The 144,179-nt window shown below is 39.2% G+C and overlaps 1 protein-coding gene across 1 annotated transcript; it reads right to left on the minus strand.

Moving 5' to 3' along the window:
* Positions 1-9,186: 9,186 nt before the first annotated feature.
* On the minus strand, positions 9,187-91,023 carry LOC124593719 (serine/threonine-protein kinase polo). Its single transcript, XM_047132031.1, has 10 exons — positions 90,779-91,023; positions 90,465-90,689; positions 90,173-90,390; positions 89,976-90,071; positions 79,895-80,100; positions 72,192-72,299; positions 66,508-66,678; positions 56,612-56,765; positions 28,970-29,216; positions 9,187-10,279 (listed from the first exon to the last, which is right to left on the minus strand). The coding sequence occupies exons 1-10, from the start codon at positions 90,869-90,871 to the stop codon at positions 10,094-10,096; spliced, it is 1,704 nt and encodes a 567-aa protein (XP_046987987.1). The 5' UTR covers positions 90,872-91,023; the 3' UTR covers positions 9,187-10,093.
* Positions 91,024-144,179: the final 53,156 nt, after the last annotated feature.

The following is a 144,179-nucleotide window of genomic DNA, read 5'->3' on the forward strand; positions in this document are numbered from 1 at the left end:
CAGGTTACACAATTTAAAAGCTCGTGTGGCCAGATATACTGCATGAGCTGATTCAGATCAAAGAGCTCTGCTGTAAATACTGAGCAGTGTTCTGGAAGCCGATACTAAAAACAGGGGGCCAATGACGAAGGCACATCAACACATCTGACACCACAGTCAGAGTCCATCATTGTACACAAAGGTACTATCGCGAAATTCTATGTGAAGGTCGTGAAACTGAAGGCAATACAGCAAGGCTGGAGTACTGTCCTTAGGAAGTGAATAAAGGCGAAGGTGAATGTGGACCGCTGCAGGAAGCCAAGGTGGTGTAGGATTCACAGCCACTGGGAAAACTGTAGGCAGCATGACGATAAGCTGCCAGAGCAAGAGCCTAAAGCGAACTCCAGGACATAACAGAAGAGGGACACGCCCCATACTAACGGCCAAACGAGTTATGAAAGAAAGAGGCATAGGAAAGGTGGCCACGCATGGCAAATAGCAAGCATATCTGCCGAGGAGAAAGTCAAGGCATTAAGACAGTGGTAGTTCAGTAGCCTCTGCATATAGACTCTCAACCGAACTAATGCAAAAGGCGCCAGGGGCAAAATGGATGCCACGATAGTGGATAGTATTGAGATGGCGCACGAGGGACGGATGTGCGCACACATTAATGAAACACCCACAGTCTAGTTTCAAACAGACATGGGACTGGTACAAATGGCGGAGGGTGGTTCGATCTGGTGTCCAAGAAGTACCATTGAGGACACGAAGGACATTGAGGGACCACATACAGCAGACTGCCAGATAAGACACGTGGGAGGACCAAGATAGTTTCCTATAAAGCATGAGTCCTAGGAATTTCGTAGTTTCAATGAATGGAAGAGCAACAGGCCCAAGATGTAAAGATGGTGGAAGAAACCAATTGTGCCGCCAGATATTCATACAAACGAGACATCGCTGAAGACGCCGCTCTATGAGGCAAGTCCGTGGAGAACTGCAATATATGGCAAAATTGTGAACAAAAACAGCGCCGGAGGTGCCCGGCAGGAGGCAGGCCACTATAGGGTTAATGACGATAGCAAGAATGACGACGCTCACAATGGAACCTTGAGGCACACCGTTTTCTTGGATAAAGGTGCCCGACAAGGCAGAGCCAACAGGAACCTTGAAAACTCTGTCTTTTAAAAATTCCTGAAGGGAACAGGGCATGCGGCCACACCAGTCCTCCAGCAGGTGTCTGAGTCTTTCTCGAAATCGAAAAACACGGCCATTCTGGGATTTCTGGAGTTAACCATTCATGACATGGGTGGACAAAGTGATGAGATGGTCAACCCACAGAACGCTGCACTCTAAATCCACACTGTGCAGTGGCTGGTAAGTAGCAAGACATGAGCCAGCATACCAGCCAGGCAAGAATCATATGTTCCATTACCTTGCAAACATAGCCGGTAAGAGAAATGGGCTGACGGAAGGAAGGTGTTTGTCCTTACCGGGCTTAGTTATAGGTATGACAGTGGCTTCACACCAGTGTCTGGTAAATGGGCCCTCTGCCCAGCTGCTTATATGTATTAAGCAGAAAATGCTTGCCCGAACGAGAAAGTGCTGCAACATCTGAGTATGAACAGCGTCTGGCCCTGGGACGGAGGATCTGGATGAAATGATAGTATGATCTAGCTCCTTCATAGTAAAGGTGTCATTGTAGCACTCATGATTCGGATAAGAGAAGGGTGTTGGTCAAGCTACCTTTGCCCATTTCCGATAAAGAAAGGCAGGGTGATAGTGGAAGGAGCTCGAAATCTCCACAAAATGGCAGCCCAAGGTGTTGGAGATAGCAATAGGGTCCTTAATGACATTGTCTGCTACTGTCTGGCTGGAAATTGGGGAACGGATCTTGGTCTCCATGAGCCGTCGGAGGTTGTATCACACGACGGAAGAGGGAGTGGAACTGTTGAACTAGTGAATGAAATCTAGCTAGCTTTTTTGCGATCCCAAAGAATGCGGCAACACTGCAGCACTGTGCACGCATCTGTTTGTAATTAATGCAGTTTGCCGTCATAGTATGACAGTTACAAATTCAGAAAGCATGTCTCCGCACGTGAATTGCCCCAATTCACCAAGGGACCAGGACACAGCTTGGTGAAGAGGAAGTGTGAGGAATGGTACGTCCTGTGGCGATAAGGATAAAGTTTTTAAGATATTCCACCTGGTCGTCACAACTGGGGAAATGATGCTCGTCATAGGTCGCCAGGGAGGAGTAAAGCCTCCAGTTGGCCTTAGTAAGCTGCCATTTGGGTGTGTACGGAGGTGGGGCAGGAGTCAGCAAATGGATAGCACATACGAAATGGTCACTGGAGTACATGCCAGAGAGGACGAACCACTAGAGATGATGGGCAAGCTTGGCAGTGCAGGAGGTCCAAATGGGAATAGGTGTGTATGGAGTCTGAAAGAATACGGGTGCTCCCGTGTTAAGGCAAATGAGGTTAAGTTGAACGAGAAGGTCAGCCAAGAAAGCAACTCTTGGACAGATTCTGGGAGAACCCTAAAGAGGGTGGTGTTCATTAATGTCACTGAGCACCAAAAAGGGATGAGGGAGTTGCCCAATAAGCTGGATGAAGTCTGCTCTGGTTACACCAAATAATGGAGGGATGTAAATGTTACAAAGGAGAAAGGAAGTGAGGAAGGAAAACGCAATCTGAAACAGCTTGAAGGCAGGTAGTTGGGGAAATAGGTCGACTACGAATGTCATCCCATCCGAGCAGCAAGATTCCTCCACAAAATGGAATGCCGAGCTCGCGTGAAGGTCAAAATGGACTGGGAAGAAACGCAAGAGCTCAAAGCTGTCAAGAGAATGCAATTTTGTTTCCTGACGGCAGAGAACAATTGGATGCTGCAATTGTAAGAGCCGCAAATCCTTTTTGTTGGACCAAAGGCCACTAACATTCGATTGGAGGAGAGTCATAACGAGGAAAAAATGAAGGGGTGTCACCTCGGCCGGCTGCCTAGTGCCAACCTTCGAAGACACGCAGCTACAGGGCACAGAGGCAGGAGAAATCTGCTCCGTGAGGTCTACAGAAGTGTCTGCATTCGTCAGCTGTCAACTAGCTGAGTCCAGGGAAGAAACATGGTTAGTTGTATGCACCGGCAACAGGGAGGTCAGCCAGATGACGGTATCACGTGGCAACACTGTCAAGGAGGATCTTCCAGTCGGTGAAGGAGAAGACCATTTGCCTTTGTTTGACTTCTTCGAGCCTTTCAGGTTACCAGAGGAACTCAGGTGTTGGTTAGCTGGAGGGATGTAGGAAGTCTTCATGGAAGTTTTCTTGCTGTCCTTTCCGGCCTGCCAGTACTCGTGACTTCGCCCCACGAGGCAATAGTTTGGTGGCGTGTTGCACAGCTGGAGGAAGAGAGAGGGACGCTACCATGACGATGGGCGATTTCACAACCGTGGTGCTGAATTTGAGGTCACACGACTGCTCGGCCATGTCCTTCGTGGAGCGAGATGTAGCAACAATAGTACTGTAGGTGCCAGAGGGAAAATGCTGTGTTTGCAACTAGCGAACAACTTGCGAGCGACCAGGTAAGGCACTTCTTCCTTCACTCGGTTCTCCTGGACAGCTCGCCCATCAAGACACACGAGACAATCATGGGAGGAGGCAGTATGGTCGCCACTGCTGTTGTTGCAGTCGGGAGGAGGCGGACAGTCACCCTCGTGAGCATCCCTACCACAGGTTGCACACTTGGTTGGGTGTAGACAGGACTCTTGAGTGTGGTTGTAACAATGACATTGGTAGCAGCAAATCAGGTATTGGAATATACGGTCTGACTGCGGTAATTTCATAACCTGCTTTGATGGAAGAACCACTCTGTCAAAAGTGAGGAGTGTGTATGGGCACTAAAGAGGCGTCTACTTTTTTCATCATTCTATGGACAGCAATGACACGCTGATCAGAGAGATACATTTGGATTTCTGCCTTGGTCAGACTATGGAGCAGCCAAGTGAAAATAACACCATGGGGAGAATTTAGTATTCAATGGACCTCGTCATGAACAGGACAGGCACGGAGGAGCGAAGCTGCAAGCAGTTGTGCTTGAGAATCCAAAGCAGTCATAAAAGCGAAGTGCCATTGCATAGATGAGAGCACGATTTCACAGCGCCAGCAATTTCATCAACACCTTTCTGAATAATAAACTGATTTACCGTAGCGAAGGACTGACGGTCTACAGTACATAAAACCATAAGGAACTGTCATGCAGCTGGGAAGGTCTTGAATTAGCCTCATTCCGTTTACATTTCATAGCCGTTGACTGAAGACCGTTGGCTCACTGTGAGAAAATCCCAATGAATGCCAGTGTCTCCTATGTCACCCACCTTAGACGACTGTTCACACCTTCAGAACACGTCTTCAGAACACCTGACACAGGGACCAATCGGCAATTTGGGCAGGTACCAGCTCAGCCAATCACCTCTCCCAGACCCTGTTGACCAGGGTCTGGGAATTACGCATTACCCAGTCACCTGTTACTGGTCAGACACATGTGTCAGCCTTCAGGAGCACACAAGGAGGGGGGGAAAAAAAAGAGGAATCTAAAACGCCAAAGGGTGGGAAGGATAGGAGGTGAACGAAGAAAGGAATACAACAGAGGAAAGAATTCTGATACTGACTACCAAAAATCCAGAATATATTTGCAAAAACAGCCCAGACATGTTCCCCAAGGGAGAGCAAAAGGAACAGCAAGAGAATAAACATGCAGCGTGGAAGGGAAATGAAGTTGCAAAGGCTGGGACTCAGTGGTAGCCAAGCATAAACTCGCCAAAGAGTGGTGACCCGAGAGAGAGAGAGAGAGAGAGAGAGAGAGAGAGAGAGAGAGAGAGAGAGAGAGAGAGTTTTTTTGAAAATGCTCTAATGGCATACTCATTATTTATGGGCATTATGGCACAGAAAAGTGCTGCATGAAATTTATCCTAAATTGCTGTTTGCCACTTATGTTGCGATAAGCACAACACATTCTCATAGCTTGTCACTCTGCCAAAGATAAAAACTTCGAACTTGGGTAGTGAGACGGAATTGCATCTGGTATTACCTACAAAAATTCTGAGCACATTTTGTATTGACCCTTCAGGACCACTATCTTCCGCCCATGTGGGCACTCAATATGCTACCGTTAAAAATTGTAAACACAAATCACCAAAACCCATGAAGTTTTAGTTGAGGAAATGTCTTTGCTGCAAGTACAGAAAGATGATGTGACTTACCAAACGAAAGCGCTGGCATGTCGATACACACACTATCATACACACAAAATTCAAGCTTTCGCAACCAACAGTTGCTTCGTCAGGAAGGAGGGAAAGACTAAAGGATGCGGGTTTTAAGGGAGATGGTAAGGAGTCATTCCAATCCCGGGAGCGGAGAGACTTACCTTAGGGGGAAAAAAGGACAGGTATAAAAACACACACACACACACACACACACACACACACACACACACACACACACACACACACACACACACACATCCCATCTGCACGTACACAGACATAAAGCAGACAGGGAAAGGAAGACTGGTGAAGGGAAAGGAGTGTACATGTCAAATTACTGGACAGGAAGTCTCCCCTGACCCACAGTTCTGGATGACTTTTCTGAAAGCTACACCTTTTTCTTAGACCTCTCCAGTCCTTTCCTTCGAGTCCTTCTGCCTGGAGGAGGAGCCATGGGCTCTGAAAGCTTGCCTAATTATAACCTTTCAAGTGTGTTCTGCCATCGTTTGGTGAGTAGATCTTTGATCTATCCTATTACAGATCTGTCCTATTACATTATATTTTCATAAATGGATTGTTTTGTTATAATTATGTGCTATCAAACAGTAAAATTTGTTAGCCCTGTGATAGTGAGTGGGCCCACGAATAAAATTAACTGTTCTAACAGTAAGGGTAGATTGCACAGTATCACTGCAATGTTGGTATGATCATGGAGCAGTAACAATGAAATTTATTTTCTTTATCTCTTAAAATACCCTGTCTACATATGGTTGTGTATATGCATATATAGGAGCAGTAAAGTTTTTGACACACACAGCTGAAATCAGCTACATCATAACAAAAGGAAGTGTCGAAAATAATATAATGTAGTGAAATGTTACTACATTAGATGCGTTAGCAACTATTCTGATCACATTTCTCATGAGAGGACTAGAAACATGTACGTAAAACAATATTCAAATACGGCAAGGCAGAGAGGAATTACGATCACAGTCATTTTCGAGCAATCAGTACTAAAATGGATGTGAAAAGGTAACAGTGTAACTGGTACAGGCAGAGACTACAGCAAATAACTAATGGACACTTATGTATCTGGAATACGCTGTGGCAATCTTTAGATTAGTTCTCGTTGTCCACTTAGAATGTTCTTCCATCCAAGAGAATTTATATCACAGTCAAAGTTACAGCTAAAAACTGCTTGAAAATTCCACGAGAGTTTCACACACTCCGGGTGTTACTACTGACAAGCACCAGTGGCATGAGCAACAAATCAGCCATTGAGGCAGTTTAATTGCAGGCAGCAACTTAGATATGGAGTCTGCATTCTTGAAGCTTAAATGGATGAATGAAGAAATCTTTGTAATCTACATGATGATATATAAAGCCAATGGCATCTATAACACCTGATTTCCTACTTCTACTTAGCTGCTATCAAGTGAATGAACTATTTCATCAGCTACGCACAACACTTTGTGAACAATGTGGATGTAAAGTATGAGAGCACTCCAGTTACCAAATGCTAACATAGCCTCCATTACATTAATGACAATCACATGCAAAACAGTCCATATATCAAAAATTAAGTTTAATGCCTAATATCATTAAATATTAAACAAATTATTCACTTGGGATATGTATTTTGTTGTATGCATAATTAACTTGCATGTGCTATCACACTCATGACCGTTTCTATGACTTTTCTATGTAAACCACCATTTCTGAATGTCAATGCAACTTCCTGGACCCCTACACAAAGCAGCCTGGAAGTCTCGAACCCAACTGTCCTGAAAAACTTTCCTGAGATTCCCGGTTCGAACGATGGGTCCTTGGGTGCTCCTGATCTCACCTCTAATACAAGCATCACCACAATCCAATACAAATTAATAACATTTTACCTCAAATGACGAGACTACTTCAATTTTTTTCTTTTCTAGAAAAATATTCAAACTTTTTTGGTAGCTTTCTATTATGTGTCACGTGAACAGGTTGTCCTACATAGAAACTCCTAGCTATGAAAAGAACATTTAATTTCACAAAATAATTTTATAAATAAAATTCCTCACCTCAATCAAAGGGCACAATGAAACGATACATGAAATGGCATGTAAAGCTGTGTAATATTATTAGGAATCTGTAACTGAGTAACCTTTTATACGCATGGCCAGAGGAAGCAAACTTTAATATGAATATGTTCATCTCTGAAATTTTGCAAATTCATCCCCACTTATTTTTATAAATACTCTTCTTCAGCTAGCTTACTTCCTCCTGCCTTGGTCACCACTGATGTAAGCATTCTTAGTTAATAATAAGTGCATTTACTGGAAGTGGTGTACATGCATTTATTTTGAGAGTAATGATCACTATTTTCACAGATAACAACCATAAGTTCCAATTACTTTAAGGACTTAACACTTTCAACAATGGGGGCTTGTCAAAGAACAATTAACAGTTTTCATCTTGTGTAGATCACTATTAATGATAGCATGCTTTTTCAGAGCCTGTAGCTAGTATTTCACTACGAAGGCCGACATCAAAGTGCAAATAAAATTGGCACACCTGTAATAACATTCACGTAAACACAAATTATGAATTATGAGCCTGTTATACTGACAGCGAAGTCCATGTCTATATACCCTCTTTCTCAAGCAATTTCCTGTAGCAACGTAACTCTACTACATCACAGAGGAAGAGTTATACTGCATGTAACACATGCCTTGTGTAGCTAACACTGTCCTGTTGATAAATGTCATCACAATACTGTGGCTTTGGAGGTAACACCGGAGAACCCAAGAGGCCCTAGACCTACCAATGAGCTGTCACAGTATCACAGTCACTGCCAGCAACAACTTTAAGTCACACCCGATGGATCCACACACAATAACACCAGTAGTAACACTGCTGTGCATCTCCAAAACACTGGAAGAATTGAACATTTACACAGGTCACCACCATACTCACTGATGATGGTAATCTGAGATAATATGGAACTGACACTCATTGCTGAACAAATTGGCATCATTCATTGATGGCATATGCCACTCTAAACACAGCCATCTGTTTTGTGGTGTTAATGGCAGCCTGGACATGTGACATTTTTGTCCAGCCACTGCTACTCTGACCAATGGTGCAAGGTGTACAATGTTTCACCAAGACCATTATTAGCGCAATGATGGTGAGGGCAGATATGAAGGTGTTACAACTCTCGTGGTGCACAATATGGCAACCCTCCTGTGGTTGTACGTAGTCAATAGTGACCCATCTCATTCACATGCAGTCCAACATCAAGTTACTGCCACATACAAATGCCCTGCAAATCTGGATACCGCACAATTTGACCAGCTGGCCACATGAAGACCCACAATGAAGCCCCTCCCAAACTGGTAAGACTGACAAATGAGTACACAGCACTTCAGGGTCCTTCACAGTAATCAACATCTGGCACTGTTCACACACTGTATACCCTACGAGGCTTGATAGAAAAGAAAGACTAATGCACTCTGGTGGCCACTACCTTATGCTTACCCATTTACATACCCACCAATAGTGAGTATGTGCAAGAAGTTACACTGACATTCCACCAGTCTTCTAGGTCTCTAACATTTTTGTCAGGCAGTGGAGATTATTTGCTTCATCTGTAATTTCTGCTGAAAATGGGCATCTTGAAACTATCTCTGCACTGAATGCTCTGGGCAACCTTCTGCACATGCAAGAGCCTAATATGCATTCCTAACAGGAATACAGCTAGGCTTAAACAGTCACCACTAAGAAAAAACTTTTTGTCTAACCGAAGTCCATTTGTATGATTTAATTAAAATCAGAAAACCCACAGATTTGAAGACTTCAAAATAATCAGTCACTACACATAAAACAAATGTTACATTCAACACAGTTATTTGGAATTTTACGTGCATGTTCAGTTGATTCACATTCTGGATAGAATATAGAGATGGTTACAGTTTAAAATATTTTATTTCACAGGAGTAGGTATCTATTAATATATAAAAGAACAGATAAGGGATGAAAAAACATTAACATATAAAACACACACTACATTAAAACTTCACATTCTTCTAGGAAAAAAATATAAAAAAGGTGGTGACAGCAAGGGGTGTGGGGACAGATGGGAGGTAAAGAATGTGTCAGAGAACAAGGCAGAAAGGGAGGGGGGCAGGGAAAAGAGAGAGAGAGAGAGAGAGAGAGAGAGAGAGAGAGAGAGAGAGAGAGAGAGAGAGAGAAGCAATGCAGTATCTTTTATCAACATGTGAACTCAGTTACTTAAATGGGACAATTTATTATTGTAAAAACAAAATCCAACAATAGAAATTTACAAATGATATATATAATAGTGTGCAAAACAAAAATAATACTAACAATAGTCTATAAAAAATATTTTGACTTATTTTGGTGACTGTTCGCAATTTCTGGAGCTTCAAAAAACTGCCTGTCAATCTCAATGAAATATTCTTAAAAATATGGGCATAGTTCCACAGTCTAAAAGATCCACTGTCACAATCTTTTTGCTCAGAATTGTCATTTCGTTTCACAATTTTTATTACAAGTATGGCTGTTAAACAGTTCCCTCCTTCCACACATTAGTTTGGATCACATGAAACGTGCACTTTTCATAGACCTTAACACAAGCTCCCAACTCACATCCTGTGCCATACCTTCATAAAAATCAGATTTCATGACACAAACTATCAAGTGCAACACACAGCAAGACCATATCAACAGTTTGCAACCACTACTATACGCGTAGAGTAACAGGCCTTTTGAAACCTACAGAGAAACACAAAGTGTCAGTCTGGTTTCTGTAGACATTGGAAGTATCCATATACCAACGCTAAGCACGGTGACTTATGGTGCTAGTAGTGAAGACAACTTGTCATATGCAAACTTGAGGCATTGTGCTAATGCACTGCTGCATCCATATTGTTTTAATGAAGAGAATTTGAATGTATTGAAGTTTTGACTATCATCAATAAATGTCACTGCACCCATCAATGGACAAAGAATAATTTTGTTGTGATCGATGAAGTTCACCTGGAAAAAATAAACATTTCAGTTTAGTACAGAAAATAAACACATCTGAGCAACAGAAGCTTTATTTACACTGTCATATTTAACCCTTAACTCATGAGGAGTGGTCTCTCAGACCGCACGAAAGTTTTAGGATTTGTCTACGAAGGTCAGTTCTGGTGGAATACCACAATGTTCCTCTACCCTCCTTAAACCACCAATCCTGTTGTGGGTTGCATTATCGTCTTCTTGGTTTGGTGCTGAAACGCGTTATTGACACTGCATTACTTATCTTTTTTGTTTTTTTCCCCCCCCCTCCTCAGTATAGTAAAATACATGATCACAGGAACATGTCAGTTTTAACGATCCTGAGTTTGATGAAACTGTTAGTCTGTGTATGGCAGAAGATGTCATTAATACAGATTGAGAAACAGGGAGAAAGACGACAATTTTACAACAGCCACTGATCACAGTTCTGCTAGTAAACCAAAGATTCATTCAGAGAAGAGCTCCAGGACAATTGTGATGGGGCCTTTCTGATTCTCAAATACAATACTCAAAATATTAGTTAAAATCAAATGTGTTATGGGTGGTGATAATGAAAAATGTGGACAGTAGCACTGAATGTCAGTTTTGCAGACTTATTTTCATAACTATCAAGTGCAATTTTTACATGCAAGTTTAAACCAAGAAATTTAGTTTCATGAGGAAAGATACTTGCTACAGATATACTAGAATTTTTCAGAATGTGAAATTCAGTGCTCTAACAGTTCATTTATGTGTACTATTCAAAAACTGCACAAAAATACGTTATTCTGTTTGATATAAAGTAAAATACAGCAGGCATGCTTTAGTGCAACAAGTAGGAGTACTTGCACAACATTTAAATAGTTGTAAAAATAAATGTTATGTAATTTAAATTAAGAATTTCAAACAATTTGCATCTTAAATCTGAGACTTCTTCACCTTGTAATATACTTTACAGGACAGCCACCTCTTAAGTAAATGATTGAAAACTGAACTGCAACCTGTAAGGGTGGAAAATTACCCCCCTTGGTGAAAGTTAATCCAAATAAATGCAATGTAATCAAAGTTTTATCTTCTTCAAGGGAAGAATTTTTCAATGTAGTTAAAAGCCCACAGAATATCTTGGCAAATTTCAGAGAAAACCTGAAAATTATTTTCAGATAAAGACCTACACATCCAAAGAAAGCTTTAATTTTCTTACATTTAATCAAAATCACAATGATATACTTACTCTGTTCTTCTTAGACTTCAGATTTAATAATTCTAACATAGCCACACATCTAATCAAGTTATCAGAAGCCACTATTCAACAGCTTACTTCAACTTGAGTAAAAAACGAAAAACCTTTGGCGATAACACAGGGTTAACTACTAAGACATGTCATTTCTTAAACTCTAACACATACAGCTTCCCTGTTATGAAAGCGGGTTGGTGGTCAATGGACTGAAGTGTGAGATCAACTCTCAGTAGTTCATCAAGAGTTAGCAACGCCCACCAAAAATTTGATCGAGTTATTGAAGTACGTAGGAGTGGTAAAATAAAGGCACTGAAAGCAATACTGATGCCAGAGCCAAGAAATAATTTAAGAAGTAAAAGCATATGGATCAGGCCATCACATAAGCCAGAGCAGACTATGGGTCTCCCAGGGCTCACCTATGGCAACTAAACAACACTCACATCCAACTTGCTGCCACCCAAGTCAGGGCAAAGACATTTAAAGAGCAACGAACACTTTCTAGCTGGGAGATTAGCAACATTCAAGGTGAGAAGGCTAAAACAGGGGAACACCAAAGTGCTATCGCTAAAATACAAGATACAGTACAACAGAGATGAAGCTAACCATATGTAAAAGCAATTAAAACACAGGAAAAGCGGGATGACTGCAGCAAACGGGAAAGAAGCCAGGGTTGGGGGACCCTTCAGACGCAGTGCGAGGTAGAACATGTCGCAAAAACCCTGCTCCAGCCCTAAATGTAGTTCTGAATGTATATTGAGAATAAAAACCACTTTCATGGAGAAAACACAGAAACAATGCAACTAACCATCAGTTGTCCACCAGCATTAGAGGTGAAGAATCTCCAGAAGACCATGCTACACATGGTGAGCCAGCAGCAGGGGGCATCACATCAGGCTGTGAGCTACTGTTTATAAGGCTCCACAATCACAAGGTGGGAGTGGATTGTTACAAAAGGTGAACTGTGGTGTAAGCTGGTAGGACCAATGCAAAGATGAGACAGGACAGTAGATTCCTCTGGGAGAAACTGAAGGATGAGTGCCATGCAGTAGTTGTCTCCTTGATGGTGGTGTTTTGTCCAGGGTGGAATAATGACAATATTATGAAAATGATAGCTGTTACTCACCATATAGCGGAGATACTGAGTCACAGATAGGAACAAGAAAAAGACTGTTACACAATGCTTTCAGCCAAACAGGCCTTCATCAGAATTACACACACACACACACACACACACACACACACACACACACACACACACACACAGAGAGAGAGAGAGAGAGAGAGAGAGAGAGAGAGAGAGAAGCTACATGCACACGCACAGTCTCCGGCTGCAAAGCTGCTGTGAGCAGTAGCGCATGATGGTAGAAATGAACAGGATGGTGGGGGTAAGGAGGAGGCTGAAACGCAGAGGGAGAGGGATAGAAGGGTAAGAGTGGAGGCCAGTTAAATGCTGCTTGTGGCAGCATACAGCAATGAGGCAGGAAGTGGCAGGGCAGCTAGGTGCAGTCAGGAGCTTAGACGGAAGGTACGAGGGGGGCAGAAAATGAAAAGTAGGAAGACTGTGGGTGCATTGGGGGAATAGAGGATTGTGTGGTGCTGGAATGGGAACAGGGAAGGGTATGTGTAGAAGAACAATGACTAATATAGCCTGTCTCCCTCCCTATTTGCCCAAAATGCAGTGGTTGGTTGTAATTCTTTTTGTCTTTAACACTGACAGTGTCACTAAACTATGAACATGCTGTTTTTAACAAGTGTTTTCGGAAATATGATGCCAGTCGGTCAGCTGTTGGTATCACATTTTCTTTGACAGAAGTGAAAAATGTTACAGTTATCATGCGAAGAAACCATGGGGTAACAGGAAGCCAATGAATTTTCTTGTCCAAATGAATGCAGCAGTGGTGGAACTATCCTCAGTACTCAACACCTGTACTGTTGGCACACATATTTAAGGTTGTCTCTCATATGAAAGATCTAAATGTGACTGATGTATTCCACATTTAATTTGAAAGTTACAATTATGTTTTGTTGAACGTCAGTGGTTAAAAATTGACAGAAAACCCATTATACAAATTTATCGCAAATACACACTAAAAACTGTCCACATTCACCATGTACCCTTGGCCCCATGCAGAGAGTTTACTTTTCAACTGTGTCTTTCCAATCTAATCACTACAGGACTTACATTTCCCCATCTAGTTTATTTTCAATATTGAACATAGTATTACAGTAGCAGATTTGTTATTATAGTAAAATTAGAATCTGGGACAAAGATAGATGTAGTTGTAACAGAGGAATACTGACACTAGTTAGAGTTGCGCAAAATATAAATAAACCTCAAAAATCAAAAAGGAGTCATTCATCTCAAGTTTCAGAAGCCCCTCGTAGTATTCCAAAAAGTTAAATGAACAAACATGAATATAGAAACTTGGAAACAAAATTAAGTAACTAATTTTCTTCATAGAGAGCAAAAAAGGTAACAAAAGGCGACAATGTTATAAAAGTGAGATAGGTGACATTCATCCTGGGAGAAGCTTACAGGATCACAAAAGTAGCAACAGTCAATTACCCATAGACTCCTCATCAAGTCACTACAAATTAATGGTTGAGGATGGTCTGTTTAAAAAACCATAAGACTCCACTAATGGCTATCAGCTCCATTGTAAAAACACTACACATTTCCAGCAACAAATATTGTTCTTGATTGGATGTTTTAGAGCAGTCAGTGTAAATGACACTTGCACCCTGATGCTCCTTAACAACAGAGGAAGCTATCACAGAGGGATGAACTTTAGCTCCTTTGAATACATTGGTCCTGTGATCTGGGTATTAACCAGCACAGAGGGAGCTACGCTTGCAGAAAAACACAGGATGCAAATTATAAGATGGTGCAGCACAGGTCCTGGCAGATAGCCTTGAGGCACATTTTAACTAGTAATCCAACCCAAGGGCAAGGGTGTCTATGCCCTTTGTGGGCAAAACTAACTTAAGTTGGGCAATTTGTAGTTTGTCAGATCACGAGACTACGAATTGGTGCTGTCAGAACTGAGAACATCTTTCCTTTAGCAAACAAGATTGTCTAAGTGGCTAATCCAGATAGTGTACGTGGCTAGTCTTACTGGGTCCAACAATTTCAAAGCTTGATGTGGCACTGAACCATAAATCTGGCACCCATGGTCCAATTGGAACGAGACCAGGGCCCCATAAATATGGAGGAAAGTAGCATTATCCACTCCTCAACAGGTGCAGGTAAGGAAGCAGGGAAAGTTAAACTTTTGCTTGGAAGTACTCTTTAGTTGGCTGATACTGAACAGCCAGGTCAGGTTTACAACACAGGGGTGACCTAAAAATTGAGACTGTGAAATATTATCGAAGCACTGGGTACCCACGAGGCTTCTTGGTCAGGATGTACGTAATACAACAAGTAACATTTGACTCATTTTTGCAAGGAAGAATTGCAAGCCACAATAACATGTCCAAGCAAATATCTCGGTGCTGGTGTTCGGCGAAGCCTACGGACTGTGAACGATACCAAATGCAAAAGCCACTTACATGCAGTGAGTGAGTGAGGCAGTGAGTGAGTGAGTGAGTGAGTGAGTGATCATCTCTACCACCCCTAATTTCTTCTATCAAATTAAGTAGGAAGACCCAGAAGAAAACTAAAGAAAAAATTTGGAACAAAGTGGACACACCCTTGCTACCTCTCTCTTCACAGCACATGAAGCTATCACTTTAACTTGGCATTCACACCTGTGCATATGGTACACACTGTCTAAAGGTATCTGCGATTGTCCACCACTATGTAGTTTCCTGTCAGTTTATTGTAAAAAAATCACAGAAAAAGTGACAAGTTTTTAGGAGATCCTCAATTTGCTAATGCTTTCAAACAGCTTATATTCACATCATGTACTCCCAAGTTCTGCTTCTGATGTGAAACAATGTCTCACCCCATTGACCATGTTCCTCTCCATAAAGCAAAAATTTGACATACCAGCCACATCATTTCATGTTCAACAATGTAAAGGAACATGGAATTCCATGCTGTGATATGACTAGCACCTCGTCCAGATGTATTTTCACAATCTATAATAGATTGGCTTTAGACGGACATTACCTACAAGGTAACTCTAGAGAAAATTTAAGGAGGTGACAGCAACTTCCCCTCTACTACAAATAGGTGACTTACCACTGTGTGACAGTTCATACATTTTGCCCATTTTTCACTGTGTCAGGACTAATGTCATCCTCAACTTCTACATCTACATCTACATTTATACTCCACAAGCCACCTAACGGTGTGTGGCGGAGGGCACTTTACGTGCCACTGTCATTACCTCCCTTTCCAGTTCCAGTCGCGTATGATTCGCGGGAAGAAAGACTGTCTGAAAGGCTCCGTGCGCGCTCTAATCTCTCTAATTTTACATTCGTGATCTCCTCAGGAGGTATATGTAGGGGGAAGCAATATATTCGATACCTCATCCAGAAACGCACCCTCTCGAAACCTGGCGAGCAAGCTACACCGCAATGCAAAGTGCCTCTCTTGCAGAGTCTGCCACTTGAGTTTGTTAAAGATCTCCGTAACGCTATCACGGTTACCAAATAACCCTGTGACGAAATGCGCCGCTCTTCTTTGGATCTTCTTTATCTCCTCCGTCAACCCGATCTGGTACGGATCCCACACTGATGAGCAATACTCAAGTATAGGTAGAACAAGTGTTTTGTAAGCCACCTCCTTTGTTGATGGACTACATTTTCTAAGGACTCTCCCAATGAATCTCAACCTGGTACCCGCCTTACCAACAATTAATTTTATATGATCATTCCACTTCAAATCGTTCCGCACGCATACTCCCAGATATTTTACAGTTACCAGTGTTTGTTCCGCTATCATATAATCATACAATAAAGGATCCTTTTTTCTATGTATACGCAATACATTACAATTGTCTATGTTAAGGGTCAGTTGCCACTCCCTGCACCAAGTGCCTATCCGCTACAGATCTTCCTGCATTTCGCTGCAATTTTCTAATGCTGCAACTTCTCTGTATACTACAGCATCACCCGCGAAAAGCCGCATGGAACTTCTGACACTATCTACTAGGTCATTTTTATATATAATATATATATATATATATATATATATTTTGTGAAAAGCAATGGTCCCATAACACTCCCCTGTGGCACGCCAGAAGTTACTTTAACATCTGTAGACGTCTCTCCATTGAGAACAATATGCTGTGTTCTGTTTGCTAAAAACTCTTCAATCCAGCCACACAGCTGGTCTGATATTCCGTAGGCTCTTACTTTGTTTATCAGGCGACAGTGCGGAACTGTATCTAACGCCTTCCGGAAGTCAAGAAAAATAGCATCTACCTGGGAGCCTGTATCTAATATTTTCTGGGTCTCATGAACAAATAAAGCAAGTTGGGTCTCTCACGATCGCTGTTTCCGGAATCCATGTTGATTCCTACAGAGTAGATTCTGGGTTTCCAAAAACGACATGATACTCGAGCAAAAAACATGTTCTAAAATTCTACAACAGATCGACGTCAGAGATATAGGTCTATAGTTTTACGCATCTGCTCGACGACCCTTCTTGAAGACTGGGACTACCTGTGCTCTTTTCCAATCATTTGGAACCTTCCGTTCCTCCAGAGACTTGCGGTACACGGCTGTTAGAAGGGGGCAAGTTCTTTCGCGTACTCTGTGTAGAATCCTATTGGTATCCCGTCAGGTCCAGTGGACTTTCCTCTATTGAGTGATTCCAGTTGCTTTTCTATTCCTTGGACACTTATTTCGATGTCAGCCATTTTTTCGTTTGTGCGAGGATTTAGAGAAGGAACTGCAGTGCGGTCTTCCTCTGTGAAACAGCTTTGGAAAAAGGTGTTTAGTATTTCAGCTTTACGCGTGTCATCCTCTGTTTCAATGCCATCATCATCCCGGAGCGTCTGGATATGCTGTTTCGAGCCACTTACTGATTTAACGTAAGACCAGAACTTCATAGGATTTTCTGTCAAGTCGGTACATAGAATTTTACTTTCGAATTCACAGAACGCTTCACGCATAGCCTTCCTTAAGCTCACAGAACGCTTCACGCATAGCCTTCCTTAAGCTAACTTTGACATTGTTTAGCTTCTGTTTGTCTGAGAGGTTTTGGCTGCATTTAAACTTGGAGTGAAGCTCTCTTTGCTTTCACAGTAGTTTCCTAACTTTGTTGTTGTACCACAATGGGTTTTTCCCGTCCCTCACAGTTTTACTCGGCACGTACCTATCTAAAACGCATTTTACGATTGCCTTGAACTTTTTCCATAAACACTCAACATTGTCAGTGTCTGAACGGAAATTTTCGTTTTGATCTGTTAGGTAGTCTGAAATCTGCCTTCTATTACTCTTGCTAAACAGATAAACCTTCCTCCCTATTTTTATATTCCTATTAACTTCCATATTCAGGGATGCTGCAACGGCCTTATGATCACCGATTCCCTGTTCTGCACATACACAGTCGAAAAGTTTGGGTCTGTTTGTTATCAGTAGGTCCAAGATGTTATCTCCAAGAGTCGGTTCTCTGTTTAATTGCTCGAGGTAATTTTTGGATAGTGCACTCAGTATAATGTCACTCGATGCTCTGTCCCTACCACCCGTCCTAAACATCTGAGTGTCCCAGTCTGTATCTGGCAAATTGAAATCTCCACCTAAGACTGTAACATGCTGAGAAAATTTATGTGAAATGTATTCCAAATTTTCTCTCAGTTGTTCTGCCACTAATGCTGCTGAGTCGGGAGGTCGGTAAAAGGAGCCAATTATTAACCTTGCTCGGTTGTTGAGTGTAACCTCCACCCATAATAATTCACAGGAACTATCCACTTCTACTTCACTACAGGATAAACTACTACTCCACCACCGGTTGCATGCAATCTATCCTTTCTAAACACCATCTGTATGTTTGTAAAAATTTCGGCAGAATTTATCTCTGGCTTCAGCCAGCTTTCTGTACCTATAACGATTTCAGCTTCGGTGCTTTCTATCAGTGCTTGAAGTTCCGGTACTTTACCAACGCAGCTTTGACAGTTTACAATTACAATACCGATTGCTGCTTGGTCCCCGCATGTCCTGACTTTGCCGCGCACCCGTTGAGGCTGTTGCCCTTTCTGTACTTGCCCAAGGCCATCTAACCTAAAAAACCACCCAGTCCACGCCACACAACCCCTGCTACCCATGTAGCCGCTTGCTGCGTGTAGTGGACTCCAGACCTATCTAGCGGAACCCGAAATCCCACCACCCTATGGCGCAAGTTGAGGAATCTGCAGGTCACACGGTCGCAGAACCGTTTCAGCCTCTGATTCAGACCCTCCACTCGGCTCTGTACCAAAGGTCCGCAGTCAGTCCTGTCGACGACGCTGCAGATGGTGAGCTCTGCCTTCATCCCACTAGCGAGACTGGCAGTCTTCACCAAATCAGATAGCCGCCGGAAGCCAGAGAGGATTTCCTCTGATCCATAATGACACACATCATTGGTGCCGACATGAGCGACCACCTGCAGATGGGTGCACCCCGTACCCTTCATGGCATCCGGAAGGACCCTTTCCAAATCTGGAATGACTCCCCCCAGTATGCACACAGAGTGCACATTGGTTTTCTTCTCCTCTCTTGCTGCCATATCCCTAAGGGGCCCCATTACGCGCCTGACGTTGAAGCTCCCAACTTCCAGTAAGCCCACCCTCTGCGACCGCCCGGATCTTGCAGACTGAGGGGCAACCTCTGGAACAGGACAAGCACCCATGTCAGGCCGAAGATCAGTATCAGCCTGAGACAGAGCCTGAAACCGGTTCGTCAGACAAACTGGAGAGGCCTTCCGTTCAGCCCTCTGGAATGTCTTTCGCCCCCGGCCACACCTTGAAACGACCTCCCACTTTACCACAGGTGAGGGACCAGCCTCAATGCGGGCAGTATCCCGGGCAACCACAGTCGTAATCCGATCGGGGGATGCGTGGGACAAGCTGGCCGTCCCCGACAAACCCCCATCTGGACCCCCACAGTGATGCCCATTGGCAACAGCCTCAAGCCGTGTGACCGAAGCCAACACTGCCTGAAGCTGGGAGCGAAGGGATGCCAACTCAGCCTGCATCCGAACACTGCAGTTGCAGTCCCTATCCATGCTAAAAACTGTTGTGCAAAGAACGTCTGAACTAATCTACAAAGAGCGCAAACAAATCGACACAAAATTTAAACGGTTATTAAAATACCAGATTGCCTAGTAAATGCAGTAATGCTGCTACTTGCGCACTGCTGACACACTGCTCGACGGCGGAAGGAGACTACACGATTTTACACTATTCAGGTACTAAAACGCGATGCTGCAACTCTCAAATGCTATAATACGCCCGAAATTTATGAATTAAACAATGCAAGTACCAAAAACACGCAAAGAAATTAAGAATTAAACTATGTAACAAATGAGTGAGCTAGGAGTATACGACTTGCTGCTGCAGCTGCTTATCCAACGGCGGCAGGGAGTTTTTGAAACTTGGTATATTTGACAGAAATTGTGTAATGTCTTTCAGAAAATAACCAAACATTGAATTACATGCCAAAAGAGGTATTTAGTGATGTGCGGATGGCAGCAATGCCTTAACCACGTTGTTTTAGAGTGCTGATATACATATTATTTAGGTTTTGTGATACTGTTATTTGAGTGCAACACATTGAAGTGTTAGTGGCAATTTGGAAGATTTCATATTTTGAAACAAACTTATGGAGATGGTACTTTGGGTTGTATGAAATGTTACAAATTGTTTACACAATTGAGAACTGCCTGTCAGTCAACTGAAAATGGTCCTTTGCAAGGAAGCCTTCCATTTCAGCTGATACACATTCAGAAAATCAATAATCTGGTATGTGTCAATTGCAAATTATTTTTCAACTATTAAGTGAAAAAACCTGGTAAAAGGGACAAGAGTTATGGTGAGACAATGCCTGATTCTCTTACCATGACAATACGCATGCACACTCAGTTTTATCAATTCACCAGTTTTGCGCCAAAGATCTGATGACTATCCTCCCGCAGCCACCTTACACGCCAAACTGTGCCCCTTATTTCTGAAATAACATCAATACTGAAAGAACACCTTTTTCAAACTGCTGATGACATAAAAACAAATGTGTCACAGACCTTTAAGGCCATCTCAAATGAAAGTATCCAGGACTGCTTTGCAAAACGGGAACACCACTGGGAAAAGTGTGTGAATTGGGGAAGGTAGTACTTCAAAAGGGACAACGATGAATAATCTGTAAATAATAATGATTTCTTTACAAGTCTGTTACTTTCTGAACAGACCTCGTATACTGAATAAAATACCAGGTGATTGAAAAAGATAGAACACTAAAAGACAGGAACACGATGCTCACATAACTGCATAGAACAGAGTTCAAAGGACAGCTGCACTGTTTGTAGCAATGTGATGACTACACCACAAGAGAATTTTTTTTTTTTTTTTTTTTTTTTTTAGAGTTTGCATAAAGCAAATTCTTCCAGTGCAACACACATTCTGCCATCAATTCAGCAATTTACGACTGGCATACAAAATTCTTTGAAGTTGCTCACTTATGCAAAGGGCAGAGCACTGATCAGCTACACATATCGGATGAAAATGTCGAGCGTATCAGATGATGATGATGATGATGTTGATCTGGGTTGAGGGAGCGCTCGACATCATGGTCACCAGCACCCTGACAAAAAATCAACATGCAAATCTCATGGGTGGGGACAAAGGCTGTCCCCCACATGAGCGTATCAGAGATGCATTCGCACAGAGCCCTCTGACGGGCAGGCCAGGAACTTCAACTTACTCAAACAATGGTGTGGCGTGTTCCAGAGCAATGCTTGCATATGAAGCCTCACAAGTTGCCATTACCATAGCAATTGCATTCCAGCGACCACAACAAAAGGTATGAATTTTGCATTTCAATTCTTCAGAATATGGCAGAGGATATTTTTTACCGAATGACTTACCTTTCCAAATGAATTTACATTTCATATACTGGGTAAACTAAACTGCCAATGTAAAAATTTGGGGTCACAAAATCCTGACATTGTTGTTGGACATTAAAGAGACTCTTCGAAACAATGTGTTATGTGTGGAAACTGACAAGAATGTCATACACGGACATGCTGCAAAATCGGTTGGTTCCTCAACTTCACGAATATTTCAATGATTTCACAACTAAGCGTGACAGCACCCCAACTCACTTTTACCTTGATGTGTAACATTATCTCAACACCACCAACCACAACACTTAATTGGAAGAGATGGACAACAAAATCTTCTTCCTTGCTTCTGGCCTGCCAGGTCATCAGACTACACCTTGTGATTTTTTTGTATGGGAGAGGGTGGGGTGCTACTTAAAAGACAGGGTCTTTATCCCATCTATGGCAGCAACTCTTCAAGAGCTGAGACATCTAATTGTTAAAGCTATCAATTAGATAGAGATTTGTTGATTCATGTGTCAAATGAAATGGACTACCGTTTCGATATTTCTCGAGCAATGCCTGGTGCTCATGTATAGTGTATGGTGTAGTGTGTGGGGGAGCAAAATACTTTGAACCTTCCTCTAGCCACTAACATGTACAATATGTTGTGATCTTTCACAGTTTGTCTGTAATAAGGAACTGAAATCTGTTTTTGTCATCCTCTATAATGTTTTAAGTGCCATTTCAATTACATGACTGACAGGCAGCTACCTCTAAATCAATGTATGCTGCACAACGCAATTCATGAAGTCATAATAAAATTGTACGAAATCAAATCACTTCCCGAAACATTTTTTCATAATCTGTACGAGTTTATTATTTAACTGCGCATGGCTGAATACTTGTCCTGTTATTTTAAGGGGGTTGTCAATTTTCAGTTTATTTTTTAATTATTAGCAGAGTTACAATGATGAAATCGTTTCTGAAGTACCCGAAAAATAATTGAATATTTGACATCACCTTCCTACAACATCCACTTTTTGAAGGAACATTTCATCACATACAGGTTCACAGAGGTAACAACCCACACATTCACAAGGAGAGGTTTCCAAATCGTATCCTGTATGTTGTCCAGTCCACATACAGGTCAATCTTGAACTTCTAAAAAAGTATGTTCATGGGAAAACCCAGAATCCAAATAGTCTAAATTCACTCATATGGAAACGACGCCCTAACACCACATTTTAATCTGCAGTTTTATCTAATGATGGGAACATAGGGAGGATGAAGGTACTAGAGAGAATGGGCTTTAAGATAATAGGAAATTTGACTCTCGACATCTTGAGGAAAAAAGATTTACAGTGTTTCTCTGCAGCTGGAAAATCAGTTGAAGACCTGGTAAAGGGAAGAAGGTAGGAGAAACAAAACCAGAAAAGAAGCCTTGAATGGGAAAGGATCCCAAGTACAAATCTGAGACCTTCTGAAGAGGTGACTTAAGGTGAAACATTAGGTTGAACTTTAAACTTCATTTCCTGAAAATTATGTTTTTGCACAGAATACGAAGCAAGCTGCAAAGGGCACCTCATGGTGAAGTTTGCTGCATGAACAGCAAAAATGTAGTAAGCAATAAACTTTTACCTTTCATTACTTTGTGCAGGAGAGCAAGAGAAATTTGTGAAAACATATGAAATTGTGTAAAGTTTGTTGAAAGTTGGTAAGTGCCCTCATTCTCAAATACTGGATGAATATGGTCTGGATAACCTGTATGCTGTTAGTTTCACTGCATCAAGACATATGTTTTCCAACAGTAGTGCTTGTCTTACCATGTTAGAACTGTAATACAAGTGATTGTAACAGTACTATAATTTTTTTACATTCCGTCAATTTCAAGGGGGCAGTCAAGCGACAACCGAACCCCACTGCAACAGGACCATGGAATGGTTCCATTCAAAAGTAATAACCACACATGTTGAAACATTTATACCACTGGGAGATGAGAATCAATTCCTGTCAGCTGCTGACAGACTTGCAACCACATTCACTCTTGCTGTCCCTCATCTAATAGAAACTAACAGCCACATGCATCGATCTTCAGGTCACCAAAAATGTGAAAATCATACAGTGAAGGATCCAGGTTATACAGACGATGTTTTAGTGTTTCCCAATCAAATTGCGTAAGTGTAGCCTTTATCCAATTGGAAGCAAGGATGCGTGCATTACCGTGCAACAGAATGATTTCGTCCAGCAGCATTCCTGGGCATTTTCACTTTTTGCCACAACGCAGTTTCCATCTTCATAGCACTGTGCATTGACTGCGGTTCCACACTGTAAGAACTCAACAAGCTTCTGATTTCTTTGGCAGGAGAGGTGTGGGATGTTTACACTGCTGGTTTTGTCATTTGCCATCAAGCTGTTGCACAATAACGCCCACCTCCATACTGCCTATCAGCTGGAGGCTATGCTTCAGCAATTTGATTGGGAAATGCCTAAAGATCCTCCATGCAGCCCGGGTCTGCCTGCACGTCTGTCCGAGTTGGACATTAAGTGCAACAGTGGAGGAGGTTGTAGATCTGTCTGCAACAGACCGCATTCAACAAAACAGGAACTAATCATTGTGTCACCCAGTGGGATAAAAGTCTTAATGTAAGTGGTGATTATTTTTGAAAGTAACCAATTCCACAGTCCCATTGTGGCAGGCATTCAGTTTATATTTGACTGCCCCTCATATATGAAGTAGTAACAATTATTTTTGTTGTCCCTCAAAGCTGCGAGATTGGCAGCCTGCAACAGGGACCAGGTGATCGCAGCCATATAGTGATCCAGATCACTAACAGAAACAACAATTACTTGCTAGGTTATATGGATGATGAACATCCAGCAGCTGTTTATTCTAATATGCTGTCAAATTTTGTCAATAAAGCAGGTAGTAGGAAGCTCCTGCCTATGTCGTTGTTCAAAGGAAAATGATACCAAAAGGGAAACTGCCTATATGATTTAGCTTTTAGGTGACAAGAGAATGGGCAGATGACATATGACCTATGACCTGAGGCTAGATTTGACTGAAGGTTGTTTGAAAAAGAATACTAGACCCTCTGCACACCAGAAGAGATGTTGATGCTGGATTCTTTTAGTGAACACCTACCCCAGCAAGTTAAGGGTCTGATAGCAAAGAACAATGCAGATCTCTTAGTAACTCCTGGCAATTTAGCCTCACAATTCAATGTTATGCATAGACCTTTTAAGGCTCACTTGCAACAGCTTTACAGTGAGTAGCTTCTTGAAGGACATCACGCCCTCACTCCAGAGGGAGACTTAAGAAATCAATATCCATGCTGGGCTAGAGGAGCCTCACTCAAAGAGAGCAGAAAGCCAAGTTAAATGATTATGTGAAGAATCAGAAAGCACTGTTAGCCAATGCTACGGATGACTTCAGATGATGCATTATGGGAAAGACTGTCATAAAGAAAGAAATGTCAAGAGGATTATGAATTAGGATTGTACACTCCTGGAAATTGAAATAAGAACACCGTGAATTCATTGTCCCAGGAAGGGGAAACTTTATTGACACATTCCTGGGGTCAGATACATCACATGATCACACTGACAGAACCACAGGCGCACAGGCACAGGCAACAGAGCATGCACAATGTCGGCACTAGTACAGTGTATATCCACCTTTCGCAGCAATGCAGGCTGCTATTCTCCCATGGAGACGATCGTAGAGATGCTGGATGTAGTCCTGTGGAACGGCTTGCCATGCCATCTCCACCTGGCGCCTCAGTTGGACCAGCGTTCGTGCTGGACGTGCAGACCGCGTGAGACGACGCTTCATCCAGTCCCAAACATGCTCAATGGGGGACAGATCCGGAGATCTTGCTGGCCAGGGTAGTTGACTTACACCTTCTAGAGCACGTTGGGTGGCACGGGATACATGCGGGCGTGCATTGTCCTGTTGGAACAGCAAGTTCCCTTGCCGGTCTAGGAATGGTAGAACGATGGGTTCGATGACGGTTTGGATGTACCGTGCACTATTCAGTGTCCCCTCGACGATCACCAGTGGTGTACGGCCAGTGTAGGAGATCGCTCCCCACACCATGATGCCGGGTGTTGGCCCTGTGTGCCTCGGTCGTATGCAGTCCTGATTGTGGCGCTCACCTGCACGGCGCCAAACACGCATACGACCATCATTGGCACCAAGGCAGAAGCGACTCATCGCTGAAGACGACACGTCTCCATTCGTCCCTCCATTCACGCCTGTCGCGACACCACTGGAGGCAGGCTGCACGATGTTGGGGCGTGAGCGGAAGACGGCCTAACGGTGTGCGGGACCGTAGCCCAGCTTCATGGAGACGGTTGCGAATGGTCCTCGCCGATACCCCAGGAGCAACAGTGTCCCTAATTTGCTGGGAAGTGGCGGTGCGGTCCCCTACAGCACTGCGTAGGATCCTACGGTCTTGGCGTGCATCCGTGCGTCGCTGCGGTCCGGTCCCAGGTCGATGGGCACGCGCACCTTCCGCCAACCACTGGCGACAACATCGATGTACTGTGGAGACCTCACGCCCCACGTGTTGAGCAATTCGGCGCTACGTCCACCCGGCCTCCCACATGCCCACTATACGCCCTCGTCAACTGCACATACGGTTCACATCCACGCTGTCGCGGCATGCTACCAGTGTTAAAGACTGCGATGGAGCTCCGTATGCCACGGCAAACTGGCTGACACTGACTGCGGCGGTGCACAAATGCTGTGCAGCTAGCGCCATTCGACGGCCAACACCGCGGTTCCTGGTGTGTCCGCTGTGCCGTGCGTGTGATCATTGCTTGTACAGCCCTCTCGCAGTGTCCGGAGCAAGTATGGTGGGTCTGACACACCGGTGTCAATGTGTTCTTTTTTCCATTTCCAGGAGTGTAGTACCAATGACAAAAGTAGTAACAGCAATGGCTGGCTTAGTAAGCAGAAAAGCTGTCAAGACAAAAATTAATGTAAACCATTTCTTTTGTTTCTTTTACTTCTCCATTTGTCAAAGTGTACGCAATAAATGAGTAAGTTTAAAATAAATCAAATTTTAACATTTCTGATAGATATTTTGCATCATTAAAACAGTTTGTAAATTTAATTAGTCAGAAAAATTCTGAAGGAGCCTCTTAAAAATGAGACATCTTATAGTCAGGCAAATATGTTATATGTTTTGATTTTGTTTGCGATATGTACAAAACTGTCACACCGATTAGCATGTTGAAAGTCAAATGGCAATGCAACCTCCCATCACTGCCAAAGTGAAGCAAAGTGTTGTTATGTTTAATAAAACGGGGTGCTTCAAAACTGTCAGGAGCAGTACAACTAATTCGAGGCAGGTATGTTATTCATGGAAGTGTAGAGATGGTAGGTTTGGGAACTCTTACAGCAGCATTTTCACACTGGCAACTATGGACATTCATTCCCTTCATATCTCTTTCACATTAAACAGCAGAACTAACTGATATGCAGTTGATGTAACTTCTCACCCAACAGTAGATGGCACACACCAAACTAATATGTTCTCATGCTCATGTATTTCTTATTTCTGAACAAGATATTAAAACCTGTTTGCAAGCCATTTAGAGGAAATGTTCCTAGCCACACACAAGTCCAAACGATGTGTGTGGCTCACGTTGATTGATCTCTTCATGATTTGGACTCGTGGCCAGGAACCCTATCCTAATTCCTCCACAGCCTGAACACCCACTCTCCCATTAGCTTCCCCCCTGGGCATCCTCAGCCCAACTTGCCACCTTCCTGGACACTGACCACCTCTCATTGTTCCATCCATACAAAGCCCATGAACCATCAAGAACTGCATTTCAGTAGCAGTCATTCCTTCCACACAAAAAAACCACACACTCCCATGAACTAAAACCACACACTCCCATGAACTTCAGCTACCTATGGACAGCTTGTCTGCAGCGACAAGACTTCTTTTGTGCAGTACGCTGAAGGTCTCAATCAGGCCTTCAGACAGACACTATCCCCAAACCTAGGCCACTGACAATTCTCACAACACTTCCTCATCCACCGCCCCACCCACTCCTCCTCCCATTACTCCGAACAACTTGCTGTGAAGGAGCATCCCCCTGACACCTTCCCCTCCATCCCCTATTTCATAAAAAAATCTAATATACTGGACTGACAACTGAACAATGTCTTTTGCCAGAACTACTATAATTATCACTCTGGCCAGAAATGATCATCCAGCTCACCCCACCTAGAGTGGTATTCCGCCACCCACAGAATCTTCACTATATCTTGGTCCATCGTAAGGCACATTCACCCATACCACACAAGTCATATACCTGCGGAAGACATGGGTGCAAGCCTGTCAGTACACTCACGCAGCACGTCCTTCTACAGTCCCATCATACGCTTATCCCATCTCATTAAAAGCAGGGCCATTTGTGAGAACATTCATGTCATACCATCTAATGACATTTCTGTAAAGTTTATGTGGGCATGACAACCAATTAACTGTCCAATGAAATGAATGCTTACAACTAAACTGATCACCCGTGGGCAGAATGCACGGGTGTGCACATCAACAATTTCAACAGTTGTTTCGTGAATTGGGCGATCTGGAAAACACCCCCCCCCCCTCTCTCTTTCTCTCTCTCTCTCTCTCTCTCTCTCTCTCTCTCTCTCTCTCTCTCTCTCAACATCAGCTTCTCTTAACAGCCTAAACAAGATTTGTCTTTTCAACACACCCTTCATTCCCATTATCCTCCTCATATCTATCTCCATTAGCTCCCTACTACAACACCCTAAATTCACTCGCCCTACACCCAATCCTTCTCCCCCCATCATCTCCTGTTCCTCTATTCTGTCATTCCCTCCCAATAAACTCTTCCGTATCATTGTTGTCATGCTCTGTATGAACCCACCATTGCTGGAGGCACATCGATTCTCATCCCATGAGCCTGCTACCTCTCCCTCCTGTACTTCTCTTCTGTCCAACTGCTGTCTCCCTCTTATTTGTCAGCTACCCTTCCCTCTGTACCTCAAGCCACCTCTCCCCCACTCCATCCAACAATCCCTCACACCCATCAAGCAGCAGAACTGCAGTCACAGCCTAATGTACCCAGCCAGCACATGCTAGCTCAAGAAAGCATCTGTCCGAAGATAGCCAAGTTTCCGGTCTTGTTCGATTAGGTATCACTTTTACTCCAGTTCTTTCCAAAACTTGCTTACGTCCAATTCTGGTTGTTAAGCAAGTGGTGACTGGGTGGTTGTCCTCCAACACAGTAGAGAAAGTTACCAATATATATATATATATATATATATATATATATATGAAAAGCCATCTTCAACTTGGCTTACAACAATCCTTCAGTAAACATAATGATAACTGATAGTTACTACAACAGAAACAGTGTGACCCTTAACTGTAATGCAAACATGAGGAAAAACATCTCTTCTTGGCAACTACCGCTTGTATTTAACTTCTTTAAGTCATACCTGAACTGTTCCATTTGACAACACCATAACAACACCATTGGACGTCCGAAACCACTGATACATGTATGGAAGTCTGCTAATGGAATCACACTCTCTTACAGGAACTGCAGCTCCCGCTTTTATCAGATTATCCTGCATGTACCGTTCAAAGTACTTCAACAACTTCATCTTCTTTGCCAATGTATCAGGGTAACTATCAACAGTGTAGAACTTTTCTTCTCCGTTTTCCAGTATGTAATAGAGATTCCTGGAAAAAACCAACATTATTATTCATTACTTTTACTCCTATTACTAGCAAACTGAACAACATGGAAACACAATAGAAGCAAAGTATGACGAAATTGAAGACAATTTGTGCAGTGGCAGCAGAAATCAGCAACTTTACTTTTTCTCTCATGATATATATATATATCTTTCCCTCTCCTTCCCTCTTTCCTGATGACGCAACAGTTTGTTGCGAAAGCTTGAATTTTGTGTGTATGTTTGTGTGTCTGTCGACCTGCCAGCACTTTCATTTGGTAAGTGACATCATCTTTGTTTTTTTACACACACACACACACATTATATATATATATATATATATATATATATATATATATATATATATATATATATATATATATATATATATATTCCACTGTTTTATAATTGTGAGCCTGTAACTATTCTTTGATTATTGCTTCAGCTAACACTGTGACAAGTTGTGCTGCCATACATGCACATGAACAGCAGCAACATAAAATAAACAGCGAGCAAGGAAATGCCTCAGATTCTGAGCCAGCAGCACAATCCCACAATGAGGCTGTTGTCTACAAGACAATTAGTAATCAAATAGGTGTCTGGCTGGGATCTTATGCAACTCCACTGCTTAATGCTCTGAACAGATCATTACTGTGAGTTAACAATTGTACGCGGCAACCGGATACAATTAAAGTTTATTTTCTTGTTTAATTAAACAATGATTTAACTCATAAGTTTACTTTATTGTTGTTTAACTAAACCAAGATGAAACTGTGATGTTACTCAAGAATGTCTGCCTTGGTAACATGAAGACAGCTATTCTTTACACTTTTACGAAATACACCGCACGCCCACTTTTGTGTTAATAAACTTTTTGTATTCAATCGTTTTTTCTCCATTACCAAAATAACTCTACCTCGGCACCTCGGGAGGTGCCTTATGCCTTTACTACTCTAGCTATCCACCAAATCTTCGGATTCTTCTGCCGCCCAATTTTGGAAAGCTTTAAGACCCTTCTTGTATGCACTGTCAATCTTCTGATTTTTACTTTCAGACAGGGCCGCACTCCCGAAAAATGTAGTGAAGAGATACTCTCACACAAAATTCTTTTATACGTGTTTTATTTTATTTTTCTGTGGTTCTGTACTTACTATTATCAATCTACATATTATATGCTCTTTAGTTCTACCATCATTTTATTGCACTAATAGGAAATCTTTTCTACAACACTTATTTCCTAACTGAATTCCCTGATCATCATCTGACTCAAATTTTTTGATGTGGTATTTTAATTCATAAATGAACATACTTTTTTGGACATATTTGAAATGCTCCTGTGATGTTAAGTACTTTGTAAATAACCAATGTCACTAAATGTACAAAAACTGTCCGAACAGGCCATGAAGGCGAAACATTACTGACCGGCCGCCGTGTCATTCTCAGTCCGCAGGCTTCACTTGATGCGGATATGGAGGGGCACGTAGTCAGTACGCTGTTCTCCAAGTCGTATGTAAGTTTACCAGACTGTAGCCGTTACTTCTCAATGGAGTAGCTCATCAGTTAACCACACAAGGGTTGAGTTCACTCAGCTTACCAACAGTGCTCGGCAGACTACATGGTCATCCATCCCAGTTGGAGCCCAGCCCGACAGCGCGTAACTTCAGCGATCTGACAGGAACTGGTGTTGCCACTGCAGCAAGGCTGTCAGCTACTAAATGTGTAAATCAGGAAAAATAAAATAAGTACTAAAGTACTTGAGAGCATGTGTTTATGAAAGTCCTGTCTTCAATCCCTGGCCCATTCCAGGGGTTTTACCAGTCATTTACTAATTTTTCACCTCTGCATCTGTGAGAAAGACAGAAGGCATATAGTAATTGAGATTTAGAATTATACTGCTGGCACCCTAGGAACAACTGGTGAAATCAGCTCACAGGTCAGAAGAATGCAAGAGCAAACTATATTCAGTAAGAACATGTTTACTGAAGTGTTCAAACTGAACTTGGGATTGAAGATACTTCAACAGTTATGTGGGCCTGAAGTATTTCTGTGGAGAATAGAGGTTTGGCAAGAGAAATGTCTTCGTATTGGGATTAGAAATCTGTCAGTTATCTACAAGAACTTTCTGCCTACCCTCACTACCAAAAATCTGAAGTCATCTGCTTTACTAATGAAGCTATCATTTTAAGTTGCAATAACAGAACTGTGACTGCATGGTTCGTAATTAAGAGTGTTGGCCTATCAGCTGTGAACCAAAACCACAACCCCTCTATATCAGCTCAAACAATACAGCTTTATAGTTAAACGCTGTGATCAAAGACAAATTGTTACTGTATGCAGTGGAAAAGGAAAGCTATCAAACCCTGAGAACACACTTTACACACATTTCTTGTTGTATGAGTGCTTAAAGCAACCTTTTGGTACCAACTTCTCACATACGCTGCAACCATCATCATATTTTAATTTATATAGCAATACAAAGCTAGAAAATTAGACTCAAAGTTTTGAGTTGCAGCAGAAGCCCGATTTAAAGCAGCTGTTGGGGAACACTCCCATGTTACAGTGCAAATACTTGTATCGAGACAGCTGTGGGATGAGAATACTACACCTGGAAAGTTTTGGAAAGTAGATAATGCAATCTTACACTACACTGTACTGTGCTGTGCTGTATATTGTACAGAATTTAAATACCATTAGAAGCAAAACATGTAAAAAAACTCAACTGCAGTGATTAGGAAAATTTCACCAAAATGGCAACCAAAACAATAACACTGCAGTACTTACAAATGAAATGCTGTACTGCACTACAGTATATGAAACACTATAAAATACACAACTATTTATAACACCATCTGCAAGCTACTGTAGCTTTATTTTTCTTCCATTTTAAGTATGTCATCTTGCTGACAGGTCATTTCACAAATTCTTTTTAAGCACAGTGTTCCACATTAATTTTGTGTAACAACTGAACATGGTTTCATTCACTTCCTTCTCCACTTGCATAACTGTTTGAATTACCCAGCGTACCACATCTAATGGGAACATTGTTGTCTACACTTTCTTCCTCCTCTTCAATTGCATTACCAAAGATTTGGTTCAATCTTAGCCAACATGGCTATAACTACATTAATACACTTTTTGTCATCAATTATCTCTTAAATTAGTTCCTCAATTCATCACTACCCAGCAGTTCAAGGCTATAAGACTAATACTGCACAGCAGAACATCATGATACTGGATGTTAACTGCTGTTGAAAGCTGTTACTACATTCTTCATTTCTTTCATTTTTTTCAACAACACAGTGGTTTACTCTGGCTTACGTGTTTTGGCCTTACACCATTCTCAAAGGCTCAAATGTCTCTCACGCCCTCAGTTGAAATGAAAATTGGTCAAACATGGCTATACAGTACCTGGTCTACATTGTTTGCAGACATCTTAGTGCAATCCATGTTTCTGTGCCCAACAATTTCAGTATAAAATTAATTAATATCATGATCAAGACTAACATCAGTTTTTGAGAACATTAAAAACAGCCACGACATCCCACAAAGAATTTATGCATTTCGCTGCTGATATTGGTCATGCTTTATCACAGCACCTTCAAATTTACCATTTACCAAGGAACTTCCCATTTGCTCGTCTGAATTCATTATTGAAGTGTGCAGTTTATAGCTGTAGTGAGCCTTAAATGCTTCTATGGCATTCTGATCCAGCAGCTGAATAGATGCTATTTGATTTTGGCTAAATACACAACTGTTTACCATCTTGCGATTTCAACACAAGGAAATGTGGGCGAGCTGGGAAGTGGTCATAAAAGTAAACTTCAATCGCACATTTTAAATATCTTTATATCTGTACAACAGTCTTCCAGCTTATGGCTAGCCAATGTATTTGTAGCAATGAGGGCAATTCTGTCTTTATTCATAATGAATCCCACCTTATTGCCCCCCATCCCCTATTGTTAAAAAAGAAAAGACAGTTCTGATCAGAAGCTGACTATAATAAACCACTTTTTCCATGGCAGTTGTACACCTCATTATGCAAAATTTTATCTCCTTTACTTCAGGTAGATTTCTGTGAAATTGTGTAGCAGATTCAGTAACTTAAGAACTTGCTTCTGCTCCAATGCTCATTTGGCTAATTCCATGGTGACATTTCTATATTGAAAACCATCGGTCAGAAGCACTGAAGTCTTTGTTGCCATGTGAACAAAAGTGAAGTTCTCCAATTGGGCTTCAGGAATTTGCCTGGAAGTGGCACATCTTCACTTTACTTCATCAAAATCACCCACGTTGACATTCAATATGTTTACTGTCTATTTCTCATTTTATCCGTTTTCATTCATAAATTATCCCTGGTGAAATAGTGCATATGGATGCAATTAGCTACACAATAGCTGCATTTTTTCCTTTGTTTTCCTAGCCTTATGCCTAATCTTCACAGTGTTGGCATGTTAATCTGGAATTGGCAATGTTAATGGTAGCAGACTATGTACAGATGTCCTCCCTGTTGTCACCCCTCGCTTCCAGGGCGAAAATTGTGTACCCCACCCATTTGTGTCTAATGTTATCCATCTGAAAAAGAATGACTTTCAAAAAGTTTATGAATCATGTAACTGATGTGGGATGTACGTATGAGCCCAGTATTCGCCTAATTTGATGTGAGGAACTGCCTAAAACCCACATTCAGGCTGGCTGGTACACTAGCCAGGCAGATTCTAGCCACAGTGGCAACCATCCCCAAATTCCAGAACAGGTATGATAATGTATGCAGCTTTTCATGCATATATTCCTATAAGGAAGTATTAATTAGGTAAATCAGTCGATGAGGATTTTTCACGTCCCTATTGAGTCACAATCTATTCTGACTGCCAATAGGTAGGTCATTCTGTTCAGATGGTAATTTCTAACTAGTGTCAACTTCTGCAAGTAGCGCATATGATCTGAGGTCGCAGAAAACATTCCATTAGGTTCAAGTGGAAAGTGATCATACATGGTTTATCGAAGCGTCGAATTTTGCCCTCTGGAAACTGCAGTAAGGACCAGCAAATCAAGAAAGACTAAGATTTAGGAAAAGCTGACAATTATTCGTGATGTCTAAAGTAACCTAAAGATTGATCTCTTACATAGTAATTAAACACAATTTGGCACACTCCTTTACGTGGTATATTCTCAAAAATAATCCCTTCATGAATGCTGAAACTTATGCTCTCTCTCTGCATTAATATGGGAAAACAGTCACGCTTAATCATCCAAAGAGGCCTACACACCTTCATTTAACTGTGCAGGTATCTATTAGAGAGTAAATCTGTACATTTGTCTAAACTACATGCAGGCTACACACAGTTTTCCTCTCAGCTCTCTCCGTTGTGCCACTCTGTGCATGTTCATGGCGATAAAGTGAACATGATGGAGAGAAAAACTGTAACTGCACCCTGTCACTTCGTTGGAGCTGTGTTGCTTTTTGCAGAAAAGCTAACCATACTTCATCCCAAGTTTCATCAGGTCCCAGAAGCTTCAGGTTTTATATTGAGTGATCATATACATACATTTTTTTTTGCACACACAAAACTTGAATATGAAGCACCATATATCACAAAGCCTTCACAAGCTTCCAGAGAAGATCCGAGCTGTAGTTCAGATGCTCAGAACTGACGTTTTTCAGCACACTGAATGCCTGGCTCAATTAGGTAGTATTAACACTTTCACTGCAGTGTTGGGAAAGCAGGTGCCAAACCTGTGTGTGGTGCAGGAAACGGACTTTCTCGCAATGGATTTGTTTATTTTTAGTCAGAAATAAAAGATAAACACATTGGCATCTAAATGTAACTCATTTAGTTTTACAGTTTTGCAAAAGTAATTATACTCCCAATTCTTCACGGTAATGTGAGGGAGAAGATGCACAAATAATCAAAAACCACAAATAATCGAGGTATTTCCAACCTGTTTTTGTTCAAAAGTTCATCCAAGTTCTGTGCAAAGGTACTGTAGGCCTGTTTAACAGTGTGGCATCGTTTGCTTCTGAGAGAAACTGACGTCTTTCCACAGGGCGTTTCGAATTTTCTTGAGAAACTTATTTATGTTATTGCACTGAAATCACCTCCGGCCCTTATAATCTAGAAGATTATCAGTACATTGCAATGTGGTACAATAACTAACTAGGTCACTTTCTTCATCCCAGCCTTCACATTCACAGTCTTCTTTGTTTTGTTGTGGAGTATCCGTCACATTTTGGCATCAATTATGTATTGAAAGCCACGTTCACGCTTACTGATCTTCAGCCATTCATTCAAGTATTCTTCATCAAAATCTTCAAATCATTTAAATCAATTGCCAGATTTATCATTTGTGCAGTTATTTCATCATTACTGAAACCTCGAAAATCACTTCCTGCTATACGTGGAAGAATTTTTCTCCATTACTGAAATAGTGTGTGCGGCTTTACTTTCTGCCAGGCATCAGAAATCCCACGTACAACATTTAGAGTTGTCAACTACTTCTAGGAAGTCACCAAATCATCCTTATCAAGTAGCATTTTCATTCTCATTAGTCAAAACTGGTAGCACTGTTTTACCAATGCAATTGCGCCTTGGACAATTTGCCTTACAATGGCTGTCACATTGGGCGGTAAAAACTTTTCTACTACGAGTCAATTATCAGATACAGAAGTCCACTCCCAGATCTGAAGGGTTGTTATCAAGCAATATAACATCTTTCCACAATGTAACATCTTCCAGAATTCACTGAACTTTGTGTACAAATTGCGTGTGGAATTAGTTCTTGAAAATTTCACAATCCACCTATGCAGCATTTTGGTTGCAACAATGCAAAGAGAGATCCCTAACTATAATATCCTTGAATGTTCAGGGCTTTCTTGATTTTCAAATCACTAGTAGTTCCACTTTGTGGTTCCCAGAAGCATTAGCCGTGCACAAAGTTTTAATGTGTTCTTTAGACGCCATGTCCAGGAGCACGAACTTCACTCTTAAAAGCAATGACTGGTTGGTAGGCACTTCCAATACATACCACTTTTGTCCGCATTATGAATTTGGTCTGGTGTGAAATTCTCACCTTCCACAAACTTCTGGAACTCTATGAGGAAGTAATCAGCTGTCACATTTGAACTAACAAGGGGAGACCACATCATTGGGATAACTTCGCACACCTTTAGTAGGACACTACAACAATGATGTCTAAGTAGAAGGTGCATTACTCCAGCAATTCTCAGAAAACCACAAGGAATGTTTTAGTTTCTTACTTATGTATCTGTGCGTAGATGCTATGGTCAAGTGGTTAGCATTCGAACTACGTAATGCAAACTTGTACGAAGCGGCTGTTTGACTCCTGCTCTAATTGTTTTTAATCGAAATTTTTATTGTCAGTCATATTATTTAATTTATATGACACTCAACAGGTAATTAACTAAAAACTACAAGCATTTCCATGAAATTAATACTGTAGAACAAAAGCAAACTGGTGCTTTTCATTTATTATAATGTTCTACCAAGAACCGATGGAAGATTCTGTTAGCAAGTATTAGGTAATTTCTTGTTATTTGGCTACTTACTATTTTTAATTAAAGTTAATTATTAGGAAATATTTGTAACTATCGACTAGTAAATGAAGAAACAGTTTTCCATGGGGGTATGCCTGTCGTGAATGATTTGCGAAATCCCTTACACATCCTATCTAGTAATGCATCTGGAACTACTTTGCACCTCAATGCTTCAAAGCTGCAGACAAGCAGCACACCACATTTGGCAGTTAACCTGCATAGCACTGGGACATTGCTAACATAGCAAAAACGAACAGTGTAGATGGAAATTTTTTGAATGTCACTGAATTTACTCTTGTACTACACAAATTGAGGTTTGAGCATGACTTGAACAGTCACCTCATACACATTCGTCTTACAAAGCTCGAACGCTAACCACTTAACCACCAATAACTAACATACAGTGCCTAGGCACAGATACATCAGTTACATAACTGACGTATAATACTTCTCCTGCGATTTTCTTGGAATTGCCAGAGTAGTGCACCTTACTGCTTTCACATTATGTTTTAATGATCTACCAAAGGTGTACAAAGTTTGGAGTAAATCCTTGATCCCAATGTCATACCCTCCCCTTTAAGCTGCTCTCCTTGCACAGTAAGTTTGCAAATCCTGTGATGTGCAAATCCTGTTAGTCACCCAGTGATGCGTTACATTCTACTTCTAATCCTAAGGCTTCATGAAAAAAAATTAGCTTTTTTGGCACACGTCATGCCTGAAACAATGACACCTTCTGCTTGTTTCTGTGTAAACTACTGCAAAAGAGCAGCAACTAATTCAATGAATTCAGGTCTCTTTGTGCTTTTTCATGTAGATGGCCCAGAACTAGAATCTGCATTTCCTGACAAAATCCTGTATTTTCTGCTTGTTCTCATTAACATACTAAACAGCCTGCATTCAAATATCAGCCCTTAGTTTTGAAGTGGTTTCTCCTTCTCAAATCTTTCAATTACTTCTGATTTTTGTTTTAATGTCAGCATGTTTGTTTTGTAATTATCTGTTTTACAAATCTCTCGACTTGTTTTGTTGACACTTACACACCACTTAACATCAGGAAACTTATCAATTTATACACAACAGGATGGCCGATAATAATGGAAACGGTACTCTGTTGTCACGTGGCAGTTGTTTGAACAATGGAAATGGCAATTCTTGTCACACACCTGGGAGATTACTGTATTTAGAGTTTCCACAGGATGTAAAGACTGCACTGCATAAACAGGCAAGAAGGAAGCACCTGACCAATGGAAATATAATTACAATCCGGCACACTATGGACATGCAGTAGTGAAATGGCTGCAGGTTGGACATGCCTTGTGAGAAAGTGCTCTGTCCGGAAGGAAACAATGAATGGCACAGACAGCAATGTAATTTTTAAGCTTAAAATGACGTAAACAGACCTAACATAACAGTACTTGTCTCGACAAAGCACTATATGAAACCAATTTAAAAGAGCGTAGCATATGAAACCAGAAAGTGAACGCGTATATATACACACAGATGTAGCACCTGATGAGTAGCATCTACCACCCATTTAAAAACATTTACGCCCACGACACAACTGTGGTGTCGCCAGACCAGATAGTGCTAACAACGGAAAAACTTTAAGCTACAAAACATATGGACACTACTATGTTATTATGATTTTATTAGCAATGCCTGGATGACTGCTGAAGCTTCTATGAAGTTTAGATGCCAGAATGGTGCATATTCATATTGACACTAGCCTTACAATACAAAGCTAACTACATTCCCCAGAAGAACTTTTGTGTTTCTTCCTGCGAACTGTGTAAGTCACCTGCAGTACCTAAGGCTGTGCATAATTCATCCCACGAAAGCCAAATACAAGATGCGTGCTGTTCAGAAATAATTTTTATTTCTCGAAGAATGCTAGCAATGAGAATATTTTACAGTGAATGCAAATGTCCCCAGCTGCCTGGAATGATGTAACCTAAAAGAATGTGTTTACAAAATTTCCTAACACTGGCTGTAGGTCAATATCAGAAGCTGCGGAACACAATTTCCCTGAATGCCATTACAATAAGTGAAATTTTCTGAAATGTATGAAGACATCCTAAATTCTGATCATCAGCTACATGTGACTGTGTAATGCGTTTGTAAAGAACCAAGCACAGCTTGATGGAGGCAACTTGGGATTGTTATGAGATGGAGGAAGAGGTGAAAGATTCAGCTGTACTAAGTTTTTCTGCAGCTGTTAAACTATTAATCTTGATTTAGTGTGGACTAACCCCCTCCCCATTCTTTAAGGAATGTAACTCCATGTATAAAACATCTCAGTTTGAAGAAAGCTAGTTTTCCTAATATGCCTGTTCATTAAATGAAAAATTAATCAATTTTTTTGTCATAAGAAACCTAAAACTGTGCTCTGAAATAGAGTTTTGTTTCCCCACTAGACAGTGCCACATGTTACGCCAAAAAATCTTAACACAACACACATGCAAATGTCATACTAACAAATTTAAATCCACCTGATGGAGGTTTAAACCTTTGAAACATATCGTTGAGATAAATAAACAGTGAGTAGTAACAGAAAACTTGTTGTTTCATTTATGTCAATAACAATCATGGTAAAGCCTAAACTAAAATGTTCGCATTTAAACCTGTATCTGTTTATGGCTCCATGCTTCCTGAGTTACGCTTCATACTGCAACATAATTTGGCAAGTACAATCAATGATTATGTTGGTACTGTCTGCAAAATGTGTTATGAAGGTAATACTAAGGAAGTAATCAATAATAAAAATTACTACATAAATACTGAAAATTTACTAAGCAAAAATCTTTTTTCCGTTACGTTCTGTGGGTGGCATGAGCAAGAAAATATCACAGAAAGGTTTGACATGACATGCAATTTCTTAGTGCCATACTTCTCATTAGCAGATTGGTACTGTCTGGATAATTTTCACACTGTGTTATGATGCCTCGGGGATATATTCCCAATTCCAAACTTTGGTACATGTCTGTGTTAAACCTGTAATACAGAATTATTCCCCTTAATGAGTACATGACAACTCTTTAAATACAGTCAATAATTTAACATTTTTATTGCCATTTGAAGTCTTCAGAGTGTCAACCTGTGATTGGAACTACGTGGCTGTTTTGGCCATTTAGTTATACAGTCGAGCTGGTTCTAACCAACATCAAGCAGCTAGAACGGCTGCTACTATTCTTGCAGTATTCCGACAGGAAAGAGCTAACTGCCTCTGAATTACCACCCCCCACCCTCCCCCAAAAAAAAAAAAAAACCCAAACTCAATAAATAAATGACTTATATTTAACAACTTTTCCTTTTTCTGCAACATTACTTATCTATATGACAAGACTAATGAAAAAGTTCCTTCTTCATTCTAGATAATGCCTTTACATCTAGACACCATTTAGTGATTTTACAACTATCTGTCTAGTTAACGAGAAATGTTGTATAATATACATTTAAAGGTTGCTAAGACCAAGACATGAAGTTTCGATTATATGGGCTGGAAAACCCGTTTTCTGACTATGAGACACTTCATTAGAATACTTTTAGCTAAAACACCTAATTAAAGAAAAAATATCTGAGCACCCAGAAATTTGTTAATAGGGAGTTTTATGATGAAAATACAAACTCAATGTGGAGTTTAGTGGCCTCTGTACCATCTGATTCCTGTTTTAAAGGCTTGAAGGTTGTATGGGTAAATCATTTAGAAATCTTATGTGCAGACTGTAATACAATGAACTGCATTACATACAAATCCACTATGTGTCAGTTTTTTACTTTATGGCATTCTTTCATTCCAGAACAGTATATTCATGGGGAAATTTTTAGTTCTGCACTGAAATGCTTACAGCATCTATTAACTCCATTCTCTTTATGAATTATCTATTTATAAATCAGGCTTCTAACAATGAGCAATTCAATTGCTCTTTGTATGACCATTTACACAAACTTAGCAATACCAAACTGAATTACTTTCATCAAAAATATGATGTACACACTTTTCAAAAGTGCTGCACCTCTCAATAGATTAACAGCAATAGCATTTTGTACAGCTATCAGAATTTTAGATATCCTTGTAGCTTTTTGAGGATACATACACAGTAAGTAGAACTTCTCATAAAATGCTGTTTGTTGTAGAAATCTTACTTAAAAATAATCACTCAAGAAAAATATACTTCTGCCCAAAAATTTCACAGAAGTCAGTAAATCAATTAAGTCAGACATGAATATTCTGTACATCAAGGAAGACATAGATGGGAGAGTAAACCGAGTCATAAACCTCAAGCGGGTGCACCTGTGTATTAAGTGCGTCAACCACAAATAACATTGTCTTGCACAGTTCCACTGACGTTTTACAATCGTGAGCCTGTATCTATTCCTTCATTATTGCTTCAGCTATCATAGTGACAAGTTTTCTTGTCAAACATTTAGGTTAACAGCAGCAATATAAAATACGCAGTGAAACAGGTGAGAAAAAGAAATATATGAAATGTGCAATAAAATGGCCTAGATTATGAGCTAGCAGCACAACCCCACAATGAGGCAGTACAAGATAGTTAGTAGTTAAATACGCATTACACTGCAGTCCAATTCAAGTGCACTGTTTAATGCTCGAGGTGGGACATTACTGTGTGGTAACATCTTTATGCAGCAACAGTGTGATTCATTGAAAGTTATTTTATTATTGTTTAATTAAACAGTGATTTAGCACATAAGTTTATTTAATCATCATTAATTAAACTAAGATTACAATGTGATCTTGCTTATACACATTAACCTTGTGAACACACAGACAGTAATTCTTTACATGTGTGAAGTATTCCACATGCCCCCTCATGTTGCGAAAATCAGCACACGTGCTTGAAGGTTAAAATTGAATGCAAAATCATGTAACTTGCCAAAATCCACAGAAGGCTTATTATCAGGATTTGAAGCATTACCTCATGAGCTTGAGGTACACATCCGTACTAGCAATTGCTAGTCTTCTGGTACATCAGCCACGAACAAAAGGCAAATTAACACAGGCAATGGTTAGTAAAAGACTCAACTAGGCTAATAACATTAAGCATCAGTTTGGGAATGATGGGGAAAGGTAAATAAACCTATTTTACAGATTCCTAATGTCAACTGGTACCAGTTGAGGATGATATGGCAGTCAATACCATTGGGCCTTCTGAGACCTGTTCAGATGAGGCAACTGAGCTGAAAATAAAAATGTATAAAACAGTGGTGCGTCCTGTTACGACATATGCAGGAAAAACAGAAATTATGGAACTGAAGTTGACAGCAATGGAAAAGAATGTATGAAGATAGATCCATGGGATAGCACATGGAACAAAAGAAGAAATGTATCGGTAAGAGGTAGTGTGGAATACCAGACATAAATAAATGGATGAAGGCAAGAAACTGCAAGGATCATGTTGAAAGAGTTGACCTAACAAGACTAGCCAAAATTTCTGAACAGAAGACTACAGACACGGGAACAAACAACTGGATGACCACCTAAAGGATGGGACAGTAGATGGTCCAGTAAATTCACAGACTGAGGCAGAAAAACAAGGCAACTCTTGTAGGAAGTAAGTGGTTTTGATTTACTTAAGCATGTTTCAGTACCTTCTGCTCAACATTCAAAGGATTTTGTTTATTTTTTTGATTACAAATGACCCTCTTTTATTGATATTATTATTGTTACAGTTTTTGATATTTTAGTCTGATTCCTGTTATAGATATATTAAAACACCTCTTACCATCACTACTGCTGTTGCTGTTTGAACAATAGTTTTGCACATATTTATCTTATCGCAAAAAACACGGAGTTTCTACCACCAGCCCACACATAACTGTCAATAACAATAACAGTTATAAATGAAGAACAGCTCGGGAAATTATTTAACATATCTGAAATATCAGACTGTAGTATCAGAAACAATAATCTGTAGAATATATGGTAGATACAAAACTACCAATACAACAGAACATTGTGCGATGTGTGATGAAGTAATAAACAAAGCTCACTGACGAAACAACAGAAAATGCTGAATCATGTTCCTTCAGTGACTTCTTGCATTCATCTAAACAGCCATCTAATCTAAAACCTGGAATCTTTGTGCTCTTTTCAGCAAACAAATTTTTATTACTACAAGCTGAAAGTTGAATGACGCAGCAGCAATACAGGAAGTCCTAGGAAAATATTCTGCCTCAGCTGAATTAAAGGTTCTGACTTGTCACTTTCCAGCATGAAAAAGCAAGTGATCAAGGCTATGTCTGTTGCACACTCTTGGCTGAAAATGGTGAAAAACTTCGTCCTGGCTTGGGAACAGCCCAGAAATCAGCCCTATTACAAACTAGTGGAGCAAATATTGAAGAAACAAAGACAAAACTTGTCAAGAAACACATAGAAATATAGCACTGATGAAGAAACAAAATATTTGGCTCCTTCTAATAGAAAGTATGCCAAGCAGAACTGATTTACTACTAAGGATGAAACAGGCACACAAAATAATGATGCAACATTTAACATGAACTTGCATTTTTTCTGCAAAAATTCTAGTAGATTCTAATAATTTTCACACTTCTGCTTGCTGTGGTCTCTCAGCAGAAACCTTATGACAACAGTTATTCACCCACATGTTTCACCATATACTTTAACAAGGAATCTATATTGGTAAAACGCTATCCTATAACCAGCACCAAAGCCCTGTATCAATTGCAGCATAAGAACTGCATAAACTATTTTCAGTATTTTGTATAATTACTGACTGAATGCTGTCTTATCTATTCATTAAGTGGTATTACCTTACGGGTAAAAGTTGAACACAATAACACAAGTACCGTACTTACACAAATCTAATGTACACCTTTTTACTACATGCAGTATTCAAAACTGAGGTGCACATACGATTCAGTGGCTCATTACATTTGAGTACAAACATGAATCTGTTGTTCACCTGCAACGTCGTTTAAATTTAGGCAAGCAGAAAGAACATTGTGTGAAATTACTTTCAAACAAAGTCACTTTTGCGCTAAAAAATATGGTAACAGGTGGGTGGGACAAGAGTTCAATGTAGCTGAGAGTAACATTTGCTTATGGAAGGAACAAATTGGCATTATTTGCAACCATCGCTTCTTGAAAGAGATTCAGTGGCCCTCGCAAAAGGAAGTCGTCTTGGTGTTGAGGTAGGAGTTCTGGAATTCATCTGTGAAAGATGAAAGAATGGGGAACCTGTGACAACTGATACCATAAGAAACAAAGCAAAAGAGGTGGCTGCAGTTCTTCATATACTGAGGCAACAGTTAAAGGCTAGTGATCAATGGGTTGATTGCTTTATGAAACAGGTAGGCTTATCTCTAAGACACTGTACAACAACATGTCAAATCCCCCACAGGATTTTGAGAAGAAACTTTAGGAGTTTCATGGATATACCATCACACTTCAAAAAGACATGAATTTTGGGTCAAATAGGCAACACTGAGGAGACACCAATTTGGTTTGATATGACATGATTACACAACTGATGAGAAGGGGACAAAAGTGGTTACCATCAAAACATCGTGGTGTTAAAGTGTGTTACTGTAATGCTGTCAAACACATTGGATGGGCCCGAACTTCTGCCGTTCTTTATCTTCAAGTGGAAAACAACCCCCCAAGACCCCTACAAATGCAAAGTTGTTTCCTGATGTTTGAAATCAAGAGAAGGGATGCATGACAGACTATAATTCTTGACTGGCTCAAAGTATGGGAACTGTCACCAATACTTTGTCTTACTCCATTTCACAGTCATCTCACTTATGATGCAATAGCCAGTAACAATGGAATGACTTGTGTGTTACATACCTTCAATGTTAGTATAAATGAGCCTTTCAAAGGTTATGCTCAGGAGAAGGAAAAATGGTTTTGTGAAGCAAACTGTGAACCGACTCAGACAGGAAAAATTACATGTTCTGCTCTCCATTCACAGTTTCATCTGCCTGGAAAAGCATCCAGGCACCCATGATCGTAAAATCATCCAAAAAATGCTATATTTTAAATACTCTGGAGGCAGTGAAGTTACGTGCTCTGGAATGCCTCCGGGGTTCGGGAAAGATCAAATGTATCTGATGCAGACTCCAAGGATACCCAGTAATGATGACATTATTGGATAACGCTTAGGAATGCATGTAATTTATGGTGTGCGCATATGATATAAGCAATGAGGTTAGGAGATGTTTTTTAATAATAACTGTCAGTTGACAATGGGGTCATAATTATTATTCTGAGTGTTCACATACTCGAGCACTGTGTAAACTAAATTTAGCCAGCCAGTGATGTATCAACAAACTCTCTTTGGCAATTTTTAAAATCTGGGTGCATTAGATTCACATAAATACAGTATTACCATTAGAAAATATGTTGAGGCAGAGTAACAGACAGTGCAAAAACACCTGAATTTCAATACCATAGTACAGCAGAAACCCACTAATCCAGTACCTCTGGGACCTTGATGGTGTGATACTACCAAAACTTCTGGATTACTGAGCATAATCTAAAAATAGTAGTGGACAGAGTGAGAGAGACAAGGTAAACAATGGGTGAATAGCCTGATTCTTTGTCGTGTGTTCTCTGGTGCCTTCAAAGTTATAAAAAATCTCTAACAACAGCATTTTGTAGAACAAATGAAGAAACTTTATAGCATACATCCTGTTGCTGCTGTTATCTTAAGTCCCGAGACTTGCTTGATTCAGTTCTCCATGCTACTCTATCCTGTACAAGCTGCTTCATCTCCAAGTAACTACTGCAACCTACATCCTTATGAATCTGCAGTGTACTCATCTCTTTGTTTAGGGCTACAATTTGTACCCTCCACACTGCCCTCCAATACTAAACTGGTGATCCCTTGATGCCTCAGAACATGTCCTATCAACCGGTCCCTTCTTCTAGTAAAGTTGAGCCACAAACTCCTCTTTTCCCTAATTCTATTCAGTACCTCCTCAGTTATGTGATCTACCCATCTAATCTTCAGCATTCCTCTGCAGCACCACTTTCGAAAGCTTCTATTCTCTTCTTGCCTGAACTATTTATCAACCATGTTTCTCTTCCATACATGACTACACGCCATACAAATACTTTCAGAAAAGACTTCCTGACACTTGAGTCCATACTCGATGTTAACAAATTTCTCCTCTTTAGAAACGCTTTCCCTGCCATTGCCAGTCTACATTTTATATCCTCTCTACTTCGACCATCATCAGTTATTTTTACCCCAAATAGCAAAACTCCTTTACTACTTTAAGTATCTCATTTCCTAATCTAACTCCCTCAGCATCACCCAACTTAATTCGACTACATTCCATTATCCTCGTTTTGCTTTTGTTGATCTTCATCTTATATCCTCCTTCCAAGACACTGCGCATTCCATTCAATTGCTCTTCCAGGCCCTTTGCTCTGTCTGACAGAATTACAATGTCATTGGCAAACCTCTCAAAGTTTTTCTTTCTTCCCCATGGACTTTAATTCCTACTCCAAATTTTTCTTTTGTTTCCTTCACTGCTTACTCAATGTACAGACTGAACGACGTCGGGGACATGCTACAACCCTGTCTCACTCCCTTCTCAACTACTGCTTCCCTTCATGCCCCCTCGGCTCTTGTAACTGCCGTCTTGTTTCTGTACAAACTGTAAATAGCCTTTCACTCCCTGTGTTTGACCCCTGCCATCTTCAGAATTTGAAATAGAGTATTCCAGGCAACACTGTCAAAAATTTTCTGTAAGTCTACAAATGCAAGAAATGTAGGTTTGCCTTTTCTTAATCTAAGATAAGTCGTAGGGTCAGTATCACCTCGCATGTTCCAACATTACTACGGAATCTAAACTGATCTTCCCCAAGGTCGGGTTCTACCAGTTCTTCCATTCGTCTGCAAAAAATTCGTGTTAGTATTTTGCAGGCATGACTTATTAAACTGATATTTCGGTAATTTTCACACTTATCAGCACCTGCTTTCTTTGAGAATGGAATTATTATATTATTCATGAAGTGTGGGGGTATTTCCCGTCTTCTACATCTTGCTCACCAGCTGGTAGAGATTTGTCAGGGCTGGCTCTCCCAAGGCTATCAGTATTTCTAATGGAAAGTTGTCTACTCCTGGGGCCTTGTTTCAACATCCTGTAACGTAATGTTAATTAAGATTTGATGTCAAGTTTAGGATAGTACAGCATTGTACTGTAGTACAGAACTGTATGTTTTATACTACAGCACGTAGAATATTTCTGTGTTTTATTCACTTTTAATAAGAGCAAATGTCTTATGTCTGATTTTCTCCTTCAAAAACTTGTTACGTACAGTATGCAAATTTACAAGTTCTGCAGTGTTGTACGATTTGCTGCTTTCAGCAAATCTTCTGAAGTATATATTGTGACAGCTCCATCATTCCAGATAAGTGGAGGTGTTGAGTTTGTTGCGTAAACCGCTTCTTCACCGGATTTAATATATGGTGGTTTAATTGGCTATATTACACTTTGTACTATCAGTTCATCAGATATTTCTTCGAATAAACCATGAATCTTTCCAGTGGTGAGGTGGCTTGCACGCCTCAGCAATACAAATAGCTGTCCAGTGGGTACGACCACGACAGAGGAGTATCTGTGGAAAGGACGGACAACCAGTAGTTGCAGGGGCAACAGTCTGCATGACCGACTGATCTGGCCTTGCAAAGTCAAGCAAAACGGCCTTGCTGTGCTGATACTGAAAACATCTGAACGCAAGGGGGGAACTACAGCCATAATTTTTCACTGAGGACAAGCAGCACTACTGTATGGTTAAATGATTAGGGCATTCTCTTGGGTAAAATAGTCCTCCAGTCTCATCTCCAGGTGGGGACTGCTCAGGAGGATGTCGTAATCAGGAGAAACAAAACCAGTATTCTATGGGTCAGAGTGTGGAATGTTAGATCCCTTAATCAGGCGGGTAGTTAGAAAATTTGAAAAGGAAAATGGGCTGGTTGAAGTTATAGTGGAAATTAATGACATTTGGTAGCAAGAGGAACAGACAGGGTGTATACGTGGACAAGGAAAAAAAATTCCCGGATTTCTCCTGGATTTCCCGGTTAAAAATACACTTTCTCCCGGGTGGAAACATAGTTTTTCTCTGATAATTGAGAGTATATTTTCTCTCTGAACTGTATAACTTATCAATCCTTTGAATGGTTATGGTTTTATACATGGGCGTAGAATTTCCCGGTGCTTTAGAAAACGAAACACCTTTTGGAAAGATATTTGATGTGCAGTAACATGGGTGTTGTGTGATGTCCTTAGGTTAGGTAGGTTTAAGTAGTTCTAAGTTCTAGGGGACTGATGACCATAGGTGTTAAGTCCCATAGTGCACAGAGCCATTTGAACCATTTGCAGTAACATGTACGCTGCATATTTCCGTATTAAGAAAGTATAAATTCAAATTCCACCAAACACCGCATGTTACTTTCCGAAGCATTGAAATCAAGATTGCGATGCGCATTTGTAAGCCAGTCATAGCTCATGTCACGTGATCTCGCCAGCCGATGACAGCGAATATTCAGAGCTTCGGACATGTGGTGTAGTCTGCCAATAACAACATCACTGTTCAGTAGTGCGAACACACGAACAGGAAAAGTTTATGGTTTAAATTAATATATATAATGTTGCTACAAGAAAAACAACGCTTTCACATCTAATATTGGTCTCTAAGGCCAATACGCTGCAAGACAAGCTAAGCTTTCACATATAATGTTTGTCTTTTATGCACGTATTACATTTTAAGATATATCACACAAAAATGCCAGTAAATTTTTTAATAACGACATAAAAGTGTGATCTTCTGGGCCATAAATTCTTCTACATGGCTCGTCATCAAAGAGCTGATTTTTAAATGAGTCCCAGATTCCCAGTGAAGTAGGCATCGACCTGATATTAAACTTTTCAATGTGGTTTCAGGATGTAAATTTCCTTGGGTACCAGTACTTTGTTATCTCATGTCTGGTTCTTTGTTATGGCATAATGCCATACGTGCTAGAAGATGAAAATGTACACTTGAAATGTAGTGAACAGTTGAAACTAGCCAATAGTTTGAAATTAAAGCCTTTGTTTCAAATATATTGACTGCCTCAGCGGAAAAGATTAATAAAAGAAAATTTCTTCAGCAAACCGATAAAAATAACTTCATTGTTCTGCATGGCAATTAATGCTTGACTGTCAGAAAGGTGGAAATAAAATAAAATCTGAAACTAATAATGTATTTTAACCTTCTGTAATTATGTGAATGTATTTGAATTCACATGATAGCTCCCGGTCAAAGAAATCAATTTTCTTTTATTTGACGTGAGTGCAGTACACAAAGAGGAAACAGCAAAATCACTAACTGTAAACAAGGGTCCCGTGAAGACTACCTGCTTCCCTATTATAACTCAGACTGCTCAGCACATCAGACCCGTATCTACGATGTTTCCGAACCGGGGCAATAGTAGATAGTGGCGTCCATCGACCGTTTGAGATAGGACGTCAAAAATTAAAAAAATCGAATTTTCAAAAAAACGTTGATTTTGTAGCGCACATCTTTCTGAAGACTCTGATACATAAAACATACGTGTCCGAGGAATTTTAAGACATGTTATTCGATCTTAAGTGTGCCAAAGTGCAACGCCACACCTCTTCACACAGCATTCTTCTATCGCACGTCACTGTATTTCGGTCTGTGGAATTGAAACGTGTATATTTTGTACTGGAAGCCATCAAACTATATTCAGGACAGTGGAAAGTAAAATGTCCTATGGTGCCTCTCCTGCTTCCAGTCGGTGGGTTTGACATCCTGCGCTCTTTTTTCTTTTAAAAAAAAACTCTTCAGAAAATCTGAACTTTTTATCCCCTCTTAGCTAACAACTTGCTACCTTGTGTGACAAAATTAGGTATAGGTTACACAAAACCAGTAAAGAGAAGAGACAAGCAAGACCGTACACATTTCTTCAATCCCTAGGTCCTAGAATTTTTTTCTCTCTAATCTTGCTATCGCTACAGCTTTACGTTACAAAATAGTTTTACACTTCATTCATACACTCCAGTTTCTCAAGCATGAGATCGAAAAGTAGTAGTGCGAAATTTTTATATAAATTTAGAAACGTCATATTCTTACATAATTTAAGTGATTTCACCATTTCTTCTCCTTCCTCGTTCAAACAAACAATGTTGTAATCACTAATTCTGTATCTATTCCTGCCAGTGTCAAAGCTTATTCGCCGGTTAACTTGACTAACTCTACCAGAATCACCAGTTTAGTTATCCTGAGATTATTCTCGGGTTAGGCGTTTTTACGTGTTCGTACAACGCGTTTTCCGCGCTACTTCCAGAATAGACCTTAAAGCGGCTGCTAGCCAGAGACTGTACAACTGGCCCTTGCTAGTTTATCGATCCGGCCACAAATTTACCGTCAAAATTTCATTTTCTTGGACACACTGAGAAGATAATACGTAATTTCTCTTACCTGTTATTCCTATTAGTCGTTTATTCGCATCCTGGTAGTCTGAATCGATGGATTTTGGTGGTAATCATAACAACGCTCATCATTCGCAAACCCAATCAACCGCATAATCGGACAGTGGTTGGCTTTCTTTCTTTCGGCTATACTCTACTCAGCTCGTATAGCCCCTTTTGTCTGCAGGAAAGTTTATTTCTAGATGTGGCAAAGATTCCACTGACAGACACATCACGTACACTATGCACGCATTCACAAATCAACTTATGATTCATTCGGAAATCAACTTAGAATGTGTTCAACAATGTTCAAAAACCGACAGGGACACGTTTCAAAGTCATACGAATGATCGATAGACCAACGTGCGCTGGATGCTACGCGCTTTGTGAAACAAGGTTTTTTCCCTCAAGAATATGAATTGCCCCCCCCCCCCCACACACACACACACACACACACACACACACTCACACTCTTCTAGATCCAGGGCTGCTGCACAATCTGGCAACTTGGGCACGCCAGTACCCGGTAGCACCTAGCCGCCTTTTTTTTCTGTAGCCAGAAGCGGAAGAAGGTACTACCAAACTGCGCATGCGCATGATCCCATTCGTAACTGTTAAAACAACTCTAATGTTAACAGTTGTGACGTCATGCTCATCGGAGGCAATTTGTTGTTACGAAGCATTGCATAGTCTTCCTAAAGCCTTTGACACATTTTGCTGTTGGCAGACGCTTGTACGAGCACTGTGTTTAGTTGCTGTAGATGGCGCATTTCCTTTGCAATTTAAGTTTTATTTCAGTTTTTTCTCTCGTTCATGTTTTATTGCCCGTAATTCAAAAAATTCCCGTGTTTTTCCCGGTTTTCTCCCGGATGAAAAAATTCCCGGGTTTTTCCCGGATCTCCTGGTTGTCCCGGGTCTTAGACACCCTGAACAGAACATCTGATCAGGTGAATACAGGGTTATGAATACAAAGTCAAACAGAAGTAATGCAGGGATGAGTTTAATAATGAATAAGGAAACAGGAATGCAGGTAAGCTACTATGAATAGCATAGTTAATGCATTGTCATAGCCAAGATAGACACAAATCCCACACCTGTCACATGCCAACTAGCTCTGCAGATACAGAGATTGAAGAAATGTATGATGAGAAATGACATTCAGATTCATGGGGAACTGGAATTCCACAATAGGAAAAGGAAGGGAAGGAAAAAAAGTAGGTGAATATGGACGGGGGAAAGGGATGAGAGAGGAAACTGCCCATTACAATTTTGCACAGAGCCTAATTTAATCCTCACTAACACTAATTTGCTGTATACATGGAAGAGACCTGGAGACACTGGTAGGTTTCAGACTGTTTATATAAACGTTAGACAGAGATTTATGAACCATATTTTAAATTGTAAGACATCCCCAGGGGCAGTTTTAGACTGTCCACTATTTGTTGTGAACTGTAGATTAAAACAGGAGAAATTGGAAAACAGTAGGAAATTAAGGATATGGAAGCTGGGTAAGTTGAAAGAATAAAAGGAGGTTGAGAGTTTCTGAAGGAGCATTAGGCACCTTCTGCCTACAACAGGGGAAAGGAATACCATAGAAAAAAATGGGTAGCTTTAAATGCTGAAATAGTGAAGGCAATAGAGGAGTATACAGGTAAAAAAAGGACCTAATAGAAATCCTTGGGTAACACTGGAGACATTTCCTTTAACTGATGAAAAGAGAAAATTTAAAAATGCAGCAAATGAAGCAGGCAAAAGGAAATACAAGCTTTTCAAAACGAGCGGCAGGAAGTGCGCATTTGTTAAGCAGGAATGACTAGAAGACAATATTTTACTAGGGGGTAAGAGAGATACCACATACAGGAAAATTGAAAAGGCCTTTGGGAAAAAACAGAAGCAGTTGGTTGAGTACCTAGAGCTCAGACAGTAAACCAGACCTAAACAAAGACAGAAAAGCTGAAATGTCGAAGGAGTATATGGAGTGTCTATAGAAGAGAAATGAAATGACCACATGACACTGCTGGCTGGGAGGTCACATTCAAGGAAGTTCAGCCGCCGAGTTGCAAGTCTTATTTCAGGCGACTTGCATGTCAGTGATTATGAAACGGTCCAGTCCACTAGAGCAGAAAGTCTCCAACCTGGCTGGGAACAGAACCCAGGTCCACTGCATGGTAGGCCAACATTACCACTCAGCTAAGCAGACTATAGCAGGGAAACGAACTTTAAAGAATTATTATACAAAGGGAAGTGAATGTAGATGAATATGAGGCGGGGGAGATGATACTGCAAGGAGAATTTGACAAAGCTCTGAAAGATCTGAGTCAAAACAAGGCCCCAGGGTAGACTAGATTCCATCAGAACTAATAATAGCCTTGGGAGAGAGAGTCATGAAAAACTCTTCCACCTGGTGTGCAAGATGTAAGAGACAGGCGAAATAGCCCCATACTTCAAGAAGAATGTAGTAATTCAATTTCTACAGAAAGCAGTAGCTGGCATGTGTGAAAATTAACAAACCATCAGTTTGTTAAGTCATGGCTGTTAAATACTAACACAATTTGTTTACATACAAATGGAAAAATTGGTAGGAGCCAACCTCGGGGAAGATCAGTTTGGATTCTGGAGAAATGTAGGAACAAGCAAGACAATACTGAATCTATGACTTATCTTAGAAGATAGGTTAAGGAAAGGTAGACCAATGTTTGGTTCAGATAAAGCATTTGATAATGTTGACTGGAATTTTCTCTTTGAAATTCTGAAGGTCGCAGGGGTAAAATGCACAAAGCAAAAGGCTATTTACAACTTCTACAGAAACCAGATGGCAGTTGTGAGAGTAAAGGGGCATGAAAGGGAAGTAGTGATTGAAAAGGGAGTGAGACAGAGTTGTAGCCTATCCCCAATGTTTTCAACATGTACCCTGAACAAGCATTAAAGGATACAAAAAAAAAAATTTGTAATAGGAGAGTAGGAAATAAAGTTCAGGAAAAAGAAATAAGAACTGTTTGCCAATGACATTTTAATTTCATCAGAAACAGCAAAGGATTCGGAAAATCAGATGAATGGAATGGACAGTGTCTTGAAAGAAGGATAACGGAAATTAGTCAAATCAGGTTATGCTATGGGAATCAGGTTAGGGAATTAGATGAAGTAGTAGACGAGTTTTGCAGCAACATAACTGATCAAAGCCAAAGTAGAGGGGATATTAAATGTAGGTAGCATTTCTGAAGAAGAGAAATTTGTTAACACTGACTGAAGATTTAAGAATCAAGAAGTCTTTGACAGTATTTGTCCGTACCATAGCCATGTATGGAAGTGAAACATGGACGATAAACAGTTTAGATGAAAAAAAGTTTTCGACATGTGGTGCTACAGAATAATGCTGAAGATTGGATGGGTAGATCAATAATGAATGAGGAAGTACTGAATATAATTGGGGAAACAAGAAATATGTGACAACTTTACCTGATTAAGAGATTAGTTGAGGAGATATTAAGAGATCACCAGTTTAGTACTGGAGGCAAGTGCGAGGGGTAAAAATCTTACGGTGAGACCAAGTGATGAACACAGTAAGGAGATACAGAAAGAGGTAAGTTGCAGTAGTTATTTGGAGAGAAAGAGGCTTGCACCTTATAGAGTAACATGGAGAGCTGAATCAAACAGTATGGACTGAAGACAAAGAAAACAGCAGCAGGAGGTTCTGACTGTCAAAGTCTATCCAGTCCAAAATTTCATCTTGTGACAAATTTCTCATTTCATTTTGATGAACATTTAACTATATAACAACAGCATTACCTTCATTTGGAATAGTGAAGTCTGTTTCTTCATAGGCTTTTGGTCAGAGTTTTCACCAGGATTTCCTACGAGTAGAAGACTTACTTCATTCCACACCAAAGATGTTCCAGAAATAGGACCTTTGATACTCAAGTTAAAGGAAGACCACTGAACAGTCTGAATTGATAAGCTCCTGAAAAGAAGCTCTGTAAAGAAACTTTAAATTCTGAATTACTCCCCAATCCATTGGTTGAATCAGGGAAGTAGCATTTGCTGAAGGTGAGTGGCAAATATGTTCCCTGAAATCAATTTGGACACTGGAGAGTAGGCTAAAAACCAGCCCCTGCACAATTCCAATGTCATCCATGCATTGGAATAAGCTCCACAAATTCCAATAAATTTTTTAACTCCATTAAAAGCTCTTTGCCTTTTGCACTTGCTAACAATGAAGTAGTCTTTCAGATCTATTGGAATAGAAACACTTGCACAAAATTTTATGCAGCTGATCTATTTTGGCCTTTTTCAAAGCTTTTTGTGATCCAATGTCTTTTACTGCACCTGTCTATGAGGCGCACCTTCGAAGTTAACCTTTTTTCAAAAAATCTCTTATTGTTCAAGAATCAACATTATATTCTTCCATAACCTTATTTCTACATCACTACTCTACTTGCGACAGAGCAGCATTAATCATAATTACACTTTGAAACAGCACTTTTTAATCGCTGTACACAATTGGTGCACAACAGAAATTGTTCGAGATGTGACTAGAATGACTATTCGTACTACATGACTTAATTGTTGACCACTGCTGAGCGTGTCTGAACTGTTGAGTACGTACAGAGCGATGCCAAACTACTTAACATGCTAGACTGCCAGATTACTGTGGTTTTACTTTATTTGAGAATGAGACCACATAATTTCCAACAAACTTTTGTGAGGTGCCAAACAAAGGCTGATACCTTGCAACACAACCACACATAGCCACAGCCTTGCAAGTGTTGCTACACCGCCACAACCGCCCTCTAATTACAGCCTAGCGCAGTACTACTCTGCCCCGTCAATGTTTATTGAGAAAGGGAACAGCATAGCCTAGTACACTAGCTGTGTGATTACTGTCTTGTACAGAACTAGAAGTGAATGCAGTTGTTAAATACACTCTGAATGACAGATTTGTAATTTGTCTGTACCAAGTGATAAGTCCATGTTCAGAAAAACTTTTCAACACTATTGGATTCCTGTGGAAACGGAGTGCAAAGTTCAGTAATTTCTATCTATGCTGTAATAAAGTGAGCTAATATTTTGTGTGTTACAGTAGCCACTCAAAATACCCCCTGGAGCAAACCAATGGACTCACCATTGCTCTGGTGAGTATACTCCAACCTTTAGAAAACTTTTTCTTGCTGACACCATCCACAAAATGATGAAAGGAAAAAGTTCATCACTTACATTTTCTCTGTTCGTGCAGTGTAACTTCATCACTAGGCCTGACATTTTAATTTATTACTTCTTTACAACTAACTGTACTTGCAACATTTTCTGCCGACAGTTCCCATATATACCAAGAAATGTACCTGCAAAATTTTATCACTGTACGGCAGGCAGGAAGTGAAACACTGAGATGTGAAAAAGAACTAGCTTTCCTTAAAATGGAGTGCAAATTCCCTGCCTAAACTCATCCAGTGTTTCACGATGAGAGTACTTTGTGACTTCCAATGAACTTCAAAATGTATTTCTAAACCTTTTCCTCACTTACATCCTTATTGGCAAGTATTTAACCCATTTATTCATTTGTAAAGCAATCAGAAGTTTGGAACTGTTTTGTACATGGAGGTTCAATTCTTTTAAGAATTTGGGGTTTACTAGTGCATCCCAAATCAGAAGAGGGATTTCAGAAATTTATTAGTGTTCGGAGAATGAGCAACACCTCTACTTGCAATACACTGCAGTGTGTCAGCGAAATGCCTAGCTAAGATTACACCACTAAATACACTACTGCAACAACTTCAAATTTTTATCCTTGTGTATGAAGCTTCCACGAAATTTTTTTGTTAGTGAATCAAGTATATTCTTTTTCTCATGGAACTTTATTATCTGCTTCCAAGCTCAATACTGTGTACTTTCTATACACCGTAAAATTTAACTATCAGTACTCAATGCCTGAAGAAACAAATACTTGTTACCTGCAAGGAAACTAACAGAACAACATGACATCAAAACTGAACATGCATCTCTGTAAAAGTCTGAAGACACTGACTGCATTTGTTTGTTAAATCTTTATGCAGCCTTTGCACAGAAAGGAATGAAACTGATCTAGTTCCCTATCTGGGCCAAACTTCATTTCAGCAAAATTGAAATAGCTAAACTGTATGTAATGCATTTGTAGGCTTTTCAGCCCAAAATTAGAAAATAAAAAAAAATGAAATTAAAGAGTTGAGTGAGCAGCAATGGTATGGTTACAAAACAGACAGACATGTCTACAAATTTGTGTGAATGCCAAGAACATGCTGTAATGAAGATTGCCCTATAATCAAGGATCAACGAATGGAAAAAAGTTAAAGTGAGAGCCTATCTTATTTAACAAACTGGTTTACATGCAAATATCTTTGTACTATACTTACTTTCGGTTGGGATGCAAGCTCAACTTCGTGTAATCGTTGAACATAACACAGACACTATCATCAGACAGCTGATAGCCAAAACCATATTTATCTGAATAATCAACCCATTTACTAATCCACACAAATGGGTGAGATGCAGGATCTGTTGTCTCATCTGTTAACCAAGCAACACATATTATTAAGGTTCAGAATGTTACTTTATATAATATTAATAATAATAATAATAATAATAATAATAATAAATAATAATAATAATAATAAATAAAGGTAGCTGCAGCCATGTTCATAAAGGGGTAACAAGGACAAAGGAGATGGCATGCCCTAGCACATGTTGGCAAGTGATAGTTAAATAAGTCAATGGTGTAGAGATGAACGGAGAAACAATATGTCAAATGTAATGGGATTCACCTGTCTGCACTAAAACAGATGAAGCAAAATGTGCACGATGAAATTTCACTGATATTAATAGATTAGCTAACAAGTCTTGTGAACAAGAGGACTAACAAGTCTTGTGAACAAGAGGACACAATTGCGGAAATGGCATACTACATCAGATTTCTTTAAAAAAATTTACCATAGGAAGCAGCTAGTGATTCATTTAGACGAAACATGTATTCATACATATTACACTGTGAATGGAAGCTTCACGAGTATTATTGTGTACGTGCACTACTGTGCAACTATTACTGTGAGACTTTGTGCAATTGCATAAGGAACAAACGTTTTGGCACTGAGAAGCACAAATTTTCTCCTGTTTATTTCATTACCAAATTTTTGTAGGAAAACTGTTCCCCTCTTACTGCCACCATACCATACAGATCACTTGTGTGGAATCTTGGGAAGAAGAAGAAAATCCCCTCTCCACAGTGAAGAAAGTGCTGATGCTTTTGATGCTAATGAACATTGTCAATCACCCAACTTGGTGCAACCCTTTCAATGTTGGGCAACTTTAGCATCCATTTAGTGAGTCAGTACATGCACAGTAAGTCTGCATCAAGAACACACACTTGGGAAAGAGACATTTAAATGAAACCATGTACCTGTACAGCGTGAAGCCCTCACTGCATGCAGTCTGAACCCCCAAATGGTAAGACATGCAATTATTTAGATTCTAGGTACGTTTTGGGCAACCTCCCTCTACACCGTTTTTAAGCAAATGCACAGAGCATCAATCCTTGTGGTTGCTGGAAAATCAAGAGAAGCAACGTACTCAGAAAAACTCAGACATGGTCAGTGAGGTACGATCAGTTGTAGATGCAAAACCATTGTGTGTGTCATTCTTCAAGGAACATTTACTAATACCCCATCACACATGGCTCAGCAATGTCTTAAGGTATGGCCAAAAGATGGCAACTCCTCAATGTAGTTATTACATCAATTTGAAGGATTCTCCATTTTCTCTCACATCATAAAATTTGGTTTTGCACTCTGCATATCACTGAACAATGCAAACCCCCAACTGTAATCACTAATTTAATATGTAACAAGAGTAGTAAAGGTAACAATGAAGCCCACAGCCTTGGCGTTCAATCGATAGGCACAAACCATACTAAAAACTAAGCTTTAAGACAACTCATTTCCTCAGCGCCAACTCCATTATTTGGAGTCCACCCACATTTATAGTATCAGATAAAAGTTATTATGTACAATGATACCTGCTTTCACTGTACAATAGGATCAAGTTAAACATGTTTGACAAAATTTGAGCCCCTCCACGTGCCAGGAATGGGAACCAGCAACCATTGTAACAGGAAGCCTCTATTGTCTCTTAAGGCTGCACACAGAGATGCAGGCACTTCTTGCTATGTTCACATTTAATACCCTAGTAGCCATTTACCCCTTTGTAAGATACTTCTTACCTGGATTCATCACTTTTCTTTTGCAAACCCTGAATGAACCAAAATCGTTAAGAAAGGTTTTTGTTTCAATAGTTCAAACTCACGTGCTACACTGCTTCCTTTAACAATGGCACTATTTTAGACCTCTTCTCTCGTGGCTTTCAGTGACTGACATTCTATCACGACATTCCATCGCACAAGACTGTAATGCTGGACGTACCCACATGAGGGTGACCGTTACCTACATGCCAAAAGTAACATTTTCTTTCCCATACACACTATCTTGTTCCATTTCACAAAAAAGATTTTGTGCAAAATTCTGCTCCATCTTACAGCTAGGCAACCTGAAACAATTTGTAGTTGGGAAAGAATGTAACCGTCAACTTGTACCATTCAAAAGCGGTACGAAAAGTTTCGTATCTTCACTACTGCCTCTTTTACCCTAAGAAAAATTTGCAGGGGTACGGGTTTGCATAAGAAACAACTTGATAGCAATTGGCTATTTTTATATTCTCTGGTAATAATCTGTAAAACTAGTTGTTTTTTAAGCTTCATCTTTTGTGGAAATGTTATTGTAATTTTGAATAATTTTACACACTTATTCCTGCATGCAACTGTCTTCTGATTTTTCTTGTTACTCAAGTTCCAATTTTGCAACCATGATCATAACATCTTTAAAGGCCTTTGTGGTAGAAAATCTCATGAATAAAATTCTTGTACTTAGAATGACAAAAGACAAGAACTCTATAGACACAGAGGAATAATAAATACACATTGTATCCCATTGGTTGAATTTTCCTCTTCATTCTTACCTCCTGCTTTCAGCCCTTGTGGCACGTTTTCTTACCCAATGTTGTCGCAGCAAGTAAGTATTCTGATCATCAGTCAACCCATGAAAAGGAAATATTAAGGTGCTTTAACTACTTCTGATGCCATGAACTAGGCTTCTACAAACATTCAAGCAAAGAAAATATACAGGCTGATTCTAGAGGAATGTCACAATTTGTGAGGTGATTCTACGTGTGAAAATAAACAAAGTCCTATGAACGTGTGCCCGAATTCCAATCGTTATGGAACTGGAGCGGGTTGAAGACTATACACATCCATGAATGATTATGAAGACAAGTGTGAATATTACTTACCAAATGCTGTGGTGGACAGAATAATGGGACAAATGACTGATCCATCCTCCAAGAAGAGTTCAAAAAGCCCCACCTCCCTCTCAGTGCACTCAAGAAAGCATTGGAGCGTGTGCTGTGTTGCACATCTAAAATTGTCTCTGTGAGCTTTAATGTGGGCAACTGTGTTTTGCTTTGCTTTGCTTTAGGGCACAAAAAACTACTGGGGTCACACGCACCCATGTCAAAAAGAACACGAAGAAGAGAGGAGTTAAGGAACAACTATACGTCAGTCCCAATTGACATAATAAGATACACCTAAAAACAGGTACATGGAAAAAGGGCTAAAAAGGCACCATACAGAAAGTGAACTCCAAACCTAAAAATTAAATGGCCTTCGCCATATTGCTTTGGCAGATAAAAAGTAAAATGTGGTAGACAGCCCGCACGTCATTTGCCAATAACTCAGATGGAAAACCCAAGCGGGAACATAAACGGTTAAAAAATAGGCATTCCGTCAGGAAGTGGCGGACAGTTAAAACTTGGGTGCAACTTATAAAAATGGTGGGGTAGCACCACTTAGCAAACGATGGCTGAAAAGGCAGTGCCCAATACGCAGCCTAGTTAAAGTGACCTCCTACCAGCAGGAGTGCCAAGAGGAGGTCGTCCAAGCCACTGGGGGAGGCTTAATAAGGCTGAGCTTATTCCCATGAAAGGAGGACCATTGGCGCCTGACAGGTGGCAACACACAGATCATCGGAGGGGAAAATAGGTACTCGCGGGCTGATGTACAAGGACTGCAGCCTTGGCAGCAGGATAGCAGCCTCGTTTCCTAGCAGAACGACGTGACCAGGAACCCACAGAAACATCACAGGAGTGAGCAAATGACAGTTTTCCCGCACCCCCTGCACTAAGGGATAGGCGGTGTACAGTGCACATAGACTTTGAAGGGCGCTGAGTGAGTCTGAGCAGAGGACACAATTGAAAAGGCTGTGTCACCGAATGTACTCCATGGCATGATACAAGCCGAACAGCTCTGCTGCAAATACCAAGCAGTGTGCCGAAGCCGATATTGAACGACACTGGTGCCAATAACGAAAGCACACCCAACACCATAGGCAGTCCGAGAACCATCAGTGTATACAGAGGTACTATCGCGAAGTTCCATGCAAAGGTCGTGAAACTGAAGATGATAGACCGAGACTGGAGTAGTGTCCTTAGGAAGAGAATGAAGGCCAAGGTTAACAATGGTGGAAGGCTTGCCCAAAATGAGATCTGGGTTGTCTTTATCAAAACAGCATACTCTGCCCAGTCATGGGCGTTACTCACTTGTGACAAGCTGGGGGTGTTTCTGTAACCATCACGCCCCATAAGAGCTTAAATATGGTCCAGGGTATCATATTTCACTGGGGCCTTCTTTTGCAGTCTGACGATTAGCTGCGCGCCAATTTAGAGCGGTGAGGTGTAAATTCCATTTGGCGTGTCCACCGGGGTCCGAGGGATAATAAGGTTGCCATCGGTGCCATCATCTTGGCCTTTGAGGGTGATACATTACCTGAGAAGGACAAGGTGATAGTCTACCACTGTGATGTAAAGCCCTATATCCTTCCCCCAATGCGGTGCTTTAAATGCTGGAAGTTCGGCCATATGTCTTCCCGCTGTACTTCCAGTGTCACCTGTTGGGATTGTGGATGCCCGTCATATCCCATTACTCTCTGTGCTCCGCCTCCCACCTGTGTCAGCTGCAGAGAGCACCATTCACCGTGCTCGCCAGGCTGCAGAATTCTCCAAAAAGAAAGGAAAATCATGGAGTAAAAGACCCTGGACCGACTGACCTACACTAAGGCTAAGAGGAAATTTGAATGTCTAAATCCTGTACATATGACATCGTCTTAAGCTGCCATTACAACAGTTCTAGTGCCATCAGCTCCGCCAACCCCAGTCACCTCTCAGAGCTGCAAGACTACATGTGCCCCCTGGATGGGGGGGGGGGGGGGTCGTGGCTGGCAGTCAGCACTTCCCTCCCTATTGCTCCTGCACCACCTACTGCAGGAGCAACACCTCCCAACCATCGGGGATATCAGTCCCCACTTCTGTGGCGGAGAAGCATAAGTCTTCTTCGGCTCCTCTCGCTAGGAAGGGGTCCCTTGGGTCGCTCCCTTGCCAGGTTTCTGCTTGTGGAAAATATGACACCTGCCAGTGGCTGAAGAGCCCAAAAGCAGCTGGTCGTAGGGCTTCACGCTCATCCTCAGTCTTGGAGACATTGTCTTGAAAATGTGAATCAGTGAAGTCCTCCTAGACAGGGAAACCCATGGAGCAGTGAGAGAAATCCAAAAAGAAGATCCTCAAGACTAAGGGAATTGCGGTGGCACCCACATCACAGCTACCCAAAAGCTGCAATCTGCTGAGGACCTAGATCTCGCTGGACCCTCAGATACAATGGATATAGGCTGCTCAGGCACTAAGTCGGTGGCAGCAGGTGACCCTGAGGCAGTTGACGCCTCATTGAATGTTCCATGCCTTCCAGTGTAATGACAAAGTCGTCCTCCAGTGGAATTCTGGCGGTTTTTTCCACCACCTGGCTGAGCTACGGCAACTGTTAAGCTTTACACCTGCTGTCTCCATTGCCCTCCAGGAAACCTAGTTCCTGGCAATTGGGACCCCTGCCCTCCACAGCTAGAAGGGATATTACAGAAACTGTAGCGACTATAACAGTGTCAGGTGGAGTTTGCGTTTATGTCCTAAACGTAGTCTGTAGTGAAACTGTGCCCCTTCAAACCCCTCTTGAAGCTGTGGCTGTCAGAATAAGGACGACACAGCAAATAACTGTCTGCAATGTATATCTTCCTCCAGATGGTGCAGTACCCCTGAATATATTAGCTGCACTGATTGATCAAGTACCTAGACCTTTCCTACTTTTGGGAGATTTTAATGCCCATAACCCCTTCTGTGGTTGCACTGTGCTTACTGGCTGAGGCAGAGATGTTGAAAATTTACTGTCCCAACTCTACCTCTGCCTCAGGGCTGCCACACATTTCAGTGGGGCTCATGGTAGTTACTCGGCCATTGATTTATCAATTTGCAGCCCAGGACTTCTCCATCTATCCACTGCAGAGCACATAATGACCTGTGTGGCAGTGATGACTTCCCCATCTTCCTGTCACTGCCCCAGCGTCAGGCCCACGGACGCCTGCCAAGGTGGGCTTTAAACGAGGCTACAACCAACAGGGTACATGGCGGCCCCACCACAACGGACTGACTACCGTGCTTGATATCAGGTCCACAACCAAGCAATCAAGTCCATTATCACCGTCAGCGTAGGAAACGATACTGCACAGTTGACGGAAAGATACACACTCAGGAGGGTGACCTTGTCCAACAGTTGGAGAATGAGCAAGAGTGCAATCCAAGTCAATGAAGGATGCAATAGGTCTCAGCGCATGATGGACGCGATGCACCACGTAAAGTGCCCTTCCCCAATTGGCTCGCTCTTTGGGAAAATTTTGAAAAATGGAGGTCAAACCCTACAGGGGACCATCACAAAGGTCAAAAAGGTGAGAGACCCCTTCTAGTTTCCTCTTACGACAGGCAGGAATACCTCAGCCCTATCCTAACCGCCAGACTCGCAGGGGGGTGAAGATGCTGTATTCAGTTTGCTAGAAGCTCTTCTATTCTGCCATACAGCTGGACTGCTGTTCTCTACATAATTACTTTTAACTGGCAGTGGTACCGAACTATCGATTGCCTTCCAGAACTCAAGGAACACAGCATCAACTTTATTCCTACAGGTCATTTTTTATCTCCACAGATGCCCTAACACGTGACCATCACACATGTTCCGCAGCAGGTAGACATTAGATATATAGGCCTATACTTCTGTTCATCTTTTCTACAACCCTTCCTGAAACCTGGAATAATGTGCACTTTTTCCAATCATTGGTAACACTTCACTCCACCAGTGATCTACAGTACACTGCTGCTAGAAGACAAGCAAGTACTTCTTCACAGTCTAAGCAGAATCATATTGGTATCCCATTATGTCCAGTGGCTTTTCCTCTTTTGAGCATTTAAGCTGATTTTCTATTCCACGATTATTTCGAGATCGGTTAGCATTGTGTTTCTGTGAAGATTTAAAGGACAAACTAAAGAGTAATCTTCCTCAGTAAAACAGTTTATAAAAAGGCTTTAGTATGTCCATCCTCTGCATCCTCCATTTTGATGCCGTAAACAGTCACTGTGCTGACAGATAGCTTTTATCTCTTTATTGATTTAAGCAGAGAGCACCCCGCTTACATTGTTCTGTAAAGTCAGTGGATAGAAATTTACTTCCAGATACACTGAACCCTACACGCATTGCTCTCCTTATGTTAATTTGGGCTTCAGTCAGTTCGTCTGTCTGTAAGGCTTTGGTTACAATTGAATTCGCTATGAATCTCTATTTTTTGTACAGCTTTCAGACACAGCCGACTAACCACAGTGGGTCTTTCACACCCCTCAAAGCTCTGCTCTGCTCGGCATACACCTGTCTAAATAGTATTTATGATTCTTTCAAACTCTGTCCATTGATCAACATTGTCAATGCTGGGGATTAAATTTTCATGCTGGCTATTTAGGTAATCTCTTTGCTCAGCAAAATCTTTTTTCCATATTCCTATTAGCAGTCATTCTGAGATGCTGTGAAGGCCTTATGATCACAGATTCCCCGTTCTACATAAACAGTCAAAGTTGGGGTCTGTTGATGACCAGGAGATGTAATACGCACTTCTCACGATTTGTTTCTCCGATTAATTGCTCCAGTTATTTTCAGATGAGGCATTTACAGCACTTCCACTCTATTCCCTGGCCTTGCGACCTGCTGTAAGCACTTGCTTCTCCCATACTATACCCAATAAGCTGAAATATTTAATACTATAATGTGACCAGTACTATACCTAGTATTATCTGGGTACTGTTAACATTCATAAGCGATAATAGTTCTGGGACTTTTCCCTGGACACTCCTGCAGTTACATGTAATTATATTACGATTTTCTTTCTTCAGTGTGCCGCAAGAAGTGCTATTCTAATTAATTAGTGGGGATGGTATTCTTCGTGCATGAAATCAGAGTATACTGTTAGCCCTGTAGACAGATTTCCCTAACCTTAAAAATAACCACCTAGGCATGCCACATTTACTCTGCTGACCTAGTGCCCACTTCCTGTGTGTATTTAACCCCTACTCTATCAACGGGTCCCACAATTCTCCACTCGACAGTGGACGTTGAGAAATCCTTAGCCAATATCAACCCAGACTCTTGAGCCCCTTGTTCAAAACTTGGCTCCAAACTAGAGGACTGATTGGTTCTGGGAAAGATGCTGCAAAATTCTACAACTTCCACCCTGTTCAGTGAAGTTAGCTGTCTTCACTAATGCAGCCATCTGCAGGAACAGATGTTATTGGTCTTTAATTGCACCTTTCACTCTTTATCACTTCTAGAGTAACTTGCCTTTACGTTTATAAAACGTCACCTCCATCCCTCTACCCCTCCACCTCGTAACAAATCTGACACATTTAGTTGGATCTTTTTGACCAATCTTTCCACTTCCTAAAACTAATTAGTTTCCCTCAGCAGGTATATAGAATTTAGCCTCCTGAAATCAAGTCCACATTGTCAATTTGTTACTTTCACAGATTACGAGCACCCACGTCTATACACTTCAAGAGCGTGGGTTGAAGCTTTTATTCCATGTTCCTCTTCCTCTCGTAACTATAATGTTACTGTTTCTGGAGGCTCAACATCTGAAGGAAATCTACACGCTGAATATTTCATAAGATTTGGTACTTAGGACATCCCAAACTGAGAGTTACGATAATTTAGAGAGACCCACTTCTAATACTCATTCGAACCAAGACCAGTTGAAAGATTTTAAAATCACATCTCCAGGTGTTTAAAATTAACACACATGCGGTCAGGCCAGTCAATGCAAGAGCCCCAACCACCACACGTCGGCAGAAACTGTCCACTGCTGGGCAGCTGCCTTCCTGGCTTTCCTACCAAGGGGCTGCCCAGCGGTGGACAGTTTCTACAGACATGCTGTGGTTGGGGCTCTTGCACTGAATGGCCTGACCACATGTGTGTTAATTTTAAACACCTGGAGATGGGATTTTAAAATCTCAAAACAGATCAGGGTTTGAATAAATATTAGTACAACGGAAATGGATCTTTCTAAATTAACTAATATTTGTCCACGATGATAACAACTGGAAGTTACTCCTGCAATACTTTTAATGAGCCAGATGCATTTGTAGGTCTTAACTAAACAACAGTGAGTAGCTCCAGAGTGGAATGCCCACTGCACTATGGAATTCCTCACTGTTTTGAGTAGCATACTACCTTTCTTGTACCACATTAGATAGCACTGATCGGATGTTGCTCAAATAAACCAAGATAAGGCATTTTTTTATACCCTGAAAGAGATGGTCATTTGCTTTGGTCTTATTGCACCATATACTGAAGTTAAGTTACTGTTGCACAAAACTGCATAATAAGGGTAGTAAGTGTTGTCCTCTCAACATCTTTTGAACCTCTCTGAACTGCTGGGCAGCCTGTCAGCCTCTCAGCACATTTCCTCCCTAATGAAGTTTGGTTTAACAGTTTGTAGAAATAGTCTGTTGCATTACTGAACAAATCTTAACAGAGGTGGGGAATTACTTTAGAATACACCTCTCCCAACCCGACACAGACACACTATATGTGTTAATGAACTGGTTTTTGAAAGTATACATTTCTTGTGCTGCTTGAACAATGTTTTCAAGTCCACAGAAGTGAATAAAATTTGTACATTATCAGATCAAGATGCAAACAGTTCTGGCACTATTTACATTCAGAAGCTACTTAATGAAGTTTACAAAACCTAATAAATTGAAGAGCTACAGAGTACCACACATAAGACACACTTACCCAAGGGTACAGTACTGGGTTTAGCCCCAGGATTTGTCTTTAAAACTCCAACCAACTGTTCAATTAATGATCTCATGTTTCTTCGATATTCTAAGGCCACAGGATTCTCTCCAGAACAGCACTTGTGGCCTGAGTTTGGTTTGGTGGCAGCAGAAATTGTAGCAGCTTCACCTGCATAAAAACTTTATTTGTGAAATTGTTTTGCTGAATAACGTCAACAGTAGCAAAAAACACTATCAGGAAAGTTAAGGCAGCAAGTGTCAACTTATTCACATTACTTATGTGCTGACATAATAAATAATTGTCTAATAATTAAAATCACTTTTCAAATGTGATTACACTGTTACTTTAGTTTCAGAAGCAGTACTTGGTGGTTGATAGCTGAAAGTTTAATACCTGTTAACAATATCTGTGACTAACAGAAAGTAAGGTTTCTTTTAAAGCTCTATGGTTTTTAGCAGAATGATCAAAATTGAATAGCAAAACTGTATTTGCTTTCAGGCTTCAGATTCTGTAACTAAACAATTTTGCATATCAATAGCCTTAATAGTATTACGTAATTTTCCTATATTTAAGATGATATTTTGTGTAAACTAAATGACAATGCAGCCAAGTGTGCCAACATTGCAGAACTGTTTACTTTAAAAATCTTCAATTTCATTATGTGAACCCATAAAGTATATATTATAGTCTGCTTCTCTAACCTTGGAATGAGAGATATTCTTCAGTGTGCTGCTGGAACCTGTTGGAATAATCCCCCCTCCCACTGTTCAAATTTACCACCTATTAGAACCAGACAAAGGAAAAAATTCAAGAACAGAATTAACCTTAGAATCCAATTAGATACAACCTTTTAAAAGATATTGCTGTGTTATTTTTACACACATCCACGTAAAGTTTTAGAATACGACAGTAATAAACATCTATGTTACACAAATTTACTACTATACAGTGTTCCTAATCATTTGGCCACAAGTAGGTGCCAACCTCTATGAACAGTGTGCCAGTTCTCTCTCAAGCTTGTTTTATTGCTCTTGTTTGAAGAACAAAAATTTTCGAGATGAACATTTGACAGTTTTCCCTTTTTGTACATTTTGACAAACAGGATTTTCAGATTATTTGATAGTCTTAAAAATCTACAATGATTTGTCCGAGTTTGGAATTTGTGTTCCTGATGCAGTACACCTCAAGCTATTCTAGGAACACGTGCCGACTATTTATAAATTCAGAATATTACATAAATATATAGAGCCATTACTGGTTTTATTACACTACTGGTGATATATGACTGGAAATAATAACCTTAAAATATTAAGGAGCAATCATTCTGTACACATGAAGTTGCAACAGGAAAACAAGTGGGAGGCTGAGATTCACAGAACAAATGTTGCAGAATTTCAATTTACCCTTAAAAAAAACAAAAAAAAAAAACAAAAAAAAATTGTTCAAGCAAATCCTCAATATCACTTGTCAGTCTGGCATTCTTAGCAGGTAGGTTTTATAAAAGACCACAGTGCTCCCATTGGTTCATTAGATAAGACTGACAGCATTACAATAACAACACAAACTGCTAGATGCTACGAGAGAAGTGCCTCACATTACAGAGAGACTTACAATGGGAATTCTGAAATGGTACTGTGTCATATGCCTCACACTCCAGCCTTTGCCTAACCTCATAACTGCAGCAGAGATTGCTTCACTGGTCCAATGATTCTGCTCCTGACCCTCCCTAGTAAAATTTATATGCTCTGGAAACTATCACTGGCACTTCTTAACACAACATTTTTAGTATCTGCTTTGTGCCACCTATAATCAACACTACAGTATCCAAGCACACTCAACTACTTCAACTGATGAGGAAATACATACTACATTTTCTACACATACCACGAAGTGCATTCACTGCAACAGTTTTCCTCCTCCACAGAGGATTTGCTAAAGGAACAGAAAAGAGGAAAACACAGTGGTACAAACAATACAATCCACCACACACTATGAAGACATGCAGCGTATACATGAAGTTGTCCCCAACAGGTAAGTACTGAGGAAAAAGTAATTGTGTGTGTCAGAAACAAGTGGATGTTGATTGCGGCCCCTCCAGTTTAGTTGTGACCTGAGATTATTTCCAGTTTTTTATCTTTAGTTCTCAATTGGTCATCGTAGTGTATTACACGACATACTCTTTTTTCTTTGAAAGGAACTACATGAAGAAATTTAACTACGAATTTACACATTGGTAACAAATTCTGCAGACTGTGACATTTTCCCCCATATAGTTGACATCTTTTTCAGCAACAAATCTAAAGAAGTGTTTCACAGTTCCCTGGTGACTTAACAGGGTTCCACACGTTAACCCAAGTGAAATTCAATGACATTTCCCTGATTACCAGCTAAGTTTTAGCATTTTTCCCTGACAAATTTTGAGATCTCAAGGGGAAGTAAAGACATAAATTGACACAAACGCAACGAGTTTTGTGTTTCTAAAAGGTTGAGTAGAAATCCTGGGACTAACATCAAGATCTCTTGAAATGATACCTTCACTGATTTCAGAAATAACCTCAGAAAGAAGTACACCTCTTGAAAGAAGTGTGTAAGGTGGGGAATAGTTGCGTAAACCAACACAGTAGGTGACTCAATAAAAGGTTGGTTTTTACTACGCTCATTATTGTTTGTTATTACCCATTGTGTTATGTCTATTTTACAGGTATTATGTGACTTTTCTTTCATGAAATAAAGGAGCATATAGCTTACAAACTGGCAGAATTTTCTTCTTCTTATCGTCCATACTTTCTAATTTATGAACTACTTTCGAAGTGTCAAAAATGTACTAGAATAAATAGTCTATAAAATGCTGCACTGTAGAATGCACTTGCAGTGAGACTGTCACTATTCCTGAAATCCAATGCCCTTGGCCTATGGCCTAGCGAGGAGCACTGCAGTCCTGGGTCCACAGAAAAACCACCAAAATCCGCTGCATTATGCAACACAAACAGACCCAGCCTGCAGGCAGATCTGTGAGACTAGATCTAATGGGCAGGGCCTGCACACTTGTGAGAAACAATGGGCTTCAGATCAGCAGGCCCAATCTGTTAAGAGATATCTAAAGAAATGGCCTGCAGTTTTGACTCGTCATTGAAGTCCACATGCGTGGCCAGGTATTCACTTGTCACAGACACCCTGTCGATGGAATGTGATTGTGATGATCAATCCATGTAACAGATAGCTTGCACGAATACTCTGAGAATCACTACCAGTAAGAATATGTAGCAACTCACCATAAAGATGATCACTGAGCTGCTGACAGGCACATAGAAAAGACAACCACACTCTCACAACAACATTTTTGGCCATAGCCTTTGTCAGAAAACGAGAGTACACACATTCACACACGATCGCCATCTCCAGCCGCTTTATCACCAGCCTCTCAGAATCAGATCCAAACAAACCACTCCTCATGCCCCTTTCTCTCCTCGATAGCTGCTAAGCCAGTGGCAAGAATTTTGGTGTCATCACTGACTGCAAGCTGAGGGAAGTAGTAGAAGGGGGAGAAGCAGTGAAATCGAGGGATTAGGGAAGCGGCACACATTCTCAGCTGCACCCAGCCATCTCAGGAAACAAACGGTTTCATCTACTGAGGGGAAAAAATTTCCCTGTCATGTTTGAAATTCCCTGCTTTCCAGAACTAGTGGCAACCCTGCTTAAGTACCACACTTATACCTACACACATCCACATTAGAACATATCCATGCGAACTAACTAATCAATGCTTCATTTACACTAATGTTTTTTAACTTTTTTCCCCCCTCCCTGTCAGTTTGCTTTTCTTTTATTAGTCTCCATACTATGGATATTTCACTGCTTAACAACAGCAAGTTGACACCATTATCAACACTGGAAGAACTGAGTTCAGTAAATCTACAGCAGCCACGAGACTGCTGTCACATGGGTGTGGGTGTGCGCTGTCTATTTTCGACAGAGGACTCGTTGGCCGAAAGCTCACTTTCTGACAGTCTTTTGTTGTGCCTATCTGTGACTCAACAACTCTGCTATATGGTGAGTAGCAATTACCTTTGCATAATATTGTTACATTCCATCCTAGATTTTCCATTGTTTAAAATTCTGAAATTGCGGATACACAATTTGTAAAACCAGGACTTTCTAAACTACAAACACTAGCACGTTTCAGGATAAGGCATAAAAGAAAATAATAGAAAGAGGGAGAGGAGAGAGACATCGCATACCTTAGAGTTCCCGAACCCTAGAGTTCTTTAACCCCAGACCAAGATGAATCTACCAGATACAGACAGAATGAAGAATATAAAGAGAACCACAATAAAAGGAATGTTGAACTGCAAGAATGAAGGGCAAGTGGTCTCAAAATTGTCAATCTAAAAATTATTATCTCTAACAAATATTGTTTGAATTGTCAATTTACATTTTCTTTTCAGTTCTAAAATACTATGGCATGAAGTAGACTTACCCATTATCATGCCCTTTTCCGAACATTATATAGATAAAGGTGACTACACAGCTAAATCTATGCTTGTGCAAACATGCATAAAATCCTTGTGGCCCACATGGCTGAAGCACAGTTGTACAAGTGTCAGTTTACCTGAAAATGTTGAGCACCGAAGACGGTGTGTTGGCTTTGGCTGCCTTTGTGCTTGTGTTATGGAAAGATACAGAAGAGGGAATGTGATATGTTGAGTGGAATGAGGTTTAAGAAAAGAAAATACTATTCTCATCTTAATTATTCACAGCAGACACATTACAGAAACCATATGAAGGTATTCTTGATTTTCTCCACTTAATATGATATTCATTGACCTGTCCTACATTAAGTACAACCTTTGTAAGGATTTAACTTAACAGGACCAAATAAATATTAAATCCTCTCAAATCACTGACAAATGCTTGCAAAAGCCGCCCTATTTTTGGTGCACAGGCTGAATCGTGCACACACTAACATTTTCACGAACATTCCTTATACACACGAATTTATTATATTTTTGTACACCAGACATGAATTATTTAAGGGAAACCATTTTGTCCATTCACATGATACCAGAAACAAAGAAAATTTTATGCTCCCCACCCACCGCCTCTGACTGTATGCCCAGGGAATGGGAATGAAAATTTGTAATAAATTAAAAGAGAACAAGTTGATGCAGATGAATTTAGGTTCACTCAAAAGAAAGTTATATGAGGTACTGACACTGAAGTGTTATTACTTAGTGGATGAATTAATGCAGGACAAACTGGAAATTTGAGCTGGGTACAATATGTTATCCTTGTAATGTTGTTATACATTATAGTGCTATTACTTATTAATGTAAAAATCATTGTAATTGTTTAGTAAATTTTTGACACGTCTCCTGCATGCAAGCCAAATGGATTGCAAATGTACTTCATGAGATGATTAAAACATAATTATAAAAAGAACATGCATAATCAAACTAAGTATCAAGCAGCTTGTACAGTCCTGATGCCTCCAGAAACACTCTAGCATGCTTGTGCCACCCTGTTTATCCATTTGCACTTGTGAAGCAAGCAGTTCAATGGGTCGCCACATTGAAGGACGGCCTACCACAAAATGTGGAATATGTCGCAAATAAGAGATATGCGAGATAGAAACTAATCTTGATAGGACATAACTACACACTAAATACATAGTGAACACTCACCAGCTGAATTCACTTCAAGCAGAGGTCGTCTTCCTTGCACCGCTTTTACAGTATCGAACCTTGGAGCTGTTGTCAGACAAGTTGTTGGCAACTGCTTTGGTAACAAGCCTGAAAAATCAATGTTTCATTATCAATATTAGTGACTACAAAACATTACTAGAAATTAAAATTCAAATAATGGGGAAGTGCCTCAAAACTTAGCATGCTTTACGTAAGATTATGCAGACTGAAGTTGCTGAGTGTGGACTACCCAATGTCAAGCCCTGTAAAAATGTTTACAGATGGGTTTGACTGGTCTGCATTGCACCCAAAAAGCCATCTTCCATCCATCATACTAGAAAAGGGATGGGCAAAAGATTCAGATCACTCACACAAATAAGGTAGTTAAGGTGTATAGAGGACAGATAACGGTACACGATCCACACAAGCCCCGAAACCAATATTTGGTTAAGCTTAAGCCGTTACTTAACTGCAAGGAGAATGATCATTATTACACTGTCCCAGAGATAGGGAACATAGAATGGATTTATTTAGGGTAACTAGTTTGTTTTCTGTGCCTGATTTTAATGGGAGAAATTTCTAATTTACGAGTGGCATGAAGTAGACTTATCCATTATCTTCTCATGTACCCCACATTATGGACTTTCCATTGAACTTTTTGGGAACTTAGATATTTGTATTCTCTCTCTCTCTCTCTCTCTCTCTCTCTCTCTCTCTCTCTCTCTCTCTCTCTCTCTCTCTCTCTCTCACACACACACACACACACACACACACACACACACACACACACACACACACACACACACACGTCATAATTAAACCATTTAATGGCGTTAACACGACTGACAAAAACTTAAAGAAAATGAATAAGCATCTGAAGAAACGTAAGCGGGCACACCTTCATTGAAGTGTTTGAATAAATGTCATGGAGAATGAGTCAGTAACTGATTATTTTTTACTATTTCTTACAAACCATTACTACTGTCTTTATCGATTGCTGTCCCCTCATCACTGAACATAATAGATTACATACAAGGAAGAAACTTAAGAGAAATGCAACTGACTGGCCTGTGTCTTGATTAAGGATTTAAAACAATCATCATCATAGCAAACATTGCAGTAACAACTCGTTGACATTTACACATCAAATTGAAAGAATATTTAGGGAAAAATCTTTCCCGCGAAGACAAAGCCAACCTGTAACATATGTCAAGATATTTGGTAATTAGTTAACAGCAGAAAGAAGACAGGTAACAGCTATCCCCTGCAAAAAATTTACCTGTAACCAAATGCAGATGAGCTAAGTAATAGTTTTATAAATTTTATGAAATTAGCCATGTCAGATGAAAATAATTGAGATCACAATGTGGATAAACTTCCCAATTTATAAGCAGCGGAACTGAATGATGACTTGCAAAAAATTTGGGTGGTGAGCTATATCCTATGAATATACTGGACGTATTTGGATTTCTGAGGAACTCTGGAACTGAAGACCTGCAGAGTAGATACTACTTGCATTCCGTTGTTTCACTGTATCAGAGTGCCTGAAACTGACTACTGTCTCGCTCATATACAACAAAAAGAGAGAAATTCACCTTAAAATTACAGATCTGCAACAATAGTACCCATACTATTTAAACTCTAGCTGAAGGCCAATTAAATGACTTTGGTGAGTTTAACAACTATTCAAGGCCCAATCTATGCCATTCTAATACATCTAACCGAGGCATTTGACACCATCTTTCATAGCATATTAAGGAACTTTAAGATACAAAATAACTAAAAACCAGTACTTTTGAAATCAAATTTGATAAACCAAATAACGGTTAATGAAAATAAAATACCACCTGAGTGGAAAATATGGAGCCCCTTGAATGAGCTTCACTGGAACCATATGTTCTATGTGAATGACCTACTCATATTATTGCACATAAATAAATCCATGATGTATGACAATGATAACTAGTAACTTCACAGTAATGTGAACACTGTCAAAGCTGTGTGTGTGTGTGTGTGTGGGCAGGGGGGGTTAATAAGAAGGTTGTGGCAGGGAGGGATATCAGGTTATGAGTGGGGAACAGCCAAGTGCTGCTTTGGGGGCATGCAGGGACAGGGTAGGAAAGCTAGGTGCAGTCAGGAGGCTAGACAAGGGGGTGGAGGAGGAGCAGGGAAGAGGAAAAGTAGAGCAGTTGTAGAGTGGAAAAATAACTAGTGGTTGCATAAGTCTTTCCCCATTCTCTACATCTCCCCCCCCCCCCTCTCTCTCTCTCTCTCTCTCTCTCTCTCTCTCTCTCTCTCTCTCTCTCTCGTCTTAATACCTCGACTGCACCTAGCTGCCCTACCCTGTCCCAACCAGCTCCCTGGATGCTCCTACAAGCAGCACTTCACAGTTCCCCACTCTTCCCCTGCTATCCCTACCCTTCCCCAACCCACCCCTTACCCTCACTGTCCAGATTTACTCCTTACCCTTACCTTCTCCCATAATGTGCATTTACTTGCAGTCCAGTCTGTGACTAGAGACAATCATCATGTGCATGCAAATTGTGCTTACAACACACACACACACACACACACACACACACACACACACACACACACACCCACACACACAGACACCCACACAGACAGACAGACAGACAGACAGACAGACAGAGAGAGAGAGAATACTTGTGTGCTTTAGAAGAATGCCTTTCGGTCGGAAGCTTACATGTTTAGCTGCTTTTTCTTGTGCTTGCCTCTGCAACTCAACATCTCCTCTATATGGTAAGTAGTGATCTACCCTTTTCATAATTTAGAACAAACCAAATTTTAACTTGGGGCGTACAAACTAATTTGCCCTCTGTGTAATCAGTGTAGTATAATTATCTACATTATAACCATAAAGTAAGCAGTAGCAATGTAATAACACATATTTCTTAACCATTTGTATCTTGATATATGTATAGACTATTATTATTATCTTCTTTCACTTTCTCAGACGTTAAGTCCGGTTAAAAATGGAGTGACACGGACCTTGATCAAGCATCACTTCCTTTTAACTGTACGGTATGTGTTATATTGCATTTAGGAACTTTCGGGTAATTGAACATGTATCAATAATTACGGATTTCTGTAGTTGTATATATATGTTTGGATGTAGCTGTATTGCATTGATGTACTGGTGGATATTGTGTGGTATGACTCCTGTAGTTGATAGTATAATTGGTATGATGTCAACTTTATCCTGATGCCACATGTCTGACTTCCTCAGCCAGTTGGATGTATTTTTCAATTTTTTCTCCTGTTTCCTTTTGTATATTTGTTGTATTGGGTATGGATATTTCGATTAGTTGTGTTAATTTCTTCTTTTTATTGGTGAGTATGATGTCAGGTTTGTTATGTGGCGTTGTTTTATCTGTTATAATGGTTCTGTTCCAGTATAATTTGTATTCATCATTCTCCAGTACATTTTGTGGTGTATACTTGTATGTAGGAACGTGTTGTTTTAAAAGTTTATGTTGTAAGGCAAGCTGTTGATGTATTATTTTTGCGACATTGTCATGTCTTCTGGGGTATTCTGTATTTGCTAGTATTGTACATCCGCTTGTGATGTGATCTACTGTTTCTATTTGTTGTTTACAAAGTCTGCACTTATCCGTTGTGGTATTGGGATCTTTAATAATATGCTTGCTGTAATACCTGGTGTGTATTGTTTGATCCTGTATTGCAATCATGAATCCTTCTGTCTCACTGTATATATTGCCTTTTCTTAGCCATGTGTTGGATGCGTCTTGATCAATGTGTGGCTGTGTTAGATGATACGGGTGCTTGCCATGTAGTGTTTTCTTTTTCCAATTTACTTTCTTCATGTCTGTTGATGTTATGTGATCTAAAGGGTTGTAGAAGTGGTTATGAAATTGCAGTGGTGTAGCCGATGAACTTATATGAGTGATTGCCTTGTGTATTTTGCTAGTTTCTGCTCGTTCTAGAAAGAATTTTCTTAAATTGTCTACCTGTCCATAATTCAAGTCCATAATGTAGGTTTTTTATGTCGATAAATCCCCTTCCTTTCTGCTTAATGTGAATCTTTCTGTTGCTGAATGTATGTAATGTATTCTATATTTGTGGCATTGTGATCGTGTAAGTGTATTGAGTGCTTCTAGGTCTGTGTCACTCCTTTTCACTACTCCAAATGAGTAGGTAAATATTGGTATGGCATAGGTATTTATAACTTTTGTCTTGTTTCTTGCTGTCAATTCTGTTTTCAGTATTTTTGTTAGTCTTTGTCTATATTTTTCTTTTAGTTCTTCTTTGATATTTGTATTATCTATTCCTATTTTTTGCCTGTATCCTAGATATTTATAGGCATCCATTTTTTCCATCGCTTCTATGCAGTCGCTGTGGTTATCTAATATGTAATCTTCTTGTTTAGTATGTTTTCCCTTGACTATGCTATTTTTCTTACATTTGTCTGTTCAAAAAGCCATACTTATATCATTGCTGAATCCTTCTGTTATCTTTAGTAATTGGTTGAGTTGTTGATTTGTTGCTGCCAGTAGTTTTAGATCATCCATGTATAGCAAATGTGTGATTTTGTGTGGGTATGTTCCAGTAATATTGTATCCATAATTTGTATTATTTAGCATGTTGGATAGTGGGTTCAGAGCAAGGCAGAACCAGAAAGGACTTAATGAGTCTCCTTGGTATATTCCACGCTTAATCTGTATTGGCTGTGATGTGATATTATTTGAATTTGTTTGGATTTTAAGTGTGGTTTTCCAATTTTTCATTACTATGTTTAGGAACTGTATCAATTTAGGATCTACTTTGTATATTTCCAATATTTGTAGTAACCACGAGTGGGGTACACTATCAAAAGCTTTTTGGTAATCAATGTATGCGTAGTGTAGCGACCTTTGTTTAGTTTTAGCTTGATATGTCACCTCTGCATCTATTATCAGTTGCTCTTTACATCCTCGTGCTCCTTTGCAACAGCCTTTTTGTTCTTCATTTATATATTTGTTCTGTGTTGTATGCGTCATTAATTTCTGTTTAATGACTGAAGTTAATATTTTGTATATTGTTGGTAGGCATGTTATGGGGCGATATTTAGCTGGGTTCGCTGTGTCTGCTTGATCTTTAGGTTTCAGATATGTTATTCCATGTGTAAGTGTATCAGGGACTGTGTATGGGTCTGCAATGTAACTGTTAAATAATTTAGTTAGATGTGAATGTGTTGAGGTGAACTTCTTTAACCAGAAATTTGCTATTTTATCATTTCCAGGGGCTTTCCAATTGTGAGTAGAATTAATTGCTTGGGTGACTTCATGTTGCAAAATTATCACTTCAGGCATTTGTGGCATCATCTTGTATGTGTCTGTTTCTGCTTGTATCCACCGTGCATGCCTGTTATGTTGTACCGGGTTTGACCATATGTTGCACCAGAAGTGTTCCATGTCTGTTATGTTTGGTGGATTGTTGATTTTAATGTGTGTGTTATCTATTGTCTGGTAAAATTTCTTTTGGTTTGTGTTGAATGTTTGGTTTTGTTTCCTTCTATTTTCACTTTTTTTGTATCTTCTGAGTCGTTTGGCTAATGCTTGTAATTTCTGCTTCTTTTCGTCTAATTGCTCTGTCGCTTCTTGTTGTGAGATTTTACCTAACTTTTTTCGTTTTTTTTTCCGAGATTTCATTTCTTATAAATTGTGTTAGCTGTCCGATGTCTTTTCTCAGTTTTTCTATTTTGATCTGTAGCCTGTGTTGCCATGCTGGTTTTGTGGGTTTCTTCTGTGTGTTGGTTGGTTCTGATCTCTGCCTAGTGTGTATATTTAGTGTAGTGAGTGCTCCTATATAAACCAGTAGTTGTAACTCTTCCATAGTTGTGTTTTCATTTATTTTGTTGTGTATGATTGTGTTGATAGTTTTTATTGTTGTTTCGACTTGTGGGTTATTTGGTGGTCCACGCAAGAATGGTCTAATGTCTGTATTTATGTCTTTGTATTCTATATATGTTAGCTGAAATTTTTCTTGTATATCTAACATGTGTGTCACTTCGTGTTCTATTTGTGCTTGTTCTGGTGGCTGTCTTAAGATTTCGTTTTCCTCTGATTGTTTAATTGGTGCATGTTGTTCTTTGTTTGTTTGCTCTGGGATGTTTGAGTCCATTACTGTATTTTCTTCTTCTTCTGATTGCACATTATTTTGTTCCAGTATTTGTTGTACTTGTTGTTTGATGTTTTCTAATTCTGACTGGGGTATCCTGTTATTTTTTATTATTACACGGATCTGATCAGCTAATCGTCGTTCTGTTAAAAATTTTAATTCTGGGTATCTGGTAATAAATGTTGTGTATACTTGTGATCTGTATCCAGTTGTGTTGGTTCCTAGGTTTGTTGCTTGGTAATAACAGAACATGAGGTGTCGATTAACTTCATCTGACCATCTCATCCTCTGTCTTTGTTTTCCTTCTAGGGTGGTTGCAGGAAGCATATCCTGCAAAACACCTCTATTTGGATTTAAATCATTTTCCAGTTGGCTAGCAGTGTCGTTACCATTGTGGGCGGGCATAGGGTTCAAGCGTCGTCCCCGACCATGACGGCGCTTGTCCGAGGCTTCTTTAGTTCTGTCCTGAACCAACTAATCACACTAAAAGGGGGGTTAGCCCTATTAGTGGTTTGTTCTTTTCGTCGCCTTTTACGACTGGCAGAACATACCGGAGGCCGATTCTTTTCCCGGGCCTCCACGGGGTTTATTATTATTGACTTTTTTTTCTCAGACTTAAGTCTGGTTAAAAATGGAACGTGACGCGGACCTCGGTCAAGCGTGACTTCCTTGTAACTGTATGGTATATGTTATATTGCATTTAGGAACTTTCGGGTAATTGAACATGTATCAATAATTACAGATTTTTGTAGTTGTATATATATGTTTGGATGTAGCTGTATTGCATTGATGTACTGGTGGATATTGTGAGGTATGACTCCTGTAGTTGATAGTATAATTGGGATAATGTCGACTTTATCCTGATGCCACATGTCCTTGACTTCCTCAGCCAGTTGGATGTATTTTTCAATTTTTTCTCCTGTTTTCTTCTGTATATTTGTTGTGTTGGGTATGGATATTTCGATTAGTTGTGTTAATTTCTTCTTTTTATTGGTGAGTATGATGTCAGGCTTGTTATGTGGTGGTGTTTTATCTGTTATAATCGTTCTGTTCCAGTATTATTATTATTATTATTATTATTATTATTATTATTATTATTATTATTATTTATTTCCCAAGCAAGTAAATCATTCCAGTGTTTTTGTAGTTCTAAATGAAACTATTAAACATTCTATCTACTAGATATTAGGAATCTTCGGCTCATTCAGTATCTAACTTCACATTTATTTATGCAAAACAGTTATGACGTGTGTAACTGTTCTCAATACAAAATACACAACTGCTCAAACAAAATGTTAATGAGCACTAAATGCTTGACTAAACTCCATGTGTGTACTGAAGGTCAGGCATGCCTACATGGAACCAAATTGTAAATTTCCTGGCAGTAAGAACACTGGCATGTAACAGTGTCAACAATGACAATCCTGTTTCTCTAGCTGAAAATCAGTCTAACAAATTTCCCAATAAATTCTAACATGAAAATTAGGGGAAGCAATATGATAAAGGTGAAAGCGAAACTTACATAACCCAACTCGAATAAGAAGGAATGAGGAGCTACTTACCGTCAGTGAAAAACTCTGCTAGAGGAATCTCCGAAATTTTTGGTCTAGATTTTGGATCTGGTTGAAGCATCTGTCTAATAAGTTTTGCGGCTGATTTTGAAATCTTTGCTTGTGACGGTAAGTAATATTCACATCGTTTTATTCTTGAATAGGTTTCCTTTAAACTACTTGTTTCAAATGGTGGCTTCCCAATCAACAATGTGTACCTGGAAGACATACATTAACTTAACCAACTACATATGACCATAAATAAGGCAACTCTCAAACACTCAACCAAGAACAGTAAAATACAACAGCCACAACATGACTTTTTTTATTACTCCACAAGTAACTAACCAGGCATAACACCCAATACAGGTTCGTGACAATTACATGTTTGACAATCAGCTGCTTTTATTTTAAACCCAAATATTGACCAGTTTCAGTCACAGATCATATTCACAGATCAGGGATAAAATAGTTGAAGCTGCAACAACACATAGCTGTCATTACTTAAATAATTGGCCATAACTCATGGGCAAAGCCAGAGCTCTGTTTACACTTATTAGTATGTTTGCTTCTGGAAAGTCCTGTGTTGTGCACTGGAATTTATGACATCCTCTGCACATGAGACGTGTTCATTATTGAATTAACAACAGGTGCGATGTGGCTTAAACTGTTTTAACCCTAATCCATGAAGATGGACTATGACAAACCACTCGATGTTTGAGTTCATATAAAAGCAGGCGATTGTCAAGAAGCATTTTATACATTACTTGACGACTGTTTAAATATTCAATACAGTTTCATATAGTAATAAGAATTAGGTTTTCAGGCAGAAGTCTCCGCTGGGAAGTACCATCACTTACATTACAATAACTAAGGCCAAGAGAAATAGTCTAGTTTTCAGAATGCACTTAGCTAAAATAGTTTTGTCAGAGAGATCAGTGAATAAATTTAATTACATCACTCATTATTTACACTACATATAAATATTTCATATTACCAGCTACAGTTAAAAACTGAATTCAATTATTGCCCAGCAGTGTAAGTGTTGCCTTTGATTAATAGTTGTTCCACAGGTCACGAACACAACACCTTGTAACAATGTTTAATATGTCAGTTTAACAGAAGGTATCTTTACACACTATTTTATCTTTTAAGTAATTGTAAAATTAATAATTTATATCCAAAAATTCTTCTAGGCATACTGCATAAGAGTAGTAGTCATTTGGAAATTCTTTTAATTCAATTTTAAATGCTGGTTCGTGTGTTTCTTGTTCTCCGAAGTCCACCCCCAACCAGTTTACTGAAGTTTATCGTAAAAGAAATGAAAGGTAAGAGGGATGATCAGATAGTGCCGCACAATAATTTTACTGCCAGAAAGTTCAATAAGTAACAAAACGAAAAAACACCACAAATCAACTAGCATCTTCACCTACTTTTCTAAATAGTCAGCTTATGTTCAACACATTTCTCTCATCATGCTACAAGTTTCAATATTCGCTGTTCGTAGAAGTCCGTTTGGTTGCAGTATAGCCATCTGTGGACTGCTGATTTCACTTTTGCATCTGTTGCGAAGGCGTTTGTCGGTCTGGAATTTCTTCATGGTACCAAACAGGTGAAAGTCCGACAGTGCAAGGTCTGAAATGCACGGTGGATGCTGGAACACCTTCAACCCAAACCCGGCGATTTTCTCACAAACAGGAACAGCAACAAAGGGGCAAGCATTGTCATGAAGTTTGACACCGCCAGCATTAATGCTGTGGCTTTTCTCGTGAAGGACACAATGATGCAACTTAACCATAGTTTTTATGTAGACTGCATCACTGACTGTGGTCCTGTGTTCAGCGGAGTCCACCAATAGCACATCATGCCTATTCCAAAACAGTGTCACAAGCACATTGAAACACTTTTTTTTTTGTTTTTTTTTTTTTTTTTAGTGGGGAACCAGTGGCATGTTTCCACTCCAGAGAGGCATGTACGGTTAAGCCCGTCCACAACTCATCACCAGCGATGACTCCTTTCAGAAAGCTGTGCCATTTTTTGCAGCGTAATGTGTTCAGTGATCCAAGCTTGTCATTATTCAGTGGCCCTTGTGTTTGTCAGGTTCTTAGACACCTACCGTATTTACTCAAATCTAAGCCGCACCTGAAATTTGAGACTCGAAATTCAAGGGGAGATAAAAGTTTTAGGCCGCACCCGCAAATCGAAACAAAGTTGGTCCATTGTAATACGAGACACAATTTAGGTCGAATGAATGACGATACAACTACAGTAGTTTGGTTTGAGTCTTAAGCTTAGCAGTTAAGCTTGACCAGTTAGCCATTGCTGTGCGTCAGGTGCTCCGTCCGTATTTATACGGGTACTCTTCCTTTTTCACGTGCTTCGTCTGGTTTGAATCGATTGCTTATTTTTCTTTGATGTGATAAGTGCCGTACTCTTTGTTACAGGTGTTTACGTCACTCTAAGCTGAAAATGTATTACTGTACTGTGGCACTGTGTCATGCATTGCTTGTCGCATTCTGATAATGAGTGTTTACGGCCTGTTGCCGCGAGGAAACGTCTCATTGGCAAAACAATGGCACGAGACTTATTTGTTGTTACTTACACTGCTCCTTTCTTTGATGACGATCAACAAGAACCAAATAGACTGCGTATGATAGATGATGATCTGAATGAGAGTTGACCAAAAATTTTTCTGCGTTTGAAAATCTTTGCAGACGCCTCTTTAGTAAATTACATTCTGCACAGAAATTAGAGTCATCTTAGATTCAAACATCTAGTCAATTGCCGTGCTTCATTTCTGACTATCACTATTAGGTATAAGAATAATACGATTATAAACATGACATGATATGTATATTCTTCCTCGTTTGCTGTTGTCTCACTAGTTTCGTAGTTTATTAGGCAGACAGGATTTAAATGAGATAGCAGCAAACATGAAAGAATACATGCCAAAATGTTTATATTCGTATTATTCTTATGGTGAAGAGAATACTGAATGTAATTCACAATTCATAAAATTTCCTACTAGCAACCATCTCTTCTGACAGCTAGGAAAAAATTCAGAACGTACAGTTGGCCATATTGACAAACATCCCGAACAGTCTTGCCAGTCGGATTTTCGCAGTACATTGAAATGCTGCTACATTCGAAGATGAACAATACAGAATTTGTATTTACTTCATTGGGTAATGTATGAAAATGCATTGGTCAAAACTGAGGGGGGGGGAGAAAAAACTCACCTTCCACTTTTTTTTTTTTAATTCATTTACTAACGGAGAGGTTTTGGTGCCAGTATTTACCTTTGTGCCTGAAAGCATGCCTGTGTAGCGCTACATATATTCGACGGCAGAAGTTACTTGTGGCGGCACCTACCAACATTTTTCAGAACTTCTGCTTGCTTTGCACTCGATTCTAAGCCACAGGCGGTTTTTTGGATTACAAAAACCAGAAAAAAGTGTGTCTTAGATTCGAGTAAATACAGTAGTGAGAACTAACTGTATGAAATTTCTGTATGTAATGAACAATATCACACACACCACAGGAGATGCTCAACTGTTGCCCTAATGTTCACAGTAGCACACACCCCCAGTCATTCGAAATTGCTGCCTCAATGGCTCCGACATTCTGCACGGTTGCAGCTGTTACCAGCCAAGCAGAGTGTTATGAATCACTAAGGTTCACTCTGCTGTCCTTGAAAAATGCTCACTATGTGGAGACATTGCTATGGCCCATACAATTGTCCCCATACTCGCCACACATGTTCCTGGGAATTTCACTCTGTTTATGCTCTTTGACCCATAAATATTTAACTATACTTCACTGCTCTTCGTAAGTTAACAACAGTAACCTGCACGCTATGTTTGTTTCTTAGTTCAGGCTTTTCTCATTACAGCTGCATATGAAAAAATACACTGTGTAGTACAAACTTTAAATTACATTGCAGTGGAATTTCAACATGCCAGCTGCAATATCAGGGGGCCGCGGGGGGGGGGGGGGGGGGGGGGGGGGGGGGGGGGGGGGGAATAAAAAAAATAAAATAAAATAAAAAAAGAAATTGCGTTTTACTTTACGAGCCTCCCTCTTATTGCCCAGGGCGCTTTTCCTCAAGACAAACAGTACAACAATCTAAAGCACTAAATCAGAAACACACAAATATCATCATTGCAGTCATAAGTTCACATATTTTAGTTACCAACTTGTGAACACGATCTTGACAACATTATGCCAATTGTGCAGCTATTATAATTCCCTATACTGTACGTTATTTGGTAATGATCACATCAGAAAGCTTATTAAAACTGATCTGGTGTTAACAGAAGTGGGATAGGCACAAATACATGGAAAGATACACAAGGATGAGGCAACATATTTAATATGTAAATAGATAAAGATAAGGAAGATTAAACTTTAATGACCCACCAACAACAATGTCATCGAGATGGAGAACAATCTTGCATCAGGAAGGAGATCAGTTGTGCCCTTTTGAAGGAACTGTCCCAGAATCTGCGTTACATGACCTAAGGGAATCACAGGGATGCTACATCTGGATATCAAGTTGGGGATTTGAACAGCTGTCCTCCTGTATGAAAGTGCAGTGTGCAAACCATTTCTTCACATAGCTTGGGTATAGAAAGAAATAAGAATGGATGTAGGCAGAATGGACTGCAAGCACAACAGTCACATGATAACATGCAATTTGTAATTGATGGGAAATAAGTAAACAACAGCAAAATGATAAATGACATGGCAGTAGGGCACAGGCTGTCAATATAGAGAAAGTGAGGGTCTCCAGGTTCAGAAGTAGAAATTACTTAACAATGAAGACAAGAAACACTAGTTTATAAGTTGTGAAAGGATTTTAAGATGCAAATTATGGTAAGAACAGAAGGGCAAAAATGTTCTGGAAATACATACAAAAAAGGATCTAATGAAATAATGTTATTTGGGTTTAAATCAGCTACATTAAGTTTATTCCATTTACAGGGTTCTGCCATACTGGATTACACACATAATCTCAATGTTTTTGGCACCAAGTTACTGGAGCTTTGAGCTCAATAACTCCCTATATTGTCAAAGATCTGTTTGACACCTACTGAAAATAAGGGACCCTATCTTATCAGCACTCAAAGAGGTTTACACATCTGGAATGTTCTTCAAATTTAATTCGAATCTGACTTTAGTAAATCCACCAAGGCTGTCCCTAACACTCCTTCCACTGTTACTCCTAATCTATCCACACCATCATCTTCCAAATCTTTAATCACATCAAGCAAATATTTGTAGCCATAAACCACAAAAAGTTGCAACTCTAGGTCTTTGAACTGCTCGGCCTGCTTGATGGCTAATGGATCCATCGAGGCTAGGGCACATTTGAAATGTTTGATTTTATCAATGTATTTGCACAAGAAAACTGTGCATCTTATACCAGTATCCCACCTTGCGATGGCAGGAAACTGTGGAAAACGGAGCCCTGCTATTTCTTGACAGTAAACTTAATAGCTGGCAGCCTTTACCGGAATCTTCTTCAGAGCAACGATAAAGTCATTTACCCAGCAGTAATTCAGCCTGTTACTTTCACAAATACAATTTGGACATCTCACATTGTTGAGGTTGGGTTATGTCCTACTTAACTGTTGAAAAGCTGAAAATATGCAGCATGATATGTCATTCATAAGCCGGAATTTCATACTGTAAGCCCTTAGCTATAGGTTCATACTTTGTTCACTGAATAACTGCATTATCATGCAGGCATTTATCTTCAAGTTCATACATTTTGAAAAGGATAGGTTTTACCAATTCACAGCACGATGGACAAAAATGAACACATTCAGAATATACCTTTGCATATCAGTAGATTCATCAAAAAACAAATCCCACTTCAAAAATTTACTGACTGCCTCATTTTCTTTAAAACATTCTCATAAATTGGTTGTATGTTACTTTTTCTCAGAGTGGTCTCATCCAGTATTGATCTTTGAAATGAAAATCTGATTGCATTGACATCCAGGAGTCCCCACCTGGGGAAGTTTGGTCGCCGAATTGCAAGTCTTCAGATGTCACATTGGGCAACTTGCATATCAATGAGGATGAAATAATGACGACATGAACACCCAGTTGCCAAGCGGAGAAAATCTCCAACTGCCACAAATCAAACCCAAGCTCGCTGTATGGCAGACGCACTAACCACTCAGCTAAGGAGGCAGACATTAACCTTTGAGTATGCCTCTCGAAAATGATTAGATGCAGTATTGTTAACCTTGTGGGCTGGAATCCTGACTGGATTAATGCCAAGGTAACATCTGCACTTATCATTCAGATACTACTGCTTTTCAGAATTTGAAGCAAAGGCGTGCATTAGAGTAGTTTGCTTAGGTTTCAACTAGCAAAGTTCAACATTCTTACAATGTCTGTCATTCTGAATGCACTCAGTTTTTCTGTTTCTTTGATACTCATCATCTGCGGATAAATTTACTTCACGACTGCACACAGCTGAATGATGCTATCAATTTCGAAAAACTGAGTCTTAAATTCTTCTGGAATGGAACACAACTTCTTAACATTTGGCATGATTTTATTGTGAAAAATCAGTTCTGGTAAAACACTAATGCTGTGAACAAGACAGTACACAGTCAATAGTTGGGAACTGTTAAATTCATGCCAGCACTAAATTAAGTGTCAACAGCTACAGCATCCTTGTTTAAATTTCATTAGACTTCACAGATACAAGTTGACCACTGTTACTGAGGTTGACTGTTGTTAGTAAGGTTAACCACTGTTTCTGGTGGCAGGAATAATTACTGGTGCTTTACATAAATTACCTTTTAATATGTATTGACCATTGTGTAATTCTGCTTGAACCAAATATTAAAATCCTGTTGGAGAACAGAGCAGGAAAAGAATGTCTAATCTATTAAAAGGCAGGTAAAAATGGGGGCAGGGGAGGGGGGAGGGAGAGAGAGAGAAGGGGACAGGTACAAAGTGTAATAATCTCACAAAAAGGTGTAACAAATAGCTTATTGTGCTTCATTTAATGTCCCCAAATGCATATACTACCTGTCTGTGTGAAAACAGTCAAAATTTTGGAGACATGTTGCATCTTAAATTTCTTTATTTACATATAATTACAGGTATTACATTCAACACTCGACTTCATGATGTTCTCACAACACTCCTCACTGAACTTCCCCAGAATTTTCTATATGTTTGGTGGAGTGGGCAGACAGAATAAAAAAAAAAAACTTCCATCATAAAAATTGAACATCTTGTTTGTTACATAAATGGTCAGCACATAGCCACCACTGACAGATGGTCACTGTGAGTGAATGTCAAATAACTGTCACTAAGAGTGGCCATACAAATGATACATGGTGCATGAAACCAATTATAATTTTTGTTTACGTACTTTTGAATCCTTCACAAAGCTGAGTGAAGACAAAATACTAACAAGTTTCTATAATTTGCAACTATTTTGAGAAGTAAGTAACTTAATACCCAAAAGTCAGTGGAATAACCCAAAAAGCAGGTATGAGGCTGCAAAAGCTATAGTACCCTTTTTTCAGTTAGTAAACTTTTCACATGGAGGTTTAAAAGAAGATGATGTTTGGTTTGTGGAGCACTCAACTGCGCGGTTATCAGCACCTGTACAATCTCCTAATCTTTGCTCAGTCCAACCTCGCCACTTTCAGGAATGATGATGAAATGATGAGGACAACACAAACACCCAATCATCTCGAGGCAGGTGAAAATCCCTTACCCAACCGGGAATCAAACCTACAAGCTGCGGACACATGGAGGGTGAAGTCTTCTGACTCGTAAAATCCATATATGCACAGATAAGGTGTACATTTCTACCCACCCATCACTAATGATGGGTGTTGCCTGCCTAAGGCAGCCAGTTCAAATCCTGATGATGGGACAGAAGATTAATGTTTGACTGCTAAAGTAAGGAAATGAGAGTGTAAAACACCAAGTCTAAATACATTCAAGTCTAAATACATACCTACTCTCAGTGTAATATGAATGGAGGAGATTCGACACTACAGCTTCTAGCTCGCCAAATGAGAGTTTCAAACTCAGTGGCCCACTGTGCATTTCAGAAGTAAAAGAAAGTACTGGTATTAGTTTTCAGTTTCCCAGTTAAGATAACACAAACTGGACAAATGTCGATTAGAAGGCCTAGTACAGTTTAAGTGAAGGAGTGGCTGGCAATAACTTCACACTCTAGCCACACAGAATTCGTGGGTGTTATAGATTGAGATAAACATGGGGGGGGGGGGGGGGGGGAGGAAGAAATCACCACCATGCATAAGCGACTGTTGCAATTCCTTCCTCAGGCGCATACAGCACTCGTCACATTTATCATCCATTACAGAAAATAACATGTTTATAGTTTTTTGTTATCGGTTGTTCTACTATTTTCTCAACAGATATGGTTTTGTGCTGAACATGTATCAGAAGTGAAGAAGGAAACAAATGTTTTTAGATGCATTAAAAAGGTGTACTTGCACATTAGTAACTTCTGAAATTATGACATTTTATATGGGGCATCTGTTTCCTGAGTATAATAGACTTCTAGCCTTCTATTAAGCCTATCAAGAAATTTTTCCTTGAGCAAATGTTATCATGGGCCAAAATCAATCATACTTAATAAACAGACCAGTAGAACAAAGCTGTTGCTAGCAAGTGTGGAAAGTAATGCACTCTGAAGTTATTCTTTCACACATGAAAACACGCAAGCATCCAATAGATTAGGATACGTCGTTGTTGTACCTTTAATAACCTCCACTTTCAGTCATCAATTCCATTATCACGTACATTGAATACAGCACTTTATACATCTCCTATGATATGTTGTTACATTCACTACCACTGAACATGACAGGCTGTAGCATGTCTTCCACCATTGTGAACAGAAATTTTATTCTACAGAATCTGAAACCATGGCTCAGGGAAACAAAACTGACCATCTAATCCCAAGAATGAAAAAAAAAAAAAAATTCTAAAGGGGCCCACAGTGTTCATTTTCAAACTAGAATTCCAGGTTACAGGACTATATGCTGCCTTCTGCATCATATAATTTCAATTAACTATACACCCAATATCACCCCCAACCCCCCTTGGCAGTGGATGTTGCGGGCATAAGCACACCTGGCTAGGTTACAAGCAGCTGTGGACAGGGGGAGAAGGGGTTAAGTGTGGAGGAAATAAGCACCACCCCATCCCCACAGCACAGGTAGTGTATACTACAATGCTGTGGTATGTAGCTACATGTTAACTTTGCTTTGGGCAGAAACAATCTATGGTGACAGGAAGTCATCACACTCCATGAGACTGCAGCTGTTGTAGGAAATTGCTAATCAAAAAAATGTAAAGTCCAGGAGGGAATAAAGGTTTTATGAAAATTGTGGCTCATTAAACACCATATAAACGAGAAAGCTGCAGACAGGCATAAATGAAAAACTGTTATACATTTTAGGTCTTTGTCACAAGACCTTCTTCCAAAGCAAAACACATTCACAGAGCACAGCAACTCACTTTAACGTTCATAAATCTCATTTTGCTGCTTATTTGCCTCTTCTGTGCACTGCTTTCCTTCTTGTTACCACCCTGAATTCCTAAGCTGTGAATTTTTATATGTTAAATCGAGCACCATAATGGTACCAAAATTATTCACATAGGGAGTAAACACTGTATGTTGCACATGAAGAATTAGATAGCCTAATAGCATATCATATGCCTAACAAAGCATTCGAGAATACCTGCTACAACCTCGAAACTAACAGGCTAGAGAATGGTTCCTATTGGTAATTTTGAAGTAGCTGGACAATATCTTTGAAGCGAAGCAAAAATAATTTACTACAAGGCACTGGAATAAACAATTTAAGTTCAAGATACACCTTGTTTTACTACTTGCACATGAGACAAGTTAAATCTTTATCACACACAGGGCCTACCTCATACCAGGGCATACACATTCTGACCACAGAAATTTAGAATCCAAAGAAACACTAAATCGAAAAAACAATAGTTTATTATTTAGAAATAGATGGTATCGCTATATTTTATAACAACCTGATTATAAAATTAGACTTACATGATGCAGCCAATTGACCATATATCCACTTCATAACTATGTCCTTTCTTGTTGATAATCTCGGGAGCTATGTAGTTCGGTGTCCCACAAACAGTCCTGTAACGAAATCAAGTCTTTATTAAATTGATCTTTCAACACCAATTTCAACACTTTAGCTACTAGATGACCTGAGCCGTTAATACAGAATAAATACTTACTTTTTTCGTTCGCCATCAAATTCCAGTCTCGCTGCCAAACCAAAATCACCTATCTTGACTTCTAAATTCTCATTTAAAAACAGATTGCCCAATTTTAAATCTCTGTGAATCACTTTACGTTGGTGTAAATACATCACTCCGAGAGTCAAGTGGTGCAAAAAATACCGAACTTCTGGTTCTGTCAATGCTTTCCTCCGCTTATGAAGTTCCATGAGCGACTAAAAAAGAAATTCACAATGTACTGCAACTGGTTAACGCCGACGTAAACTACAGTAAAAACAATCGTACTCACCCTACTGCGGCATAACTCCAAGACGATGTAAATATTGTAATTGTCTTCAAAATATCCGTAAAAACCAACAACATTATTGTGGCTTAAACTGCTATGAATCTGTATTTCTTGACTAATCTTGTCTCGCTGATTACTTGATTTCATTAAGCGTTTAGGGATGATCTTCCCGGCATAAATATTCCCCGTTTTTGTGTCTGTAATTTCATAGCACCTTGCAAATCCACCCTGCAAATCATGATGAATAATGTAGCACAAACAGTTACTCCGTATCTAAATAAAATCACATCCAATCCAACACCTTTTTCGCAACCCACCTTTCCGAAAAACCGCCCTTTCTTGTATGTCACCCCAGAAGTAGAATCAACAATGATATCAGGGATGTATGTTTCTTCTTTCGCTGTTGTCATTTTGTATAAAAGAACACAAAGTACTATATAAACATATAAAACTTATTTTCTAAAAAAACACAGTGCTTCCAAAACCACGATCAATGTGTTATGTTGACCGTTTCGCATACTACTAGACAGCAGCAGTTTGAATGTGTTTAAGACACCTGAGAGCCAATACAGTGGAAGATCTCTCGTCTACCCCGCAGCTATTGGTCAGTTACAACCAGAGTTTCTACGATGGATCGCAGCGAAGCAGAGATCTCATTTTTACATGTGTGGGCTTCCACGTGAAACTCAAATGACGCCACTCAGAATGCGTCACCTAATTTGCGTGCGGAACACGAGTGACAACACCTTTTCCATGCCACGAAAAGTTAAAAGTCGTGATAAGTGACACCACTAGCTGTTTCGCAAGATACATTACAGAGCCGATTGTACAAACTCAGGATAACAGCCGGACAACTATTCTCGGAGCATTCATCGCGTTTGCTGTTAGAGGTAGGTTTTTGTAAACCATACAGAGAGTATTTTTACTACTATTCTCAAGAATGTGGCTTCCAATTTTAGCCATAATCAATGTGTCGCGTGAATATAACGGAGAATGTACTTTATACTCGGAATTTCGGAAAACATTATCAGATTCGCGTAAATAAAGCAATTCGGAGTATAAATTTCACCCGGAAATGTTCTCAGCGTGAGTAAAAGGGTGGGGGAAGTTGCTCAAAACAAAGAACATTCCTCTGATTTCGTATGGGTAAAAGTAGGGGAGCTTCTCACAAGCGGAGAACATTCTCCGCTTTTTGACGTAAGCTCTATAGCTTATTTCAAGTTGAATAAGTTCTGTTGACGTTCAGTTTTACCGAGTTTTTTTCTTATTTAGTAAAAATGGCAGGTTAACATTACAACAAAATGCATTCTCGTGATCTGTCCATAATCGTCTTGCTATATTTGTATTGTTGCTGCACAGAAAAGTAAAATTGAAATGCACTGTTACTCTTCCAGAACACACTGACGCCAGGTCCATGTACTGAACAATTTGCCTGTTTGAGAGAGCCGAATTTAATGTAACATTATGCGTGTGATCTGTGCCAGACATGGCAGGCGACACACACCAAGAAGTTTCTCAAGAAGGAGGGAAGACTGAGAAGGAACTGCCTTGTCAGGGAATGCCCTTCGAATTTTTTATTCATATGAAACTGAGAAATTTCTTGGAGAGTGTTCTTTTACTCCAAAACTCTTATCTGGAGAAAGTTCTCTTTTTTTTACAACCTAATGTGGTGGTGGGGTTGGTTGTAATATCTATGACATATTAACTTACGTTCCAAAGCTGGGTTCACACACACAACTAAAATGCCACCACAGCTAATGGCATAGAGCAGTGGCACTGCAGTAGCAAGTGTGAACACCATAGTTCAACATAAGAGCCGCGACACTCCGTCTCGTTTCCGTTATCCACAGGGACAGCAATGTCCCAAGCGGCTAGCAAGCCACACTTCTGAATACGACATCGGATGAGTACGAATACTAACGTTTATATTGATTTATAATACAGTTTTCACAATAGAGAGTATATGTAAAGACATAAAACTCAGCAATAACTAAAAAAATGGCTGCACATTTGTCATTCTTTACTTTCCAAAGGATCCTGAGAGATGCAAAACAGTACATTCTAGAGTAGTTTATTTACTTTTCTCTTGTAATGTACAGATATTTGCCGAATCTTCGTGTTCATTTAACAACAAAAAATTGCTAGTAAACACTAGAAGACTTAACCTTTTGCAGAAACACACTGTATATCTATCCAACAAAGCAGAGATTTGTTCAAAACACTTTCAGCCAAACCAGTGAATGTGGAATGTAGGAAATCTGTATGGAATGTAACACCTACATTATTGAAGGTACGAAATAAGCCGACACACCTGTAGCTTAAGGGAAAACCACACAGCGTTAGTAAATCGTCAAAAACAATAAAACTGTTTCCCAACACACAAGAAACCAACTGGATAGTTGTTGCTAAATCTGCATCGCAATAATCTTCAATACATTCGCTTTTGAAAAAAAGTAATTATATTTACAAAATATCCACTTATTACTAAGTCCAATGAAGTGCAAGTATGGGCAAACAGAAGTGCATGCTTCTCATGCATGAAATATGTGTTTATATCCTCTTGTTTTCAGCGGAGTAAGCTGCAAATGTACACATATTCGAAAGTATGTCTTCATGAATAAGGCATAGCTTCTGTCATTGAATCAATGCGATTCGGCTGTTTTTACATGCATTTCATGAAATTCATGTCTCTTGATAAGTTACTAACTCAGGGAACGAAAAAAAAATAACAACTGTCTTGTTAATTAAGCAGACTATAATTAAAAACACACCAAGTGAGGTGGCATAGTGGTTAGCATACTGGACTCGCATTTTGGAGGATGATGGATCAAACCACATCCATCTCATCCTGGTCGAGGTTTTCTGTAATTTTCCTAAATCGCTTCAGGCAAAATGGTTCCTTTCAAAGGGCATGGTCCACTTCCTTCCTTACTCCATTTGGTCTCCTCCCCCAAATCAACTAACCAACCAATTAAAAACAAACACTATCCGTACAACACATGTGACTGTCTGCTTCCTCACCACTTAGTGTCGCTCCAGCTGTCAAACGGTAACACCAAGGAGTGTCGTGATTATACAGGGTGGTCCATTGATCGTGACCGGGCCAAATATCTCATGAAATAAGCGTCAAACGAAAAAACTACAAAGAACGAAACTTGTCTAGCTTGAAGGAGGAAACCAGATGGCGCTATGGTTGGCCCGCTAGATGGCGCTGCCATAGGTCAAACGGATATCAGCTGCGTTTTTTAAATAGGAACCCCCATTATTTATTACATATTCGTATAGTACATAAAGAAATATGAATGTTTTAGTTGGACCACTTATTTCGCTTTGTGATAGATGGTGCTGTAATAGTCACAAACGTATAAGTACGTGGTGTCACGTAACATTCCGCCAGTGCGGACGATATTTGCTTCGTGAAACATTGCCTGTGTTGAAATGGACCGTTTACCAATTGCGGAAAAGGTCGATATAATGTTGATGTATCGCTATTGTAATCAAAGTGCCCAACGGGCGAGTGCTATGTATGCTGCTCGGTATCCTGGACGACATCATCCAAGTGTCTGGACCGTTCGCCAGATAGCTACGTTGTTTAAGGAAAGAGGAAGTGTTCAGCCACATGTGAAACGTCAGCCACGACCTGCAAAAAAAGATGATGCCCAAGTAGGTGTTTTAGGTGCTGTCGCAGCTAATCCGCACATGAGTAGCAGACAAATTGCACGAGAATCGGGAATCTCAAAAACATCGGTGTTGAGAATGCTACATCAACATCGATTGCACCCGTACCATATTTCTATGCACCAGGAATTGCATGGCAACGACTTTGATCGTCGTGTACAGTTATGCCACTGGGCACAAGAGAAATTATGGGACGCTGACAGTTTTTTTGCACGCGTTCTATTTAGCGACGAAGCGTCATTCACCAACAGCGTTAACGTAAACTGGCATAATATGCACTATTGGGCAACGGAAAATCCACGATGGCTGCGACAAGTGGAACATCAGCGACCTTGGAGGGTAATGCATGGTGAGGCATTATGGGAGGAAGGATAATTGGCCCCATTTTATCGACGGCAATCTAAATGGTGCAATGTATGCTGACTTCCTATGTAATGTTCTACCGATGTTACTACAAGATGTTTCACTGCATGACAGAATGGCGATGTACGTCCAGCATGATGAATGTCCGGCACATAGCTCGTGTGCGGTTGAAGCGGTATTGAATAGCATATTTCATGACAGGTGGATTGGTCGTCGAAGCACCATACCATGGCCCGCACGTTCACTGGATCTGACGTCCCCGTATTTCTTTCTGTGGGGAACGTTGAAGGATATTTGCTATCGTGATCCATTGACAACGCTTGACAACTTACGTCAGCACATTGTCAATGCATGTGCGAACATTACGGAAGGCGAACTACTTGCTGTTGAGAGGAATGTCGTTACAATTATTGCCAAATGCATTTAGGTTGATGGACATCATTTTGAGCATTTACTACATTAATGTGGTATTTACAGGTAATCACGCTGTAACAGCATGCATTCTCAGAAATGATAAGTTCACAAAGGTACATGTATCACATTGGAACAACCGAAATAAAATGTTCAAACCTACCTCCGATCCATATTTTAATTTAAAAAACCTAACTGTTACCAACTGTTAGTCTAAAATTGTGAGCCATATGTTTGTGACTATCACAGCGCCATCTGTCACAAAGCGAAAAAATTGGTCCAACTAAAACATTCATATTTCTTTACATACTACACGAATATGTAATAAAAAATTGGGGTTCCTATTTAAAAAATCGCAGTTGATATCCATTTGGTCTATGGCAGCGCCATCTAGTGGGCCAAACATAGTACCGTCTGGTTTCCCCCTTCAAGCTAGACACGTTTCGTTCTTTGTAGTTTTTTCGTTTGACACTTATTTCGTGAGATATTTGGCTCGGTCACGATCAATTTACCACCCTGCATACTAGACTGCAGTGAACACCTGGTATTCAGTAGCGTCACTCAAATAAAGTCCTGCAAGTTTTGTATTTCCATAAAAAGTTCAACTCAATTGTACAAGGGGTGTCTGTAAAATAAGGTTCCCAATTTTTTTTTCACAGTATAAAACTCGTTTATTTCATGAATGCATACATTTTTGGAAAGTTCAGACTTAACCTATTTTTCTGCATAGTCGCCACTGAGGTCAATACATTTTTCCATGCAGTGTACGAGCTTTTGAAGCACGAGTCAAAAAAATCTGCCGCCAAGCCGCCAGATCCCTGAGAACCACTTTTTCCAGCTCTGCTCTGTCGCCAAAATGCGTTCCACCCAGGTGTTTCCTCATGTCAGAGAAGAGATGGTAGTCACTTGGGGCTAAGTTCGGGCTGTAGGGTGGGTGTTTGACAATACCCCATCCAAATTTTGCGATGAGCTAGTTGGTGGCTTTAGCAGTGTGCGGTCGAGCGATATCTTGATGCAAACGCACCCCCTTGGACAGCATACCCCTCCTCCTGTTTTGAATTGCACCACGAAATTTTTGCTGTGTCTCTCAGTACGAGGTAACGTTGATTGTTGTGCTGGTGGGCAAGAACTCGCACAACAATACCCACTTCCTGTCCCAAACAGTGTTGCCATCGCTTTGAGTTTGTCTGAATTTTCGCGATCTCCACGACTCTGGGTGCTTCCACTGTTTGGACTGTTCTTAGGTTTCGTGCGTGCGGTAGTGCACCCAAGTCTCGTCTCCAGTGACGATGGAGTCGAGGTATTCCTCGTCATGAGTTCCGTGATATTGAAGAAGTTCTTGGGCCGCTTCAACGCGTTGACGTTTGTGGTCTTCGGTCAACATTCTTGGAACCCACCTTGCGCAAACCTTAGCATACCCTAGATTCTCCGTCAAAATGTTGTCAATAGAGGTTTTGCTGACATCAGGGATCATTTCGGAGAGCTCACAAACCGTCACTCTTCGATCTGAGAGCACCGCTGCCTCCACTTTTGCGATTGTTTCGTCCGAAACCGATGGCCGTCCGGAACGCTCCTCATCGTGGCCGTCAGTATGCCCATTCTTGAACTTTCTGCACCACTTGCGCACGTGTTGTACGCTCATACACTTGTCTCCACAGATTTCCCATAGCTGGGAATGGATTTCTGCCAGCGCAATGTTTTTTGGAGACAGGAAACGGATCACTGAGGGCAACTCACACCTGGCGGGTGAAGCGAGGGGGAGATCCATCACCTACGGCTGCCAAGCCAAGACTGAGCTCCGCAGGCAGCTCGCTAGGGAGGGGATCTGGAGTGGGGGAACCAAGGTACACTACAGAATCGCGGGATCCACCGTAACAGCGCTTTTCGGGACTGTAGCGCCATGGGAACCTTATTTTATGGACAACCCTCGTACTCCATGGTGCCACTTGCCTTCCACCACTGTTCCTTGGCGGCTGTTTTTTGACTCACAGGGATCAATCAGGGACCACAAACACATTTTGAGAAGAGTAACACTCTAAAACGAAAATGCTGTCTGCTATGGTTAACCATCCAACAGCTGGCATGTAACTGTCATCTGTAGACGTGCCACTCTTCCAAGACTGTAGAATCTTGTTGTCTATGTTGATGTAGGCGTTTCCAACAACTAATTTTTTTTAGTTTAAGAGGTGCCACAACCTACCCATAGGCCATTTCTAGCATATAATGTACAATATTTATACTGTGCTTTGTCTCAAAACTATAAGGTTTATACAACTCAATTTTTTGGTTATTCAGGGTGAATCACCTAAAACTTGCACCGCAAATATTGTGGAAACGGAAAGTGCTATTGATGTGCAGTTCTCATAGAATGGGCTGGTAGTCAGACACTTGTGATGTCAGGCAATAAAAAGATTGTAATGATACCTAGAATTTTTTCTGTAAATATATAATTTTTACATGGACTAATGCCTAATGACATTAACAAACTAAAATTATGATAAATTAGAGTGTCAGTGGTGTTTGCTGTAGCATTCTACTCGATCGTTTACAACGTATCGTATTTTGAAGTCTTCTCACACCAGTCGCATTGTGCTCAAAATGACCACCAGCAGCACCAACACACGCGTCTAGTATGGTATGGAACGAGTGCTGCACAAGTGCTGGCATTTCAGCTGAGATGTCTGAGCAGGCTGCAGTAATATGTCGTTGCATGTCATCGGGTGTCATTGGTATGTCCTTGCAGACAGTGTCTTTCACTTCTCCCTTCAGAAAACAGTCTATAGGTGTCAAATATGGGGAATGGCCCAGCTAAGGTACAGGTCCTCTGCATCAAATCCAGTCCTGGACAGACATCACGTTGGTACCATTGGTTCCTCCTAGTCTACAGAGGACATTCTAGTACACATGGAAAATGGTTTTTCAGGAGGATGCAAAACTTTGGTGTGTTCAGTGTTCCATCTAAGGAACATGGCCCTATTAGCAGATGCTTCACTATTCCACACCACATGTTTACACTCCTTGGACGCTGACATTCCAGCTGATAAAGCAAATGGGGATTGTCAAGGCATCAGTAGTGCATGTTTTGGCGGTTTACCTGACCACGATTGGTAAATGTGGCTTCATCACTAAACAAGATATGTGATACTTCTGGAGTATCCTGTCTTAATGCCCAGGTACAAAAGTTAAAATAATTATCATAATCACTTCTATGCAGCTCTTGATGGCGAGAGATGTGATAGGGATGGAACCTATGTCGATGGAGAATCTGTAGGACACTTGACTGACTCATGCTCCTTCTTTGTGTGATTGGGTGGGACCTAACGTGCAGAACAACTGCAACAGCAGCAAGAACGTTAATTTCTCACTCTTTTGTCTTCACTTGTATCCTTCAGCTACGTTGTTTAGGTGTTACACTAGCCCTTTCGCTTAACTGGTTGAAGATGGTGATAAATAATTGCCGAGATGGTTAATGTATACTGGAATATCTTGCCACATCCACCATACAAGAATGAACTGCGTTTTTCCTACACTCTCCATACACAATGAGCATGCCAGCTTTTCCTGTATTGGTAAATTCCGTTGTCCACTCACGGCCTACTTCATGGACTGTCACACACTAACTGACCAGCAAGTCGCAAGCACACAAGGAACACATAAGCACACTATAAGCAAACATAACAGCATCATACCTAGCAACTAACACAGGCTGAACAGCACAAACTAGCGTCAGTGTGGAAACGTTCCACAATATGATATCTCGTAAACGACTCGCTCTGGACTCCTTCATCACACGCCACTGACATTCTAATTTACACTACTTTTAGTTTGTTAATATCAATAGAAATTGTTCCATATAAAGAGTATATTTGCACAAAAACACACTGTCTCTGTATTATTACAATTTGTATATTGGCTAACAGTATGAGCTCCTGACTACCAATCCATTCTGTGAAAACTTCACATCAATAGCACTTTCCATTTCCTCAATATATGCGGTGCAAGTATTAGGTGAATCATTCTGTATATTAACTTTATCCTGTCGCAGTCAAAGTAGAGCAGCGTGTGTTATGTGTGTGTGTGTGTGTGTGTGTGTGTGTGTGTGTGTGTGTGTGTGTGTGCACATATGCATGCACAATATTTGCAAACAAATGATGTAACCCACAGTCATGAAAGATTTTTGGATTAATAAATAAACATAACCTATAGCCAAGAAAGCGAGTTTATATAAGACTTGCAGCTTGTGAGACAAAGTATTGTGTAAATATTGTGATTTATATACAAGAAATAGCCTCGGAGTGAGATGTGGCAGCTGTTAAAGTAAAAAATTATTTGTTGGAAATGCCTACATCAACGAATACAATAAGATTTAAAATCATGGAAGAGAGGCATGTCTGAAAATACATCAACAAATACAATAAGATTTAAAATCATGGAAGAGATGTATGTCTGAAAATGATGTTTACATGCCAGCTGGTGGTTAATTTGACATGGTAGACAGCATTTTTCGTTTTCCAGTATTACTGAATTTCTTTTATAAACATGTTTATGGGTCCTGATTTATTACTGCTCGAAATCTGTTTTCGGATCCAACATTCGATTTCAGTTTCTGTCATCAATTGAGTTTCTTTAGGCAGGCATGAAAAAAATAAATTCATTTTCGCTTTCAGATATCTGTCCTCTTTTTAGGATGAACACTCATGAAAGAAATGTCCAGGCCATCATAGTACTTTTGTAAAATGCCACGAAAAAAAAGAACTAAACTAAGAAAACGTCAAAGCTTAACATCCACTACTACAAAAAGTGTGGGCATTGGGAAACTAGGTTAACTTGTAATATCAATATTCCTGAGAAATATTGACCTTGATTTTCTGATCTGTTCCATCACATTCTGTCACACCACGTACGTATCAATCTAAAATCAACATTACTACAGCAAATGCACGAAAGAATTATTTATTGAGAAGAGTATGAGGCTGAAGGATTTCATATTATTATTTCGTTTTTGTTCTAACTTTTACTCTTCTTCAGTATCTTCTCTTCAGTACAACTCTGTGTACACTTAGTATCATTATGTTTGCTTCTGAAAATCCTGTATTATATATTGATGCTCATGACATGCTCTATACATTATTTAAGTACTAACAAATGTAATGTGGTGGCTTAAATGATTTTAACCCTTATCCATAAAGATGGCCCATGGCTGAAACTGGGTGACATTTGGGTTTAAAATAAAAGCAGCTAAAGGTCAAACATTCATTTTATACATTACTTGACGGCTGTTGATAGTCATCTTCCAAAAAGTCAGGTATGTAGCCCTGAAAAGAAATCCCCTCACTCCATTGCCTTCACAAAGGTCTATAAAAGTGTCCTGTCTAGATCTTGGAATGAAAGGCAGAAAATTCAGTTTGTTACAGCATATATTAAGAGTGAAGTGGCTCTGTGAGCAACTAATGCTGTCAACAAATGTGCTATAGGTGACAAGTGTACACAGTATGCTCATGAGATGATCTACACATTATTTAAGTATTGACAAATGTAATGTGGTGGCTTAAACCATTTTAACCCTTACCTGGTTGTTCTCAGCTCCAGTTAGTACTATTTTAAGGAGAACTACCATAAAGATCCCACATGTTTTAACAATGTACATGGTCCCATCAATGCCTACTAATGTTGATAAGTTCTTGTCATCTCACAAAACATGATGTGTGGAATAACAATATTAAAGACTAGCCTTGAATATGAAAATAGGGGAGAGATTGACTTGTCTTCTCTCAAATATAAATAAGATATTTGAATCAGATGATTTTTACTATAATACACAAATTTCTATTTTATATTATGTGTATGCATATCACAGATTATACTTAAATCCATGTAACATTGTCGAAATTACCATTCAAGTTAGTTAAATCTATCCCAATCATCAGGGAAATATTATTTTATGTCAACAAGGAGACATCCATCCCAATGAAAATTAAGAGAGGAATTTCATAAGGACTGATAGTTGGAACACTCTTTTTATTGTGTATGTTAATGATTTCTCAACTACATGGCCTGTAGAAATGACCTGTATGCTGATGATATGACTGATTTCATCCATTTTGAATATACAGTTAATGACAGACAAAATAAGAAAGTATTCGACAAAAGTTGCCAATGATGTAAAGCTAACCAGCTATGTGTAAGTAAAACAAAAAAAGAGCAAATAGATTATAATCTAAATCCACAAGAAGGAAAGAAACAGAATGTTAAACTGTTGTGCATCACAACATATCAAAGACACTCATGAGATAAGATATAAAATATATGACAGGTAAACATGCACATTTGATTTTTCTACCACATAAAATAAGACATTCTATCAATAAAAAATTATTGGTTACCTTTTAATATGCATTCCTTCAGTCCCAGCTACAAACAGGGTCGGTTAAGTCAGGGTAATTCTGTATAAAAGCACAGTACAGAAACAACTGCATGCTGGACAGGCCATATTTAAGGCTGTCATTGATACATAGTACCCCTAAACACCTATGTCTCCAGACAGTTAATGAACTTTTGCAGACAGTACAAATCCTATATATAAGGTGGTATTAGAGATATTGTTTAAAAAATATGGCCTGTTATTCAGTGGAAGAACATGTTCAAATAAATTTGAAGAATGTGTATAATGAGGAAAAATATCCTAATTACTAGTAAGTAAGAGTATCGTATCTATGTAATTATTCAAATCACATAAGTAATCATAATATACTTCCTCATTCATGTAAAATGTAGATATACCCTATATAATATGAAATGTGTACTTCTGTAGTTAATAAAATGGTGTATTTACACATGTAGAATTGTTTAGATGTGTAATGAGATGTACTAGAATGTAGATTATACAAAAAGAATCATTAGTTTGTAAACGACTTAAAAACTTTTTTGTATTTAAATGAAAAGCCAAAGCCAATTTCATGGTAAAGCAGATGAATAAATATCTAAACATTTATCTTTTGGGCATATTGTCTTTTCATTTGGTAGGCCCCAAGTGAGATGAACTGTTGGTCTAGAGTATGCAAAGTTTTCCAAGAGGATCTAACTTAAGAAAACGATAACTATCACAGTTTGTCATTTGGTAGGACGTTAAATAAATAGAAACAAAAGTGTTCAACAATAGAAAGGCAAGAATTAGCAGTTTTGTTTTTGCTATCTGTTAACAGATAATAAACCCATAGTCTATGCAGATCACCAAGTGTCACATCCCTTAGGAACACTAAACTCCTGCATCATAAGAATGCATTATTTTTACAGGAATTTCATTTTGAAATAAGACACATAGAAGGAGTGGAAAATGTGGTAACTGATGCATTAATCAGAGTGCCACTAGGCTATGACATTGATTATGCTTCCCTAGGAACTGCAACTACTCGTATATTTATAATACACTTTTTGAAGGTTGTTGCACACAACACAAGTGTTAGAAAATTAGCTCACATGATTATTAAACAAAAATGTTGGATCTGGTTTTAGATCTTATATTATTAAATGCTACAAAAGATGAGAAAGGAAATTAATTGGTTGTTGCACGACAACATTTTATATTGGCGATATAATGAAAATAGCACATATTGCTGTAGTTAAGTCAATGCAATGTATCTACCAAGATTATGGCAAGTACAGTATTTGGAAATGTCTCCAACATAAGGTCAGACATTATTATTTCAAGAGTATCAGTAAGTTAGTATGGACAATTCTTAGGTCATGTCCAGTATGCCAGTTAGTGAAGGAAACTATTCAACCAGTAATATATAAAATGTATGCTAACATACCAACAGTGAGGTGACATAAGTAATAGGAGACCTCCAAATATCATGTCAAACGTCACGTTGTCCAGCATTCTGCCGCAAATGGACGTAGCATGAACTCAACAACTCGCTGGAAGGCCACTGTAGAAGTATTCAGTCATACTGCCCCTGTAGCCATCCATTATTGCGAAAATGTTGCCAGTGCAGGATTTTGTGCACGAGTTAATCTCTCCATTATATCTTACAAATACTTGATCAGATTCATGTTTGGCAATCTGGATGGACAAATCATTCACTTGAACTGTCCAGATTGTTCTTCAAACCAATCATGAACAGTTGTAGCCTGCTGACATGACGTTTTGTCATCTATTAATATTCCATCGTTATTGGGGAACATGAAGTCTGTCAGTGGCTGCAAATGGTCAATGATCGGATCAGTTGGAACAGAGGAACCAATCCATTCTATGTAAACAGAGCCCACATCATAATGGAGACATTACCAGCTTGCATAGTGCCTTGTTGACAACTTGGGTCCATGCCTTAGTGCGATCTGCGCCACGCTTGAACCCTGCCATCAGCTCTTACCAACTGAAATCGGGGTCTCAACTGTGTGGTCTCGGTTTCCCATTAGTCCAGGATCCAACCGATATTATCATGAGCAAACGAGAGGCGCTGCAGGCGATCTCGTGCTGATAGAAAAGGCACTCACGACGGTCGTCTGCTGCCATAGTCGATTAACGCCAAATTTAGCCGCATTTTCCTAATAGATACATTTATCTTACATCCCACAATTATTTCTGTGGTTATTTCATGCAGTGTTGCTTGTCTGTTAGCTCGGTTATTAAGTCTAGGCCGTTGACCAGTTTGTTGTTTGTGGTGAGAGGTAAAGCCTGAAATTTGATATTCTTGGCACAGTCTTGACACTGTGAATCACGGAATATTGAATTCCCTAACGATTTCCGAAATAAAATGCCCCTGCATCTAGCTCCAAATGCCATTCCACATCCAAAGTCTTTAAATTCCCGGCGTGCTGCCATAATCACATTGGACACCTTTCCTCATGAGTAGCTGAGTACAAGTGACAGCTCTGCCAATGCACTGCATTTTTATATCTTGTGTACACGAAACTACTGCCATCTGTATATGGGCATATCACTAGCCCATGACTTTCGTCCCCTCAGTCCAAAGGTCTATGGACCTCGTGTCTGTGGATTTTTTTAGACTGTTGCCATAGAGGCCATAGAGAAAAAGAGGGCTACAATATATATATATATATATATATATATATATATATATATATATATATATATATATATATCATGAGTGAATGTTGTTCTAAACATGTGTGGTTATATCTGTTAAAAGTAGGCATCACCAAAGAGTGGAGAAGGATTACTTAATAAATGTAGGTGTTCCCAAACGGATTTTGTCTCATAATAATATAAGATTTGCTAGTGAGGACTTTAAGGAGTTGTTGGGAAAGATTTGACATCTAACATGTTACGATTTTGACATATGTAAAGTAATCTTACAGTATATAGTGTGCGAGAGGTGGGACTGCTTTGTAGGACTTATTGCTCTGAACGACATACTGAACAGACAGATCTTATCCCTGAATTTGAAGTTATATTGACTGAAATATCTCATATCAATGTAAAGTTAGTGCGTATGGACATTGTAGGAAAGGAACTGGTAGGAGAGCCATTGTTGTCCTTGTTGGGCTAGCCTGTGGGACAAAAAGCCCAAGTGAATGTGACTTAAGCGATTATAGAGAATAAGTGCTAATTGGCGTTTAAGGAAGCATAATGAAGTAGCACTAGCATCTAGTTTTAAGGTAGGAGATAAAGTAATGGCTCAGACCTATGGATGAAATTCCAAATTATGTAAAGGACTTGGGAAATTCTTTCAGCTTTTCGAAGGCCAATGGGAGGTGTTAGAAGTACCCTATCCCAAAGCAGTAGTGCTATGGGATCCAAACATTGGAATAATAAAAGGCTTATGTCATATATCACAGATACTTATGTATCATGAGCAACTGTAAGTAATGTTGTCCTTGTTGGCTAGCCTGCAGGACAAAAATCCCAAGTGAATGTGACTTAAACGATTGTAGAGAATAAGTGCTAATTGGCGATTAAGGAAACTTAATGAAGTAGCACTAGCATCTAGTTTTAAGGTAGGAGATAAAGTAGTGGCTCAGACCTATGGATGAAATTCCAAATTATGTGAAGGACTTGGGAAATTCTTTCAGCTTTTCCAAGGTCCATGGGAGGTGTTAGAAGTACCCCATCCCAAAGCAGTAGTGCTATGGGATCCAAACATTGGAATAATAAAAGGCTTATGTCACATATCACAGATACTTATATATCATGAGGAACTGTAAGTAATGTTGAGCATACAGAAGCACCTAAGTTAAGTTAACTGGCTGGAAATATTACAGTAGCAGAGATATGGAGAACACTGCAACTGAAACACAATTAATATTAATGATAACAAATGAGGGAAAAAGAATTCAAAGTGTTGTAATAGATTACCTTGGATGCAACAAAGTAAACTAAGTACTGCATAGTAGTTTAATAATTAAGTAGAAATCTAAAGAGAAACAGTAAGCCATAAGTAAGGTTGGAACTACAAGTATAGATACAGCAATAATTGCTAACCCTCATTTAAAAAAAGAACTGTGATGTTGTAAGCATCTGTGAAAACAGGGAGGAAAGAATATAAATCAGTTAATCTTAGATTAGTAGCATGTCTAAATGGGGTAATACATAAATAAATATGTATCAAATTAAGTGGTGGAAGGAAACTATTTTAAAATAGCCTATTAGCCCATGAGCAGCATAGTATTACTGATCTACCCGAGCTGTAGTTTCTAAGTTTTGGTACTTAGTACCCAGAGCTCCATGGTAGTCAGAACATGATTGACAAGTGCACATATGTAGTGTTGGCAGAGACCCTTGTGTTCACTTAAAGGAGTTGGTAACACGATAAAAAAGGCCCACAGTATCCCATACGATGTATGATTACTCTCTCAGCACCAAGCCCACAGGTTCTATGGACAGTGCACCCTTCCAAAAGTGCCAAGCCTATAGGTTCTATGGGGCAGAGCATTTTGTTGATTAAAAAGCGCTACGCGTTGCTTTCGCACCTCTGGGTATCGATATACGATGTTTATACTGTTATTTACTAGTTGCAATGATAGATGGGGTGAATGCACGTCTTGTTTTTGCTGTACTTCTTTCGTTACAAGTCACTGTTTTCACCTGCAGACAGTGAACATTATTAGCATTCTGCGTAAGAGAAATGGCGCATCATGGTTTATCTGATAAAGAAATTGCGATCTGCTGAATTTTGAAGACATTTTCGATGCTCTAGATAGTGAAGATTGTTTGGATGACGTAGATCTCATTGAAGGCGACTGCAGTGTTCTGCACAGAACTGTAAAATGGTGGCAGAAAGCATTTTTTTCATTTGCTCGTACTGGGAGTATCAAATGCATTTGGGTTACACAGTTCATTTCAGACCAAGAAAACGCTAGTAACTGATTTCATTACCAATCTTGCTAACAGTTCCAAATAATCAATACAGACCTGTAGACTGACTGACACAGAGGCTTTTCCTGCAACATTTACCACCCACCAGCAAAAAATAAGCCTCCCATGTATTTTATGTTGGTTCTTCATAAGCAGAGAAAGAAAGTGGGAAAGAATCTTGCTACAAGATACGTTATTAGTGCAAATGCAGTATAAATCCATGTAGAAAGTGCTATTGAAGTTAAATACAATATTCAGCACTGATCATTATGTATTTATGAAAACATTACTGTATGCATATGTATGTATGTATGACTTTTTTAATTTTACAAAACAAAGTCGTGTATAATAATATAATTTGCCTGTGTTATATCAGAAACGATTTTGTTCATAGTTGCATATTAAAGAAGGCAAAACGGCTTAAATAGTGTTATTTTTATATTTATATGTTTGATATTTTCCAAGATATAAATTTTTGAACACAGCTAAAATTCCCTGGATTTTGACAAGGACAAGAATTGGACCTAGTATTGAACATGCTTAAAGTACAACCAAAAATGGAGCACTAATAATATCATGAAGAGAAAATAGAGAAGCAGTAATTTCAGGCAGAGTATATGAGGGAAGGGTAATGTCATCTATGTTTTTTCAGGAAAAGAAAGATGAGTTAAATGGACTGTTATCCAGTGGGAAACTAACAGTACTGCTTGAGAGACATTCTACTGGTAAAGTGGTAGGTGGTGGTGGTGGTGGTTAGTGTCTAACGTCCTGTCGACAACGAGGTCATTAGAGACAGAGCGCAATCTCGGGTTAGGGAAGGATTGGGAAGGAAATCGGCCATGCCCTTTCAAAGGAACCATCCCGACATTTGCCTGAAACGATTTAGGGAAATCACGGAAAACCTAAATCAGGATGGCCGGAGACGGGATTGAACCATCGTCCTCCCGAATGCGACTCCAGTGTGCCAACCACTGCGCCACCTCGCTCGGTGGTAAAGTGGTAGCATACGGTAGTCGCTGAAAGTAAAACACAGATAAGTGTTTCTTTATCAGACAGATTCCCATTAAGTTTTATCCTGTACAATAAAAAAAGATTTAACTACACTTTATAGAACTTTGTAAGTAAAGCTATGGAACTGTGTGTGCTAAAACAGCATGGAAGATGGATAATATGATGAATAATATGACACATATGCTATTTCACCAAACAGTACTAGAAGAATAAGACGATCCTTGGCTAAAAAGAAATGCGAAAGTGCTACAACTAGGTAATGTATAATCAATAAAACGGCAAATACTTTAAGGAAATGTCAGTTGGCAGGAAGACCACTAAGACTTAAAATAAAATCTGTGTCATTACAAACAATATTGAGATGCTATTATTTAATCATTAATGTAAAGATAATTATGAATATATATTTAGTATCGATTGTGAATAATGTAGTGTGTAATCATTTATTGTACTGTGGCAAAAGTAATACAGAAAGAAATGCTAATGTACTGTATCTTCATGTTAATGAAGTGGTAAAAGATTAATACATCTGAGTCAAATAAAGGAACTGTAAGTCACTATAGTGATGAAATGATAGCCATATGGAGATAAATGGCATAAGCTCAAATCGTGTAATGTATGTATAATATACGAGTAAAAGAACTACTATCAAAGCAAAAGAGCTAAAGTATAGTTACGCAAATGAGCTTAATTCATAAGATGACATAACCTGTGTAACCAAATAAAGCCATAAAACAAGGCTAGAGCATCCAGCATAACTATTACCTGGTATTTAATTTAAAACTGGAGTCGCTCAGCTAGTGGGGGGAGTATATAGTGTTGACACACTTGTGCAGAAAGGTGTGCAGTGTACTGCTGCATCCATCTTCAATAAGCTACCACTAGAATTCAAAAAGCTGAGCCGTAATCCACACGCTTTCAAACTGAAACTGAAGAGTTTCGTCATGGGTCACTCCTTCTATTCTGTCGAGGAGTTCCTTGAAAAATTGAGCTGATTATTGTTGATTGTGTTTACTTAATCTTATGGCTTGACTTTTTTTGCGTTCATAAACATTTTATTTTATCTGTTATTACTTTTATGTTGTAATTTCATGTATTGACACGTTCCATGACCTTGAAGATTTGCTTCTCAATTTGGTCCTATGGAACTTGACGTGTAAATAAATAAATAAATACAATATGCCATGACAAACACTTACAGGTTCTGCTGAGTGATGCCAGGCAAGTACGATTGTGTGTTATAATTTTATATTATAGATTTCATATCAGTTAGTGTACTGAAAATGTTTATTTGGTGTTTGTTTCATGACCAATAATCGAGTTCAGCAAGGTGTTCCAGCACTGTTCTGACGATGTGACACGGGGTGTACTAGTCACTACTGGGGTCCAACTGATGGCAAGTGAATGACAAATTACCTGGAAGACATTGTTAATTATTAATAACAATTGTTGTTGTTGTTGTTGTTGTTGTTGTTGTGGTCTTCAGTAATGAGACTGGTTTGATGCAGCTCTCCATGCTACCCTATCCTGTGCAAGTTTCTTCATCTCCCAGTACCTACTGCAACCTACATCCTTCTGAATCTCCTTAGTGTAATCATCTCTTGGTCTCCCTCTACGATTTTTACCCTCCACGCTGCCCTCCAATGCTAAATTTGTGATCCCTTGATGCCTCAGAACATGTCCTACCAACCGGTCCCTTCTTCTCGTCAAGTTGTGCCACAAACTCCTCTTCTCCCCAATTCTATTCAATACCTCCTCATTAGTTATGTGATCTACCCATCTAATCTTCAGCATACTTCTGTAGCACCACATTTCTAAAGCTTCTGTTCTCTTCTTGTCTAGACCATTGATCGTCCATGTTTCACTTCCATACAAATACTTTCAGAAACGACTTCCTGACACTTAAATATATACTTGATGTTAACAAATCCCTCTTCTTCAGAAACGCTTTCCTTGCCATTGCCAGTCTACATTTTATATCTTCTCTACTTCGACCATCATCACTTATCTTGCTCCCCAAATAGCAAAACTCCTTTACTACTTAAGTGTCTCATTTCCTAATCTAATTCCCTCAGCATCACCCGACTTAATTTGACTAAATTCCATTATCCTCGTTTTGCTTTTGTTGATGTTCATCTTATATCCTCCTTTCAAGACACTATCCATTCCGTTCCACTGTTCTTCCAAGTCCTTTGCTGTCTCTGACAGAATTACAATGTCATCGGCGAACCTCAAAGTTTTTATTTCTTTTCCATGGACTTTAATACCTACTCCGAATTTTTCTTTTGCTTTCTTTACTGCTTGCTCAATATACTGATTGAATAACATCGGGGATAAGCTACAACCCTGTCTCACTCCCTTCCCAACCACTGCTTCCCTTTCATATCCCTCAACTCTTATAACTGCCATCTGGTTTCTGTACAAATTGTAAATAGCCTTTCGCTCCCTGTATTTTACCCCTGCCACCTTTAGAATTTGGAAGAGAGTATTCCAGTCAACATTGTCAAAAGCTTTCTCTAAGTCTACAAATGCTAGAAACGTAGGTTTGCCTTTCCTTAATCTATCTTCTAAGCTAAGTCGTGAAGGTCAGTATTGCCTCAAGTGTTCCAATATTTCTACAGAATCCGAACTGATCTTCCCCGATGTCGGCTTCTACCAGTTTTTCCATTCGTCTGTAAAGAATTCGTGTTAGTATTTTGCAGCTGTGACTTATTAAACTGATAGTTCGGTAATTTTCACATCTGTCAACACTTGCTTTCTTTCGGATTGGAATTATTATATTCTTCTTGAAGTCTGAGGGTACTTCACCTGTCTCATACATCTTCCTCACCAGATGATAGAGTTTTGTCAGGACTGGCTCTCCCAAGGCTGTCAGTAGTTCTAATGGAATTTTGTTTATGCCCGGGACCTTGTTTCGACTCAGGTCTTTCAGTGCTCTGTCAAACTCTTCACGCATTATCGTATCTCCCAGTTCATCTTCATCTACATTCTATTCCATTTCTATAATATTGTCCTCAAGTACAGCACCCTTGTATAGACCCTCTATATACTCCTTCCATCTTTCTGTTTTCCCTTCTTTGCTTAGAACTGGGTTTCCATCTGAGCTCTTGATATTCATACAAGTGGTTCTCTTTTCTCCAAAGGTCTCTTTAACTTTCCTGTAGCCAGTATCTATCTTACCCCTAGTGAGATAAGCCTCTACATCCTTACATTTTCTTCTAGCCATTTCTGCTTAGCCATTTTGCACTTCCTGTCGATCTCATCTTTGAGACGTTTGTATTCCTTTTTCGTGCTTCATTTAGTGCATTTTTATATTTTCTCCTTTCATCAATTAAATTCAATATTTCTTCTGTTATCCTTTACCTACTTGATCCTCTGCTGCCTTCACTATTTCATTCCTCAAAGCTACCAATTCTTCTTCTGCTGTATGTCTTTCCCCCATTCCTGACAATTGTTCCCTTATGCTTTCCCTGAAACTCTGTACAACCTCTGGTTCTTTCAGTTTTTCCAGGTCCCATCTCCTTAAATTCCCACCTTTTTGCAGTTTCTTCAATTTTAATCTGCAGTTCATAACCAATAGATTGTGGTCAGAGTCAACATCTGCCCCTGGAAATGTCTTACAATTTAAAACCTGGTTCCTAAATCTCTGTCTTATCATTATATAATCTATCTGATACCTTTTAGTATCTCCGGGATTCTTGCATGTATACAACCTTCTTTTATGATTCTTGAACCAAGTGTTAGCTACGTTTAAGTTATGCTCTGTGCAAAAGTCTACCAGACGGCTTCCTCTTTCATTTCTTAGCCCCAATCCATATTCACCTACTATATTTCCTTCTCTCCCTTTTCCTACACTCGAATTCCAGTCACCCATGACTATTAAATTTTCGTCTCCCATCACTATCTGAATAATTTCTTTTATCTCGTCGAGCATTTCATCAATATCTTCATCATCTGCAGAGCTAGTTAGCATATAAACTTGTACTACTGTAGTAGGCGTGGGCTTCGTGTCTATCTTGGCCACAATAATGCGTTCACTCTGCTGTTTGTAGTAGCTTACCCGCACGCCTATTTTTTTATTCATTATTAAACCTACTCCTGCATTACCTCTATTTGATTTTGTATTTATAACCCTGTATACACCTGACCAAAAGTCTTGTTCCTCCTGCCACCGAACTTCACTAATTCCCACTATATCTGACTTTAACCTATCCATTTCCATTTTTAAATTTTCTAACCTACCTGCTCGATTAAGGGATCTGACATTCCACGCTCCGATCTGTAGAGCGCCAGTTTTCTTTCTACTGATAGCTACGTCCTCTTGAGTAGTCCCCGCCCCGAGATCCGAATGGGGGACTATAATTATTAATTAATTATTAATAAACAAACATACGATTGTATTCACTGTTAACATTAAAAGATTGTGATGTATCAGATTAGTACATGTTGGTGAATGATCTGTATATAATAATTTCTTAGAAGATATATTAAGATATCAGAGCTGTGAGGAATGGTAGATATGCCACTCTTTAAGTTTTAGACTTTCTTGTTGCATGAAGATTAGCGAGACAACTACAAATGATTATTCTTATAACTCAGTGGAAGTTATTAGAGGCTGAAATTGGCAGTTAAATGAATAGAAGTGTTCTTATGCACAGAATAGGATTGGAAGTGTAGCAGTATCCCTGATAGTTATTATTACGAATATTTATACTGATTATTTTGTACTTCATTATTCAATATGTACGAACTCTAATCAAATTTTACGAACTATCAGTGCTTGTTTAACCAGCTGAATAATGATTTAATGGTAAGAGGGAAATCAATGAACGATATTACTACGAATTCAATGCATGTGAGTTACGCTTAGTGACCAAAAAGATTATTAATGACACTTAGGTGTTGTTAAAGAACTTACAAGATCTAAGTGTGACTTTTAGTAGATTATTGGTGCCTTGCAAAGCACTTATAATTAATATCAGAGTGATATTTGAACATACATTACTACAGTTATCACCAAGTGTGTTATCTTTCACTGCAACTCACAAATGGTATGAACACTGATATTTAAAGACCAATCATGAGGTGCAGTTAATTGTATCATTTGAAGTGAGTTACTTAAATGCTTACATACTCAAGAAAAGGTATACTGTTAAATACATTCATTACAAAAGTGCATGAAAGAGAACACTGACACCAGAGATTATTGTGTTTCTGAAACACTGATTATGGACTCTTCATTTGTTCCACAATATCACAACCATCTCCCATGAACATAATTCAACACTATAAACCCAAATTGTCCATGAGACTACTCCTTGTTAGCGAAATGAATCTGCTAATTTAAATAGAAGAAGATTTGAATTTTATGAAACTATTCATCTGAGTCCCGGTTATACTGTGATTTGCACCTGTGGTGTGGTGACATATGGTCACATCAGCAACTAGATGAGAAATAAAAGTCTGTAGCTATTAATTAATTCTACACAGACAACCTGTAGATTATGTCAGGAAAGGAGAGACAACAAAGGTTACAGAATGTGGATCCCATAAAAATACTGTGTGACGAAATCACGCAATGTTGATTTTCCACCAGAGAAGTTATGTGCAACTAAATTATTAAATGCCTTCTATGAAGAGCGCTTTGAACAGACAGTTCAGAGCCCCATTCATGATGGAAATATATTAGATCTAATGACAACAAATGGACATGACCTCTCTGAGAGTGTCCACATCGAAACTGCTATCAATGAATATCTACACGTTGGGAAGATCTACATGTTTAGTGAATTAGATAAAGAAGTAGTAGTGCCAAAATCTCAGTGAAGAACTTGAAACTTTAGGTGGAGGGCAGGAGCATGTAGAGGAACTATGGCTTAAGTGTAAATGAATAGTTGACCATGCACTGTACAGATATGTACTGAGTAAAACAGTTCTTGATGTGAGAGACCTTTCATGGTATGCAGTTACTGTAAAGAAACTGCTAAGGAAACAATAGCTACTGTGTAATAGGTATAAAACAAAGCATAGGACTACAGATAGTCAGATGTTGAATGAAACACATTTGGCTGTCAAGGGAGCATGAAAACGCCAGTGACTACCGTAGCAAAATACTGCAGAATGGTCTTTCACAAAACCCAATGAAATTCTGGTCGTATTTAAAGGCTGTCAATGGCACTAAACTTATGTCAGACATTCACAGATGAGCTAGGAACTTAAACTATGCAGAGCAAAACAAAGTTAGAAGTGCTTAACTCCATTTTCAAATGTTCTTTTACAAACTAAAACCCAGGTGCATTTCCCACAATTTAATTCTCATATCGCTGGAAAATTTAGTGAAATAGATATTAGTGCCTGTGACATTGAGAAACAGTTGTAATCGTTAAAATTTAACAAAGCCTCATGGCTTGACAGAATCTCTGTTAGATTATATATCCAATTTACAGCTGAGCTAGCCACTCTGTTAACTATAACTTGTCGTAGATCCCTCAAACAAAAGTCATTCCCAATAACTGGAAGACGGCAGAGGCCACATATGTACACAAGAAGAGTAGTAGAAGCGATCCACTGAACTACTGTTCAATATCCCTGATATCTATTTGATGTAGAACCTTAGAATATATTCTGAGCTCAAATATAATTCGGTATTTTGAACAGAACGACCTGCTCCATGTCAGACAGCATGAATTTCGAAAATATCAATCATGTGAAACCCAACTCACACTTTTCTCACGTGATATACTGAGAGCTGTGGATCTAGACTGTCAGGGAGATGCAGTATTTCCCAGTTTCCGAAAATCATTTCACTCGGTACCCCTTCTACACTTCTTATCAAAAGTACAATCGAATCAGGCATCAATTGAAATTTGTACGTGTACTGAAGATTTCATAACAAGTTCTCTTGAATGGAGAATAATGGATAGATGTAGAGGCAACTTTGGGTGTACCTCAGCGAAGTTTGTAGAGTCCCTTGCCATTCATGTTGTATATTAATGACCTAGTAGACGATTTTAGTAGTAACATTAGACTTTTCACAGATGATGAAGCTATTTGCAACAAAGCCCAGCCTGAAAGAAACTGCACAAACATTCAGTCAGATTTCGATAAGGGCGTTCAAAGATTGGCATGTCGCTGTAAATGTTCATAAATATAAAACTGTACGCTTCACAAACAGAACAAAATCTAGCATTCTATGACTGTAATATTAGTGAATCCAAACAAGAAACGAAAAACTCATACCAATGCTGGGTGTAAAACTTGTAGGGAATTTGCAACAATTCTCTTTTTCTTTGATGTCAGGTGCACATCTTTAATGGGACTGAGGCTGAAGAATAAACGAGAATTGTTTTAAATGTCAGTTCAGTTGCTGATTCTCTTGGGATGAATATCTCTGCTGTAGTGATTTTGTAGCATCATTAAATGAGTCAATACCACAGGCGAAGTCGTGGGTAAAGCAGCTAGCACACTTGAGTTTATTAGTGGGGAAATACATTCAGTCTACAAATGAGATTGCTTACAAATAACTCATGCGACGTGTCCTACACTAATGTTTATGTGCATCGGACCCATACCAGCTAGGATTGAAAGGGAATATTGAATGTATACAGAGAAGAGCAGTACCAAAGAACACAGATTTGTTTAACCTGTGGAAGAGTGTTACAGAGATGCTAAAAGAACAGAAATGGCAGATTCTTGAAGATAGGTGGAAATTGTCCTGAGAAAGCTTATTTAGAAAGTTTCAGAAATCATCCTTGTTATTACTCTAGGAATATACTACAACCCCATACATGTCACTCCCATAGGGACTGAGAGGATAAGATTAGGCTAATTGCAGTAAGTGGTCTCTAAGACCATGACGCTCTATTTACCTCTGATATTGCCTACAGTGATTATGTCGCGATCCTTACTCTGAGCTATGTGTCACATGAACCTTTGTCTTTGATGTGAAAACGAAAAATTGTAATTGTTACCATCCATTGTCACAAATTTATTAGAAATTTACTATTAATGTAAGTATATTTAGCATACCTCTGATATCTTATTTTACGAAAGATCGTTGTTTTGTTTCTAGCATATTACAAGTAGATAGCTCACTCTCTTTGTAAACAATCACTGTTCAGTAGAATATTAATGTTTTTATTTCAGTTTGAATGAAAGTGTCGAAAGAGACCCTGATTGTAAATGTGTCACCCCAAATGTCAGCTGATGGTCCAGTTAGCGTAACAACAAGCAGCTCTGGTGATGATGACTATGGGGTTCATATGACCCCTTTGTTCGTGAGAGTGATGATCTGTCATCTTATAATCATAATGATGAAAATGAAAGTGAAAATGGTGAATACCATGGCAGTGGGAGTCCAGCTTCTGGTGCAACAGAAGACCAAAACAGTCAATTTTTCTGTGGGAAAAATAAGTGTTTCACATGGAACTCACAGGAACCATACAATCATGGTAAAGTGAGGGAAAGTAATGTTATAAAATTATAACTGACATCACTAAAAGGCAGCACCCTGAGTCTGAATAAGAATTCTCTGCCCCGTGAAGTGTGGCAATTATTAGTCAATGATGAGATGATTATCGATATTGTTCAGGACACAAATATAGAGCTAGAAGTATTCAGAAGGAAACTGAAAATTGTTGAGGACCATCGTACAAAGGCACTGATTTTAATGAAATAGAATCTGTAATAGAGTTGATGAGACTATGGGCCATTTTTAAATCTGGATAAGAGAATCTCCAGTCACCAATCTCTATGGACACCACTGGCTGCCCAGTTCTACATGGGGTTATGTCCTTGGAAAGATGTCAAGTCCTCGTATTGCCTTTGCGATTTGATAACTCATCTACTCGAAAAGAAAGAGAAAAAGATGATCCGGCTGCAGCAGTCTCTGTTGTTTTCAACAAATTGATATGAAATTGCCAGAAAGTATACAATATATTGGAGCACATGCTTGTGTAAGCGAAGCACTAATTCCTTTCAGAGGCAGGTGTCAGTTCCGAATGCTCATGCCAAATTAAGCAGCCAATTATGGAATAAGACTCATGTGTCTCACTGATGTTCATAATACATATATTCTAAATTCATACATATACTTGGGGAAGGACAGTAATGGAAAGACATTGTCAATTCAAGAGAAAATGTTGAGCAAGCCAACACAATCTGTAGTGTGTGTTGCTGCACCAATAACGGGAACTAATCGCATCATGATGGCAGACAACTGGTTCTCATCTCTTTATATGGCGTCTCAATTGGCAAGCAGGAAACTCACCTACACTGGAACTCTAAAGAACAGTACAAAACAGGTCTACAAAGAGTTTCTTCCTAAGAAAATTAGAGAAGTTGTCTCTTCAATGCCTGGCTTTGCCAGTAATGTAACACTGTTGTTTTCTATAATGCCACCAAATCTCGTGTTGACATAGTGGATATAAATGTGCAAAGCCAAATGACAGGAAGGATACATGTTCCAAATTTATCAGCTGAAGTGAGGAAAATAGTAACAGACACTTTCACACAACAAGATGCAGAAAGGAACACAGACCATGTAGGGAAGCAGCCTACTCACGCTGTAGTAAATTCACATCAGTTTCCATTGTGTGCCAGCCAGTCTGCTGTAACTAGCTCTGACGTCATAAACGTTGCGCAATACCTTAAAAATCAAGCAAATGACCTAAGACTTTTCTAGCATGTCAGGAATAATATTAAATTAATGTGTGTTAAATATCAGTTCGATAACTTCAGCCATTTTCGAAATTTGGACGTTTTTCTGAAAAAATCATTGGCGCAACAGAAAAGAGCTAGAGACTTCAAAATTTATATTTAGATTCATCTTTCATAATGATTTAATAAAAACAGTACTTTGGATTTCACAAATTAAGATTTTAGTGGAAATTCATGATTTTCTGGTTTTCGTCTCAAAACTGAAGGAAGCAAGATAGATTAAGTAGGCTAATAAATAAGGCTAGGATGTTTAGATTTAAATAGGTTGGAGGTCCGCTATGACTATGAAGATGTGAAAAGTTTCTTTTGAATACCTACAAAATTATAGCGATAGCGGATCTCAAAAGGACCAGTTCAGAGCTCATCTACTGCGTGCAGTGTAATTTAATTAATTCTCTCGCCCAAAATATTTAACTTAGCCACGTCAAAATTTTATTATCAATACTTACCTGCGTGCTGAATGCACGTTTAAATTAAGAGCTTCATCGGCCATCAGCAAAAGAAGCTATAAATTATTATGTAACTTGAAGTGGTGCGTTACTAGCCCAGCGGCTAGTCGGGAGAGCCGATTTGATCAGGCGTTCCCTTAGCCGTCCGCACCGCGGCTTTATATATAAGAATGCTGCGCGAGGAAGCAAGGCCCCAGTTCTCTCCAGACACTGAATGACACGCCATCTGTGTCGGGAGTCGCGTCGCATCAGTGTCACTGCTACAAACAGCCTCGGGTGCCGTATTAAGTTACTAGAGATACGCGGAACCATGAAAACATTTCAAGTGAAGTGTTAATTCTGGGATGATTGTCATTAACTAGCTTCAGTTTGCGTATTGTCGTATTTTCACGTGCCGTCGCGGGACAGACATTCTACTAATTATTTAGCGTGGCGTTTGATGAAATATTCTCATCAAATTATGGCGAGCATTCTTTTTAACATTTAATTCTGACATTTATAGTTGCATCAACGCATTAGACTCTGAACTGCTCTGTTAGTTAGGTTGTAGGGATACTTGTGTTTTTTATTAGTGAATTTCAGAATATACTCAACTATTTTGGAAAACCGTTTTTGATTAGAAATCCCGGACAATCTCCTAATTCCTCAGAGCTATAAGCTGCAGCTATAATGGTATTCTCAGATGAAGTGGGCACTAGGATCTCTAATTACTGGCTCCACGTTTTGTTAAATCACTTTCTGGGTGCTAAAAAGTAAATAGAGAGCCAGTGTTGAGAACGGCGAAAGACAGCATTAACAACATTCTAAAAGCCAGAAACGGATTCAACAGGCAAGCATCTATACAGCAATTAGATTTTTTACCAAATTATTCGCCGCCCCACATATGGTGCATCGGCCGGGAAATCAACTAAGTGAAAGTGATTTTTAACTATTCGGATTCGCGAGTGGAATGCGACACGCAGCGGAGTAATAGAACAGTGAAAGTGTTATGTGTGCATGTCGACGACGCAATTGGATTATCAACACATCTGGATTGACGGAGCTGGCACTGAGTCTAGCGGTGCTGCCGGCATCGCGAGAAGCCAGTCTCGCCGCACCGCAGTCGTTCGCTGGAGCAGCCGGCGCAGCGCCTGTAATTGCGGGCCACGCAAACACACAACAGCCGTCGGAGAGCCGTCTGCAGTTCAACGTGCCACGTCGCATCAGGAATCCTGGTACGCCGCGCCGGCAACGCCATACGTCGTGCAGAAGGAACTAAGCTAAGTGAAAAGCTGTTAAAAATTTTACTAACCTGCACTAAAAGACTGTCGACGATGGAACCGCCAAAAGAAACTGAGGTTAAACTTATATCAGAACCTATGTCTGTTGAGGGAACTGTAAATCCAGACAACGGTTCAAGTGTAAATATGCATGAAAGTAGTAATGTTAAAGTGAAATATGAAGTATTGTCTCCCGACAGTAGTGTGCGAAGGGGCACTGATTCAATAATAGAGACCCCTGTAGTAAAGCAGAAAGTAGAAATTGTAAATTTATTGGACGATAGTTTCTCTGATGAATTAAAAATGAAACAGCCATCAGAGATGGTAGAGTTTAAGAAGGAGCAGTTAGATATGACTAATCAATCAGAAGTTTCATTTAGTTTTGATGATTCTGGTATTGGAGCTAGTTTTTCGTCACCTGAGTGTGATAAAAAGCCAGCTAGTGAGCAACCCAAAGATGCTGAGGCTATTGATTTAAATGTTATATTACAAGCAATAGCTGCCAGTAATGCACAAATGACAGCTGAGTTAAAGTCTGAAATAACTGAGGTCAAAAACAGTAATGCTGAATTAAAGTCTGAGATTGTGGCCAGCCAAACAAATTTTAATAAACGATTGGAGGTAATGGACGATACCTTCAAGGCTGGTTGCAATAAGTTGAAAGAGGATCTAGACAGTTTGAATTATAAGATTGATTACAACCATGAGGATATTAAGAAAAACGTTGCTCAACAATTTTCTGAAATGTATAAAACAGTAAAATCCGAAGTTGCTGAGGTTCGCAAGGACTTCCAAATGGAAGATGCGAAGCTGGAGCACAAGTTAACAGAAAAGATCGAGGCAGAATCTGAACTGTGCTCAGATAGATTTAAAGATGTTAATATAAAAGTAAACATATGTCAAGCAGACATAGATGCAATCAAAACTGATACTACTCATATTGTACAAAGAGTAGATAATGTGGAAATGAAAGTAGAAAATATAAGTACTAACATTGCTAACATTGAGAGTAAAATAGCTTCAGTAACTTCTGGTAATGGTAGTATACAGCAAGTTGTAGCTGCAAATGCCGCTTTTATCGGGTGTCGGCAGTTTTTGCGGTTTGATCCAGATAAAAATATCCACCCGCTAGATTTCTGGAACGATTTTGAAGCTGTGATTCCACCAACTTGGTCTGAACGAGAGAAAATCTCATTTATTAGAAGCCATTTAGCAGGTGACGCCATGCGTTGGTCAGCTGATGTTATGTTGAAGTGTAGAACATTAGCGGAGTTTAAAACAGCTTTCATTAATGAGTATTGGTCTGGCAACAAGCAAAATGAAGTGTTGAGAGAATTTTGGAGTGGAAAACGCTTCAATGCAGGCAAGGAATCAATTAAAGAGTTTGCTAGGTCATGGATTTCACGTTTGACACATTTGGCGGAAAAGCTAAAACCAGAAATGATTATACTAGGTCTTGAAGCCAAACTGCCATGGTATTGGCAAACTAGAATTATATCTGCCCCTAGAGACAATCTGGATCGTTTCATTGAATATTTGGAACGTGTAGAACGTGTTGCTGCCAATGAGGAGCAAGCACGTAATAACAGAAATGCTAATAACAATAGTAGTAATTTTAGGAACGAGCAAAATGGCAATGTAAACATCAGAACAGTAGGTGTTCGCCATCCTAAGAGAGGTAGGAATTGGGGAAATAATTATCAGAACCAACAATGGCATCCAAATGACAGTAATGTTGTTCCAAACAGAATTATGCAGGTAAACAACAGCGCGGAAAGCAATGCTATGCCAACTAACTGTAATGAAACTAAAGGAAACAGTGGTAGGCCGAGGCAGGAAAACTAGTTCCCGTCTATGGGGACACTGGTGCTCACCAGGTGGTTACTTTTCCTAAGCCAGTAGTTACGGGAATTGGTAAGACAAATCAGAATACTCAAACTGAACATGTGGATGAAGAGTCGGTAGCACCTAAGGATACAGCAGAAATATTAGATCACTCACAGTATTTGATAGATACCGTGTTAGAGACGCTTTCTAAGTGGGAAGAGAAAGAGAAGGCGCAGCAGTGTAACGATAGGGAGGAGCTACAAAATACTGAATTGACAGGTGAAGAAGCAGAAGAAATTCATGCTTATATTTACGATGAAGATGATGTGCTCTTATCTAAAGTGCCTGTGCAGGATGTTGATAATGTACTAATAGATTTAGGACAGGAGGTAAGTGAGAATGTAGAGGGTAGGTTGTTGAGGGTCGTTGAACCCAGTAGCTGTGACCAGTTGTCACTTGAGAAGGAAACCGACGATAATGGTGAAAGTGGTTTAGCTGTAACTAGTGTTATGCCCGGTCTGGAGACGCAGAATCGCTCAGACTACAGTAATTTGGGTTATGTTCAGCAAACTAAAGGTAATGAAGTCGTGCGGTGTTTCGATTTAAAATTAATAGACCGACTGGAAAAGACAGCTGAAAATGTAATTCAGGAAACCCCTACACACTGTGACCTAAATGTAATGAAGACAGATGTCGATCACTTTAGTTGGAGACAAATCCAAAAGGAACTACTAGATGAATTTGAGGAACCACCTGTACAACCTAGAATAAGCCACCCTATAATAATAGTGAATATGTTGGGTATCAATGTACGTTGTCTCTTAGACAGTGGAAGTGAGGTGAGTGCAATATCTCAGTCCTTCTTTGATGCATTACCTGGTAAAGACAAGCTTACAGTGATGAGGGTATCAGGACTAAGAATAATTGGTGCTACTGGCAAGGTGTCAAAAACGGTAAAGCAAGAAGCTTTGCTGCCCTTTAACATTAATGGTAATTTAATTGATCATCCATGTTTAATTGTAAACAATCTCAGTATTGAAGTATTAATTGGCATAGATTTCTTGTCAAAATATCAGAGTGTTGTTGACTTTGAAAGAAGCCAGTTAAAAATGGTCTTGCCAATAACCGGAATAATTATAGTACCTTTTAGTGATAAACATGTAGTAACTGATCATGAAACTTGGGAGCTGCCTACACGAGTTCTGAAAAATAGGAGGTATTGGGACGGAGGTGTTAATCTTAGTAACAGTAAGCTAAACACAGAAGAAGAAGAAGAAGCGATTATTTTAGACAAAATAGAAGCTAAATTGCAGGAAATCGATAAGATTTCAGCCAATCAGAAGGAAGAACTGAGACAGGTTCTAAAAAGGCATCATAAGGTATTTTCAGATCGACCTGGCAGATTCATAGGTAGCCAATGAATGCTGTAGGGAGGAGGTTGTTCTGTAACCTCTACACAGTGTGGCAGCTGTGCAGTCCCAGCTGTGTGAGATCTTCTTTCCCTTTCAGGTCTCACTCATTCTTCATCTTTCCTATCCACAAAAATTTCGACCTCTTCTTTCCAGACATGAAAATTTTCTGTCATGGCTATCAAGCCATGAGTTATGTAACCATTCTATCTACCGATTAGTGAAGAAAAATACCTAATGTGACAAACTTAATAGTGACAAACAATAGAGAAGTATGACGTAATTAAGATATAAAATGTATTTGAGTAACAAGTATGTATAGAACCCTGGTAATATAGTAAGTACAAAGTGTTGTTTTATTGGAAATGGTCCACCAACAGTAATTTAAAAAGATATATGAATTCATGTACAAGCAGGATCTGAAGTGCTAGTGAAACCTAGTGTATGCATTAGAGCTAACTAAGAAATAGTAAAAGAGATTGCTTAGTGTTAGGAAAAATATGCAGATAAGTTATAAGATTAAACTCACCTGGTGTAGCAAGGAAAGGCAGTGTAATAGAATTGAGCAGTGTTTGTGGTTGAGACGTGAAGGACACTTCCCTGAAGTATTAATAAGGTTGGAGCTGGCCATTATTTTAGTGTAGTGTGTGACAGGATACACCTACACATATTGAGGTTATGAGTTGGAGGCGTGAATGCGACCATAGGTACCCTTATGTTAGATGAGACAGAGCAGGTCATGGTGTCCTATAGGTTTAAGGAATTTAGCATTACGCTCGTCCATAATTACTTGATGCACTTTAGTGGTAGGTCTGAGAGAGACTACCTGCGGTTTCAGCGTCCGATCGAGTGGAAATGGATTGCCACGTGAGCAAACTAATCAGCTGCAGTACACTATGAATATGAAATAAATGTGCTATCCTATGCTTTAAATATTAATAGAGTGAGTGTTAAATAAGTACATACACTAGCAAAATAAATAAATAACATACTGACAGACGTGAAACATTATTTTAGCTCAGCATAAATACACTTCAAAGTAAGTAAGTACCTAATTGCAGATGTGGAACTGACAACAGCAGACGACTAATAAGTGGATTTAGTAGTCAACTAAACGTAGTGTGTTTTGAACTCTCACAACTGTACTATTACCAAAAGTTACTCACATGTACAAAGAAGCTGAGAAAACAACCACTAATCATACTCATACTATCTCTAAGAATAAGGCAATCAAAGATGAGTCAGTTAAGTGCTTAAAATACAAATGTATCAGGAATGTGCCGAGCATTGGTTCAGTGTTCCGGCCCAGAAATAATAAATTCAGATTAAATATGATTTATGATTGTATGCCTTAGGAGCATAAATTTTCTCTAATACATGACTAAAGGCGTTTTGAGCCATTTGTTTAACGATTTTATGACAGTTAAGTAACCGCGAGAGTAATACTGAAAAAGCTCTGTTAACCTTGTTCCAGCAAAATATTGAAGGATAAAATGTATATATCCCCATTTCATTGTGACCCACCCATAGATATTAAGTGACCAGAGTCTGAGGCACTCTTTTTGTTTGTTCTACAGGACAAACCAGATAATGGCAGCCTGGTAGCTGCGTGAAAGCGTGGAGTGACTTGGACACAACTCACAGTGACCCCTCCCCTTTCCCCCATGTAATTTAGAGAGAACGTGAAGGACGCACACCATAGCAACTTCCCCTCCTCTACCCTTGTGAATGGAAGTGTAGGACGCCAGCCAAAGCGGCTACAACCACGTGTGTAAAAATTATTTGTGAAATTTTCTTTCAGGTTTAGAAAAGACTGCTAAGAGATAATCATCTGTTTATGTATCATGTTATTTTCTTTGAATTTGTGTATGTAATAATGTATTTAATGGATCTAAGATTTTCATAATTTTTCAATTTGTATGTGTTGGTTTGTCGAAGGCAATATGTATGCCAAAATATTTCATTGACTTTGCTTAAAATTTTGAGTAATGACATTGTTTAAAAGGCAGTGAACATGCCCACAATTTAAATAATTAATGTAGGTAATCAGTTTTCTTTAATGTTTCTACATGTTTATATTTCAATTTTGATTTTTCATAGGGAGTTAAACTGTACTCTTGCTTCCCTTTTTGTAATTAAATTTTTTTCATTCATTAACATTCATAAACAAAAAACATTTAAGTAGAGGGTGATGTAGGGAAGCAGCCTACTCATGCTGTAGTAAATTCACATCAGTTTCCATTGTGTGCCAGCCAGTCTGCTGTAACTAGCTCTGACATCATAAATGTTGTGCAATACCTTAAAAATCAAGCAAATGACCTAAGACTTTTCTAGCATGTCAGGAATAATACTAAATTAATGTGTGTTAAATATCAGTTCGATAACTTCAGCCATTTTCGAAATTTGGACGTTTTTCTGAAAAAATCATTGGCGCAACAGAAAAGAGCTAGAGACTTCAAAATTTATATTTAGATTCATCTTTCATAATGATTTAATAAAAACAGTACTTTGGATTTCACAAATTAAGATTTTAGTGGAAATTCATGATTTTCTGGTTTTCGTCTCAAAACTGAAGGAAGCAAGATAGATTAAGTAGGCTAATAAATAAGGCTGGGATGTTTAGATTTAAATAGGTTGGAGGTCCGCTATGACTATGAAGATGTGAAAAGTTTCTTTTGAATACCTATAAAATTATAGCGATAGCGGATCTCAAAAGGACCAGTTCAGAGCTCATCTACTGCATGCAGTGTAATTTAATTAATTCTCTCGCCCAAAATATTTAACTTAGCCACGTCAAAATTTTATTATCAATACTTACCTGCATGCTGAATGCACGTTTAAATTAAGAGCTTCATCGGCCATCAGCAAAAGAAGCTATAAATTATTATGTAACTTGAAGTGGTGCGTTACTAGCCCAGCGGCTAGTCGGGAGAGCCGATTTGATCAGGCGTTCCCTTAGCCGTCCGCACCGCGGCTTTATATATAAGAATGCTGCGCGAGGAAGCAAGGCCCCAGTTCTCTCCAGACACTGAATGACACGCCATCTGTGTCGGGAGTCGCGTCGCATCAGTGTCACTGCTACAAACAGCCTCGGGTGCCGTATTAAGTTACTAGAGATACGCGGAACCATGAAAACATTTCAAGTGAAGTGTTAATTCTGGGATGATTGTCATTAACTAGCTTCAGTTTGCGTATTGTCGTATTTTCACGTGCCGTCGCGGGACAGGCATTCTACTAATTATTTAGCGTGGCGTTTGATGAAATATTCTCATCAAATTATGGCGAGCATTCTTTTTAACATTTAATTCTGACATTTATAGTTGCATCAGCGCATTAGACTCTGAACTGCTCTGTTAGTTAGGTTGTAGGGATACTTGTGTTTTTTATCAGTGAATTTCAGAATATACTCAACTATTTTGGAAAACCGTTTTTGATTAGAAATCCCGGACAATCTCCTAATTCCTCAGAGCTATAAGCTGCAGCTATAATGGTATTCTCAGATGAAGTGGGCACTAGGATCTCTAATTACTGGCTCCACGTTTTGTTAAATCACTTTCTGGGTGCTAAAAAGTAAATAGAGAGCCAGTGTTGAGAACGGCGAAAGACAGCATTAACAACATTCTAAAAGCCAGAAACGGATTCAACATGCAAGCATCTTTACAGCAATTAGATTTTTTACCAAATTATTCGCCGCCCCACAACCACAGAGCAGACAGGCTTGAAAAAAGAAAGACGTGCCACTTTTTCCCATATAAAAAATGCAGGAAAACTAATTACAAGTGCATCAATTGTAGGGCACCAAATTGCTTTGAGTGTTCTCAGAAGTTGTGTAAAGAATATGTAATGAAATTGTAACTTTTTTCTTGGTGAGAATGCATGTATATATATATATATACATACATATATACATATATATATATATATATATATATATATATATATATATATATATATATATATATATTGTGTTTTTCTTGCTCGTAAATTTGCATTCTCACCAAGAAAAAAGTCACAATTATATATATATATATATTTATATCTGTGTGTGTGTGTGTGTGTGTGTGTGTGTGTGTGTGTTTGTGCAAGATGTACACTCAGTACTGTAGCGAAAATGTGCAATTAAAATCAGATAAAAATTATAGGGTCTGGCCACTGATGCAGCCAATAATGTGACAAAATTTATGTTACCATTTGAGGGTAACAGTCACTCTTCCTGTACACCATGTGTGAATGGAATAGGAAGAAGCGCTAAAGACTTGCATAATGGGATGCACCCTCTGCAATGCACTTTGCAGTGGTTCACAGATCATGGGTGTAGATGAAGATGTATGTAAGATGGAATTCAAATGCGTGGGATCTAAAGAAATATAAGATGCAAGTGAATTAATTAGTAATCCTCGATCAAATGAGAATGTAGTTAAATTTCCTACTGATCAGACTGAGACTAGCAATCAAGAATGCTCTGCTGAATTACGAAATGGCTGTCGACTTCTTAAAATACATCCACAAGAGTGATTTAATGATTACAAATTTGGTTACTGGACGATCAATCACATGGAACAAATGCATTGGTTCACATGATGAAAACAGTCAAAGAAGAGCTTACACCAACAAACTTCAGCGCTGTTATAGAAAGCTGTGGTTCTAATAAATGGTTTAATTCAATGACATAAGAAAAGCAGGCCTTTGAAGAAAATGATACCTGATACTTGGCAGAGACACAGTCTAACAAGTCAGACTGTGGTTTGAAGCACAGTCTAACATAACAGTCGCGACACTCACTGTTGTAAAAGTTGTTACCATTTGACAGCTGGAGCGACACTAGCCCTCCAAGCGGCGAGAAAGGAGAACTTCAAATGCATCGAAGAGCAGTGTTTGTCTTGCATCTTTTTCCTACGTGATTTACGAAATATTCGAATCAGTTTTTTGCCTCCAAGAGTTTGTGTAATACCAGGAGGCATAGATGTTTCTAAAAATGATTCTAAAGTAAGCACAAGTAGTGATAAAACTCCTGAATACAGTAGCAAGTTACGATAAATTCCTGAAGAAACACTTGTGACGTTGGATAGAACTGCAGCTTACCACGCTGATATCAACGGAATGTAACCACATAGATTCACACATAAGAAGCATAGACATGTGCCTCTACATGTAAAAGGAATCAACGACCCATTTGTCGTTCCATAGGCCTATTGTGTTTTTGTCATGCCACCTGTCGACACTAGTACGACCTTCATCTTTATATTATTCTAAGTGGGACAAGCAACCGCCAAATAGTGGTAGAAATATACTGTGAGTGTAAACTCCAAGTCCTCGAAGCCAATAAAATTTTCAGAAGTGCTGTCATATGTTAAATTTGCCATTAGAGACTTGTCATCTAATGACATATGCACTAGATTAGATTACATTAGTACTTGTTCCATAAATCATGAATATGACACTTTGCAATGATGTGGAACGTGTCAGGTTAATGAAAGGTGTCTATACAAGATATTACATTACACAAAATATTACATGACACTTAATAATTTTTTTTTGGAGTTGGCGAAATTACCCACTTACTACATCCAAAAATTCATCTAATGAGTAGAAGGAGTTGCCATTAAGAAATTCTTTTAATTTCCTTTTAAATGCTATATGGCTAACTGTCAGACTTTTGCTGCTATTAGGTGAGTGACCAAAGACTTTTGTGGCAGCTAATTTACCCCCTTCTGAGCCAAAGTTAGATTTAACATTTAGTAGTGAAGATCATCCTTTCTGCTAGTGTTGTAGCCAAGTACACTGCTATTGCTTTTGAATTCGTTCAGACTGTTAATAACAAATTTCATAAGTGAATATATATATTGTGAGGCTACAGTGAAGATCTCTAGCTCTTTAAATAAGTGTCTGCAGGATGATCTTGGATGAGTTCCAGCAATTATTCTGATTAAGTGCTTTTGTGCAATAAACACTCTTTTACTCAATGGTGATTTACCCCAGAATATGATGCCATACGAAAGCAGAGAATGAAAATAGGCGTGGTAAGCTAATTTACTGAGATGCAAATCGCCAAAATTTGCAATGACCCTAATAGCATAAGTAGCTGAACTCAAAAGTTTCAGCAGATTCTCAGTGTGTTTTTTTTCCATTTCAACCCCTCATCAATGCATACACCTAGAAATTTTAAATATTCTATCTTAGCTACCGATTTCTGATCGAAATCTATATTTATTAATGGTGTCATTCCATTTAGCTGGAGCTGTATATACTGTGTTTTGTCAAAGTTTAGTGAGAGCCCATTTGCAGAGAACCACTTAATGATTTTCTAAAAAACATCATTGACAATTTCACCAGTTAATTCTTGTGTGTTGGGTGTGATATCTATACTTGTATCATCAGCAAAAAGTACCAGCTTTGCATTTTCGTAGATATAGAATGGCAAGTCATTAATAAGAACAGCAGAGGACCCAAGACCGATCCTTGCAGCACCACATTGTTGATTGTTCCCCAGTTTGAGAAATCACCAGCGTTCTGCATGTTATATGAACTTCTTATTTCAATTTTCTGCACTCATCCAGTTAGGTATGATTTAAACCATTTGAGCACTGTCCCATTCATACCACAGTACTTGAGCTTATCTAGCAGTATTCCATGATTTACACCATCAGAAGCCTTTGAGCGATCACAAAAAATCCCAAAGGGTGACTTCCGGTTACTCAGAGCACTTAATATTTCATTAGTGAAACTATATATAGCATTTTCCGTTGAAAAACCCTTCTGGAAACCAAACTGACATTTTGTGAAAACTTCATTTTAATAAAGGTGTGACGCTACTCTACAATACATTACTTTTTCAAGAATTTTGGATAAGGCAGTCAGAAGAGAGATTGGGTGGTAGTTGTTGATATCAGACGTATCCCCTTTTTTATGCAGTGGTTTAACAATGGCATACTTCACTCTATCTGGGAAAATACCCTGCTTCAGAGAGGTATTACATATGTGGCTCAGAATCCCACTTATTTCTTGGGAACAAGCTTTTATAATCCTGCTGGAAATGCCATCTATTCCAAGTGAGCTATTATTCTTGAGAGAGTTTATCATCTTCCTAATTTCAGAAGGATAGTGGACGGAATTTCAATTGTATCAAATGGTGTGGGTAAGGGCTCTTCCATTAACTGCCTTGCTTCTTCTAATGAACATTTAGATCTTATTTTCTCTACAACATTTAAAAACGATTATTCAAAAAGTTTTCGGCTTCCGGCTTCTTGTTTGTCAAGTTTCCATTCGCTTTGATGGTAATGCCATCATTCTGTACTCTTGGTTGCCCTGTCTCCCTTGTAATAATATTCTAAATTGTTTTGATTTTGTTATTAGAGGTATTAATCTCAGACATGATGCACATGCTTCTCGACTTTTTAATAACCTTTCTTAATGTAGCACAGTAGTTTTTATAATATTTGGCTGTTTCTGGGTCATTACTCTTTCTTGTTGAGTTCCCTTTTGTGGTTACAAGATATTTTTATTCCTTTAGTAAGCCAAGGTTTTTTTGAATGGTTTCTTATAATTAGATTTAACTACTTTCTTGGGGAAACAGTTTTCAAATTCTCTTACAAGTGTATCATGAAATAAGTTATATTTTAAATTAGCATCGGGTTCCTTGTACACCTCATCCCAGTGTAACTGATGAAGATTTTCTCTGAAATTTCTAATTGTTCAGTCATTAATTGAATGCACAACTTTGGAGGGTAGTTCTGAATTACTGAATGCAGCTATGTCATATACTGTAACTAGCTGAGCACCATGATCAGAAAGGCCATTCTCAACAGGACAAGAATTTATGTTTTTAAACTTATCTTGGTCTATAAAGGTGTTATCTATCAATGTGCTGCTGTCCTTTACTACCCGAGTAGGAAAATAAATGACAGATGTCAAATTGAAAGAACCGAGCAAGACTTCCAGGTCATTCTTCCTATTACACTCTTTCAGTGTTCCAACATTGAGCCGTGCGGGATTAGCCGAGCGGTATTGGGCGCTACAGTCGTAGACTGTGGGGCTGGTCCCGCCGGAGGTTCGAGTCCTTCCTCGGGCATGGGTGTGTGGGTTTGTCCTTAGGGTAATTTAGGTTAAGTAATGTGTAAGCTTAGGGACTGATGACCTTAGTAGTTAAGTCCCATAAAATTTCACACACATTTGCCGGCCGGTGTGGCCGAGCGGTTCTAGGCGCTACAGTCTGGAACCTCGCGACCGCTACGGTAGTTCTAAGTTCTAGGGGACTGATGACCAAAGAAGTTAAGTCCCATAGTGGTCAGAGCCATTTGAACCATTTTTTTTTTTCCAACATTGAAGTCCTCACAAATAATAATTTGCTTTCCCCTATCTGCAAGATAGCATAACAAGGCATCCAAGTTTTCCAGGAATAAATGAAAGTTTCCTGAAGGGGACCTATATACTGTTGCAATTATAAGAGAGCCCTCCTTCAGTTTAAGTTGACAGGCACATGCTTCTATATGTTGCTCCACGCAAGACTTTTTTGTATCTATGCTTTTTACACAGTGATAACTGTTGACATATATGGCAACTCCTCTTCTCACCTTATTCTCTCTACTCATATGTGCAGCTAGTTTATAACCACTGATATTTACGTTTTCCATATCAGACACAATGTGATGCTCAGACAGGCATAGTATATCTATTACATTATCAAATTCAGTGTCATCTAAACAAACCAGGAGCTCATCTACTTTATTCTTCAATCCCGGAATATTTTGGTTAAAAGTGATTTTTTACTTTACTTTTGTGAAAATCTACTTTTTTCTTTAATCCACCAATATTTTGGTTAAATATGAGGACATTATTATTTACTTTCCTTTTGTGAGAATTTTGTGAGTTTTGGACCTCTTTAGCACCTGCCTGCCTGAACTTCTCATTGGACTTCGATATTAGTCTGAAAAAGAGGTACATCCATGAGTTCTACATCTACATACATACTCCGCAATCCACCATACTGTGCGTGGCGGAGGGTACCTCGTACCACAACTAGCATCTTCTCTTCCTGTTCCACTCCCAAACAAAACGAGGGAAAAATGACTGCCTATATGCCTTTTTACGAGCCCTAATCTCTCTTATCTTATCTTTGTGGTCTTTCCACGAAATGTAAGTTGGCGGCAGTAAAATTGTACTGCTGTCAGCCTCAAATGCTGGTTCTCTAAATTTCCTCAGTAGCGATTCACGAAAAGAACGCCTAGAACGCCTCCTGTCCTCTAGAGACTCCCACCCGAGTTCCTGAAGCATTTCCGTAACACTCGCGTGATGATCAAACCTAAAAGTAACAAATCTAGCAGCCCGCCTCTGAACTGCTTCTATGTCCTCCCTCAATCCGACCTGATAGGGATCCCAAATGCTCGAGCAGTACTCAAGAATAGGTCGTATTAGTGTTTTATAAGCGGTCTCCTTTACAGATGAACCATATCTTCCCAAAATTCTACCAATGTACCGAAGACGACTATCCACCTTCCCCATGACTGCCGTTACATGCTTGTCCCACCTCATATCGTTCTGCAGTGTTACGCCCAAATATTTAATCGACGTGACTGTGTCAAGTGCTACACTACTAATGGAGTATTCAGGCATTACGGGATTCTTTTTCCCCAGTCATCTGCATTAATTTACATTTGTCTATATTTAGAGTTAGCTGCCATTCTTTACACCAACCACAAATCCTGTCCAAGTCATCTTGTATCATCCTACAGCCACTAGTATCCCCCCCTTATGGATTTCGCTAACAAGCCTGCCAGTTTACCCTTCCCTTTCCTATTGAGGTGTAGGCCATGCCTTGTGGAATCCCCCCTGTCAATAGCGTCGACAGGAACCAATCAAATGTCTGACAGAGTGGCCACCCTACGCAACTGAGCCAAATCCATATTTACCCTCCTGCAGAGCGGTTCAGCTGAGGCTGATCATGCCGCACGATAGCAGGCACCAACCCAACTTTGGTATGGGTCATTGCCTAGGCTATTTTCTCCAGGTCACAGTCAATACTGTAGCCCTGATCCCTATCAATAGTGTTTCCCACTCCACCCACTATCATCACATGATCCTGCTTTGTGAAACCCTTGCACAAGGAACATATATCCTCTACCACCTGGCTAAGACATGCACTTGGCTTGAAAAAGTTTGACCTGGTACCTTTCACCTAATTTCCTTCCTCCCACCTTAACCTCTTCAGTTCCTCCCTCGCTCTGTCCAAATCAACCTGAAGGGCTATAATTTTCTCCTCCTGTTCAGCTATAATCCCATCTCTTGAGCAAACCCTGCAAAAGAATGGAAGGGTCTCGTTTGTTTCCCCATAAACACCAGTTTATGAAATATCGGAGAAATGCTGTACCTTCTGCTTTACAAGGTGAAACATATTGTCACTTTTCCCACATTTTATGTGTACGCCTTCCACATACGTCTGTAATATATTATTTGAGCGAAACATAAAGCATTCTGACAAAACTTGTATGCCTGAGTGCTGTAATATAACGAATTTGGAGCAAACAGCTTATTTTTGTCTTTCAATCTTACAGATGGCATGCTAATATGGTTTAACAAGAAGCCAAAGGCATCTTTTTTTTTTAAAAAAAATATTGTGATTCCTATAGTCTTCAAAATTTTTTTGTCCTTCTTCACTTGATCCTTCTAATACAGTTTCTGGTGTTGTCTATACTTGTGCTTGTCTTTTCTTGTGCCATGACAGTTTTGAACGAAGTCTAGCGATCTGCATTGTCTGATACTCAACAAGCTTTTTCTAAACACGAATAACTGCACTTATTTTTATCACTTCATCGTCAAAGCAGGTCTGTGTTGACGATTCAGATGAATCTGGCACTGAATGAGAGTTGAACTGACTGCTTCTGTGTCATAGGAGTGTTTTACAGCTATAGACGGATTGTCGAACCTTTGTGGAATCTCCTCTTCATTGTCAGTTGAGGTGGCATATTTGGAATGTCAAACAATGTGATCAACTGCATTCCACATCAGTTTATTGTTGTCTGCATTCATGAACTGTTTTGTTGGTCATGTAGCCGACAAAACGTAACATTATTATAAAGGTAAACATGGTCTTTTTCCATAAGATCTTCTCGTCTGCTATTCACTAGCCATTTTCTAATCCTAAAACGAAACATTAATCATCAATATACAGTTTAGTAACATGGTGGTGTATACCTCTCAAGGTCCTTAGGAAACGTAAAAAAAAGACAGATTTGGTATCTGCTTGTTGTTGTTGCTGCAATTTATTTCTCTTCGCTACGCTCCCACTTGTAAAAACCATTGTACAAGCCAAAGTAAACTACTACTATTTGCTTTCGCTTTCAGGATCGCGCCGAACTCAACAGTTTAACTTAGTGGCCGCTTGACACGCTGCTGCCGCAGTAGGCAACAAAATCGGGGCACTGTGTCGTGTCTGTCATGTTAGATTGTGGTAGAACTGCCTGGTGAACAGAAATCGAAAACACGATATTTCGTCTAAAATACAAAAACCTAATACGTCGATTGATCGATATCTAGCTCGCTAGTCGTTTGGTTGTTCGCGCCTCGCGGTATGTTTCAAGTCGTGGGGGACTTGGTGATGATGAAAATTTAGCGCAGTTACTCGTTATGAAACTATTCGCACCTTAACAGTTCTCGCAACTGAAAAAATCTTGACGTTGGGCAATTCGACATTAGAAATGTATTTTTGTGTGGCGACTTTGACACAGAAATATGTTTGACTCAATCAGAAGATTTCGATGACGGGTCATTCTTGTTTATCGCCTCAATAATTCATCAAATGGACTTAAGCAGTCATCGCATTGCTGAAATAATAAGGTTGACTCAGTCTCGAAGCATACTGGACTTATTCGTTCGGTATCAGACCGTTGCACTTGGAAATTGTTGAGTGCCATTTCCGTCGATGGTAATCACATCGCAGGGTCGATTCAAAAACTGTACTGAATTTGTTTTTGACTTGTTGTGTCAGAATTGAACATTACAGTGGGTTGTTTAGACACAGCACTGCACCCTGGTGTTCAGTTCTAAGACCATGACTTGTCGCACATGTTATAATTGTCTTGATCTCGCTTATGCTGTTTCAGAAGTTGCCCGATTGATAGCCAAAGCCACTTCTAACTGGAACGCCGTTAAACACATTTTCTAAGCGCATCGAAGTACATTATTATTTAGTGCATGAACTCTAGCAAAATGTTTATATCAGTGTGGAATGTATGTGTTCCAAACATCAACTTGGGGACTTGTTTATAAAGCCTTTAAAGTGAAACAAATTTAAAGCAGTGTGTACTGAGATAGGACTTTATGAGTAGTGTGTTTTGTCCATATATTATATTGTGCATCACAATTCGATTGGGGTGAAGTTTAAATGAAATAAATCGAACGTTATTGTGTTTGTAGGTGCCTCCTACTGTGGTACATAGTTTTGTGTTCCTTGGAACGTCTGTGTTGTGAGAGTGTCTATTATCTGTTTTCCTGTTTATGCTTCAACGTGTTATGGCCTGTTGTTTGTTGTGTGTCCAGTACAGAAAATGCACCATTCTCTTAAGTATCCTGTTACATTCTTGCTACAAAATATATCACCATGAGATGATGTCACACTCGGATAAGTTGCAGATACTAGCTAACAGATATTTCTGACTGGGTGAGCTATGTCAGTGCAACCTAGAGACATGTTCTCTACTGTAAAGATGATTACTTGTCAGGACCTAAGTTTAATGCTTTCGTTAATCAAACTGACAAGGAGTTAGTGAAGTGGTATTGTTAACATTTTCAACTAGCCTTCCTCGATTATTTCATGATACATGACAGTAATGCTTGTAGACACAGAAAATTTTGACCAAACCCAACAGTCTGTGGTAAATATGGTTTACATTTGTGCTTCCTTTGGCTTTAAATTTTGTGAAAGTATTAATAATGTGATGTTGAGATTGACAATATAAAGTGCACACAGTATAAAGAGTTCCTGTTTAGAATAGGGATTCTATACACTTTCTTATGTTTACAGGTACCATACCTGAACTACGCTTTGTTACTTAATGTTGAGATAATTCAAAATATCATTGATAGTAGAACTGTAGAAGTTGTCACAGCTCCAATAGAGCATCGTCCTCAGAAGAAAGGTTAGTTTGAAGTTTCTGAACGAAATTAAGTTACGTTTTTTATTGGAAGTGTGAAACTTCTTCCACTCAGCAGCTTTCATTACCAGAAATAAGTTTTATGCTGTGAATTAAATTGCTAGTAATTGGTAGAAAAGGTTAATAATCTGCATGATTCTCTAGATTCTATTCCCATTCTTTTATCGATTTATTTGTTTTTCAATAGACCATTCAGGGCAATAGTACTGGATGTGTCACAGTCATTACAGAAATAATACATACCCATGTAAAACATTAACAAAGTGAGATAAGTTAAGGGGGGTGGGGAAGGGCAGAGCAGGAAATCTGCTGTAGCCTACTGAAAAGAAATATCTAAGCATTCACCTTAGTAATTTTGGGAAAACCCAAGTCAGGATGGCCAGACAGGGATTAAACCCCACACCTCCTGAATATGAGCCCACTGTATTAAGACTGGCACAGGCACCTTGCTCAGAACATTATTAGAAAGATAATCACATATACCTAGTCCACACTGTGATTGCAGCATTCACAAGAAGTGAATCAATATAACAAGGATACGAAATTTTGAAAATAAAAACACTACTGTAAAAGTGAAAACACATGAACGTATTACATAACACTGCTAAAAAGTACAGCATGCACAATAAGTAAATTAATGACATTACTAAAACATGAAACTTTGATATAAAATACTCTTGAAAAAATAAAAACACACAAACTGTATATAACACCGCTGAAAAGTATGACACAAAAACAAACGGAAAACCTGCTAATACCTATGTCCATCATAACTAGGCTAACTTCAGATTCCTTATCATGGTAGTTGTATAGCACTGCATAAGAAACAGAGGCAACAGGAAACCAATAGCAGGAACATTATTTTGCAAAGACAACCAGCATAGATGGTACATCAGTTAACAGAGTCAAAATACATCAACAATAAAGGAGTCCTAATAATCCTGTAAGCTAACATATTCATTACATTGTAAAAATTCTTCTCAACAAGAAATGATTTAAAGTCTGCTCTTAAAGCTGTTTCCCTCTCCAATACATTCATCTATGCAGACAGTGCATTATAAATAATACCACCAAAATGGCTCACCTGCATTTGAGCACAAATTGTTGTAACTTGTTCTGTATAGGACGACTCACAGTTGTGAATATTATAGCTGTGGTAATGAGTTTGTTTCCAGGTCACAAAGTCCAGCACTTGTCAACAACACACATTTGTATATGTACAAGGAGGGTGCAGTAAGTGAACACAACTTTTTAAATAGGGGCGGGCAGTGAGTCCTTGCAGAACTACGTGAAAAAATTTGAATATCCATTTTCTGTAATGTAAAAATTTCATTTAGTTGACTATTAAGTTTACCCCAGAAAACCATCCTATAAGCTGGAAGAGACCGGAAGTAACCAAAATGAGCCCTTCTAGCACTGTCTGAGGAGAAATGGTCTTTCCAGTTTGTCTTGAACAACATACATTCCTAATAGTTTTGTGCATCATACCTTTTCTACCTCATTTCCGCCCAGTACCAGATGGAGATCTTGATTTATATTCATCTTTTCAAAATGTATGTAATTTTTTTTCTTCACATTAAGAGTCAACCTGTTGGCACTTAATCATAAATGTAAGGACTTGAGGAGTTATCAGTTGTGGACAGAGATTCCTTCACGTCTCTCACTATGACACTAGTGTCATCTGCAAACAGCATGATCTTGTCTGCAGTTTATGAGGTGTTTGTCATTTATATGGATAAGGAACAGAATGGCACCTAACACACTATCCTGGTGTGCACCTATCTGAACGTCCCTTGCATCACGTACTAATCTGACTTATGATTGGTTTGAGCTGATATGAGCGCCACAGTCTATGATCTGTCTTGGAAATATGATTGAAACCACTTGCTTTCTATTCCTTCTAACTCCATTGCTTCCAGCTTATGAAAAAGATTTTTATTATTGTTATCCAAGTTTCGGCATTAGGGAAGTGTTAGATTCCACCTGTCTGTTGTGACCCATGCTGTCATCAAAAAACAACAAAAAGGGAGAGAGAGTGAAACTAACAGGATAGCCACGGGAAATAGGGGGCTTGGGGCAGGACAGGCACAAGCTGAATTTACAGCAATATGAAAAACACTGCCATCACAAAACAAATAGTATCCACAAAAACAAACACACAAAGTTTTCAACATATGATATAATTCTAAAAACATGAAAACCGTAGGAATCTTAAATTTCACTTCACTTCTATAGATCAAACAAAGCGCTTGATACCAAAAATCTAACACATGCAACTCCAAAATGTGGTATGGCAAAATTCCATTCACTTGTATAGCTCAAACAAAGCAAACAATACCAAAATGCCACACACAAATCAAATCCCCAAAACTCCCAGATTCAGTTTGCCAATTAAAATAAACACAAAAAACTACATACCAAAACAAAGAAACCATAAGTAATGCATTAAAAATAAACCAAACAAAAAAAAATACTTATCAACCAGCTGCTGGAAAATACAACCAGGTTGACCATCACTCCACGCCCCCTGCCGAAATTAGACACACACACACAGACATACACACAAGAAAATCCCTTGGAAAACAAAACAAAATAACTCCTCAAAATATAAAGATGAAAGATAAAAAATTGTGTAAGTAAAACAATCTCATTTTAATTGAATCTACTGTGTGTTCTTGGAGACACGTTTTAAATTAACTACACAAACACTGTTTTTAGCCTTGTTTCACAATTTATTATTAATGTTATTGCACAACTTAGGTTTCAGGTTATAAGCCCATTTTCAAGTACATCCCTGATTCCCAAAGATGACCGAGCGAGGTAGTGCAGTGGTTAGCACACTGGACTTGCATTCAGGAGGACGACGGTTCAATCCCGCGTCTGGCCATCCTGATTTAGGTTTTCCGTGATTTCCCTAAATTACTCCTGGTAAATGCCGGGGTGGTTCCTTTGAAAGGGTATGGTGGACTTCCTTCCGAATCCTCCTCTAATCTGATGAGACTGATGACCTCGCTGTTAGGTCTCTTCCCCCAAACCCACCCAACCCAACCCAAAGATGATAATGCACAGATAAATGTAATCACAAGGCAAAGATAATCATCTCAATTTCTTAAGGCATTGATCCATAACTTAATTTACAATTACATCAGTGACCGTTTTTAACAAATTACATACATTGTTACCATTCCCCAATTATACTACAATGACCAGACTAAAGTTATGCATCAACCAAGACATTTTTCACTCCGATGAACTTTGCTTCTATCCAGTGGTTTTGATCTCATCTAAAAGAGGTGAATAATTGAATTGGGTTTGCTCGTTTAATAATAGGTGTGGGGATATACACATCTGTTTTTTTAATTTCTAAAATTTCCAGTTTGTAGAGTTTGGCCGCCTACTCCTCTGTGTGCAAGACTTTTACATCTATTGTGCATTCGTGGTTATTGTTCAGGTAATGTTCTGCAAAGGCTGAATCAGGCTCCCCCTATCTCCAGCTTCTGTGGTGTTCTTAAAGCCTGGTACAGATTGGCCTCCCCGTCTATCTGTTGTAGCAAGAATGGCGTTCACGGCAAGTGATTTCAAAAACCCCACTTTTTGTGATAGCTGGTTGTTTGTCTTTTGCATTGAACAAGAAACTACCTATTGCCCGAGGTAGAAAAACACAGAGAAACCCTTTGTCTTCAAAATGTTACTTTTGTTATTTGATGTTTTCCCTGTAAAAGGTAATCTGCACCATTTCTTTTCCTGTTTGTCTGTATTTTTCATTGCGGCCAGTAAGGACCTGGCTTGCTTCTTCATCTTTTTACCTAAAATTTTATCAGTGGTGTTGGGGGTCAAATACACTATTTATGGCTATGGCTATTGTTTTTATTGTGTTAAGTTCCTAGTCAAAGAATTCTTGGGACATAGGGATAGAAAGGAGGTGGTGGATCATGTGATGGAATCCTGAATGTTTGTAGGTTGTAGGATATTGGAAGGAAGCAGGGATGAAAGTGTCAGTGAAGGAATCTTTTCAGTAAATTTTAAGTGTATCTTTAAGCTTATGTCCAGGAAATTTATGTTTCCCTCCTCCCCCCCCCCCCCCCCCCCCCTTCCCCAAACTCTATGTTGACCTTTGTTAGTGTGCCACTGGTTCATATTTTCCTTAAATTATGTTCTCCATTGGAACCTTTCCACATACAGAGGATATCATCTACATATCTGTACAAATACACAGCATGTTTTGCCAGTGGTTCACTCTTCAGAAAATCAGTCTCCCACGTGTCCATGAACATTTCTGCCAGACCACCTGCTTGCTGATAATAGCCCCCTTGAAGGGTCATTCCATATCAAATCACCCAATAAAAAATAAATTTTACACCCACCTCCATAGATTTTCATGAGATTTGGCTCAAATGGTTCTAATACCATCCTGACAACACCTGCAAATTTTTTTGCCGTATCTCTTATAGTTTCTTTTTTTATAATTTTTTTTTAAATAAATTTTTAAAGTTTTTATGTTTTGCGTTTCCCGAACCTTCGGAAATGGTAAATTTAATTTGTATTCAAAACTTTAAAATTGCTTATCTTAAAAAACTCTTTTAGATAACATCATGAATTTTTGCAGCAAGTTTGTTTATTATACATATTTGAAGAGATATATATATATATATATATATATATATATATATATATATATATATATATATATATATATATATATATATATATATATATATATATATATATATATATAAAAAAAAATCAAAGATGAGGTGACTTAACGAACGAAAGCGCTGGCAGGTCGGTAGACACACAAACAAACACAAACATACACACAAAATTCAAGCTTTCGCAACAAACTGTTGCCTCATCAGGAAAGAGGGAAGGAGAGGGGAAGATGAAAGGAAGTGGGTTTTAAGGGAGAGGGTAAGGAGTCATTCCAATCCCGGGAGCGGAAAGACTTACCTTAGGGGGAAAAAGGACAGGTATACACTCGCACACACGCACATATCCATCCACACATACACTGTGTGTGTGTATATATATATATATATATATATAATGGAAGGAAACATTCCACGTGGGAAAAATTATATATAAAAACAAAGATGAGGTGACTTACCGAACAAAAGCGCTGGCAGGTCGATAGACACACAAACAAACACAAACATACACACAAAATTCAAGCTTTCGCAACAGACTGTTGCCTCATCAGGGAAGAGGGAAGGAGAGGGAGAGACGAAAGGATGTGGGTTTCAAGGGAGAGGGTAAGGAGTCATTCCAATCCCGGGAGCGGAAAGACTTACCTTAGGGGGAAAAAAGGACGGGTATACACTCGCGCGCGCACACACACACATATCCACCCACACATATACAGACACAAGCAGACATATTTAAAGACAAAGAGTTTGCCCATTTTGGTAAGTCACATCATCTTTGTTTTTAGATATATTTTTCCTGCGTGGAATTTTTTTTTTTTTTTTTTTTTTACAGATGTTTTGTTTTATAAGAATTGCAATATAGAGTCTCAGACCTGATAGAATGCACAAATTTGTTTTAATTTACTCTTAAACATATAGGCTACTTGATAAAACAAAAATAGTGATGGCTTTTTAACATGTTTATTAATTATAGTAGGTTACATTAGAATTATGTGCAAAGATAGTGTACTTACGGCACTTATGTATAACCCAACTGATTGCTTGAAACATTGAATTTTTTGAGTAATTTTGTCTTTTTAATAAACATTAATGCTGATTCAAATTGTTTTTCCACTTCATCCAAGAGCTTTCAGTTCTTTTGATACAGTCTTTTTTGAGGTAATACATTCTTCCAGTGCCGCTTGATTGAGGTGTGTCTACTACACAGACTATGTGCTCCAAAGGCACTATGCAAGAATCTTCTCTTTCAGGCCAATAAAATGATGCAGCTGGTTCTGAAGGATGTAGAAATAGAATTTCTACATCTTCTTCATCATTGAATATTGTTTTTACCAGTCCAAAGTACCAGTTACCATCATAATTTGCAGCCACATAGCTATTTATGGATGGTTCAACACGAACCCCATTAGAAGAAGAATGGAAAGGAAAGACTAAGGAGGGTTTTACACTATCTGTAGTCCTTCTAATTTCAAGGTTGTTTGTTGGAAGTGGTTTGAAGTTACGAAAACTTCTTGTTCCAGGAATGGTTCGGGTTGCTAAAAAACGTTTTTCTAGTTTTAACCGTAGCAAATCAGCTTCTTTTTTGTCAATAAAGTGAAAATGAATGTTTTCAATATTTTTTTCACAAAACTTGTACACATCGATTGCTGTCATTATTTGTTCTTCATCTGAAAGCTGTAGACTGGCTTTCCTTAAAATTCTTTTAATAGTTCCTCCTAGGCCATCACAAATTGACTTCCCATGACTTGTTGCAAAAAAAGCGTGTTGGGCCTTCAAATTAAAGTCTCTCAAGTGTTCAGTCAAATTTTTAAAACTGTTTCTATTTTTGTACTGCCCAGTACAACCACCTGTAAAGTAGTGAACTGAGTCAATGTCAGTATGATGTAATGACAGCCACTTTGTAATTTCTTTTTGTACAAAGTTAACAAAACCAGTGTCATGTTCTTGGTCATCACTAATAAAACAGTGGTTGGAAGCAAAAACATTGTTTTCCTCATTTTTTAGGAAAACTCCAACTGGGTGTAGAGTACAACCACCTCTATTCCAGTGGTAACTTTGGATCTCATTTTGTATAACAGAGGAATAATTTTCACTGAAATCCATCACAATAATTGCTGTTTTGGGTGGTGGGTCTTCTTTCAATCTTTTAGAGGCTGCTGATTGGGATTTTGTTATAAACGAGTGCGGGTTGAGCTTTTCCGATGACCTAACCAATAAAGAAATGCAGTCTTCAACACTGATAGACTGTTTGATCATTTCTGCCCTGTCTGTGTTAACCCACTGACTGATTACAATTTCGTCTTCTAAATCATAATCTTCACTTAGTTTTTCAGTTAAGTACTCAGTTAGTGCAGTATTTGCAGGACAGCTGTCGCAGTGATGTAGCATGAAGTTATGGTTTTCCGTGTTGCACACAAGCATCTTAATTAGGTCTTTATAAGATTCTTCAATTTTCACAGCATCCAGTAATAGTTTAACATTCTGGTGGATACTGCATACACATACAGTGTGTGCGCCTGCAGCACCAGGAAGGATACACCATTTAGGTCTCAAGAAACAAAATTTTGAAAATCCTACTTCTACTTCGGGATTCTCCCATTTGAAAGAATAATAGAGTTCTCTCAAGTTACACAAAATGAGTCTTTTTTGCATGTACACATTTTTTTGAACACTTACTTTGTCTTTTGTTCCAGGTAGCACTCTGGAACTTTCATCCTTTTCCTAAAAATCTGTTACAAGTCTTACTGTATTTTCAGAAAGAGTTTTACCTCTTTTTGGACCAGGAGTTTCCAAAATACCCTTTTCAGATTTTAGCTTTCTAACTTGCACCATGTACTCACTTACATTAAATTCTTTCATCACTTTATTTCGACTCCAAGAATCTGGAGCCAAGGTCAGAATCTGGATTTTTCTAGACCTCCCAACAGATGAAATCTTCTCTTTCATAAGAGAAATCATTACATCAAAATCCTTTGCTTTCTCAACCACATTTGTATCTTCTTCGTCATCATCAGAACTTGGTGCATCATATTTTAATGCTTTTGAAACCGCCTTTTTTGCAGTCTTTTCAATACTGCTAACCTTCCTTTTAAAATAAGACCCTTTACTTTGTTCTGACAAGCCATGAAGCTTTATCGGTGTTAAACCTAAATTATTAAGAGCAATGTTTGTTTGTACAAGGGATTCATTTCTGGATTCCAATGATTCTAATTCAACCATGACTTCATCATCTGTTTCACTTTCATTGACTTCAACTCTTAATTTTTCCTCACAAAAGTTACGGCATGTTGAGCAAAGCTTTTGTCCAGGTTTTATGCTAATATTTTTTGTCAGTAATTGTTTAGAAAGATCCAAGCCTACACTTCTCAACAATTTTTTGATGGGCTTTTTGTGTTTTTTAGTGGGTCTACACATGTTGTTTGATACTTTTCAAAAACATTTAAAAAGTAGTAGCTGTGGTGTGAACATATATTCTTAAATTCACACAGATTAATTCCATATCGTAAGTGGATCAAATCTTTTTCTTCCTCACTCAATTCAGATACCAGTTGTAACTTTTTTGAAGGTGTGTATGCTACAGGTTTCTAATATCTGACATATTGATTTCACTTTTGGTCTGATTACTGTTCTGGTCCTTTTATAGGATATTGGAAAAGAATCTCTGTAAACTAAGTAACAGTACTTACTGGTAGTTCGAATAAACTTAATAAAATACTATCCAAGCACTATTTAACACTGTAATAATTTTTTACTTCAAAACACAGGAGTAACAAAACAAAATCCAAGCGTACATTGTTGCTCCAAGAAGACAAAAACTTATTTTTGGTGTCTAAGTCACTTGATACTTTTTATTTTTAAAATATAATTAATATTATTTTAAAAATTAGATAACTATTAAACAGGTTAAAAAGTCAACATAATTTTTCTCTTATGTAATAGCCTTACAATTAAGAGTATTATAAAACAAATTTGAGCTTGCTATCAGGTCTGAGACTCTAGATATTGCAGTTTTTGTAAAACTATATATCCGTTAGCTAAAAAAAAAAAAAAATAAATAAAATAAAAAAAAAAAAATAAATAAAAAACTTGTAAATTTTTTTCATTTAGAAGATTTTAATATCTCTTTATGGTAATTTTTTTTTAACATTTAGATATAATACACAAACTTATTCCAAAATTTCATACTGATATCTTGAGTATTCTTTAATATACAAATTTTTTTAGTTGTGAGGCCATGTTTAAGTTACAATTTCTGACTGCTGAAACAACGCCAAATCTAAAACCTTTAAAAATTTATAAAAAAAACTATAAGAGATAGAGCAAAAAAGTTTTACAAGTGCTTTCAGGATGATAAAAGAAGTAATTGTACCAAGTTTCATCAAAATCTGACATGGTTGGTGTCAAGGCCTGGGTGACTTGACATGGAATGACCCTGAAAGCAGAAATAATTTTGATTTAAACAACATTCCACTATACTAACAATGCTCAG

The sequence above is a fragment of the Schistocerca americana genome, chromosome 2, assembly GCF_021461395.2.
Source record: "Schistocerca americana isolate TAMUIC-IGC-003095 chromosome 2, iqSchAmer2.1, whole genome shotgun sequence".
Lineage (NCBI taxonomy): Eukaryota > Metazoa > Arthropoda > Insecta > Orthoptera > Acrididae > Schistocerca > Schistocerca americana.

Coding starts and splice junctions, on each gene's coding strand:
- LOC124593719 (XM_047132031.1), bottom strand. CDS start 90,871: ATGACAACAGCGAAAGAAGAAACATACATCCCTGATATCATTGTTGAT. Junction 80,101..89,975: donor TGGTCAATTGGCTGCATCAT/GTAAGTCTAATT, acceptor TATGTCTTCCAG/GTACACATTGTTGATTGGGA. Junction 56,766..66,507: donor ACCCAGTACTGTACCCTTGG/GTAAGTGTGTCT, acceptor CTTGGTTAACAG/ATGAGACAACAGATCCTGCA.